Below are 121,896 nucleotides of genomic sequence, written 5' to 3' on the forward strand. Positions count from 1 at the left end.
GTCTGACCCAACTAGTGCAAAGTTCTTTTTTACATCTTTTGAATGTCATTCAGCCACCACTCTAGAGCTTAGTGTTCATTCTACTGAAGCAATGACTGCCACACTCTGCCAAAACTGGCATCAACCAGAGATCTGCAATTCAAAGTAAAGCCATCTAAAGGTAGATGGAGCATAAGACCAAGTCACAGAGAACAAGGAACTGCTTCGAAGCAGAAACTGAGAGATATCTTATTTTCATCTGACACAAAAATTGTAGTGTCTCCAGCATCAGAAGACACACTTTATCAGTGAGTGACAATTAATGGTTGTTTTATGTGGGGGCTCCAACTGGATATCAGAGACCACATATAGTCACTGACAGCATCTGTGCTGGATTAGTTCCTGGGAAAAAGTATCCTTGTCTGTGCTTACTGCAGTGAGGTGCACCATCATGATCCTTGAAATGTATGTTACTAAGTCAAAAAGAAGCAACAAAAAATACTGGTAGAACACATATGCTCCTTATGGGTGAATTAACTCATTATTAGAGAGATTGGCCAAACAAACATCTTTAATCCTGACATCTTTAAGTCTGTGATGTTTAAAAACACAAGGGTCCAAGTCTGAAGATATTTCTTCTATGCTTGTAACTCCAGAGGGCTAGAGTGACAGCTCCACCAGCACAGTTACTCAGAAACACTACCCAGGGTGCACCCAAGCCTGACCTGGGATAAATGCCAATAGCCCCAATAAGAGTAAAGAAGCATTTGATGAACATGATCAACATCCTTAAAATACTTCTGGCAATTGGGGGAAAAAAACTTGCTGCTTGTATAAAAATAGAAAGAAATTAAGATTAAATAACATCTGCAAAGAAACACTGCACAAGAAAAACATATGGAACTTCTATAGTAGATTATGCAAAAAAATACCCCTTACACAATAAATTTGTTTTACCTATCCATGAAAACCAGCTGCTGAGTCAGAGTCAGCCCACTCCATTTGTTCATGCTTTGCCTTTCAAGTTAACTAAAGTTCCTAACACCTAACACAATGCTGACTGCTGACAGAGGGCACACAGAGCAAAGACAAATACCACTCTACCTACAGGCCTCTCTGGTCCCTCTGAAATCAGACAGGACGCCTTCTTGTGAAGTGATACTGGGCCTTGATGCAACAACTGCTGCAGGAAAAATGTGGAACTGAGAGCAACGCCCAGGCAAGTTTCAAGTCCTGGTTAGTAAATCCTGCTGTAGCAGCCTCACACACCAAAAGGATGGTTTCTACCAAGATTTTCTGTTTCTCTTTGGCACCAGGCAGTTATGAAGAGGAAATGTTATCAGTATCCTCAAGAAATCACACACGCTGTCTCCACAGCACAGCATGTCTCCTCCTTTCCAGGCAGCAGAGTTTCCAAGCTGGTTAAAGCCAAGCTGTCCTGCATAGCAGAGAGCTGAGGTGTTGACTGGCCCCTTGGAGAGCAGTGGAGGGCAGGGGGAGGGGACACAAATCCCCAGTGCTGGTGAGGAAGATGCACTTGCTCTGTCTCTGAGGACAAATGCTAAAGAAGTTGGCCATTCTCTATGTTTGGACACCTACTGACAACTGATCTCATCCTTTCTTGGAAAGAGCTTTTTAACTATTCAGTGCACTTTAGATCTCTTTATTCACAAATAGCTGTTTCAAAGTAGCCTGGGGCATGGATGTATGGCATTGTGTTGCAATTGCCTTCACAATATTTGCAAAAGGATTGTTTATCTATTAGGTATTATGCATCTCCCCCACTTGCTTCTTCCTAGAGGCTACTATGAAGAACAATGCAATCATGCTTGAAAGTCTTTTAACCCAGCATACAAACAACACACAATGTATTTACAAAATTACTGCACTCAATATTCTGAGATTTTGCTGTAGTATCTTCTTGCCTGCCACTTACCTGTGGAGATGTATGCCAGAGGTAATGGTGATGGAGGGAAAAGACTGCTGGTTTGAAATGGGACACTTGCACCTGGTCAGAATGGTGTTCATTCCTTGGTCAGAGCTGCTCAGCCCTGCTCTCGATTGCTCTAACTGCCAGAAGATAAGGAGAAACTGAAGAGGTAAATCAGTCTCCTCAGCCAAGACTTGCAGGTGAAAGCCTGCATTCTAGCTCCTTCTTGCATGCCTGTAACAGTGCTTTCCACTGCAGCTTCTGTATGGGTACAGGCTGTTTGATTCAGTGACACTACACGAGACAGGAAAAAATTCCCTTTGCTCCTCAATTATATTTATTAGATTTGTAATAAATGAAAGCAAATGAAGACATAATTTTGTTGGAATAAGAACTACAGGAGTTTGTAGAAAGCAGAATCTTTTGCAGCCTTGTTCAGTGCATCCCACCCTGGATGAAACAGCATCTATTTCACATCTACTCAGGGATTTGACGCAGCAAGATAATCAGTTAATTCCAGTTATACTAATGAGCTGGGAAAAAATCTCCAACATGAAGAACAGCTTTACTAGCCATTCAGAAGAGAGGCTGCCTTAACACAGAGGTTTGCTGCCAACCCAGGGGCCTGCATTTGGGATGTCACAAAAGAGGCCTCCAAGCCTGGCAAAAGCTGAGGATTCACGTAGGATCCATTGAAGCTGCAACAGATTCCAAAATATCAGAAGTGACTTCATGCCCCTCTGAAAGATATTGAAAGGATCTGAGGCACCAGTAGTGTTTTCTTTTATCCTCCCAGTAGAGCACTGGGACCCAGGCAGAGTGAAACAAGTGCACAGGGTGAAGGACTGGCCATAAGATTGGTGCCATGCTCAGAGCTTTGGATTCTCTGATCTGGGACATGCCTTTGAGAGACTGGGCTTGTCAACAGTAGATGGGGCACACTTGCTCAAGTGAGGTACAAGTGTTTTGGGGAGCAAGTTGGTGTGACTTATTAGCCAGGGCTTTAAACTAGATTCAGTGGGGAAGGGGATGTTCTACCAGGTGTCAGTAAGGAACCAGGACAAAACAGCCCTAGAGCAAACACCAAAAATAATCCCAAAGGAATTGGAGAGGGCTCCTCTCTAAAGATGAAGAGATCAACAGCTCAGTTACACTAATGCATGCAGCATGGGTAACAAACAGGATGAGTTGGAAACCATGGTGCAATTAGAGAACTATAACCTAATTGCTCTCACAGAAACGTGGTGGGATGAGTTGTCATGTTTGACTAAAGCATGGCAACTGAGGCCCACAAGCCTTGCAGAAGAGACAGGCTGGGAAGGGGGTCCAGGGGGTTTGCACCCTATGTTAAGAAGGGGATAGATTGTGAAGAGCTGCCTCTGAGTAACAGCCATGAACAGGCTGAGAGCTTGTGGGTAAAAATCTAGGACAGGACCAACAAAGGACACCTGGAGATGGGCGTCTACTCTAGACCACCTGATCAGGAGCTTATTGACAAGGCTTTTTTGCTTCACATACAGGAACTGTTGCACTTGCAAGTTCTCATCCTGGTGGGTGATTTTAACCACCTGGACATCTGCTGGGAAAGCAAGCAGTGCTGGCTGCAAGCAGTGCAGGAGACTCCTGGAGTGTGTAGAGGACAACTTCCTAGTCCAGGTGTTAGACAAGGCAACCAGAGATAAGGCATTACTGGACCTGGTACTCACCAATGTGGATGAGCTCACATAAGGAATTAAGACTGGAGGCAGGCTGAGCTGTGGTGACCAGCTCTAGCCTGGTGAGAAGCAAAGTCAAGACCCTGAAGTTTGCAAGAGTGAATTTCCAGCTGTTTAAGGAGTTGGTGAATGAGATCCCCTGGATAACTGGCCTTAAGGACACAGCAGCTAAACAGAACTGGCAGCTATTTAAAGCCATCTTTCTCATAATAAGAGAGCTCTCAATCCCAGTGTGCAGGAAATCAAGCAAGGCAGGACAGAAACTAGCACAGCTGGGCAAGAATCTGCTTCTCATACTGAGGAGTAAGAAAGAAATGCACAGCCAGTGAATGCAGGGACAGGTCACCTGGGGAGACTACAGGTTTTCCCAGCTAGAAGTAACTGGGTTTTGAGGCACAAAAGCCCAGAATACAAAGGAGACTATGCTGCTGTTTCCAGTGGAGGAATGAGGAAAGACATTTCAGTCTTCAGTCTTCAAAATTTTCCTAAGTATAAACACCCTATTTACAGAATGTAAAACATCATATTAATCACATTTATAAGTTTAGGACCACAACATGATAAAAACACTGATTTTTTTTTTTTCTCCATAGCTCACAGCATTCCACTCTGTTCTGATAAAACCAGCAGATATCTTTGCCTTTTTCTTTCAATGGGCAAACACATTCTTATACTCTCCCATCAAAGGGTCCTTAGATTTTTCACCTCCCTTGGTTTTAGTTCAGCTTCCAACAACAGTCACTTAGAGATTCTTGGAAATCAATGATAAGTGTACGTTTCTAATTTTTATCTCACTATTTTCAATAGGGGTGGGGCTTGGGGCTTTTTTTCATTTCTGGGCAAGTATTTTCAGCTTCCCCCTCATCTGTTCCATTCTGGAATGGCTGCTATCCTTGTCACTTCTTTACATTTTTGCTTTTCACAGCTCCCTAATATTTGCTGCCTCTACATTTAATCCATCACAAACCACAGAAAACCCTTGAAATTAAGATTGCAGATAATTTGTAGGATTATAATCCACAGACACAGAAATTTAGTTCAACTAAAGACCACCCATACTACCCAAACTAGTACTAGTACCCAAATTAAACAGCAAAGTAGTAAGATATTTCACTGGTTACTTCTGCATTTATCTTCTAGGTCTCTTTTTTGGCCCTCCATAAGAGCATGAACAGTTCAGATAAGCATCAGGGCACAGAAAAATAACACATCCATAAAATAAGGTACTCATTAACAGTAAATTTCAGCATCCAGATTCCTTGCTAATATGCCAAGAAAATCAAGATGAAGGACTGGCAGGAATTACAGGCCTGCTGTATATATTCTTCTGTAATTTCTTTTAAGATGAGGTGGGAAAAAATGTGCTTAGTTGTTTGTAAGACTCTTTAAAAAGAAGCAAAGTTTGCTTTGAAGTTCACAAACTTGAGAATCTTTTAGCTCAGGGCTGTTATATTGCACTGCTTATTAAGTGCAGCAGGAACAATCTGTTGCACTATTAATTTAAGAGATCTATATACCTGCACTACTAATGATGCTGGCATTAAGAAAGGAAGGAGTGTATCCTTCATAAGAACTGATCCTGCAGTGAACTTCATGTTGGCAGGTTATGCATCAGTCTGGAACTTGCAGCCAGAGCAAGTACCAAGTTCCTACTTTCTTTTCTTTACAGTTTGTTTACAACTTTTGCAGCTTGCTTAATTTCATGTCAATTTAGAAACTTTAGGTGATCACCAACTGATCATTGAGTTCAGTCAGAGGTGTGTCAACAAGACATTTGAGTTCATTTGCATTTAGGTTATTTAGCCATGTTAACTGCAGCCATAGCAGAGCCCAGGTACCTGTGGAGGGCTGCTTACTAATGGCACAAACATCATAAACAGAAAAAACAGGGAAAAGATTTCAATAAGCAAAGCATCTGAGAACCTTCAGGGTGTTACACAGCACTGGAGCAGGGGCACAGGTGAGTATGCACTGGCCTCCATCCCTGTGCTGGGTGAGCAGGCCACTCTGGAAAGGCATAGTATAGCAAAAAAATCACAATTATATAGGCTGGAAATTAGCTGCTGGAATAAGAGAAACAGTTTCAGTGTTTATCTGTCAGTGTCAGTTTTTAAGTTAATGGTCAGTGACTGCTGAGCCATGGAACTGACTCAGAGGCATAGTTGGGGACTCTGGTTTGACACTCCCTAGAGACTGAGCTTATTTATTGGATGTTCATTGACTACAACTGGTGTCATTTGAGGTGCAAAGAAGATGCAAGCAGGCTCTCCTCAGTGCTGCCAACAAGAAGGCACCTGGCAGAAACAGATGTACAGGACGTTCCACCTGAATATGAGGAAGAACAACCTTTCTGTGCAAGTAACCAAACAGGCTGCCCAGAGAGGCTGTGGAGTCTCCCTCACCAGAGATATTCAAGAACTATCTGGACAAAAATCTGTCCAATGTGCTCTGCAGGAGCAGGGAGGTTGGAACAGAAGACCCGGGGAGGTTGGAACAGATGACCCACTGTGGTCCCTTCCAACCTGACCCATTCTGTGATGCTGTGATGTGTCTCATCTGAATTTCAAAATCCTGCTCCTGAATGAGCAACTCTGCAAGACTCCATTTTAGTCATTTGGACTTTGTGAGAGATGGAAATATAAAAACATACTTCCTAGCACTGACAAGAGATACCCCGTGTGATTGCAGTGCAAGGGATGTTGCTACAGAAGGTCTTATGGAAGTTTATGGAGAAGTGAAAGGTGCATTCTGGAAAAGCAGACAAAAACTGCAAACCAAATTTGCTGGGCTACAGCAAAAGCCTACAACCTTGTCACAGATACTCATATATCAAGGCAGCCTTTGAACTGTATGTTATATGCAGCAGGCTGTTGCTGATGAGCCTCAAACAGGATAGCAGTGACAGATTAGGCAGCTTTTCTTCTAGTTAGAAACATACCTCAACTGATTTTGGGAAAAAAAGCTCCCCAGTTCTGTTTCTCATTGGAATTGACTCCTCACAATGGAGGCTAATTCTTAATCTGATATTTACTCAGTTTACTGCTTTTCTGCATTCTGCTTTTCTGCATTCTGCTTTTCTGCATTCTGCATTGTCCACATCTGGACAATGTACATTTATTCATCAGCTGTGTTCATTCTAGCTGTGGTTGAGATGGCAATTTCATTCTAAGTTTCTGCATACATCAATGGATACCTTTCAGCTGAACTTTCTCATGCTTGTTCTCAAGCCAGAACTTGCATATTTTTTCTGAAAGTTAGGAGTATACGTGCACTCCTTTCCTAACCTTTCATATTTAAATGTGAGAACACAACATTTTAACAAAATGCTTTTGATACAGAGTGGTTTTTTTATTTTTCTTTTTGAGTCTTTCAATTTTAAAGCAACTCTGAAGATATAGGAACAAGTGTTTCTTCAAATGCTATCACAAATGCGAGAAAGGCACAAGACTGTCTAGGAAAGGTAAGGTTTATAAGGAAAAGGAACACCACCACTCTCATTTGTGCATGAACTCCAACAGGAGGGTGAAGCACGTGACTGTGAGAAAGTTTGAGTCACATTTGCATACAAATAGTTAAAGAGCACTCAAATGAGTCATGAAAATTCACTCTGTTTCTAAAAATGTGTGGAAATGCTAATGCAATGGTAAGGCTGAGATTTCAATTGATGATAAGCAAAAATATTTACTGTTCTGGTTTCAAAGAGACTCTAACTTCTGCTCATTATTCCTACCTACTACAACAACCCATGCAACATTCATTCAATTCAGATCTTGCCAGTATGCATCTATATATATTTTTTGATTATTTGGGTCTTTTTTTAAGGGAGGGTGGATTTTTTTTTTTGTGTGTGTGCAATACCACATTATTTTTCCTTCATTAATGGCGAAGTATGTTATATCACAAGGGATAATAGCGATATCTTATGAACAAATCATAAATATACTTAAATTCTGTGCTCTGGTAAAAACATAATGGTCTAGGATGGTCTAATGTGTTGTTTGGGAAAGCAAGGAAGGTGTCAGTGCTGGGATTTGCGCAAAGAGAAAGATGGGAAGGGAAAAGAGAGACCCTTTTCTGGAAGAAGGCGTGGATGTTTACTTGCAGAGCTGTGTAAAGGCAGTATTAGAGGATGATGGAAAGGCAGTTAGGATGAGTACAGTTTTCTGTCACTACAGTGAAAAAAATGTTAAAAGTTAAAAAGATGTGAATGCTGTTCATGTCCAGAGCCCAGGAGACAAAGTAGCAGGTTTACCACAGCTTGAAGAACTCTCTCTCCATTCACAAACGTTTATAAAAGCCAAGGTAACTCAGCAAAGAGCAAAAAGTAAGAAGGATTTTTCTTTCTCCAGTACTAAGTGGAGCAGCTGAACAACTCAGAAAGATGACTCTCACTGACAGCCCTGCTCCTATACCAGCACCCATCCACACCACAGGTAACACTTCCATTGCTCTAGGGAAATACATCACGTGAGGACTACAGGAACGAAGTACTGCCTGACTTTTGCATCTGTCATCCTCACAAGCTGCCTGGTTTTAAAACATTAGCAAAAATGGCAAGGTAACAGCTTGTGTTTGTTCTGTCATCCCCCCACTTCAAGACCCCTGACGCACTGAGAGACAGACTGTGGGTCAGGTTCTGCTCTGCCCCGTTCTTTCTGTCGTTATTTACACCTGAACAAACTGAGTGGAAAACATGCAAAATGGTACCATTTTGTTTTGATAGTGTTTTACCCTCACTTCACAGGGGTGAGAATGAATAGACAGGGTGCAAGGCAGTGGAGAATCAGGGATTCTGTATATTAAAAAACAGTGCAGACAGCGCAGAAAGTGTCAAACACCATACAAAAGGACTGCTCATGCATTCACGCTCAGCATCTGTGATCTGGACAGTACAAACAGAAGTCACTGTCTTTGGGCTATGTGGATTTTACAGGGTTTTGTTTATATAATTTAAAAATCAGCAGACCTGCAAGGCTGAATGTTGCAGGATGCTTTGCAAACAGCAATCTCACCCATACAGAAGCTTCTGGAGCTTATGAGAGGAATTCCCTCATTATTGATAGATGGTGAAGGCTATTGTCAGATGACTGATACTGGCTCTCTGCCACATGATGCTGGAGCGTACACTATTAATTAAAAACCCTAAAACAATTTGAAGAATTGCCTGTCTGAAGCTCTGATTAGCTAGGATACCTTCCCCTTCCATATGGAGTTGGGCAAGTAATGTCAACTAGGAGGGTAGCCTTTCTGTCACTCTGAAGGATTAAGATCTGTGGCTTCATATGCAAGAAAGTCACCTCCCCAAAAGAGATCTTTGATGCTTACAGCCAAGATGTGCTAATAAAGCCTGAAAGGGTAGACTCTGCCCTAGTCCCTCGGCCAGGCACAGGAGCTGAATTTGCAGATGTGCGAGAGCCAGGAAGGATGGAAGCAGCACAGTGGCTGTTGAGAGTGAAGGAGAGGGAAGGTAACAACCAGCAGAGCCAAGAGCTGCTCCTGTCTATGTCAGCTTCCAATGACAGCTGATGGTTACTGAAATGGCATCATGGCCTTGTCATCCCCAGCAGGAAAGGGGTTGACAGCAGATCTGCAGTAGGAAAAACACGAGCATGTTTTCACACAGACTGCCTAGAAAACAATTTAACTTCCACTCTGCCCAGCTACTGTCAGCAAAGCCCCACAGACATGAGGGGTGGAGTGCATCTTAAGGAGTGATTTGAAGGCGAGTGGCTGGAAAGAATTTTCCAGACCTTTGTCCCACACGTGGAGGATAGGACACAGGAGAGTGTGAAGATATCTGTGCAGTAAAAGGACAAGTGTGTGGTACAGGCCAGCATCACTACCAGAGCAAAGGTCAAGTTCAGCTATGCAGTAAGTTAACAGAGCTGGAAAGAGCGGATAAAGAGTCCAAAAAAAGAGCAAGGGTTTTTTTGCCTGGAGCACAAAGGATGTTAGGTGAAGTTAGTGGTTGTAGATGCAGGTTTTCCTCTTTAACCATCTGGTTTGTGAATTGATGGCATTTTTTGTTTTTTGGAAGAAAATTCCCCGCATTCTGGGATTTTGTTTTGGTCTCCCTCATACTGAAAGCACTCTTCAGAGCTATTAAGTTGAACAGCCACTAGTTAAGCACTTAAAGATGGGCTCTGACAGGTTTCCCAAGCTGCTTCTGAAATGTATTTGGCAAATAAATTCCTCCTCATCTGCTAATTTCAGACTTTTAAAATAATTTAGCTCTCAAGTACATAACATAATGTTATTATCTTGTTCTTTACAATCTGAGGGCAGAATCTATTTAGAACGTGAGCAGGCTGGCTATGTGCAAGTGACAAGCTTTAGATGAAATTCACTTGCCAACCCAGAGCAGTGAAACAAATTCCCTCTCCGCTCTCACAGGCACCTGTTACACTAGCCAAAAAACAGCCACATCCCACATACACATTCACAAACACACCTGAAGCTGAATCCAAAGCTGTGACCTGACAGGGAGTCTTTCTCTCTGGAAAGTCTCACTGGATTTGCATCAGGCCCCAAAGGTGTAAAGCATGAAGACTACTGAGTCTCCATCAAAGGAGTTTCCACTGCCTGTTTTATGTCTTACCCACAGCCACCCCCATAACAGCTGATTCACACAGACAGCCTGCTTATTCTATACAGGAATGTACATTTGCAGCTTATATACATGTGCTTCACTCCACAAAACACTACCAAAATAGCAGAAAAGAGAGAAATTGGCACACTCCAGACTGCTCCTTAAAACCTTCTGCAAGGTGTGTTGCTGCTCTCAGTACAAAGCAGAGAGTATCATGTCCCCAGATTAGCTATGCCTTTGTCAGCTTTAAAAAAGGAGCATGTGCATTACAGCAAAAAAAAAAAAAAAAAAAAAAACCCAGTCAATAAAAAAATTACCAAAAACTTTCCCATAAAATTTTTTCTTAATAGAATCTATAAAAGCACTTCTGAAAACAAAGCAGAAGCTCACATAAAGAGAAATAAAATCACACTTCAGAAGAAAACCAAATTATTCTCCTGAACATTTTCTCAGGAAATTCGAAGTAGTCTGATGCTTACAAGGCCTGTCAAAAACCAAGGCTTCATATCCCATTCTTCCCAGATCAGACTGCGGTTTAGAGTTTCCATTGCACCAGCTGAAAGTCCCAAATGACCACTTCTGGAGTGTTTCTTATCTGATGATTATAAGAACCTCACTGGATCAACCTAGAACCTATGTCTCCCATAACCTAGGAAACTGATTCAACTAGGGCTAAAATCACCACATTACTACTCACAGGTTGTCCTAACAGGAGATAGAAACACAAGAAACTTCTTCAGAAGAATTCACTTTCTGAATAGTGTTGCTTATTTTAGCTTGACATTTCAAATGAAAGAAATTTAAATTGATGAAGAAATTTGAAACAAATTCTCCCCTTCCCCTTTAATCCTTAGACCTCCTTGTTCCTGCTCCAAGTCCTCATCCAGCTGTGACTGGCACTTTCTCTGGTCTCTGGCTGTCACCTTACAGTCACTGCACCACCTTGTGATTTCCCAGCTGGAGAGGAGGAGGTAGAATCTCTCTATGGGCACTGGAAAGGACACCAGAATGCCCCTTATTACAATTATTACTTCTGCCACCCCAGAATCTTTTCCCACATTTATTAGAATATATTCTGTACTACCCTCAAAATGGATATTCCCTTTTTAAGAACAAGAAAATAAAAAAGGGGAAAAAAAGGGGAAAAAAAAAGAAAAAATTTTAAAAAGAGAAAAAATAAGCTGTTATCTGTAAACCAATGGTAATATGTGAAGCAGCTGGTCAGAAAATGTACTGGCTACTGACTCTAGTTCTGGCTGCCAAACTTGTGATCGATGGGACCTGTTACTTCAAGCGGTGTTTTCATCATAAGTTAGATCTTTAAGGACAATTCCCATTGGATTAAGGACTTCCCATGTGATAAACAGTCTCCTGACACAGGTCAGCTTTAAGTGACTTGTCCATCATTGCACATAAAAATCTTTGTGGCAGAGACATGCATTAAGTCCTACAGAACATAATTCAGCTGTTTTAAGGAGCATCTTCCTTCTTTCTACAACAGCTGAGGTAAGGCTTCCACAGAAAGCAATCCCTCACCATGGAAGTCCCATCTATGCCACAAAGGAATACACAGCCCTGCTGGCGTAGATTGCACAGCTAACAACAGGCAGAAATGCACAAAACTTACAACTGTGAGCATCTAGCCTAGAGGCTACACATTGTGGACTCTAAAACCCCAGCACTCCACCAAACGACAGTCAGAAAAGCTTCTTGGTCTAAGTCTCTTAGCCACTGCTCATTCTTCTCAATGCTGTCAAATGTGCGAAGTCACACACAACCAAAAAGAAAAAAAAAAAAAAAAAAAAAAAAAAAAAATTGGAGAATTGTCAAGAAAGTCTGAGAACCAACCCTGACATGGGATATCCACATCAAGGCCAGGGTGTCCAGTTAAACCATATGCTGTCTGGGCTAAGGACAGATGGACCCAGAAATCAAAAGTATCAAGGACAGAGTTAGGCGTTTAGACTTCTGCAGTAGGTAGATATAAGTCATCACAGAATAAATTAGTTTCTCAATTGTCTGTAAACTGAGTCTTTAAAGACAGGCTTAGATGCAGACATCAACCAGACACATGCCATAAATCAAGTGAGGTGAATCTCATCTCCAGAACCAAGAGACCTGTGAAAAGGAATAAGGAATACAAAACTATTACTAATGAAGTGAAAACAAACAGAGTGATAAGACAGGAAAAAAAGAAACTGCTAAAAGTCCAAATTCTGATTATTCAATGGAGAACAGCTGAGATGCAAGGTATAAATGAGCTGTTTTGTTCTGGCTCAAAGTATTTCAACAAGATCTCTTGTCTCTGCTGTAAATAGCTTGAGGCCTTAAATAATTTAATTTTAATCCATTCCAAAATATTTTTATGTTGCCAAATTTAGACATGTATCTTCCATATTTTGATTAAAGAAGTAGAAGGATTTCTCAACCATGTCTTTTGGAATAGTTGAAGGCATTCAGCTTTATGGAATGACATGAACAATGTGGTGGCATCATCTCCAATTGTATTCATAGCTAAAAACCCATCAGGAGAACATATTACTGTAATTTTGCCAAACTGGACACTTATTTTCCACAATTGTTTCGACAGTCTAAAATTTGCAAAATTACTGGACAATAAGCCTTTGGTGACCTTTAACTAAAATTGTCTTTCCCTGGAATCATCCATTTGCAAAGAATATGTGTGCACCAAACTCAGACCAGCACAGAAAACACTTGCACTCCAGTAATTTGATAAGAAAGCTGGGTGACCTTTCGCTGATCTCTGATGAAACAATTAAGTACATAGTTGGGGTTTATGCTGCAGTACACCATAGCACTATTCCACATATCAAAAATGAAAAAACTATAGATTTCTGAAACTGAGAACTACAGGCTCATCTCTTCAGAGCTAGTATTAAAGGTGATATTTTTAAAGGCACCCAACCTCCAGTTTTAGAAGTTAGAGACAGATTTTTCTGGGTATTCAAGTGCATAAAATGCAGTATACACTTAGTCCATTTTCCATAGCACTTCACTTTCTTTGATTTAAATACAGAGACTGTCAGCTTTCTGAAAATCCCAACTGTAGCCCTGTAATATCTTCAAACAATTTTTATGTATATTTTACACATCTAGCTCCTCTTTTAGAAGTAGTACGTAGTGCCTCAAGTCAGTTAGACCATCCTCAAAAGAAGCGCACAAAATGACATGTTATAGTTCCATACTTACATTTCAGACAGCCAGCACCAGGATCCACAAGCACAGACTAGGAATACACATGGCCTTTAGGCTCTACAGGCTCAGCAATACTTTTCATCCCAAGACACTTCACCCCAGCTACCCATGACCAGCCTTCCAGTGGAAGGAATGACCACGATACAGAGACAGAACTCAACTAACTTTGACTACATACCCAAATTTTAAAGGCTAAATTTGGGTATGATGAATCAGAAAAATTAGTCATCCACAGTGGAATCCACCTCACTTGACATCTATAAGTCAGGCTTCTGGCTGAAATTGGTTGTCTGGCTCCTGCTGAGAACTGATGGTGAGCAACGGCCCCCAGCGAGGAGATTCACTCCATCCTGAGAGAGGTGTCAGATGGGCACAGAATGAATCACTCTCTGCAGGTGTCTCTTGCTCTCTCTTCCCACTGTCTATAGAGAGATGAGACATAAAACCTCTAAATAGCTAAGATAAGGTGAGATGAACCTCACCCTCAAGAATGGGTGAGTCTGCCAGGCCAGCAGGCCCAGACTTCAGGCTTCTTGCCATCCAGGAGATGCCTTTACCCCTGAGCTATAGTGTTAGGCTCCCTCTTGTTTATAATGCCTCTGGCCCTCTGAAATTTGCATCTGTTTCTTTACTGTGGCAAGCTTGAACAGGATGGGTGGGTGTCCTCCACCTTAGCCTTATCTCTGGTCGTTAGGTTGCTTTGCAAGCAGGAGGGAGTTTATATCACCTCTGATGAGGAGAACATTGAATCTGCATCACTCACTTCCAGGACAAGTGCTCTCATGAGAAAAATTGCTTATGAGAAAGCAGCAGTTCCTTTCCTTCTTTGCCCCTGAACTTTCCGGCAGCTCCAGCTGCTGCACCTTGTGCTAAGCTCCATGCTGTCAGTGTGCATTTAACCATGATCTTGCACACACCTCCTGGACCAGGCCTCTCCAGAGATTTAGGCACATACCTATTTTGTGTGTCCCAGGTGGGTTTATGCAGGCGACAGTCACTGAGAAAGTCAGCTTAACCTAGATAATGCTCATTCTGGGCCAATAAAGAAGCAAAGTTTTAACAGCCTAGGAAACTTCACTAGAACTCACATGGTTCAACAGCACTCATGAGGGTGCACATGCGTTTGGGATGTGGTGCACATATTTCGTTAAACTGCACTTCCAGTACCCAAACCCTGAGTGGAATTAGGCTTTCCTGACCATACAATTTTCTTTTTCTGCACATTAATTAAAAAAGACTGAGAATGTTGTGTTGTGGGTCCTGTGTTGACATAACCTATAACAATAGTTTTTGAAAAGTTAAGTTAGTACTGCCTGATTAATAATAGAAAGCTTTCCAACATGGAACTGAGGTATTCTTCCTGAAAACAACAGGAAGACCAGATTGACCAACAATTAGATGCCAGTTGCAGTACAGACTCAATTTCTCCTCTGTGTTCATGAAACATTATTATTATTATTGAGGAAAAACAAAACACACAGAGCATACTATGTAAATACGCATTTTGTGATCTTATTCCCACAGGCCTGTACCTAAAGATCAAAATTGGGCCGAAGTGGGAGACTGAGAAGAGCTGGACCAGTTAGCCAGATAATTCACAAAAGGATAAGCCCATTTTTTACTCCTTGTTTTATTCCTTATTGCATGTGAGGTACTGTCAGTAATCTCCTGCCTGGCCCCTTCTCCCTTTTCTATCCTGAATAGATTTTCCAGAGAATTGGTGGGGAGTGCAAAATCTGCAACATTTTAGACCTACATTAATTTAAAGGTATCACTAGAAAAGTTACACTAGATGAAAACCATCTGCTATATAAGCCATGCAGTAATAAGTGTACTTGCTTGATCCCAGATTTTAGAACAACCATGCTGTTAGAGAGCCAGCTAAATGGTTCACTATAAGGACTTATAGAGGACGATGTGTAACTTAATAAAAACATAGATGTTGCATTAATAAAATATTTAAAGATTTTTAAACAGAAATTTATTTGGCTTTGAGTAAAAACATAACAGTTCATGGATCTAATACACCTTATACCAGTAGAACTTACTATGCCAGAGAGATGCTGCTCTCAGAAAGATTTCACAGCAATTTTCTTCGAGTCGAATCAGGTAAGCAATAGCCCTTTGCAGACAGCAGTTTATAGAGCAAAGCCTTCAGGGCACTGGTCCTACTTACAAGAGAAATCCTCCTACAAACCAGAAATAAATAGTAGAACTAAAGCATCCGAATTTGGATTTGATATAAATGTTGCATCAAAACAATGCAATTCAAATGGAAACACCCCTCTTTGCAGAGTGGTGTTGGAAAATAAAGTTTGAGTAAGTAATTTTACTGCACAGCAGCAATTTAGGAATATGATCATAAAATGATACACATGTCGAAACAGAATTCAAACAAAGGCCTGCCCTTCCTATAGTTCAACACTTCTAGCCAAAACCGAGATGTCTCAAAAGAATGAAAAAACATTTATGTTTTGCCAAAACACTTCCAAAGCATCCCAACAATACACGGCCTGGGATTAACAGCAGCAGATCAGGGATGCTTAAAAGAGGGAATGAAGAGAATGATACTATGCGAAAGCAACATTATTCAAAAGCACAATGAGGAAGGAGGAAAAGAGATCTTAGAAGGTGGCGAATCTGTGACATTTGCAAATATGGCCCAGAAGAGAATGGAGTTTGGAAATGGGTCTCAGAGAAGGTGTATCCATAGGTTCCTTGAAGCGGCACCCGGAGGGGTTCGGAGCCGGGTGGATGGAAACGGTGGGCAGGGCATTCTCGTGCCCAGTGAAGGACCTGGAGGCGAGGGAGCTGTGGTGCCAGCCCCACTGCCCGAGAGACGCTGCCGGCAGAGCGGGACGCGAGAGCCCTGCCAGGGGCAGCACGGGGTGCGGGAAGCAGGACTCCTGCTCCCAACAGCACAGATGTTCGCAGAGCGCCGCGGGAGCAGGGAGATGTCACCCTGCTGCTGCCGCTCCGGGGCTGCCCCTGCAGACGGAGAGCGCCGGGGCCCCGCTCCCCGGCCGGGGGGCACAGCAGCGCTGTCCCACGCACGGCAGCCGCGCTCCGCCGGGCCGGGGCCGGGGCCGGGTGACACCGACTGCGGCCGCACACGGCAGCACACGCACGACACGCGCGAGGCGTGGGACAGTGGCCGCAGCCGCGCCCCTGCCAGCCGGGTCTGCAGCGCTGGGGACGGGGGCACGGGGAGGGCTGCTGCCGGCATGGCGAGGAGTGGGAAACAGGGAAAAGTAGAAGGAAAAAAAAAAAATTAAAAAAAAAAAAATTAAAAAGGTCCCTTCCCCCAAGGCAGCTGTGGAGTGTGCTGAAACCCCCTTTTAGGCACAATCAGCCCTGAGCATCTGGGCAAGGATGAGGTGGGTGCAAAGTGCACGGGGAGGAAATGTGTCAGCTGCAGCATCCGAGAGCAGCGGAGCAAGCTCAGACGGGAAATGAGCTTGCGAAGTACACCCGACAAGATGATCGCGGGGATAAGTTGCTTCTATGGAAACTGCAGCCCGATGAACCAAAAAACAGTTTGATGGCAAAGTTTTAAAAGGAGCTGGCTGATGCCTGGTTTCAGCTACATTCCCCACCCCCTGAAGAAAAAAAGAAAAAAAGTAGAAAAAGCTGCACAATGTGTTTCTTGTTATGGACAAAAAAAAAAAAAAAAAAAAAAAAAAAAAAAAAAAAAAAAAAAAAAAAAAGAAAAAGAAAAATTGGGGACACAGGTTTTTCCCTGTATGGGCTACATCATATTAAGCTGTAAGTTTAGTTCTGGACAAACAATCTCTTGTTGCATCTCTGGGATGGAGGTTAATGAATTCCCACAGATGATGTTGGCCAAACAGTGGTCGGCTTGTGACTTGATTTCCAGCATCATGATGTGAGGGGATCAGTATAGAAAAGCACTTTGAAGGGAAGAGGCTGCCTACAGCAGGATTGTTTCTACAAGCTAATTGTACTGAGTGCAGCTGCACAAAGCTGGATCAACAGTAATAGAAGGCGGCGCAGACTTCCTGACGCCAGCCCCGCAGAGCTCCCACCAACAGCCTGGCAATTCCAGATTGTTTTCCAGACCTTATCTCTCCCCCAAGTTTTTTTTTTTTTTTTTTCTTCTTTCGCCTTTTTTTTTTTTTTTTTTTTAATTTTGTGACCGGAACAAAAGTAACAGGAAAATCCTTTGTGAAAGTAGAAAATGCTGTTACAGATCGGTGCCTTTCGCAGAAGTTGTAACTAAATATTTTGCATGCATTACTCTCTCTCCCGCTCAAAAGAAAGAAAGAAAAAAAAAAAAGCCAACCCCCAAACTTCTACAACTTTTCTTTGAATGAATTGAAAACGTGAGGCAAACAAAAGGGAGCGGGTAGTTAAAAGCGGCCGGGTTTAGCGAGATATTTACCTGGTACATTGAAAACTCCTGTATCAAAACATACTTGGACACCCCGCTTGGACACGCTGGATGGTGTCAATGACTTGGAACCGGGCCAATTTTAACAGATTTTTTTTTTTTTTTTTTTTTTTTTTTTTTTTTTTTTTTTTGGTCTGGTTTGATGGCTTAAATACGCGACAATTAAAGCTATTTACATTATTACTGGATGTTTTAGACAGATTTCATTAGAGGCAGGGGACAGGGCCGCGGAGGAACGCGCCGGTCCCCAAGGGGGGTGGCAGCCCCGCAGGTTCTGCCCGGAGCCCCGCGCCCCGCACACACACCGGAGGGAGCCTGGCCGGGGGTGACTTTGTGGCCCCGGGGCTGGGCTGAGACGACCTTCAGAGGCGAAAGAATAGGCAGCCTTCAAAACAACCATGAAAATACACTTTTTTAGCATGGAGGGGGAGGGAGGGGAAGGGGTGCGGCAGGACCGTACCCCCCGCTCTCTACCCCACATCGGAGCCTGGGAAGCGCGGCCCGCTCCTTCGCGCCCGGGTCGCGGCAACCTGGCCCCGCAGGGCAGCCGGGCTGGGGGGGCGAGCGGCGCCGGCACCTTTCCCCCCCTCGTCCATCCGCGATTTTGCCCGTTTTACTCTTTCCTCTCTCCTTTCTGCGGGCGCCCCCCCCCCGCCTTCCCACATTCCCTCGTCCTCCCCCCGCGGCATGGAGAGGCGTCCGGCGGCGGCCCCCGCTGCAGGTGCGCCCGGGAGGGGGAAGCGAGGCCGGGCCGCCGCCGCGGGCGCAGCCCCGGTCGCCATGGCAGCCGCCTGAGCGGCGCCGCCGGGCCCGGGCGGCGCGGGCGGGGGGGGCGGCGGCGAGGGGCTGATGTCACGGGGCTGGCGCCGCGCAGTCCGGGCCGGCCCCGGGCGCGGGGCGGGGCACGGGGGCGCGGGGGGGAACGGCGCCCCGGGGCGGCCGCGCTCCCGCCGCCGCTCCGCGCACCCAGCGCCGCCGCGGGCTGGCGCCGGGCGGGGGGACCCGCGCGCCCGCCGAGCGCAGCCCCGGGTTCGTGATCCCGGGGGCGCGGAGGCGAAAGCGGCGCTTTGTGCGTGGCTTCGAGTGGCGGCGGTTCGGAGCTGGCAACCCGGCTGTAAAAGTCCCGGCTGAAAACTAAGGGGTGGACGCACGGCTCCCGGGGCACTCGGAGCTGCCTAGGACGGGGCCTGGAAAAGCCCCCGAGGAGCAGCTCGCAGTCCCCTCCCCGGTGGTTTCGGGCTCCCCCCACCCGCCCCGCAGTCCCCCCGGCTCGCCGGGCAGCGGGGACCGCCGCGGGTGCGACACCGCTCGTGGGGCCCGAGCGCAGGAGCTCCCAAAGCTAGCGAGCCGCTGCCAAAGCTTTCTGTGGTAAAACAGCAGAATTGAGGGAATGTAATGTTAGGGAAAGACTCTTCAGCCGCTCTCCTGGGGGAAGCGGAGCCTGGCTGCTCGCGGGCTCTATTTTGCTTGCAGAAAGCGCATATGACAGTCATTTGATGACAGAAAAAATAGCCAGGTTAGCCTCTCCACACAACTTCCCGGTGTTCCAAACAGCGTGCTAAGCCTTTGGTGTGGAAAACCGAGAGCAATAATACGGGGTCCTCTGCAGCGCCCGGCCGGCCGGTGCTGCTGTGCTGTCCAAGAACGACAAACAGTGATGGGAGAAGCATGAACGTATTTACGTTGGCTATATTATTACAACCAAACCACTCCACATTTCTTCCACTGGTGCCTTCTTCATTAGACAGAAACGCAAGTATGTTGCAGGACCAAAACCTGTGGCCGCTGGTCAAGTTCCACCACCAATTGGTATCTTAAGAAATGTAAGGGTTGAAGTCGCCCTAAGTCGTGAATTTGAGTGAGTCGTTAATTGGCAGGGTGGTTTTTATTATTGTTTACTCTCTGTAACAGCACATGAACAGTGTACTTGTCTTCCTATCAGATTGAATGTCGAGATTCACTTTCACCCTTCGCGTTTCAAAACGCGTTGAATTGTGTTCCGATCAGCCTCAGCACCGCCTCCAGTTCCCCCCGGAGAACAGCCCCGGGGCAAACACCCTGGTGTGACAGTCACCGAAGTGCCCGGTTAAAAGAATAACCAACCACCAGCTCAGGAATGCCACGTTAATTGGAAAAAAAAACCTGATGTGGCTCTTCGCAGCTTTGTCTCCAAGTGTCCGCAATGTTCCTCTCTCACAGCCCCGACCCCCTTCGTGTAGCTATGCAACAACCGAGCAGATAAATCCAGTATTTGTCTGCTTTTAATATTTATGATTGGCAGCACAATCCTCACTGGTTTTATGGATGTATGCGTTTACTACGGTTTTGTTTGCAATGAACATTAACGCGCTTTAGGCATCTGTGTGGTTTTAGTATTAGAAAATTGCTGCGATTTGGGCAGAATTTCATTTATATTAGTTGTGTATATACGTTCACGCTTTTGTAAGTTGAACTTCCCTTAGGTAGTGTGTGGAATGGAAGGTGAAAGCTGTGTTCGTTTGTTATACAGCCGGTAGCATAAGCAAAATATAGGAAAATAAAATGGAGCTAAACTTAAAATTAAAAAAAAAAAAATCAAAGTCATTTCTCCAGCACAACAAAACAAAACAGAAAAGTCCCAAAACTTTTTCCTCTGGAATGTTTCTGGAAGATGTTTCATTGGCTGCAACCAAAAGCTGCTAAAAGTACAGCGTGTAGTAAGCATTTGCATTTGTCACCAGAAACAATCTATGCATAATTAATGGCAGCACTGTGTCACGAGCACTGATAGGGCGCAGATGAGCAGCCTTTCAAGGGTAATACATGTAAATACGCTTCCAATATGCAGATTTGCTTAATGATCTCCAATTAATAGCATCATCTGAAGTAGCCCTGTTCGCAGGAAGCAGGGCGCTAGAGTGACGCCTGCCTGGCTGGTGGGGTGCTCAATGTCCCGTTCTCATCAGGACAGAAAGTTGCAGTGGGATTTAAAGGCTTGTTTGATCTTTAATCATGGTTTATTTCATTCCTGCTTACAGCCGCAGCCCACAGCGCTGGCTGCAAACCCGGCCACTGACTTTCGCTGCCGTGTGCTAAGTGGGGACGTGCAAACACCGCCGGGATGCTCCAATTCACGGTGACCTGGGGAGGGCTCAGCCCTCGCCACCCCTCGCTGCAGCGGGACCTGCGCATCCCGCACTGCGCTCCTGGCGCGGCGCCGCCAGCCCCGCACACCGGTGCGAACCCGTGCAGAGATCGGGGTGCGGCGGAGGGCAGGGAGCGGGCACGGAGGGGTGCCAGGGGGCACGGGGGGTGTCTGGGGGCACAGGGGGGGTGTCTGGGGGCACAGGGGGGGTGTCTGGGGGCCGGCCAGGAACGCGGCGCTGCCGCCCCAAGCCCCGCGCGGCCCCGCGCACTATTTACTCCCTCAGCTGTGCGCGCGGCCACGCCCCCCGCCGCCATTGGCTGCCCGGGCGGAAGGCCCCACCAGTGAGGGCGCCCCGCCGTGATGGACGTGCCGGCGGCCGCCAATGGCAGCGAGCGCGGGCCGGGCCCGGCGGCGGCCGCCGTATAAGAGCGGCCGCGCAGCGCTGCCCCTCAGTGCGAGCTCCGGCAGCGCCAGAGCGGCAGCGCAGCGCTCCGCAGGCTTCAGCCCGCACGCCAGAACCGCGCTCTCCGCCCGCCCGTCTGCCAGCATGAAAGCCTTCAGCCCGGTGCGGTCCGTCAGGAAAACCGGCCTCTCAGAGCACAACCTGGGCATCTCCCGGAGCAAGACCCCCGTGGATGACCCCATGAGCCTGCTGTACAATATGAACGACTGCTACTCCAAGCTGAAGGAGCTGGTGCCCAGCATCCCGCAGAACAAGAAAGTGAGCAAGATGGAAATCTTGCAGCACGTCATCGATTACATCCTGGACCTGCAGATCGCCTTGGACTCGCACCCCAGCATCGTCAGCCTGCACCACCAGAGACCCGGGCAGAACCCTTCCTCCAGAACTCCTCTGACCACCCTCAACACAGACATCAGCATCCTCTCGCTACAGGTAAGTGCCTCCCCCGCGCCCCGGCTCGCCGCCGAGCCTGCGTCGGGAGCTCGGGCGGCGCTGGCGGTGTCCCCGGCGCGGGTGGCGGGTGACAGCGCCCGCGGTGCGCTCCCTCCTGCGGCGGGGCTGGACCCGGACGCGCCGCGGGGGAAGCGCTGCGGGAGCCGGGACAATCCGCTCCGGCCTCTCTGTGAGTGCTCTGCCACCTCGCCCTTACCCTGCTCTTGTTCTCTCGCAGGCGTCCGAGTTCCCCTCAGAGCTCATGTCAAGTGACAGCAAAGCACTTTGTGGCTGAATCAAACGGTGAGTGCAGTGCGCTTTTTTCCTAAACTTCGGGTAAAAACTGCCTCCCCGGGGAATGGGAGGCGTGATGGCAAATGCTAAAAATAGGTCCTAAAAGTTGATTAGGAGACGCTTTTGTAATCAGTAAGAAATGAGACTAATAACTGAGTCTTGAGGTCCTAAGAGTGTGTGTGCCGCTAAGGTTCACCCAGCAGCACAGGCTCTTCTGATCTTGTTCGCTGCTTAATTCAAATTCTTATCTGTTCTTGGAGCCTTAACTTCCTGGGCCAAAGTGACTGATTAAGTTGGGAATCTTGGCACAATTCCTTGAATTCTGTGATGTGGGATTGTCTGCGCTATCAGTTAAATAAGTGGCTGCTTTTAATCAAATAATTGCTCTAAGAGGCAGACTGGCGCCTCTGAACATTGCGTTTACAGAGATCTAAATAAAGATTGGACTGAGAATCCTCTTTCTAGCCTTTCCCTGGAGTGTATGTTATTTTTATGTTCAATTTGTGCTCTTGAGAGCGAGTGTGTGAGCTTGTATGTGTTGCATCTGGACGCCAGGGTTTGCCCAATCTCTGAGTGTTTGGTTAAATGTTCAAACTGTGGCTTCCTCTCTGGCGCCAGTCTGTCCGGATCTCTGCCCTGTTAGCATTCTCCTAAATATGCCTCTTTTCAATCTCTTGCAGGTGTTCCACTGATGAGATTTTTTTTTTTTTCTTTTGCACAAGAAAACGTCTACAGGATTTTTTTTCTTTTTTGAGGTGCTGAATTTATTTTTCAGCTGTATCTGGAGGGGAAAATCCACGTTCAAGTAAAAGGAACTTTTAAAATGAATAAAGAAGAATAAATCAAGATTGATCTTTATCCCCACCCCACTTTTCAACTTGGACTGAACCTAGTTATTTATGAAGAGACTCTTAAATACCCTTTCCCTAGTTGGAAGGCTTCCTTTATATACTATTCCCAACGTGGGGAGCGAAACAAAAATCTCACAAGGAGTTGCCCATTTTAAAGCAGACTTTGCCTTTTTTTCCAAAGGTGGAGCGTGAGTACCGGAAGGATCCAGTGTTCAGTTTTTTAGGAAAGTCTGTGGTCAGAAATTACCTTTTTGACACAAACCTAGGACTGAATGCTGTGTATATATTTATATATAAATATATATATATGAGTGAAACCTTGTGAACTCTTTAATTAGAGTTTTCTTGTATAGTGGCAGAAATATACATTTCTGCAAAAAGTGTAATGATGTACTTAATCATGCTAAACTTTTTATAAAAGTTTAGTTGTAAACTTAACCCTTTTTATACAAAATAAATCAAGTGTGTTTATTGAACTGATTGCTTGCTTTATTCTTTGGGGACCAACTGTTTGCTTTGATTTGTGTTGGGTTTTTTTTGTTGTTTTTTAAATACTTATACATTGTTATGAATTTATCAAGTAAAAATTCAAATATGTAGAGACTATAAAGAATAAAATTACCTGAAGTGAATAATTCTTGTAACTTGGAAAATCTTATTTGAGTGTATATTGCAATCTTCTAAGTCATCTGCCTGTAAACAGTGTGAAAGGAACGAGAAAAGGAATTTATTACACAAGGGATGCTATTGACAAAAGTGCTTGGAAATGTACAAAAGCAGTTAATCCTGAGGCATTCCCATAGAGAATTGCCTTTTTTCTTCCCTCCCACCCCTCTGAATGATTCAGTTGGGGTAGTAATGGCCCAGATCTGTTAATTTGTGCTTGGAATAATCACTCAGAATTAAGGGTTGTGTGTGGTTATTAGTGCCCCAACTATTAAATTTCTCTAAAAAGGCTTTGAATGTGAGAGTTGGTGATGCGTTAACATGGGATCTAAAATGATGAAGTGACTGTTGCCTTTCCACACTGGAATTTTCATGCTTCCATGCAATATTTCAATGAAATGGGCTTTCTAATCAGTTGCAGCAGCTTCTCCATATGACTAAGATACTGAGAATTGACTTAAATCGCTGTTGTGTTACTGATTAAACTTTGGCTGCTCCTACAGGGACTGTCTCCATAAGAATTAAATTAAGTTTGAAATAGGAATCTAAATTCCTGAAAGCCAGAAACGGTTTATTTCTTCTTTCTCTTTTGCCCTCAGAAGCGATGCAATATCCCTTATTATTCCAGGGACACTTACTGTACCCTATGGAGCCACTGTTCATTAAATATGTGTAGTTGTCATAAGACAGTGGTTGTGGGAACTGTGCCTTATCAGATGACATTCTAATTTAAGCGCAGGCATAAACTTCCCTGAAATGAGAAGTTAAATTGTGAGTCCTGCCTGGAATTTAAGAGAGTCACTTGTAATATGAAAGAAAGAAACTTCACTGGTGCTTAGGGTAAGTACAGCTGTGGCAGGCGCTGCGCTTTGGGCCTGAGGGAGCGTGTTTAGGGTTTCTGTGCTCTGGGGACTCTTAGTGTGAAAGGCAGGAGCCTCACCTGGGGCCAGTAACACTTTCCCTCGCGAACAGGTGGGTGGGTGGTGCTCTGGGGCCGCAGCAGCTGCCTTTCCTTGCCCTTGACACCAAATCCATTCACGTAGGCTGGGAGAAAGCCAGCTCTGATCTCTTAATACTGACGCTGCCCTGCCCAAGCAGAAGCGCGTCCTCTCAGAGGACCAATGCAATCAGAAGACAAGAAGGGTCAGCAAAAGTTGGGACGGGCCGGGGGATGGGGAGAGAAGGACACGGCCCAGAGCTGATCTGCATCTCCCTATGCCCAGCCCCGGAGGGACTAGGGGAAGCTCCGTGCAGCGCACACCGGCTGTGCCTCCTGTGGCCAAGCCTCGCTACTGTCTCAGCGCCCGGAGCGCAGGGCTTGTTCCAGCTTCGTGCAAGCAACGTTTAACCCTGACAGCCCAGTAGTGAAATACTTCATTACCGCAAATCAGCACGCCTCAGTCCCTAAAATACTCTTTTTCCTGTGTGTATTTTACCCAACTCTTAACAGCAGCACATTCGGGGTTGTAATCAGAGTATTGAGATCTTCTAAACCAGTAACAATCCAATGCAATTGCCACCAATTTTCACCGTCAAAACTTTTTCACTCTGCTGCTCGTTTTGGGGTGAAACAACAGTAAGTCACTTTAAACCCACAGTTCATTTTATAAAATTAAAGAGCTGCAACGGTCAGATCACTGTAATTATTTTAAGATCAACCCCTTTAGAAACTACGGCGTTTACACTTTGATATTTTTAAGCTACAGGATGATTAACACACTTGTAGAATGAAACCGATTTCCTTATCATGCACAGCCAAAATAGAGATTCACAATTTACAAGGCGTGGGGGGCTGAGCAGGAAAACAAACAAACATGTTTTTAAAAATGTAAATTAAGAAAGGAAAACATTTTTCCTCTTTCAGAATTAACTAATTCCTCGACTTGACAATGCTCTATGATCAGAACTGGGGGCTTAAACAAGGTCCTCCCTTAGAGATTCACTCTGTTCCAATTCTTAAGATTTTGTCATTCAAAGATAAACAGCAAGGTCAAAGTTGAGTGCCCAATATTGTTAATTTTTAACATTAATTCTTTAAGTTTCCTTGAAGATGTGGGTTTTCTTTATTCTATACCACTGTCATTGTCCCTCCAGAACGAATCAGAAAAATCTGTGACACTTTCACCATTTTCCCTGGCCCGTTTACTGTCTCTGTACCAAGTTGTTGTCCATAGTCCTGTTAACTGAGTAGTTCAACACAACAGATCAAGACGACCTGCAGTCAAGTATGTGACAGCAAAATTGTTTTAGTGACAATCATATTTAAACTCTGCAATTTGTTTGAGTAGACTATGCATGAAAGTTGCAAATACACCTACAGACAATTCCATGCCGGGGTGGGGGGGAAACAGAGATACAAGAGGATTCTCTCATCTAGAAGAGAGGTTTCAAAGCCTGGCCTTTCTTGCGTATCGCCCTTAATTACACATGGCCCATCTCCCAGTCTTATCCCAGTCAGAAATCGGCAGGCTCACACCCACGGGCGGTAGGAGTCCCTCTAGCCCGTCTCCAGGTAAGGGAAACGCAGAGAGCAGGCTGGGGTTTGTTTACTCACCCCCGGGCAAACAGCATTGTGTCTATCGCACCGAAACCATTCGGGAGCCGCTTGCAGAACCGGTGCCAATATTTTGACAAAAACGTGACCGAGGGCGCTGCCTCGGAGCACGGGCAGGACGCACCTTGGGGCCGCGTCCCGCGGCGCGGGGCCGGGCGGCGGGCGGTGCGTGGAGGGCCAGTGCCACCCTCCGGGCCGGCCGCGCACGGCACCGCGCTCCCGGCGCCGCCCGCCCCTGCTGCCTGCAGCGCCTTCTCTGCGTGCTCCGGGGAACTCTGGTGCTTCAGCGAGCTCAGCGCTGATAGCTGCGGACTTCATTCCCAACGAATGACACGGTTTGTAAAAACCTGCAGAGAACACTGCTTTGAAACACCAAACATTTTGCTCGTTACGCAATGAGAAAAGCACCATTTGATAGAACTAATTTGTGTTTGACTCTGGAAAGTAAAACATGTTCTCTAAACAGTCTAGTGTGTGTTAAGGATTCTTCCATAGAGCACTGTGCAATCTGGATCAATTAATGCAATATTGGAAAGGGATAAAATTATTATTTGCTAATGAGAATTAGCTGTGGGTAAGAATCTCTTTCTGTGTTTACCACTGCCCTTGCTTACTTACAAGAAAGGATTTACGCAGCTGCAAAGAAGAGGGATAGCAGAATGCAACTGTTGCATGACAAAAGAAAACACTGGCATTGAATTTTGTACAGAAAAAGGTTTTCACAAATGTACTCTGTAAAACTACTACTTGCAAAAGGATCAGTATTTTCTGATTCTACAGATAAATGAAAATGTTGGATCTTTGAAATCAAATTTGCTTTACCTGCATTTCCATATTCCTCTCTAGAACAGCCATTAAGTTATCATAATTCTAAAGTGTAGGAGCCAAATGCAAACAGTATTTCAATAAAACAAGCTGATATTGCAACAGCCACTGATTGTGTGAGCCACTAGCTAAGGTAAATTGAAGGAGAAAGCAAAGGATGAAACAAACAAATACAATTACTTTTGGAGTCACTCATGGTAACTGAGAGGAATTTATATTTCAGCTGATTGCTTGTCTTGAATAAAAAATATTTTAAAAAGGCAGTCACTGCACTGGGCAAAAACTATAAATAGGGCCAAACTGAGAAAAATTAATTGCACAGGAAGGTCTCCAGTGGACTTACTGCTGTTACCTGCCCTAGAAGACAGCACTTTACTTTCTATTTCACAAGAACACAATGAATGGATAAAATGACATTATGTGAAGCAACAAGGCCTATCCAGATTTGAAACAATTAAACTAACTGCATTACTTGCCAAAAAGAGTACGTTTCTATAATTTCTAGTAAGTATCACCACAAATTACACCCTGTCTGTGACTAACAGTTTTATGAATAGATCAGGTATTTCTCCTTAAAACTAACAGCCTGAAACAGCTCTTAAGTTTTACTACTGATGGCAGAACTTCAAAAGCTCACACACAGTTGTTTGTGTTTTGTTTTTTTTTTTTTTTTTCTTCTTCTCTTTATAAGAACTGGACTGTAAACCTGCTGAATTTCTCTTTCATTTGGAAGAGAACAAATTATTTGGATACTTACCATCTTGCATCTGAGCAGACACAGGACCAGCAATATTGCTTCACTGAAGCCCACCTCTTGCTAACAGCTGCAGTATCTGATGCTGATGGATGAGTGCAAGATCAGCTTTGGGTGGTACTTCCTCCATGTAATCTCAGCATGTCACATGCTCCTAGAACAGCTTTCCTCATATTTTTTGGCATGGAGGATTGCTTTGATGCACTGTTTCTCAATACAGAACTTGCATATCCTATGGGAGTTACACCTGTCACCCCATTTTTCTCTTGTCCTGAGAAGAGACGTAGTGCTCTGAAGGGGGAGAGAGAGGCAGGAAGAAAAAGGGAAGACTGAAGTAACATAAGACTAAGTATTTCCTGCACATTAGACTGTAAAAGATCAAAGCAGTGTATCTGTCTTTTAAAAAACAATGAGGTTGGAGTTGTGTTTTCAGTCTTGCACAAGTTTCTTTCACCTGGAGTAGAGAGCCCAACCTCCATCCCAGTGGACCTTTTAATCAGGCACCCCACAGAACTGACCTGGGTTGGCTGCATCAGATACCAGCACCCCAGGGAAATTCAGTGTCTTAGAAAACCTCTGAGAGTGTCCTTCAGCCATATTTTCTGTCAACCTCATTGCCCATCCACAAGCTCTTTGTGACCTTTTAGAAATCTGTGCAGTACTTGAAGAGAAGGAATGTGATGACAGTCTGCTGTAAACCAATGTAGAGAGCAGAGAATAGAGAAGAACTGGTGCTCAACACCAGATGCTGCTGCTGAGATTTCTGCCTTGTTCAGACCAGTAGCTTCACACCCAGCTGTAACACATTAATGCCTCTAGAAAAAACAGTCTCCTACAGCATCAGAAAGACACACAGACATCTCAGTGGAACTGGGAGGAAATGTTTCTCATGGACATTGTTATGCAGGAGGTTAACTACTAGAGATACTTATTTTCCATTCATTAGGGTAGAAGAGATTTGCTTCAAGAACCAGAGTAAACAAAACAAAACAACCCCACAAACACCCCCCCAAAAAACCCAAACAAAAACAAAAAAAAAAAAGAAACAAAAAACCCCCACCCAAACCTCAAGAAATAAAAACAAACTAAGAATATGAACACGTAAGTGGTTTTTAAATTCAGATTCAGTGTCTATGTGAGTTAATATATACAGGAATAAAGTGATGGGCAGGCAATTTCAGGAAGACTGGTCAAGCTACATAGCTACATTTCACAACTTCTTGGAAAAGTATCTTCCCAGTGCTTTTGTACTTCTCCCCATATGTATATGAGAATACAGTGCCACTGCTAGGGATTTGTCTCTTTGAGTTTAAAAAGCTTGTGTAAAATGCTTTAAGTAAATCTCCCATTAGTACTTTTCAAAAAATGTAACAGTTAGAAGGCTGAGTAAATCACATGCCAAATCTATAAATTCAGTCCAGCTCTTTTTAGAAAGCTGGTTTCCAGCACATAGATATTTTCACCCAGCAGATATGAAGGTGCTGCACATGTGGACACATTTTTTACTCATCTTTACTAATTGCCATTTTGCTTTCATTATCACAGTGTTGTACTTACCACTCTTTCAGGAAAAGCTGGAAGTGTTGGTTGGACCTCATCCTGTAAGTATCAAGACATCACAATGCCTATAAAACTAAATTCTAAATTCCACTGTAAATCAGATTCCTCAGTCATTCAAATGTTAAGAGTTCCTTGGAGATTTGATTTTTTGACTGATTTACTTTAATTTATGCACCTATCTAAGTTTAAAAGTTTAATTTAGAAGAAAAAGCTATGCTTAGAGTTGAAAAGGGTAGAAGTTTGGACCCTTGTAGTAAACATATACATAAAAACTGTGTGTTATGTACACACCACATCCAACATGCAATTAGCAGTTTACTGATAGCATGAAAACAATTTTCCTAATCTGAATATCTGACAGAGTGTCACTAATATTTAATGGTATGTTGTTTTTCTGGCAGTTTTGAATACTTACTATTATTTTTATTTCTATTTTACAGGGCTTTGAGGTAAACAGGATTTTCTGAAAAGATAAAAGTAATGTGACTGAACAGTACTTGTAAGGGGAAAGGGAGCACTTCTGGAGAGACACCCAAAGGCAGAAATTTCCTCGACTATGACAGGAAGGAAGCAGATTTGTTAGTTATGAGTCCAAAAATAACCAAAATTTTTCAAATAGAAAAAGAAACTCAGAAGCCAGGCATCAAAGTGAGAAAACAAAGCAGGTACTTCAGGATTTATTGTCTTCCACTGAAAAATATGATGTGACAACACCCTGCCACAAAACAATGGAAATGTGACTACAAGTGGAAGAATGAGACAAGAAGGATACGCAGAACAAAACGAATAAGTGATATCATGTACACACAAACACAAGAAAATTCTGAAGAAAATTATTGTGTCAGAGGAAGGGAAGAAAAGTAGGTTTTATGCAAGGAATCACAGGTAATGAAAACATGGAATACACAAAGGAGGTAAATAAGTAGTGTCCATGTAAGAAAGAGGCAGAACAGAAGAAAGTGTATTTGCAGTGTAGAAAGTGAATGCAGTCACAAATTCTACAAGAAAGAAAGCAGAGTTATTAGAACAAAAGTATGTAAAACTTACTTGTCTTGTGAACTCAGGAAGGGGGTGGACAGATTTATTCTTTAGCCTCTCTGAAGAGTTTTAAGAAAGGGCTAAAAATCCCTTTTCAAATTCCACAGTATTTACAAATATAAAATGCTAGTTCCAGCCAGTTTTGCACCTCAATCAGAATATAAATTATTTCTTTTTTTTTTTTTTTCCATTTTAGATATTATTCACACTGCATAACCTATGGAAAATAAGGGACTTTAATCCTTGATAACTATACCTCCCATAACAGACTAAATTTAACATTTACTAGGGGAAAATAAGATAATTAACTGTAAAAGTATTTCTTTAAAACTTCCTTTTGCAGGTTCATTTGCTAGGAAAATTATGAATGAATCACCTTCAGTAACATAATTCCTGCCAAGCATAAAGTAACAATAAAATATTATCATAGGAAGCATGTAATTCACTAAAAGCAAGAAGAACGAAAAAGTAGGTCAGCTTTGAGAACTTTTTTTTTTTTTATTCCATGTTGGGGTTTATTAGTGTTATTTCTTATTAAATCACATGCATTTATAACATTTATAACCTCACATATGATTTCAGGGGGCTACCAATAAATATGTAAATAAGTAATGAGGAGCATTTTTAAAATATTGTTTACATTAGGAATAAAAAGTGGGGGTTTCTCCTTCAGAACTATATGCAGCAAAGGATCAAAAGGACTATGATTGTGTCAAAAATAATAGACATGGTGAACAGAGTTTAGTAAACAACAGAGGAAAGGAGGACTGACACTAAAACCAAGAGTTCTGTGACCTAAATTTCTTCATCAATCAGATTTTCCAATGCAAGTCATTCACTAAGAAACAAAAACGGCAGGTCCTTTTGATATACAAGTTTCAGGCTTATAAAGGAAAAACTGCTCTGTAAGTGCTATCTTTGAGGGCATTAATTCATGCAGTAACTCAAAGGCTAGAGAGGGAGTGGATATTGTCCTGAGGTGATCTGGCATTTTTCCAATCCTGAAAAATGCTACCTCTGTAGTACAAGTGGGAAGCATGACTGCAGTATGTGAGCAAGACCTAAGCAAACTTTCATTCTCTTAAGTTGGGCACCAACACCAAAGAAGATTGTCCAGTACAGATTTCAGTGTAGAAGACAGCCATGGAGAATACACAAGGCTGTACTGACACCTTAATCTTTGCAACCTGACTGCTCGTGATGCTCCAGCTCTTTCAGTCATCCTCATCATCTGCATGAGCTGACCTAAAAGCATCAGACTGAAACATAGACATACCCAAAAACAAATGCCTAAGGGCTTCAGTGGAGGTATACTTGGAATTATTACGTGACATAATCAATTACTGGATATCTGTCCTTATCTTTGAGACACTGTCACATGGGACCTAAAGGTAAATGTAAGGTTACTGTGTGGCAATTTGATGTAACCATCACAGAAAAAGGTCTCAAAAGAGATCTTCTTCTTCCAAAAAGATCTTCAGAGATAGATGCCTCTAAGCAACTGAATGTTTTGCTGAAGAGATATTTATAGACATTCTTCTGTTTTCTGGAGAGAAAAAAAAAGAGCTTTGTAATAAATTTCAAGTTTTAGAAGTATTAGTTCACTATCTCTTAGTCTTTGAACTATTGCTGATATGTACTTTTAATTTTTTTTTATCAGCTGATGGCTTCCACAGCTTTCTTAAGCACCTAATTACAATTCAGGAAAGAAAGTTAATTTCATTAGATTCTTATAGAGTTGGTGAATGATTTAAGGTGCCCATGAAAACACTTATAAGCCACAAAAACTTCTTACCTTTCCCTTCAAAGTTCTGGCATTTAAGCAGCTCAAACCAGTAATTTATCAGCTGTTGAAGGTGATGAAACAGGGCTTCACTGATGTGGGGGGAAATATGATCTTGTGGTTAAGACTTTGAACTGGGAGCTATAAGACATAGCTCTTAGCCCAAATTTCCCACAGACTTTGTATGCGACCTCTGCAAGTCATTTCACTCCTTCATGTTTCTAACCATCTGTAAAAATGGAAAATATCATTCTCCCTCTCAGGAATTCTTATGAACTAGCATGTCTCATGCTGGGCTACCTTTGTAATACTACCAATGGGAGCATCTTGGGCACTAAAATTGGTCATTTATCAAGTGAAATTGTGCCTGCCACACACTCGAACAATTGCCAGTCACAACTTGGGAGTTACATGGCCCAGAAGCCCTCCCAGAGTAGCATTATGTTTTACAGAGTATCAGTATCTGTATCAACAGGAGAGATTCCATTGCAATAGGCCAAAGAATGGCCCTTACCCCGTTGGAAGCATTAATGTAGGTTTGAGCCCCGGGTTTGTTTAAATCACCAAGAAAAAAGAACCAGCGAGAAAGCATAAACACTGGGCAGCCACAGATCTCTGGGTGAAGTTAAAGCAATTTCTTTGGCCTGAATGCAAATCAGGTAACAGGATTTTATGTCAAGTACTTAAATTCTTCCAAGAGCCATTCATTTAATTGTCAATGTTAGTAACATTGTAACATAAATGCAAACACCCAACATGACAGTAGGCTGGGCATGAGGTCACTGTGCAAAACACGAGTCATACCTGTGACTGACTGCTTGTCTGACCATCAAGTGCATGAACAAGGAGCTATTAATCTGATATGCAAAAGATACTGGTTTGCTTCTCCATTTGAACTGGCAGCTACTGTATCCCATACAACTGGAACAGTCTGGGTTATTGCTATCTTTGTGTTGCCTGGCTCTTTCTATTTCAAAGTGGGACCTTCTGCATTTGAACTTCTACTCATGGACTTGCTCCAAGGGGAAATTTGGTAACTTTTCCTCTTTCATGGGTATTTACATTGAGGCCTACTTCATCAGTGAATTGCCCAGGAACACATATAGTTTGGCATATGCTGTTTTTCCTTTGGGAGTCCCATCAGTGCTGAACACAGTGGCAGCTGAGGTTTGAAACAAATTTCTGTGTGTTTGGCAATGTAAAATCAAGAAGTGCAAACCAGAGTGGCAGGAGGTCATCTTATGATCTGTTCATTTACATTACTCTCAAACACTCCCAGTGAATGAAATTCCACAATTTAGCGTCACCGATATTACTTTAGTAGAAAGCTTTTATTTTCAGAATACTTGGGAGGGATTTCCACCACAAATTAGAAGCTGATTACTTTGTGCTTCATTGATGAAGCTTATAATCTTTTTGTAACAATATTTTACATCTGAAGAAATCATGTCCATTCAACCTTCCTCTAAATCCAACTCTTCCAATATTACATACCTGTAAAGTCATGTTTTCTATATGTTTTTGCCATTCTCCTCCATTGCTTATTAAAGTTGCTCAGGTCTGGACACAGTATACATTCAGCAGCAGGACATACCTCTCCTGGATTGGATAATACTGCTATTAATTCACCCATCAGACATTTCCCTTCTTCCCTTTCACTTCCACAGTATTATATATCTTCTTAGCTTACTACTGGTTTAGTAGCCACACTAAAACCCTATTGTTCTCTGCAGTATTTCTCTGTATTGTTCTCTGCAGTGGTTTATTATCAATTTTATATTTGTGGATTTGATTTCACTTTTGTAAGTGCAATACTTTATACTTGCCTCTACTGAACGGCATCATGTTAATTTACAGTCTTCTGTATATCAATAATTCTGTCCTTTGAGATAAGGCAGGTTCAGACAATAACAAACTCTGAGATTCCACAAATAATATTGCTAATTAATTGAGGTACTGAACAAAAATGGACCAGACCCCCGCATGACCCTACTTTGACATGAGATAACTGATGATCACTCCAGGTTTACCTTTTCCAGCTTTCACTCCATTGCATGATTTGCTTAAGCTTCAATGATGCAAGTCTTACTGCAGTCAAATATATCACATCTGCTGTATCCATCTTCTGCAGGTTGGTTACTCAGACACAGGAGGAAATTGGAGCAATTTGATAAGGGTCATTCCTGAAAACTTAATATTAACTTTCAAACTTGCAGTCTAAACACCTGATGAATAATAAAAGCTTGATAAATAAAGTTCTTCCAGATGTCAAAGTAAAGATAGTTCCCCAGGCCCTCCCTTTTTGGCTTGAATATGATTCCAGATACTACTCCTCTCCTATCTTCCAGTAGCTGTATCTCCATGATACAGCTGTCTCTCAATTTCTCCAAGAAAATGGATCATAGTTTATAGATTATTTTGACTGGATCCATAATTTCAACAGAAAGCACACTGAAAGAAAAACAAGTATGCTTAAGTTACTATCTGGACAAAAAAACTCTTGGTATGCTAGAAAGGTCTAAGTGTTCAGAACCCCTCACTACTGATCTCAAAAGTTTTTGGGATCTTTAAAATAATTATTGATTTCTTAGTATTGCAGAAATCCCCATAATAATTTGCATTCATAAGATAATTGGAGAGAAGGCAAATATACAAGTCAAACAGTTACGTGGAGTCAATTTATCTTGTTTTTTTTTCTGTTTCAGCTTGTTTCTTTTCAGAAAGAATTAAAAACATGGTCTTACAACAGCTAAACGTGAATGAATTTTGAAGTTATTTTCTTCAGAATTTTCAAATACAGATAATTCTAAGATATCTGAATTGAATACATTTCACTGCTACATAGCATCAATGTGGAAGATTTTAATGACTATCCTCAGTAATTTTTTCCCTCAAATCTCTCTTATTTAGCTGTGATTTACTTTCTTAGAAGTGTTGTTCATTTGCATATTTATATTGTAATTGCACATGTTCCCAGGCAGTTAAGAATTTTCAACCTTTGCACTACCCACGGCGTGTGTTCACACCACATCCTCACACATACTTCAGATACAGGTGCTGTGTCATCTCAGCCCTGGCTCCACTACAGAACTCAGAGTTCTCAGAAAGACTTGCCCTTGGGTGCAACCTATGAATATTTTCTTTCTCCATTTTAAATGTATATTTAAACATCTCTGTGCATTACTCTCAGTGACCTGGAAAGAGGTGTCACAGTCCTCATTTTAAGACTCAAATCAATCAGTTGAGTCACAGATCAATCTTAGAAGCTCAGCAGCAACCCCCAGATTCCTGTGTGATGCCATAACTCTTGCTGAATATCAGCTCAAAGCCCGTTGGCTCTGCTCTCAGCAGAGAAGAGCTTCACAACCATCTGCAGTGGAGACTTTCAAGGGTTGCCAGAGTTCTGATGAATTGCACCACTCTGGGCAAGTTCCACTCTAGACGTGTCATAAATCATTATCCTGTTTAGCAGCCTTTACAGATAGTGTTGCTTTGCTACTAACATGGTCCCAACTTGATCCTGTGAAGACAAAATCACCCCCTCTTATCATCCTGATCGTGAAAGAATGGTCTAGGAATGAGAGGCTACATAAAACTACATTCCCTAGTTAAAAGAGAATTGCTTGGGAAGGGGGAAAGCTATAGGACTTCACTTTATCTAAAAAAGTGACAGTGGCAGTGACAATCCTAAGTGTGAATTTCACCTGCTCTCCAAACGAGGTTACAATCTGAAGAGAGATGATCATGAATGCCAATGCTGTTAACTCCACTGAGGTTCTGTCCGTCAGTACTAGCCCTGATCATTACTTGGTTTGTTTGTGTTGGTCTTCCACGCTGGAAACAATTTAATTCAACCTAGAGAACCTTTGAGAATACTGAATTGAACATGTGTGGCTGGTGCACCAAGGTAACGCTGCCAAGTGAATGTGGAGCAGACAACAGGATGTTTGAGCTTCTTTAGCTCCAACAGAAAGTCCAGAGTCTGGACACTCAGCCAAGAGAGAAGAAACAGAAGGCTTTTTAGTGCATTCTCTCATAGAGCCCTTTATGCTTTTGATAAGGATCTCTCTCATAGTACAGGAGCATCAGTACCCTAACTCTGACAGACAACCAGTATTCACCCTCAAATTGAAAGGGTGAGTGGACTAGAATAGGTAAATCTTCATCAGATCCAAGATCAGATAGAGATGTTATTTTGAGATTTGTTACTGACAGATACATATAAAACACCCCCACCAAAACAAAACAAAACAGAAAACCAACAAAAAAACAGAAAACCCACAACAAACTGAATGGTATTTTCCCAGAAAGACTAGAAAGGAGCTCCTCACAGTAGGAGGATGACTGTCTAACTACTCTGTCCAACTTTCCACTGCCTGAAGACTCCTGAAGAGAAAAAACTCTGATAGGTTTCTACCCTCCCCTGAACACCAGGGGCTATTTAAATATAGGTGATTTTTTTCTTTATTTTCATCTACCATCCCTGAAACAAACAAACAAACAAACCCCAAAACAAACAAAAAAAAAACACACACAAAAAAAAAAAAAAAAAAAAAAATTGAAGAACCATAAAGTAGTTGACAGAACCTGAGACAACTGATCTTATGTTTTAGAAGCCAGTTACTCAAGCAAAAGAGTCATGGTCCATCTCAGATGAGCAGAGGCAGGTCTCTGCTAAAAGACAACTAGTCCCATCAAAAGTAATCTGAATTTTTTCTGAAAGTCCAAATAATTTCAAGGATGAGAATAAAATAACTGTCCCTTTCCTATACTGGAAAATTACAGAAGTGGGACTACTTTCCTGAATTTGAATTTTAAGCATAAATACCTTCCCTTGCAAATCTAGGATGAATCACCATTGTATTTTTGCTTGAGAGTAATGGGTCTATGCAGATAAATTAGTTCTATGGATCTCAGTTTTGAGAAGCATCACCAGGTGCTTAAAGAAATTACTGTAAAAAGAGACCTGGAATTTGATGTGAAGACAAAAAATGAAAAAATAAAAATTACTGAACACTGTAGCCATGGACAACAAAATTAAAGACTCTGGTTCATATTAGCATATAAAAAGATCTGATGAAGCTGAGCTAGTCTGTCATCAGATGGAAAAGAGGCAGAAGGTAGCACAGATGGTGAAAACAGAGGAAATTATTCATGGTTTCTCGTCACACCTTGAAAGAAGCTACTGAAAAGATGATGTTGAAAATTAAGACCAGAAGGCATCCTGGAACAACAAAACCCCTAAACCCTCCTTTATATTCCAAAGGTGTAAATATGTCCTGAGGTTAAATAGGCTTATGGTTTGATGATTTGTCTTTAATAGAAAATGAAAAAAAAAAAAATCAAGATTTCTTTTTGTCTTTCGGAGTAAAGATATTTGAACACTAAAGGTTGACTCTAGAGTCTTTAAACAAATGTAGAACCTTTCAGATTCTTCAGATTACTTGAAAGCAAGTGCTAAAATGTCCTGCACATAACACTATTTGTAGTACCACTCAGACCTGCATCATCAAGCATAAGTTAGAGAACCAAAAGGAGTATTAACCCTTCCCGAGTGCAACTATAAAGTTCTTCTAGAATCTTAACAGACTACTTAGAATGTAGATGAGCTGACAACTGTCCTTATCATATGAGCAATCATTGCCTGATTATTTACCAGGAACATATGCAAGGAAACAAAGAAGCAGATTTCCCCGACAAAATAGAAGTTCAAAGGTTTTTTCCCATTGGCAGATATAAATTAGTGCAATTTTTTAGATGTGTCCACAATACCATCCACAATAAAGATATCAAATAGAATGTATTTTAAAACCAGCTTTGGGGACTGTGGATATATCCTGTGAATTTTCCGGGACTTGAGGAAGAGGATGGAGATAAGTGAAAGAAGAATTGATTGTAGAACTTAAAGCCTACCTAGGCTGTAAAACCTTTCTAAGGTAAAAAACCCCACCAATTATATATCCTCATCCAAGCAAAAAACACCAGCACTGCAGTACAACAGCATTTTCTGCCATTGCTGAAGTGGAAAAAATTGCAGAGTACAGCAGTTACGAGGTTATCATGAAAAAGTTTGGGAAGGTAAGTCACACTGTCAGCAAACAAAGCTCCAGCTACCAGTCAGGTGTTGAGGCAGAACTGAAACAGTTCCAAGTTCACGATGTTCTCATGCACTGAACACAGGGAGTGGGGGCAAGACAGGACAGGAGCATGTCCAGCAATATATATACCCAGTCCCAAATGACTGGCATGCCTAAAGCTAGAATAATTCAAAGCTAGAGTCTTAGGTTTTGCCAAAAGGAGAGGACCATAAACAGGTTGCAAGGTTTATAGTCAGGGAATGTAAGGAGGATGGGAAAAAAAAAAAAGCTGGCTAATGAGAAAAAGTCAACTTGATAGGAATCTTCAGTTTCGATTTCAGGACTTCTTACTGTTTCAATGAATGTAAAATAAAGGTGGTCTCTCAACAAAAGTCCATTTTGATTGGCAGATGAAAGCTCAGGACTCTCCTAAAAAATACATATAATTCTATATTCTACCACTGCTGAGGTGGGAAAGGATTTTTGGTGTCCAAAATGAATCTAGGAAAGTTTTGCTGCCTCTCAAAAGTACTATAACAAATGAGGAAGATTTGACACTACTGCAATATGTAAACATATTCAAGAATATGTATTGCTTTTAGCCAAGCACAAACCATCACATTATTTCAGAAGAAATATTCAAAACAAAAAGAGTTAAATCTCTGCTGATTGCTTCCCTGTGGTTTAATTAGTGAGGCAAGGCAGTAAGGCATCACAAAATTTCCATTTTAGTTTAACTGTTCCCCACAGTCAATATTTTATGCCTTTGTTTTTATTTCTAGGTTCCAGGGACATGTATAAACTATTCAAACTTTTCCTTTTGTTTTCTACCATGAGAAATCCTGGACACAAAGAAAAATCTTATAATGGACCACTAACATTCCTTTCCTCCCCTTCTCTTTCATAAACAATAAACTTATTGTACTCCAGTAAAGATACACAGACACTCTGGTTTACTCACAAAGATAATTCTGCAATCCAGGTTACTTCTGTAAAAAGCAACAAGGATATGCAATTTCAGCACTCAGACCTGAAACATGAAAGAACCCTGAACACTGTGCTGTGTAATGGCAGCTCTGAGAATTCACATAACAAGAAGTATGATCTCTTGCTGGAATCTCATCTTTAAAAGAAATATACACCAACTCTCTGTGAGAGACTGAAATGGTTAATGGCTTAAACACTGTAAGAATCATCACAGGACTTCTGCCCACTCTAGCAAACTGCAAAGAAGCTGTTCATCTGAGACCAGCACAGCACCTCACCCCACCCCGATTATGCCTACTGACTGGTGTGTGGAAAGTGACAGGCACTTGAGATAAGATAAAGGGGTGCTATTGTCCATTCATCCCAGGTCTGGGAGAAGAATGTATCCACAAGATGCTGGAGAGATACTGGAATGCTGATAGCTCAAAGATTCAGGGGCAAGCGGGCGATGTGCAAAGTACCCGCCCAGGTGCAGAGGGCGAGCACGCCCCTACAGCTGGTGTTGAACAAGATAACGAAAGAGGCAAACCCTGAGGCTCGGGGAATGTCTTCGTGTCCTTACTAAAGTGAACTCAGCTGTGGTAGCTCCCTTGCCGGGGAAGAACTGGGACATTCACACTCAGCCTGAAGGTTTTCCTCTCTGCTAAAGGGCCATAATGGACTCTACTGGGCTGACATAGACAGCTCTAAGGTCTTAGAGGGTGTCAAAGGCTTCCAAAGCATCCCATGAACCACAACCTTAATCCACAATCATCATCCCGTGTGAAACTCCCCACCCCAGGAGAGGTACCTGGGTGTTCCCATTCTCACCTGAACCTGAGTTGATGAAAACTCAACAGATGTAGTGCTTTAGGGGGTGCTGTATGACTTCCCCCACCTCCTGATGGTCTGCAACCACCACTTTGACCAACAGACATCATAATTGTAACTACCTACTGGTGTAAGGATGCCTTTTGTTGGTGAGAATTTTCGACACTTGTCCCTTCCTTATAAGTTTTTGAAGTGTATATTGTCATATTAATATAGACAATAATAACCAAAATTGCTACATACCTGCTTTCCACTGCAACCAAATTGTTCTGCAATAAACCCTACAGACATTTAGAAACACCAGCCATTCAGTGTACTTTTACTCTAAGCTGCCCCAAGGCATCCATTAACAAGAATCTACATTGCCCTTGACTTTCTGGAGGGGTTGTAGCACTCTCAATTGTAATCTTTTGCTATATAAAATGTCACACAATCTCTCACCTGTCTTTTCTTTCCTCTAAAAGACTTTTTTCTTCTAAAATATCTCAGGGAATTCTTTTTCCTTCCCCTTAGAAGGTGACCCAAAGATAACGATAAACTAAGAGAAGGAGATTGGCCAACAGAATTTCCTTTAGAAGTTTATCCACTGTCATCACAACAATCTGGGGGCAAGAACATCACCTGTTAATGTTTTTAAAGGCCCAAACATTTGGTGTTGTCAGTATCAGTCTTCTTTAAGAACTACAATCACTTGTGCCTGCATAAACCATCACTAGGAGCCCTGTAGCTCTGAGTCTTACTTCATGGAAAACAAGGCAAAAATTTCTAAACCAAAACTTAACCAAAATATTAAGCATATCACAGGAGTCAGACCCACACATGAAAATATAAATGTTAGATTCAAAGCTTGGAAACATGGTGTGATATTATTTATACTATGGGTTTTTTTGAGGACCCATTTTCCCTTTTTTTTCCTGTTTGTTAAAATTCAGAAACCTGTGAGAATATGTCAAACTTATAAAACTGTTCTGTATTCTCAAGGAGAAAGATTCTAAATAAAAATTTTGCCCACCCTGACCTTAATCTAATGACACAGGCTTTAAAAAAGATAATTGAAATCTAGAAAATCCAATGCACAAGGGCTACCAGAAAACAGCATGTAAGTTTAGCACATTTCCAGTCTTCTCTGCTTAATTGGAATTGGAATTTTGCTCTAAGTCCTCCTCACTACAACTCCTAGACAGCACAGAAGAGATCAAAATCCCAAAAGCAGTCTTTATCTCACACCAATTACTACAGTGTTTTTCTCTTGTGTGTCTAAAATTCACTAACTGGTATGAACACTTCTATTTTACCAATATTGTAGTTTTCATTTATGAGACCTCAAATATTCAGGTATTATTTTTCTTTGGCAATTTCTTAGTAATGTGTTTAGAAACTTAAACACACCTGTAACAGATGATAAAGCTGATCAAAATGGTCAAGGCCACAGGGTGCAACATGCTGAACTGTGTCTCCTCTGCTTGTGTTATCCTGTAGCCGTACAGAGAACTTCCCATATTCTTACAGCAGAAAGCTTCCCATGAGAGCTGCACATGTGAAAAAGAGGTTTTGTGGATTCTGTTGACAGAAGTGAACAGTTGAGCCCCAGACCACAAAAGAAACCACCCATTTTCAGCATTTTGTATAAACCCATGCTAAGTGTCTCAGGAAAATTTTCCAAAGATTACATAAAAAAAAGGGGAAGAAACCAAAAAATGTAACAGTATTTGAAAATAAAAGTTACTAATATCCCATGCCTATTCTGCTGTGTGGGCAAAGTCACACAGGGTGATCAGATATTCCAGAGTGACCAGGACAGGCACATAATGGAAACTTTTTTCCCACATCTCCAAGAATTTTACCAGACCATCATTTTGTTGCAAGTTTTACAAGTGAAATGTAAGAACTTCCCTCTCTCACTTCCTCAGAAACTGCAATCCTGGAAAAGGCTGGCAAATGGCCACAAGAGTCTCATATAAAACCTGGAATGTTACTTGCATCCAATTTTTCCTTCCAAAAGTGGTTTATTTTCACCCTACCATGCAATCCTATCCAGGCATCATAACATGAGGACAAGCCAAACTGTGCTCTTAAGATTCAGTTAGACAAAGTAGTCATGGTTTCAAGTTCCTGTACGTTCAGCCATCCAAAATTTAGAGTGGATACATAAACTATCATTACAAGAGTTCTGGAAAGTGGTGAGCATCAGAAATAAGTTTGCAGTTGTCTTATTGTTTTATACTTTTCATTCATTTCCATTTTCCATGGAACTCTTGGGTTCCATGATTCCCACAAGTCACAGAGCTAACATTAAATATTTCAACACTGGAAATTGTTTATGGTTTCTTAACTCAAAAAATTGTGCAACTATGCAAGCAAGTAGCCATAGAAACTGCGGTAGAGAAAAAAACCAAGTTTCATCTAGGAAACTGCAGTGTATTTTTAATTCTTGCAAATGCTATTCCATTATATTCTACATGTGAAAAAAAAAAAAACATTAAACATTTACAGTAACTAACATATATTTCTGTTATGTGCTAAAGGACACTTACTACTCTGTTGTATTAAGTATTCCATTCCCTTCTTTGTTTTCTCCTCTCTCCCTTTATCATACTACCACAGTTTTTTCTGTTAGCTTATGAACACCTGTATAAAAAAACTTTGAAGAAAAATTCACTCTCTCTAGTTATTTTTATGCAAGTAGATTCTGAGAGTCAGTCATGTTTACTGTCCTGTTAAAAGCCAGCTTTTATGGCATGATGTTCTTAAACTGGCTATGAAGTATTCATATTTCCCAATTCTAGGAACTTTGCTAGGAAGGCATTAAATAAAAAGTCCATGAACACATTTGATGAAATAAACTACAGCCTGCATTACTAGATAACACAGTTAAAGCAGTCCATGAAACTGGAATGAACCACTGTTTGGAAATGAAATGACTTTAGGTACCCACATCCCATGTGTGGCATGGATCAACATACCCAAAGGGAGAATTGCATTAAGTCCTGTGCCATCTTACACAGACACTTTCTTATAACTATTGCTTCCTAGTGATGGTAAGCAATTCCACTGGTATTAGTGAACACAAGACAGAAACACTAAAATGTTTTCTACTCAACCACCTCTTTCATCACAATGATAGTATTTTATGAAGACTTGAGGGATAAAACTTCCAGTAAGAGAAATACCTCAAAACCATATGACAATGTCATTCATCTACTTAGAGGACTTAAGATAAAATTATTCCAAATAATTTGTATCTTTTATCAATACTATATGTCTCTTGACTTCTCTTACAAAACAATGATTATAAGTATCTTTCTGTCAAAAGCTTTTATATCCCAAAAATGTCTGAGAGCAGAGAATATACTCTTATTTTTAAGATAAAGAACCCAACCCAAAAAACTGTTCCCAAAGATTTGGCAGTCTTACGAAGCTACACAGGCTTTGGGGGCTTCATACTTTGTTTTGGGAGGCTTTTTGGCTGAACTATTAATCTAATAGTGCACACAAGTTTCCAGTACTTCTGTAACGCTCTGATGAGTACATTTTAATTCAACCAAATAACATACCAACCAAATCCAGAAATGTACAGATCACATCTCCAGTCCTACAAGACATCCACGGACTGAAAAAATAGAGAGCCTAGATAAAGGCAGAAACATTTCTGTTGACTCTGGCATAGAAATGCATCCTCTTGATTTGGAAAACAAAGGCCAAGACCACAAGGTCCCTTGGGAAGCATCTGGTTGGAGATGTACTGGGATATAAGCAAAGCTGTGCAGAGTCACCAGCACATGTGACTGCCAAGAATACTGCTCTGGACTAGTGAGAGGTGTCCACTTCTCTGTAGCTCACAGCACATATTTAGAAATGTCTGTTTTGGTAATTTCATTTATCAAATGAATTTTTATACTTATTTAGTATTATAGTAAAAAGTATATTGTTTTAATGCATATTAAATAATTGAATCTGTGTAGTACTTTAACCCATAACAACATGGATTTAACATTTTTATCAAGTGAAGAAACAAAGTACTGCAAATAAAAAGAAATTTGGACACAAGCCCAACATGCCAATTTATTTTTTATTTTCTTTCTATTAGCAGACTCTAGCTTGAACAATTCTTCCTCAAAACCATGCAGATTTCACTGGACAGTACAAGTATTTGCTATAACATCATTCAGGTACATTACTTAGATGATTAAAAAAATCTTCAAACACTGTACTTCAGAAATAAAGAAGCTGGAGAACAGCTTTGACAAGATTCCAAAAGGTATGCATTAGTTTTAAAATGGCAAACACTGCTTATTTTTCTTTCCATAACCAAATGATAAACACTGTACCAAGGAAAAACCACACACAGCCACAAATGCTTCATAAATTCGTAAATCATAAATCATCATATTCATACTTTATCCTTACAATATTTTAATCTGGTGGTTGCATCTACAGAGACCATCTATTGAATGACTGCAAAACTGTGTACCTATAATAAATAATGGATCCACTAAGTCAATGATAAGGTATTACCTTATAAATAACTGCCAATTCCATAGACACATCAAGACAACATTCCTTACAAACCTTATCACCACCCTACCCAAAGTTCACAAATTCAACAGTAACTACTGAACATACAGAGAGCAAAAGCATACATATAGCCAAACAAGTACCTCAACACTCAAATTTCAACATATGTAATTTATGTTGTACACATTAATTCATAAATTAATGCAAAGCTTGGTAAGGTTGTGCTATTCAATGTTTTGGCATCTTGAACATCAAATGGCAAGGATGGACAGCATTAACTTTACTTGCAGATATGGAGAATTAATGGAATGTTTAGATGGGATAAGTAAGATATATCCCAAGAGAAAAGCAAAATCATATTGTACTTTTCATAATTAAACCATACTTCTGTAAAATCTGCCCCTGACCAAACCTTTGCACTGTGTTTTAATGAAGAACTGATTTTCCATGCTGACAACTACTGCTTTTACATGTGGGGAAGGCCTGAAGTAGTTTGCTTCTGGTAAAAATTACTCCTCCTTTCAGAGAAAATGACTGAAAATAATCTAGGCCTTCTTTTAAAATATTAAAAGCTTGAACTACGGAGATTAATGTAACCACAGACTGACAAAAAATTCCAAGCTGCAATTCATGAGCATATTCTTTTTAACCTGGCTGCTTTTCACAGGATACTCTCTCTCTCTTCTCCAAAACCAGCCCCCTCTGAGGCTGCAACGGTGTGGAGCTCTGATGAATCTTTTGAAAGCCTGGTATAACTTGAACGCTGGCCTCGCTTGTGAGCAGCCGTCTTCAGGTTCTCATTCTGAACTGCAGTTGAATTGGAACCTGAGCCAGGGTGCAGGATAATTTGAGATGGATCTCTGATACCTTGTATTTCTTCAAAATTTTGATTAGCTCGATTGCTTGGAGCACTGTTGTTATTTAAGGTGACTGTACTAGGGGTTCTGTTTAAATTATAGACTTTCTGGCAGGCTGGCCAGCTCTCTTCGGGGCTACTTGCTATCAGGCTGCTTTCAGAAGGGCTTTTCTTATCTTCTGAGCAAATAGACATGCGAACCTCAGCTGGATCTTGAAGGCCACTAAGGCTGTGTGGAATTCCTCTTTTTGCACTGTGACTGTCATCTTCAAGCTCAATGAGATTTGCCTTTTCAAGCTGTGAATCATCTGCTCCTTCATTGTGGAGGGAATGATTTGGAGAACTTTCGTTGGATCTTACACCAGAGTCAGATGAATCTTTCTTATCCAAAAGGGCATCTGTCAAATACTCCTTTGCTTTGATGAAGGTTCTAATAGGTTCAGAACCATGTTCTGGAGATTTGGGCTGCTTCTCTATTTTGATATCTGTTTTCTTATCTTTACCTTCCTTAAGAAGTGGAGTATTATCTGATTCTTCAGTTCCTGACTCATCTTCATCACTGGGAAGTTTCTGATATCGGAGAGTAACTCCCTTAAGCTTTAAATCTGCAGCCTGGAAAATACTTGGTCTTTCCAAAGACTTCTTTCCTGGCAGAAGCTTGGAACCAGATTGATCAGATTTTTCATCTTCTTCAGTAATAGGATCCAAAGGAGATGCATCATTAGTAGAAACACCTGAAGTACTGTAATCAACATCATTCCTCTTCAGTAAAAAGGACTTTCTTCCATCATCTTGTTTCTGTTCACCATCTTTTCCTTTTTCCTGTTCTGCACTGGAGTGCAGGGAGCCCGCTGATGTGCTCTGGCCCATATAGAAAGCACTTGAGCTATGAGGGGAGGACCTCCCACTTACTGTGGTAGAATTGGCACCTCCTTCTAACTGTGACATTTGAGCAATATACTCTCTGTATGCATCTCTGTACTCTGCCTGCACCTTGTCTGTAAGCTTTGATATTTCAATACTAGAATCTTGAGAGTTAAGACTTGAAAGACTTGGAGTTCTACGAGTTTGTGACTGGAAAAAAAAAGAGAAAAAGATAGCTGTAAAGGAACTACATATTTTTACTTTTATCGATCTTACATGAAATAACTCAGAGCATTAAATATGTACTTTAAGTTATTCTTTTCATTGCTGCAAATAAGATTATGCAAGTGAAATTGTAAACACTATAATTAAAATAATCTTACTATAAACATATATATGGAATCACACACACAAAATAAACTTAGAATATATTCTGATTGTTGGTTCCCATAATGGAAAATTTCCACAAAACAAGAATTTATATCCAGTGCATTTGAGACAAACTCTTTTGAGCATATAATTATGAAAACTGGATTTGTATGTCAAGATGGGCTTTTCTAATACATTTCATACATTTACAAAATTTGCATTTCATATTAGAAAGACAGCAAGAATTCATCTAAATGTTGAACAAATCTCAAAAACATCTTTAAAAGAGCTCCACCATACATACTTCAATATATCCTGGCAAAATTCCATTGCACGTATCTGTTTTCAGAAAAATCAGTTTTCTGACAAATATAACCCTCTTTGCCTCCATGTCTGCTTTTAGAATTTGGTTTTATTTCTCACTATCCTACTCTGATATCATTGGTAACAAATTAAACTAATTTCCCCAAGTGTTTTGCCAATGATGTTCCCTGGTGAGTGATCTCTCCCTGCCCTTATCTTGTCCCACAAGCCTTCCATTATATTTCCTCTCCTCTGCCCAGCTGAGGAGGGCAGTGATAAAAAAACTCTGGTGGGCACCTGGCATCCAGCCAGGGTCAATTCACCACAACAAAGAAGCTGCAATACAAGTCAGTATTGACTTAAAAAATTCTAACAGGTGAATTCTAATGTTTTCTTAAGGACAAACTACCTTTCTCATTCCTTTGATTCAACTTTAGATAACTATATAGGCATCAGAAGCACTGTTTATTCAAATACATCAAATGTGTGTAATGCCACTTTGGTCTAGAAAAAACATACATTGATACTCCATGGAAATGGGCAGTAAGAGTAATTGTATCCTACAAACATACACAGACATGCATACACACACTCAGAAGTATCTGGGATAGAAATCTATATCTGGAATATACATCCCAAACCCAGTTTCACAATGGTGATTATTGAAAGCATCACCTATAGTTAGGAATTTGGGGTGTCTTTTTATTGTGTTGCACCTTCAAGATTTTATAATTTACTTTTAGAGATGAAAAGGGCTCACCCCACTGGGTTTGCTGTTTCTTTTTTTTTTTTTTTTTTAATTCTAACTACTACTTAGCCACCAACTGACTACACTTCACGTGGTCTCCTAAGATGCAGGAGAAAACTGACGACAACCTATGGCAGAAACCACAGTTGGAGAAGGATGTCTGTGGTGTTATATTTTAGTTATGCTCTGTCTCACCCCTCAAAAATGTATGGTTAATTCCAAGCCTGTAATCCCCTCTGAAGTATCATGTGTCTGTAATCCCATTGGTCCAGTCTTATTCCGCGCCTACTTTGAATCTCCCTGTTAAGTGTGCCGGAGGAAGGGGGCTCTCTCTCTGAGCCGGCTCTCCTGGCCGGTGCTCTCTCGGCCCCTCTCTCCCCCTCCCCTTCCCCCCCGCAAAACCATGCTGCCTCCCGGGGGTAGGACCCCAATAAACCCTGATCTAATGAGTACCCTCAGAAGCCGTGTGGAGTCTCCTTGCCTGCCTGCTGCTACCAGCAAACTCACAGCTTAGGGGGTCCCCCTGGGGACACCCCGCAGGGTCCCCCCAAATGCGCTGCAACACATATCAGTTCTGCAATCTATGAACAGGTTATATGTTGTAAGGAAAAGGTTCTAATGTCATGGAGCACTGTCTTATTTTCAAAAGCCTAACAAATATATTTGTTGAATGGGCTAACCTCTGGTTAGCACATAGCTAAAATATTTCATATACAAAGCCTGAATAATAATACAAAAATACAGAAGCCTTGGAAGACACCACCCTAGGCTAGATGAGAAAAGCATGATAGCTTCAGTTTTTTTGTCATGAAGAGTGATTACTGGAACAGATGAATAGTTTTCAGTCGGCAAAAATTAAAGACTTCAACTCAGGGTATGGTTAGAGTTTTACATCTCTGCAGAACTACACTTTGCCAAGACTGAGAACTGAAAGCATCTGAACTAACCTAGAGACTTATTTGTTGACTTGTCTACAGCAAGCCTGGAAAAAAGCTTCTTTTCCATACAGGTAAGCATGCAGAATACATTTCTCTATTAAATACCTGCCAACTTAAGTTACTATGGCGTGGAGGAGCTTCATCAAGACCAATTGTGTTGAGTTCTTCAAAGCTGAAGTTCAGTGTGTAGGGAGCTTGACCAGCAAGACTTGTCAGCTCAGTGTGAGGCAGCTCGGTGCTATGGCCAGCACGGCGAGTAAGGTCAGTGTGAGGAATCGCAGTTGTACCATGCTCCGTTGCTCCACGAGGATCTTCCTGAGCAGCCTGATTTTCTGAATTTCTCATTTCAAGTATCTTAACATGCAAAGAGAGACAGTTTAAATGTAATTACATAAATAGAAGAAATTGATAAACAAGAATTCTATTAAAAATAGGAATGAGGAATTCACAGCTGTAAAAGTGTTAACTGTATATGCAGTTTTGACCATGAAAAAGTAGAAAAATCACTTGATAATTCTTTTGTATATACAAATTATTCTTAATACTGCTCAAACCCTTGAAAGAACCCACATGCCACAAAAATACTTCAATTCTTGTAAAACTAGTAAGTGATAAATTACAGATATTAAAACAAAACCAAACACTTTGTATCTAACAATATATCTCATCATGTAATTCTTGGTGTTTTCAAGACTGACTTACAGTTGAGAGACACACTGTTATTTCAAGAAGAAAACTGACAATATCTAAAAATACTTAAGAGAAAACTCAGTTCTCTGTCATGCATAACCCTCACTGTAACAGCCTGGCTGCCCAATTCCTTGCACTTATTATTAACACATACTTTGAATTCCTTGACTTACTTCAACAGTCAGACAGAGATTTAAAAAATAGTTAAGTTCTGACCATTTCATTAAAATAAGCAAATTTCAAAAAGGGAACCCATACAGGAAAAAAAAGATCCCACAAAAAAAGGAGGTAAAACTTCAGAGTTCACAATCAATTAGGATGCAAATTCATAGGCATACAGTTACTCATTACTGCTTAAGACAAAAAGACAAAGTAACAAAACAGCAGATGCATTCATGCTTTAAGACAATACTTACAAACTTAAAGATGATGACAATAAGGAAGCAATAAGAAAGAAAGAAAGACTAATATTGAAAAAGCCTAATTTATGATGATCTGAACACTGAACAGAAAATCTTACCATGCTCCTGAATAGGTGCCAGTCACCAAAATTCATATTCATTTCTTTTTTCAATTCATCAATGTTGCACTGAGCCAAGACACGGCCATTTATATTTGCCTAAAAAAATAAAACTAAATAATGTAAATTATGGATACAAGAATTATGTCATGGCAGTAACAGACTAAAAAGGTAGAGGTAAAGCTGGATGCAGACTACTAGTCAAATTTCCCAAAGTCACTATTAAGTCCAATTCTATATAAAACCATATGTTTTTATAGAAGTCTATTTAGTGATGATTGCTGATGGACAAGAAACACCTATGGAAATATTAAACCCATTAAAAATGTGTATTAAAAAGGCAATATGATAGTGTCCTACATACAGACATAAGGAAACAACACATAAGTGGTGGAAAATTTCAGGGACAATAAGCCATATTGATCTGCTTACATTTCTCCAACTCAGAACAGAAATGGACGGCAGACACCCAAGCATTTGAAGATAATCAGACAATGAAGTCCCAGGCAGCATCTGACCCCTGCCTTGAGGAATCTAAGATCAAGTACTACCTCCATTAAGTTCCCTCTCTGCATAAAACAGGCTTACATTCCTCCCATCATCAGAAATTCCCAGGGATAGAAGATTAGACTTCTTTCTAATGTTCATCATCAATCAGAGATCAACACAGAAGTGCTTAAACAAGATCTATATTCTAGGAAGGTGATTCCTCACACTGGGCATGTTTATACAGTGCTTAACTTCCAAACCCACCAAATTCAACACAGAACCATTTCCATTACATAACAATGACAGGTATTTCTCTTTATACCATATATCAGTGTATGGACAGAATGTAAAAGAGGAACCATGTCTTAGAAGAGCAGCCAGAAAATGGAAGACCCAAGTTGAGAGCTCGGCTTACACTGAGGGATCTCAATGGTTTTGTACCCATATCCCAGCAGATGGTCTTAGTCAAACCAGGAAAAAGACCAGGCTGAGCCACTTTCTTCCTTCTTTTTTACATTATATCCCTTGTAAGAAATGCAAGAATAGAAGTAAGAGGAATCTCATCAGAGATAACTGATGAGCACATCCTTCTTTCACTCTGGAGAAAAGAAGCAACTAAAATTTTTTGCAGCTTCACTTAATGATCTGCAATCTAACATCCTACTTCTTGCTTTGAGTAACTTTGCTGAAGCTTCCTATGATAAACCTGTCTCTTAATCCTTGAATCAAATCCTTCCATATTATTTAAGATACTATAGGTTCCAGGACAAATTGAGCTCAGCAAAAACACTAATGACAACCTTCATATTTTTCCCTTCTTTCTTTGTAAAAAAGAGCACACACAATGGTGAAAAAAAAGAGCAAAAAACAATTCAGTGTTAATGTAATCACAGAAAAGAGGAGAGACAGAAAAATATACAGCGACCTTTTTCTCAAGCAAATAAATGTGGACTGTGATAAAGAAATTGAACCATCTTCAACATTCATTTACAACAGGAGAGATGTGCCAATTTTTCACAGAGGAAAAAGTAAGGGATACTGCTACCTAGATATAGAACACATTTGCAACCCTTTTTATTTTTTCATTAAACGTGGCAATTCTGAAAAAAATTTTCTTGCTTCTTTTCTCAGAATAACCAGTCTCATCAGCATTTATATTTCTGAGTGTTTGTCCTTTTCAACAGAGAGCATTTTCTCTGAAAAATGAATGCTTGTATTAAAATGTCCTCCAAACTTGTCACGCACAGAACGTAGGATGTTATTTTAACATCTGATGTGTTTAAATAAACATTTTCAAGAAAAGAGGTAACAATATTTTCCTCTCCTTGTGTATCTCCATGTTTAGGAACTAAACACATTAATGAAATTCAGCTGATACCTTTTTTATAGTTGCAGAGTACTGAGGTAGCATGCTCTGGTCCAGACCATCTATCTGCTTTAGCTTCTCACACACAGCTTCCACACTCATTGTGCTCAGAGATACATGGGATACTCCTGTGGCTGACCCTGTGCCTGCTCCCTGTAAGTGAGAAAATATGCCCATAAGACTTGTTCCAGTACTCAGTACACCCAGAAATTCACAATACACACTAACACAAATCAAGCTGTGTTCAACTATATTTCAAAATTAAGAGATGAGAATAAGAATGCACAGGCATTTTTAATTACTATCAGAATATCTATATATTGGGAAACATTAATTATATGTATTTATAGGAGAAAAAAACCTTGAGTCCTGCCTTTGTGACAAAATAACCTTCTTACATAATTTTAAGTAAAGAAACATAAAAATCAGAAATATTAAGTACAGGTTAATCAATTTACAATGAAGTTTCACTCACAAGTTTTCCTCTAAAGGAAAACTACAAGTTTTTAGTAGTTAGTTTGGTTTTGGGATTTTTTTATTTTCTCAAATAATGCAGATACAACTTAGATTTTTCTGTCTTAAAATCTCCTGGTTTATTATCAGACAAAGATGACTTAAAACTCAAAGACACTCAAAACAAATATAACTACTTGGATTAATTTTAACAAAAATTTTAACAATATCTGTTCATTTTCCAGAGATTCCTTCAGCTCTATTTATGCAAGATCAGCCAAGGGGCTGAACAGTACTGAAACAGCAGCACTGCAAATACAAGATACTATGAGGATGCTTCATGTACCCCGAACTTGGGCAAGATTCAGGTAGAAATTATTTATAATTCAGCTCTGTAACACAAGAGTTGTCCTGTTAATGTTGCTAGCTTCTGGGAATTCCAAAGAAAGTGTGGAAAACTAAAACAAATGCATCTGCAGGTAGACAGTATATTAAGGCAGTATGTTCTTTAAAAAAACCCACATTCCCCCTGGATGGGAACCTATGCAGTTACACTAGTGATTCCAAATTCCTAAAAGCAAAATCAGAATCAGTTCTATCAGTTAAAAAATATTTGTATGCTCTCGTGAGGGAGGTTGAACCTTCCCTTTTTTCCTAGCGTGAAGATTTGGGTGCAGCATTGTAGACTGTGCACCAAACAGCTCATTTTGGAGGATACAAGACAGCTTCTAAGCTTCAGGGATCATCATCACATGCACAAACCCTGGGATGTAAAAGTGCATTTTGACTATCCAGTTGATCAAGTTCTATTATATTCCTCAAATTACCAATGAAGACTGGTTTTGGAGCCGTAATATTGTCTCCCATTTTCATTTAATTACGTTGTGTCTAATTTTTCAGAATTAATATAAATTACTAGATAAATTATTAAATTACTAGACCTCAATATATTGCTTATGAAAACCAAGTTATCACAGAGAATGCCATTAACCTTATCTGAATTATCTAACCCAGGATATTTACAAATAATTTATTCAACTAGTAATTCCAAGGCAGCAATCCAAAACCCCATTATCTACTACCTCAGAGTTCTGACTTACTCTTATCAAAGATATCCTGATCTGGGGAGCTAGGCACACTCCTGACCCAAGCTACTCTCAGTTTCAAAGTTTAGGTAATATTACATGTAAGTGCCCCAAAGTTCTCCACCAGATGTCCTTGAAATGGACTTTAAAGTGTGTAACTATCAGCTTCATTTGGGATCACTACTGGGGGGGTTGTAGGGAATTTGAACTTGGCAGTTCACACACTTGCCTGGAAATAGCTGGAGCGCAAATCTTTGTTTCTTTAACCATTCCTATTTTTTTTAATGTCACGTCAACTGATGTGTTTAATAATAAACAAACAAAAGATATATCCCATTTTCTGGGAAGGCAATCTACTTAAATTACTGCAGAAAATTTAAACACTTTAATTCCACTCCAGTCTAGGCACTTAAACTAGGGTTTGGTATTGCTTTAGAGGACATGCTAGCTACTTTTCAGATACTGCAATGTCTTGATAATTAGGTGCCTATAATACCTTATTAGTTATCATATAGGCATCTAAAGAACAAATTTTAGGTCTTAATTTAGTCTGATTTTTAGCACATCTAAAAATTGTATCATGTCAAGGATATAAGCCAATCATCAAAATTATGAAAATGACAGAATGAAGCTTCACCCATAATCTATTTATCATATACTTCTTTTATTAACATCTTTAACTTTCCTCTTTAAGAAATCACTGTGGGTTATTCTTCAGAATACCAGCTTTATCCATTATTTCCTCATAAAACACAATATTTACTATTGGCATGAGTTAGACAATACATCAACAAAGACAAGATACTAAGTTAATTCAAATCTTAATTATTTTTTGAAAGAAGGCTTATCAATTAAAATAAAAGAAACTATTTTAGCCAAAATTACTTTGTGGCACCACTAAAATAAATGGTCCCAAATCAACATGTATTAGCAATTGCCTTTGTTCTCAGAATCTATTAAATACATTATCTATGATATACCCAGAAATAAATGAAGAAAAGTTTTAAACACTTCTAATTTAACAGATTCTCGTTCAGATCAAAATATTTTTCTAACAATCAAGGACAAGCAATTCTTTCTGCATGCATTAAGACCTAGTTTAGAAACTTTGCTTTCAGTGTATAAAAAAGATACATAAAAGCTGAAATATTTAGACTATTTTTGTTGAAGTGTGAACTGTTTGAAATAGATGCACATTAATCCAAATCATTCTTTATGAAAAGCACTCTCTGAAGAATAAGTAATGTAATAGCTTTAGGGATATTGTCATCATGTAAGTGAATTAAAACTGTACTTAAACTGACACATTTTTCAGCCTTAGTGGTTTTGTTAAGAGATGCTTAGAGAACATTAGTCGGAAAAGTATTTGCCATGCAAAAGCTAAAAGCAGCTTGTCAAAACAAACCTCAAGGCTAGTAATGAGCATTAGTTTACAGACAGCCCAGCATGAAGCACCAGTATGATAGCTTCTGGAATGACTCTGAAACAAGTGAATGAGAATTCACAGAAAGTGGCTGTACCTGTCTGTTTTTGTTTAACTCAGACTTACACAGCTTTGAGAAAAGGACAAAACAGAATTAAAGAAACAACAGCTTAAAGTGACATCACAAAGGTTGAACATACAGAGAACATGCTTTGAAGTAAACAAGAAATCAGGGTTAGGGCAGACACAGGATATTTTCATAATATAATGAAACTTTTAAAATAGGTCTCCAAAATATACATTTAGGATATGCTATACAAATACTATTTTTATGAGCAGACTATTCTGTTCTGCATTTGTAAAAAAACCACTTGCTATATTCCATTTTGCATAAAGGTTTTAGATTATGTTTCTGACAGAAAATCCTCCTTTTAATGAAACATTCTCCTGCCATCTCAAGATCACATACTACCAATGTACCTCAAACAACTTTTCAAACTTCTTTCTAACCAAATCTACCAATGCCCCTTGCCCCCACCCCTTGCCCCAAAAAGTCTCCAAAACAAATCAGCACCACCCACAGAATAGAGAAGTTATTTCTTATAAGCACAAATATTCAAAGCACAAAAATGCTACACAAAAGCACTGGAAAATCTGTAAGAAAACTCCTATGCCATACATTTTCATTCATGCTCAAACTTTTCAAAAGTACTTCAGTTTCTTAATAAGTACTCTATGTTTATCTATACTACATGCTCTGGGCCATGTTAGTCTACAGTCAAAGCACACATAATACTACATCTTAATGGATTATATATTCAGTGCAGTATGAAAAAATGTATTTAAACAAAGTAATCTTATTGGAACAAGCTACTTCTTAGAAAAAGAAGTAAAAATTAACATTGCAAACTACAGCACAAAATCAAGTTTACGACAGATAAGCACTGCTAATGCTAGTTTGATTTCTAACATAAAAGGGGATTCTGTGAACCATTCCATGTTACCATTTTATAACTGGTAACACTGCAATCCATCTACAAACTCTTCAAAAGGGCACTCTAGAAGTTTTTGCAGTTATTCAGAAATAAGCATTTGTACAGTAAAGCCAGCAGAAATGCCTGTTTGTCTCCATCACAGATGACAAAGGACGGCATCTTAAGACTATTTTCATTAGTGATTCAAGCTGATAACCTAAAATTTGCAATGCACCTTCATGCTGATACAACTAAATAGATGATATTTGGTCAGCTTACCAGTTTGACATCTATGTTTTGATCCACTCAGCAAAGAACAGTAAACTGTGGTCTGAGATAGACAAGTTTTATCATCAGCAACAGAATCTAAGTATAGAAGGTGGCTAAAGTAAAATGCTTGATACAGGGTGACTATACTCAAAACATTCCTGATTTTTACTAAGCTAACCTAGACTTACACAGATATTATGAGACTAATGATGATGGTCTGGAATTTCAGAACCTGGTCACTCCAACATCAGACTGATAACAACAGCAGACCCATAACTAGATCATGTAACAGCCTCCACACAGTTCTGTCAACTCATGCAATAAGCAGAAATTATGATCTGTATGAAAAAAAAATTATACTCCTGAGTAATCCTTTTTTTTTTTTGCCCTGTTATGACTCAAGCATTCAAAACAATGATTATTCCCTATTTTACACAGGAGTTGCAACATTTCTGGCTCCTTGCCAGTTTAGCATGAAAGACAATTTTGATTCTACATGCTCCTCTTGTTTTCAATCACCAAACCAATTACACATCTTGGTGTTCATTAACTACTTTGTGTAGGTTTTTTTATTTTATTTAATTACTTTGCGTGCATCAAACCATTTAATAAGTTGGATCACTTATACAGTAGCAACGACCCATCAATTAAGAGCTACCTAAATAGCTGGATGAAATTACTGTACCCATCATCTACAGATAATTGTAGCACGTAACACAAATATAATAGTTTCGTTTCATAGAAAATTCAATATAGTTGACAAAAGAAGTGGATTTAGAGTAGATAAAACCCTGATAAGACAGTGCATATCATATCCTGACTAACAACCTTCTTGTCAACTTCCCAAGAGACTTTAAAAAAAAATCAAAAGTTTTAGATTTACACCTATTTAGGTAGGTTAAATAGTGCTAAGTCTTAGAAAAGTATATGATCTGATATGCTGCATTACAGACTCACAATAGTATAAATTAAATTAATAAACAGATCTAACAAAATCTTCCATTATCATTATCTCAAATGAAGTTTCTTTCTAATGTTTTAATTCCTGTATTTTCTTACTTAGAGGCAGTAGGTTACTTAACTTAAAGGAGTCTTTTAAACGGCTGTTTGAAGCTGCACCTCAATGTGTGTTAAGATACACACTCAGCAGCAAGCAGCAGAGACATCCAGTTTGAGTTCTGCTGCTGGAACTCATTCACTACTTTGCCTCAAGACTAAATCCCACTTTTCCTGGCTTGTGCCCCTTGTCACAATCAGGGAGACACACACTCCTCAGCCATCACACTAATACTTTTGAGAAAGTCCTTAATTTTCCTTACACTGACAAGTCTCAGAGGTCTTGGAAAAGAATGAGATAAGGAATCAAAGACAAGGATGGCATTTCCAAAGGAAAAATTACTCCAAAGTCATCTCTTCACACAAGGTAAAAACAGACTTGGGAGAGAGAAATGTAGCATACCTTTTCAATTGCACTGCACATACGTGGCTTCTCAGTGAAAGTTATGTACAGTTAAACAGAGTTTGGAATCTGTGTGGGGTTTGTTTTTTCATTGCACAACAGTAGAAAGACATTTTTGCAACTATTTACTAAAAGAAAAAGTAAATGCAATCAAACTATAACTCTTGCCAACAACTATTGGCAGCAAATATTAAGAGAATCGTGACAGTCACATTAAACTCTTTGTTTTGGTATAAATCACGATTACCATAATTAGAGTTAAAACTTCTACCTAAGTATGAATACTTAGGATAAAACAAAACAAGTCATAGAAAAGGTAACTGTTAACATTCTGACTCAAAAATAAGCTTATGACCAGCAATGTTTTATTTTTCCATTTCTATCAAAGCTGCCTTATACTATGTTACCTGTAATAGCTTTATGTCACCAACTAAACAAGTAGGGTTCGGACAAGAGAGTTGACTGAAGCAGAAAAACACAATTACTTCTAGAACTTAAGCACTGAATGACCAGCTGTCATTCTACACTCTGCTCAGCTACCACAACACTTTACTGAAAGCTCACCACAGCTACTGAGAAAGAAAAGGGGAAAACTACAGGGGAAAATAGAGTACATCTTACAAGTGAAATATTAGCTTTTAAATTCATTCACGAACTACATTAGTTTTCAACTACTCTATTTGCCCACCAAAGCCACTGATGCAGTGTTAGTGAACTGCAGTTATGATTAATGCAGACTCATTACTGCTGAAAAAGCAATGAGATGCTAAAATTTCCACACCACATGACTACTCGTTTACCATTGAGGGGTCTGTGGGTGAAGGAAGCCCCTCATCAGCATCCTCCTTGATAACATCCTAACAACAACAAAATATTATGGTTTGGGTAAAATGATCAAGGGCTCAACAAAAATTATGAAGTAAACAGTGAATGAGAATGATCTCATAATAATACATAATTCAATAGAAACACATTTGTTTTCTTTAAGTGTTAAAAGCTTTTAACACCTCTTAACAGCCTTGCTCATTGTATCAATACCCTATAATTAAAGCAACCAATAAGTGAGGCTTTTACTTTTTTATCTTTCCTTAGTTCATAATTCCATTTGAACAGCCATCTGTCAGTAAAATAAATAATTGTAAATAGGAAATTTATTATTCTATGAGAAGCTAGGAAAGTCTGCTAGTTTTGCCCTTCTAACAGGTAAAACTGAATTATATGTACTTGCAAAAACACTTAAGATAAAATGTATTTTGTTTTACTAAAATACTAAAAATATTTCTTTTAACATTTAAATTTGATCTTCCAGTTTCTAGCATTTTTTACAACATTAAGGGATGTAATTTTATCTTCTCCAGATACAAAGAACTTGTGACATATTATTAAAAAAATTGAACATAAATTTACAAGTAGCACTCATTTTCTTATATCACTACATCTATTTTGGCACTATAGTACAGTTGGCATTTTCATTAACATATTTTTTGCCAGTATCATAGGTGATTCTCCTCCTCTGTAAGGAATTTCTAAAGATAAAACAAAATACATTTACATTACATGTTAGTAACACCTTTGCTTAAAATACTTATAATATAAAGCTTATGCTTGTCTAACAGAGAATCATCATTAATAACCTTCAATTTCATTACTCACTATATTTATTGTCTATGTTAATATTTGAATTACCCTTCAAAATACTTACTAGGCCATTGTTCTGATCTCTGGACAAACTCGTTTTTAGTGGTGGACGTGAGATGAGATGAGAACTGCCAGGGTAATACCTTGGCATGTAAAGATATGGGGCAAAGAATGGCTATGGAAAAAAAAAGGTGTAACAAAAAAGGGACAAACAATTACACAAATCAAAATGTAATAATAATAAAATAAAAATCATTACAACAAAACACATCCTCTAGTTGAGTTTCATAAAGTAAAAAAGAGCAATTACTAATAGCTTTCTTTACTTTTGCATTGAATCATTGAACAGAATTCAATCAAAAGGTCTGGAGTGAATTCTTCAAAATCACTCAGCAAATGACCCCCTTTTTTTCCTCTGAGCCAATTGCTGCTCTGGTATAGTTTTCTGGAGGAATAGAATCAGAATGGTTTTGGTAGCTACACTCTAACATCTGCTTTCAATATGGGAAAAGGATAATTTAACAATAATTCTGACAATTTCACTCTCTGACCTTATCAACTAAGAATCATCAAAACTTTGAGTCAATTGTCAATAGCCAAGACAATTGTACCAAATAAACAGTAAGTGTGATACATAATAGCATCACTAGAACTTCCCATATTTGTGGCACCCAACCTGGGGGCTCCCACAAACACTAGATTTTGTAAACATATGAACAGATGCTTATAGCAGACAGTACTGGAGCTTTGTTTTGCTGGAAACACATTAATGCATGTTGTTCAATACAAATACCATTTCAAGGGACAGTGTTAATTTAGACTTTCGGAAAAGCAGAATTACAGCACTCATTGCTTTCAACTCATTGCCCAGTTCTTAATACAACTACCCACCCCTCAAAAAAAGAAACAAACTAAAAACCAACAAAACACCATAAAAACCTAAAAGAAATCTCAAAATAATGGCTGTATTACTGATTTCTGATGTTTCTATGTGTAGCATTTTCCAAATTGTATTATCCAGATACTTCACAAGAGAACATATTATCTGATTTGTGTTTCTGCACATGACAAGATTCTGATTAGTCTACAACACCAAATTTAGTATAGAGTAAATAATTCTATGACTAAAGGGATAATCTATGAGGAAGGAGTAAAATTTTTTGAAATATTTAGATTTGCCAATAAGGACTTAAAAACTTCTGTATTCAGAAGCAGCTCTAAATGAACTGAGAAATTCAAGTTTAATTTCTCAGTATATCATTTATGTAGGCAGCATATGCTACAACTTCAAGCACTTTATGGAAAGTAAAAATGGTTCCATATTTTTAGCTGCTAGAGGTAGATTCTGAGCACTTTCACATGAATACCACAAAAATTTCATATGCTCTTCCAACATACGAAGTTACACAATATTCATTGTAACCATTCGTCTAAATGGGGAAGTTTGGTTACCTAGCCTTTGCCTTACATTATTTGGCTAGTATAGAATGATGCAGGAAAGTTCACTGAATTAAAACTATTCCACTGTCATAAGGCACATTCTACAATTAATGTGAACTTTTTTTTTGAAGCAAGATTAATTTCCAGAAAATACCACAGAATAATTTAATGCCTCAGTGTTCCACTAAAAGCTTAAGCCATGTGGAAAACCCCCAAGCATTAAATGCTTAACAATCAAACTGCATTCAAGTGCCCAGCTCTCACTGCAGAACCTCTTCTCTGAAATACACAGGGAGTTTGCTCATTGCATGATATCAGACTACAAAGCAATGGAAAAACTCTGTCCACTGAGACAATTATCCCACAATCCTCTCATAACTTCTAATCAACCCCTGGGCCCATTTCAGCTACTCCACTGTTTCCCAATTGTGGGATTAATTCTCCATTACAGGCCAAGCACTTCAGACTCAATCTTCATTTGAGCCACAATACAGGTATCATGAAAACATGAGATCAATATAAATATATATTGGGCATAAACCAGTGCACAGTTGCTCTTCAAGTCTGCAGATAGCCTACAAAGCTTAATGGATGTAGCAAAACACCATTTTTTCAAAATATCAAAGAATTTTCTCCTCTTTGTAAAAAAAAAAAAACGTATTCACATACCATAATTTCTTGCTCCCACCCAGGAAATCCCAATTAAACTTGCCTACTGCTCTGACCTTCCCTGTTAGAAACATCATCTCCACAATGATCCATGAGAGCAGCAATTTTGAGAAGCTGAACTTGAATTCAGCTTTCAGCCAGGCTGTTAGACAGTGGTAAACAGTACATGTCCAGCTTAGCTCTATACTGAGAGCCATAGTGCTATATTGATGAGCTTCTAAATGGGACCATAATCTTCCCTTTACAGTTAACCAGAGAGAGAACTGGGGTTTAAACCAAAAATTAATAGATTACATCACTGGAAGTTCATGGTCCATAACATAGGAAAATCTAAAGAAAAAAGAATACATACAAAATAAAAAAAACCTGTATTTTCCAAAAATAAAGTCTTTTCCCCAACAGCTCAAGGGGGTTTTTCTTAAGCATAAATTAATGCTTAAAGACAACAGGACAGAAAACAGAACCATTGACTGGTCAGAATATGGCACATATCCCCAGAACTGAGGGTGTTTTTGAATAAAATCCAGCTATTTCCACAGAAGTATTTGAATCTGTTGTGCTGTGTCATCCAGTATCCAAGATCTCTCTTGGAAACTTCTACTGGGGAGAGTCTATTCTTCAGTTCTATTTGTTTTTTTAAATACCATTTCTACAAAAACCTGAGAAATGAAATATGATTGAGTCGAAGGAAACAGTTTTTCAGGATGAATTTTCTACTTTTAAAATCTTTTCATCACTTATCTCAGTATGTGGTGTTCATTACAGTACCTTTATGAGTCCAGAGTAATGAATACAGTTCTCTGACAATATTTATTAAGTGACACACTAAAAACAATTATACTTTAGAAGGGTAGCATAAAATTCCAGTGAAAAAAGGCCAAATTGAAGTATTTTAGTCTTCAGCAGGCAAAAAAGTAAGCACGTCTGTAAGCCTTAACAAAAATGAACAAATAAACTCTTTGTAAAAACAGCTTATGACTCACCAGTAATTGTTTCTCTAATGCCAGAAATCCCCATACAGGTTTCAACAGTTTATCACCCCTGACTTTAAACCTTGTCATGTACAGTAACACAAAACAGGGCAAAACAGGGCAAAACAAACAAAAACAGGGCTTCCAACAAAACAGCTACTTGGACTAAGCTGAGTTAGTATCAACACAAATATTCATGTGTCAAGCATTTATCAGTGTTGGACTACTTCAAACTATATGCTATTTTACATTATTTTCAACAAAACAGCATACTGTCACTGTCTTGAAGGTATATAAGAATCATTTTAGAATAGATAACTTTAAAGGTTCTGGCCTACATATATATATACTTTTTTGCCTTGGTTAACAAACACTGATTTAGGAATAACTCAATTTACTTTTCACCTTAATAAGTTATATGTTTATCTACAATCAAATCTACTTAATGCTGAGGCTATTTCCTGTATATCTGTATATAGAAGAATGCTATGACTTATATCAGCTCTCTGGGTTTTTTTCATGATAGTACTGCAGAAAAAAAAAAGTGAAAAATAAAGTTTAAAAATACTGAACACATCCCACAAAACTAGAAAGTTTAGACTCTCTTCAACTATACAGTAAAGCACTTCATTCAATTTTCATGTGAGCCACTCCCAGGACTATGTTTTCTGAGCCCACAAATAGCTCAAAATGTAAGTTTTAGCAATTCATGTTAATTCCTTTAAATGAGTACAACACCAGCTTAGGGAAAAGATCATAATAACTTCAAAAGATCAGAAAAACTTTAAAAAGAGACAACAGGGAAGACAGACATACATTCTTATAATCTATCTCCCCACTTAAGTTTCTGTATTTTTTAACAAAAGTAACCAAAAAAAGATGGGATCCCTCCCAACATCTGTGAGCATGTGAACAACTGAGCACAGTTTACCCCCCCCAAAAAAACCCAACAAAACAAAAACAAACAAAAAAAAACCCACCAAATAAAAAAAGCCCTGCAATATCCTACAAACGAGCAGTGTCTCAAAATTATTTTTTCTTCTTTGTAATTTGTTGTTCTGATGCCATTTACCATGCTTCTTCCCCAAACAACAGTGACTGAACATTACTGCAAAATTTGTCAGCTTTTGGACTTTTCTCCACTCCTAAATAAAACTTGCATGGGTATTTTAATATTTAATAGATGACATCTGCAGTATTACCAGACTAAATCAGAAGAATGTTAATTGGATCTCGATTATTTACCCGATTGTAAAAGGGATGCTGAGGTCCTGTCATACCGCTATAGTAACTGCTGTGAGGCTGGGGGGATAAAACTCCACTATTGAAAGGCCCATTGAAAGAGGTTGTAGAAGAGCAAGCTGAGGAAGGCTGACTGAACAGAGATGTTGCTCTGGCAGGTGCCTCATGTAAAGGCAAGGTGGGATAAGGAAGTCCTCCAATATTCATCTGATCTCTTGCAGCACGAACATCTGAAAAATAAATTCGTAATAAGAATATTATTTTGCTGGAAGTATTTGAGAATTTTTTTATTTGTTTGCCAATTCACTACCGTACATTTTTGTACATTTAACTCCAATCAGAACTCATCAAGCAGAACATCAAGGTGGTCAAATTTCAGCTGGATTTGGTTGATTTCTCTTGATGATCACATCTACACAGGAGGCTTTAGGAAAGTTAGGATGGTTTATCACAAAAACTTATATAGCATATTAATTCTCTCTAAACATTAGATTTTTTTTAAACGTGGCATAAAGGAATCTAACAGTCATTCTCCAAGAGAAGCTGCTCCAAGGCTGGTCTGTACCATGGCAGAGTGACAAATCCCAGCATACAGGGGCCTCTTCTGATCCACCAGGGGCTGTCAGTGCTCTCACAGCAGGTGCTACAGAGACCTAGGAGTTGCCAAAGAAACAAAGGTCCCCAACAAGCCTAGCTCAGGGAGTGTGACAAGGTAGCTTGTGTGGCCAGGGTGCAGGAAGGGTGCAGTCACCCTACCCAAGAGGTGAGCCCCCTTGGTGGTCATCATCCTCTTGCAAGGAGCTCAGATATGGCATCCACATAAGATAAGGCACAAACACATAGTTCTCTGCACTCACCAGAAAGGATGTGACAACACAGACAGAGCTCCTGTCCAGGTCTCAGGCTGGGGGTGGGGCAGAGCCTGTCACCAGTGTTGGATGGTAGTAGAGACAACAGCTGTGTGAGACATGACCAGGCAGACAACCCTGGTCCAGCCTGGTGGCAGAATTAAGTAAGGAAGCAGAAAGATTAAGAAGCATGAGACAGTCAGAGGACAGAGACTGCTGGAATCATGCTCGGTCCTCCCTGAAACAGAACAGCCACCAGAAAAAAGCCAAGATCCAGGGGACTCTGTATTCTCCCCACAACAGGCAAAAGGCAACTGTACCAGGGGACATTCATATTGGACATCAGCAACAATTTCTGCACTGGAAGTCTTTTGGAGATCAGCCAGGAACTCCTGAGGTAACAGAAGCCAACAGGGAAACACCACTGAAATACTTCAAAGGAATTAAAGGGTGTTCCTCTAAGAAGGTGACACAGCTGACAGCCCAGCTCAGGTGTCTCTACCTCAGTGCACACAGACTGGGCAACTAACAGGAGGGGCTGGAAGCCACCGTGCTGCTAGAAAGCTGTGACCTAGCTGCCATTCCAGAAACTTGGTGGATGAATCCTGTGACTGGAGTGCAACTATTGATGGCTGCAGGCTGTTCAAATGGGACAGGAGAGGAAGGAGGGGAGGAGAGGTTGCCCTCTACATCAAGAGATGGACAGATTGCAAATTCTTAAAAACAGTAGAAAGGAGGCCCCCAGGAACTAGCGACCTGTCAGCCTCACCTCTGTGCCTCTGAAGATCATAGACCAGATCCTCGGAGAAGTTTTACTAAGTTTTACTAAGAAGTTTTACCTCCGTGTGGAGGACAGAGGTGATTCAAGAGACCTAGCAACAGCTTCACCACAGGGAAGTCCTGCCTGACCAACCCTGTGATGGAGTGACTGCATCAGTGGACAAGGGCTAGAGATATCATTTTTCTGGACTTCTACAAAGCTTTTCATGTAGTCCCCCCCCAATATCCTTCTCTCTACATTGGAGATATATTTGATGGGTAGACTGTTACACAGAGAGGAAATTGGGTGCGGACAAAAGGTAAAGGTCAATGGCTCAGAGTCCCGACAGACATCAGTGAATACTGGTGTCCATCAGGTCCATACTGGGACCAGCATTATTTAGTATCTGTATTAACAACATGAATGAAGGGATGAGTGCATCCTCAGCCAGTCTGTAGATGACACCATGCTGAGTGCTGCAGCTGACACACCTGAGGGATGGGATGCTATCCAGAGGGACCTGGACAAGCTCAAGAAGGGGACATATGGCAATCACATGAGGTTTAATAAGATCACCTGGGTTTAGTCAACTCTCAGTAACAATCCAGGCTGGGGGATGAACAGATGCAGAGGAGCCCTGCTGAAAAGGTCTTGGGGGTGCTGGTGGGTGAAAGGCTGGACTCGACCCAGCCACGTGCCCTTGTAGCTCAGAAAGCCAAACGTGTCCTGGGCTGCATCCAAAGCATTGTGGGCAGCAGGTGAAGGAGGAATTCTGCCACCTGCAGTGCTGCATCCAGCTCTGGGATCCCCAGAACAAGAAGGACATCAATGTATTTGAACAAGTCCAGACAAGGCCAAAGTTGACTGATGGATGGAGCACCTCTACTATGAGGAAAGGCTGAGAGAATTGGGATTTTTCAGAGAGAAAGCTTTGGGGTGACTTAATTGCACCCTTCAACACCTCGAGAGAGCCTACAAGACAGGTGGAAAAAGACTCTTTACAGGGATATGCAGTGACAGGACAAGGGGGAATGACTTCAAACTGATAGTAGGTTTAGAATTCTTTACCATGAAGGTGGTGAGGTACTGGAGCAGGTTGACCAGAGAACTTATGGATGCCCCAGCACTGGAAGTGTTCAAAGACCAGGTTGGATGGGTTCTGAAAAACCTGATCTAGTGAAAGGTATCCCTGCACATCGCAGGGGGGTTGGAACTAGATAATTTTTAAGGTGCCTTCCTACCTAAGCCATTATAAGACTCTAAGGAACAACTCCCCTAGGAGGAAAGGCTGACATAGTTGGGGTTCTTCAGCCTGGAGAAGACTTTGTTTCACTGACTTAATTTCTACAGGGTTTTACACGTACTCTCATAATTGTTAACAAAGATCTGAAGTCAACTTGCATCTCTTCTACTAAAATATAGTTGTGTGTATTGGTTTCCTCCATCTCCTAAAGCGCTCTGCAAAGCAACAACAGTGGACTTCGCCCTCCAAAAGAAAAGTTTTAGTCCAGGATGGTCTGGCTGTTACAGCAAAACTATTAAGCAAAACTGAATGCCCTCTTACTGAAGTCAAATCAGACAATCTGAAGGTATGACTTAATGAACAAATGAGTGTTCTATGTGACATGCCAAGTAGCTCTACTTAAAATAAATAATAGATTTGTCATTTTCCATTTACTTGAAAGCACACTCACCTGCAATGATTTCTCGTAGCTTGGGATCCAAGTTCACTGTACAAGGCAAAAAGGTTCTTACATCACGTGCAACAAGGACAGGTGTTCGTGAGGATAAAAATACTTCAAAATTCCGTATATCTGCATCAATTTCCAGTAGAGGTTCAACATCTTTAGTTGTAGGAATATTCTTTGAAATTCTGGGGAGTGAAATTACATACATCATAAACCATATTTATTAGAGTATGACTTCAGTTTACAAAGTGATACTCTAGGGTGAAATACTAGTACACTTGCAACTATTCTCCCTGCTCTCTGAAAAATAAGAGAACCCATAAAAAGCTGTGCTGTCTGCAGAAAGATCAATGTAACGTTTTCTAATATGCGAAAAACCTCAAACTGCTGAACAATCTGATCTAATGGTATGCTTCAGAGAAATGTCTAAGAAGCCATACATGAGTAATGTCAAATCCCAAGTAAGGGGAAGTTAACATTTGTGAACTTTAACCCAAACATCTATTCGCATTCCTATACCCAATTCAGAAATTCCATGGAAAAAACAATCTCATTTTTAAACTAACTTTTTGTAATAGAAACAGGCATCTTAGAAGCTGATCAAAATCTAACTGTGCATTCATTGTAAAAAGTGGGAAAACAACCAGCAGCTTTCAAGCATTTCACCTTCTAAGAAAAAGCCACAAATGAAAACAACAAAACCATGAGACATGATCAATGTAAGGAACTGTTCATGCATTATGACTATTGTCAAGCAACAGTGGGGGTTTTGTGAGCACTAGTATAAAGGGGAGTTTCAGGAAGGAACAAGAAGGATTAAATGTTAGTCTTGTGGAAGTTTATGAAAAGCTTCTACCAAGCAAGTGATGCAGGCTGACACTGTTGGTCAGATGGACCTATCTTTCTTGATGTTTCATCTCATAGTACTGGTATCTCATATCAAATGAGAAATGATAATCTAAATTAAAGATTACTAAAATGAAAAAGTACTCACACCCAGCATAATAAAAATGTAAACAGTGAAAGAATGCACTGAGAATAGTGAATACAGTTACAGTAATGGCTATAAAGTGACTGTGACACCACTCTATATGGATACCAGTGAAGTAACCACACTGTACATAAAGTAAAAATAGAAAAAAATATGAGGAGAAAAAAATAAAAAAAACTTTATATAAATACAAAATTAATTATGATTTTTAATGGCTCTTTTCAAAGACATGTTAAGACTACAACTCCATGATAAAGGGGAACAGCATAGATATGTTGGCCACTCTATGAACTGCTGTAACTTGCTTAAAAGAAGAAGGTAGCATAGAACAAAGAAAGTTAAAGTGTTTTCTCCAACTACTGGACAATTAGAAGAGTTAAGGCAACTACCAATGCTGTCATGGGGGAAATGAGTGTACTGATGCATGGATGGGAAGGGAGGCAGGAGACTCATGCACACTTAGTAAATCATCAGTACACCAGGGATTTCTTACATTAAATAAATTTACACTTACATTGTGTCTTCAAAAAGGAAAAAAAAACTTAACATTTAAAAGCAACCCCCAACTGGTTGTAATTGAATTGTATTTTTAATAGAGCTAATGAACTAAGTCTACCATTAGCTGAACAATCTTACCCTATTTCACAATTTGTCTGCTTTTTAAAAGCAACAATCTTTTTTTATCTTTATTTTTAAATCCTCCACAGAAAATAGAATTTTATGCACCATGGGATTATTCCAGAGGCAAAAGTAGCAGATTTACACAGAATACTTAGCATTTAATGTTAAGAAAAATAAAAGAATTGAGAATCAATGCTACATGCTTGAAGTAAGTGCAACTCCATTGCATTAAAAATGTATTTCAGCCACGTTAAATCTTTCAATCTGATCTTTTACGACATTCTAGCCATCCTACTAAGAGTAGAATTAACAAATTCCTATAAATGTTACCAGAAAACAATGGACCATGCACCTAACAGATGGAGGATACTGCCATACCATGATATCATAAACAGTGTCTGTGAATAACTTCATTCACAGTGAAAGGTTACTTTATAGCACAGGAAAAATGTAGCAAATATAAAGCATAAAAGCAAGTGTAGCCTATTCTAACAAAGGTTCTGCAGAACAAGTTGTGATGAGACATTGTCCAGATGGCAGCTGGATTATCCACTTTAAGAAAGCTCAATGTACGTAAGACTTCAGAGACTCCAGCCTTAAGAGAATAAAAGGTGGTTATTCTGTGAGAAGACACTCAAAGGTTACAATTTCAAATAATGGGAACAGTTCATTCTCTGGCACAGTTTAAAGAAATCAAGTATAAGCTGAAAGAAGTCCTAACCTCAAGGAGTGAAGGACCAAAAGAAAAAAAAATAAGAACACTGGCAGTATCAAAGTAAAACCTGTATACTCCACTGAATCTGACAAATGCCTCTTTTACACTAATATTTAGCTACTACCTTATGCTATTCTGTTGAGCCTTATATAAAACTACAATTAAACTGACTGTAAATGTATATGTTTTAAATCAAACATCAGATTGTAAAAAAAGCCAAGATCCTTAATGTACACTTTAGTTATATATATTTGTTACATATATTGACTGTTAGTATTTTAGACAGGAGTTCAATGCTGAAAAAGTAAAAATTAAGTCACTTTTCAAGTCAGGAACTAAAGAGTTAAAGAGTGGTCTACTTCAACACTTCAATCTACAAAATAAAAAGCCAAAAGAGAATGTGACATAGATTTAAATAAAACACACAGCTGATGAATCACATGAAACAAATTAGCTGATTTTTAATGCCAGCTCTACTTAAGTCTGAATGCGAACAGTGTTCTGAATACGATGAACAAAGCTACTGTTCAGAAGCCAATAGCCCACTGCTGGTGTGCAGATTGAAGTCTCTATTCTAACCTCCTGAGCTCAATGTCTTAAACTATGCCTTTGAAAGAAATATTTATGTAAATGATAATCTTTTGGCAAAGAGCCACAAAAACCATACGTGCCTGCACTTCTCAGATAAAAAAAATAAAAGGTTAGCATTTAAAGCACTTTAGAAGTTACTTTTTCTAAAATACAAGCATGCAGATCTAAAAATAAAGCACTGTGAACACACTTTTTTCATTTTGGGGCTAGATTCCTGAGGCAAAAGAAGTATTATTTAAATCAGAAACATCAGAAAGTGTCAGTGTTACAGACTGTCTGTTTCCAGGAGAAACTACTTGAATTTAGAAGGAATGAAGCTAAAACAAAAAATTTCATTGATTGAAGTGAACCTTAAAAATTAATTCCACTACTCTTCACATTGCTTTCCCATAAGCAGCTGAAATTAAGAACTGCTTTCATTCTGGAGTAAGTTACATTGCAACAATGATGAATTATTCCTGGCTTTTTCCTCAAATACAGACAATTTAGTACAAGTACACAGAGGCACATCATGTTATCTTTCATTCTGCAAATTAGATTCCTATTTGTTCTAATTATGTTCACCTTATACTTCCATGATTGACTTAGAAAATAACCAACCATGGTCTGACAGTGTGTCCAGCACTGAATGTTGCCAGCATAGCTCAGAGGAAGGTGCTAAGCTGTTGCACCTATTGACCACCTCCTTCACTAGCCTGCTAGGTGGTGGCAAAATGACAACAGCCAAAATCAAACACCTTCATCCACACTGGAGGCTGCACTGGAGGTGCCCATGTTGCCTATGCCACTGGTTATGTCCGGCCCTGGAACATGCCAACAGGATTTAGCCACCTCTTCCCCCAGCCAGAGGTTTTGGGGCAGGTGCTCAAGGCTGGCTCTGACACAGTGTAGCTGAGTAACCAGGCTGTGGTGACAAGAGCTGTGAGGAGCCTCACTGCAGGGCTCTCCTGCCTGAGCTAAGAACAGCTTTTAAGCTCAGACCTCTGCCCTCGGTCCTCCTCCAAGCTACATCTGTGCACCTTTGGTCTTGACCTTTACCAGTGGCTTAACATCCTGCCTTGACCTGTGCCTTGTGGCTACACACCACAGGGCTGTTTGCTGTCCCTGGGTACTGTCACTGAACCTGCTCCGCTCTGCCCATTTGGCTACTGAGGGATTGCTCCCCTTGCTCACAGGGCCGTGCCTGCCTTGCAGCCCTCCTCAGCTCCCAGCTCACCCTCGCTCATGGAGCAGAACCCTGCTGTTCCCACACTGGTGGGAATTTGACTTCTTTACAAGCCCTCATAGCATGAAGGTCTGTTCTCTCTTCTCTTTCCAAACCTCTCTCCCCGAAGGCAAAAACAAAGAGATGCTTCAAATTGATCTTTGCACACCTAGTTTTTTTTCCTCATGTGTTTCACAGGAGCAAGCAACTGCATGGACAAGAGTAATTTAACTTTCTCACTCCATAAAAAGCAAATGACTTAATTAATTGCTATTAAATAATAGAGCAACAGAAGGCACGAGCATGAAGGCATGCCATGTTTTATCTATCATGGGCTTTTAAATTTTTTCCTCTCAAGACAGTACAAGTCAAAAATGTTGCTTAAAATAATGACATAATTTGTCTTTAAAAATGAGAAAAAAAATTTCTACATGTTTGATACTGAGAAACACAAAACTAGAAAATCTTGGCTGCAATGGAATGCAATATGAAATTTTGATGCTTAACAGTCTGCTAATTAGATGTCTGATCTCTAATTCCTAATAATCAAATCCTATGCTTTGCACTGAAGTTACTTATGTCTGGTCAATATAATGACAGTGTTAAAAGCTCTCACACAAATCGCTCCAGGAACTTTGCAGTACTAGCAAAGTATCAGCAACTGTGCTACAAATATTCTCTCAAACTGAAAACTGCGACAGGTCACTTGGACACTGAAAAAGAACATTCACTTATACGCCCATTCGTACAAAGACAGGAATAAAAAGTCATCACACACTCAATAATATAACATAAGGGAACAAATGCTTTATCTTTATAAAGACCAAAAAAAGAGAAAGCTATAGTTTGACATATCTATGTAGACTAAAATTCAAGTCTCCTTGGCGCATATTAAGCAGAAGAGACTTCACTGAACAGATGCAATAGCTATTTAAAAACTCCTATTACCATAGGTATTCAGGAAAGCTTGCTTTGCAGAACTGACTCTATTCAATTCAAGTACCAGCAGATAAACCACCTCTCCTCAGTGTTCCTGCTTTTCATTATTTCAGAAAAAACAAACAAACAAACAAACAAAAATTCTGATGCTTAAAAGATTGATATTTATTAAACTAATCTCCCACACCCAGTATGACACACTGTCACTGAACCATATTAAAAAGTTCAGTTCTTTGAACAACTCTCTGGCATACTTTATGATTAAAATAAAGTGTTAAAGCAGTTACAAATGCCCGGATTCATTCACAGCTTTGCAGTGCTATTTGAATTACAAAAGGCAAAAGAATTTTAAAAAAGGTGGGCATCAACCACCTACTACTCAACTGGTACACTGCCTTTTAACACTGAGACCACACTATTAGCACAGTAAGAAACATAATAACTTTTACATGCCCTGCATTTTAAGTAAGAGGCAATAAAAGGAAACAGAAAAACAAAAAGCAGGTTAAATATTTTAGAAGTAATGCCTCACTGTGAGGTCTACAATACTAAATTGTCTACTTAAAGGAAGTGATTTAGTTAAACATGGCCTGGGCAAAGATGATTGCAGAGAACATTATCATCAGAGTGATGAATATGGCACCTTCCACGGCTTTTTCATTTTTAATTTCTGTAATCACTAAATAGCTACACTTCTTAAATTAATACATCAATAGGCATTAAGCTACTCACAAATCCCTCAGAAGTTCATTTCACCCTTTTTCTTAAAAGGTATTTAAACAGTGTCAAAACTGGAATTAACATAATAACCTTCCAGAAAAGTTACATTTCAAGGATCTTACTCAATTTTAACATTTAAAATTTCTACAGAATTGCTGAAAGCATATAACATACTTTTCTAAAATAATAATTCAATAGATATTTGTCTAAAGCACTGTAATGAAAAAGTAAACAGATAATGCTTATCTTCCATTTTTATTTTACTTCTTTTCTTCTTACTTATGTATATTAACAAAAAAACCTCAAATGATTTAAACAAAAGCTTTTAGCTCAACACATAATTGCAACAAAATTACAATAATTGTACCAATTAAAATAATCCTGAATGAACAGTTTGTCATCTTAATGTTCCAATGGTTTATAGAAGGATCTACTTAATTAGCTGAAATTGCTTTCCAATGTTAGTATCAAATGTCATTTGTTAAAAGTTGAACGATTTTGAAAATAATTTAACAAAGCAATTTTACAAAACACCAAGAACCAACATTTTCTTTTCAGCTGAATAAAGCAAGCAGATGTGTCATCAAATTGCTATAAAAATAAATGAGCCTTTATATGGAGAAAAATAAATTTTACTACTAGTGCTACAGAATACTATTTTTTTATGAAATCAAATTCTTTAATAAAATAATTTCATATCATTTATATCGTGGTGATATTTTTAGTATGCTATAAATATACTTTCTTAAATTGAAGTAGTAAACAATCAAGGAGAAATATTCCATCGTACATGAAACAGAAAAATGTTTTAACCTGACTAAGTGATTTCTTAATTTGATTACCATGGGTGTATTACACAAGAGATCTGAATCTATCAGGAAAACATGGCACCAGTGAAACCATGTTATAGAACTCCAAATCTATAGTAATGAACTGTTTCACTTATAACTAAATTTGTTTCTACCAGTTTAATTTCAAGAAAAAAGGAAAAAAAATAAAAGAAAAAACATTCTGTGGTTGATTTCAAGAAGGGGTAACTTCAGTAAAGACTGGAAAAAACCCAAGCAAAATCATATACCAGTGCTGAAACTAGACTTGAACTGAAGGAACTAAGAAAAAATAAATCCTTCTACTATTGATAAATTAGACAAAGCATGTATATTCTACAATTCATCCCTTGGAATGCTGTAACAGTTGCAAAAATATTAAAATGAAAGTAATAATGAGCTATGGCTCACTTAGATCCTTTGGCTCCCTTCATCCCTGCAACCCCCCCACTACCCCCAAGAAAATGAAAAGGGAAAGGGAAAGGGAAAGGAAAAGGAAAAGGGAAAGGGAAAGGGAAAGGGAAAGGGAAAGGGAAAGGGAAAGGGAAAGGGAAAGGGAAAGGGAAAGGGAAAGGGAAAGGAAAAGGAAAAGGAAAAGGAAAAGGAAAAGGAAAAGGAAAAGGAAAAGGAAAAGGAAAAGGAAAAGGAAAAGGAAAAGGAAAAGGAAAAGGAAAAGGAAAAGGAAAAGGAAAAGGAAAAGGAAAAGGAAAAGGAAAAGGAAAAGGAAAAGGAAAAGATGCTGAATTGAAGAAAGTTGTTATACCGTTCCTCTAAATTTGGTGTGTTCTGCCTTGGCATGTGGTACTACCATCCAATTTGCCATCCATCATAGGTAGGCATGCACACATATGTGCACAAAGACTTTATTACAGAGGTTAAATTAAGCCCAAGTGATGGATGAATTACATGTTGCTAAGTTTTAAATAATGGTTACCTACAACTCTGAGGAAAGTATAACCATTTTCTTGTCCTGAGAAATCTCTTTTTTTCAAAATCAAACAGTTCTTGATTTCCATAGTTTCCCTCAGCTTCCCAGAAAGCATATTTTCAAGGAGATTAAGGAAGGGTGGAGATCATAATCTGAACAGATGGCTCATAAGTTTCTTCTTCTATCCTGAGCCAAGCTCTTCTGTTCTAATATTTTTAATAAATATATAAAAATAGTCACAGGAATTTAGGGACCATCAGCTATTTGCAAATATCCTTATAAAAAATCAGAAAGTTCTGTCTTAATATTCCTGTTTGCTCAAAGCCCATGTCTTAACACCCCAGTTTGGTCAAAGTTCAGGCAAAGAATGACAGGTAGGACTGTCCTTCATGACATCAAGCCATGACAAAAAGCAGATTAACATCCAAAGCAGCCAGTAGGAAACACCTGAACAGAAGGTTGTGTGAATACCTGAATTCTGTAGCATTAAATAAATTGTATATTCAGTCATGGGGGACAAGCACCCTCCCCTCCCCAGAATCTTTAAGCACTGATCTCATGCTCTCTCTTAGGACTATCTCCTCAGATACACCAGCCTTATACTTCTCACAGTTTCAGCAGGTTCAGCTAGAATTTTATTCAGAAAGACGCTGTAAGAGAGAGGACAATATTTACCACACATCTGCCTAATGCCTGGGTGAATGTTCTACCTATGTCTGGTATCCATGAGGAAATTCTCATGGATTGTCATCAACTTCATACTGACTTTTTTCTTTCCAAAGGGCCCTCTGTAACAGGCAGATCATTAAATTGCTCTGGAAGCCTGCAGTGCATTCCTTGCCATTTTCTTTCCCAAAGTCAACTGGACTTTTCTATAGTCGCCTTCCTTGCCTGCCTGGACAACACATCTTGTTCAACAGCACCAGAAGGTTCCTGCAACTTGTCACACATCCTGTCCCAGCACTTGGTATAACTAATTTAGACACATTTATCTTAGAATTAAAGTAACCTTTGCTGCTGTGCTTTGTGCTGAACCTCATTTTATCCTCCTGCTGCAAACATGCTCAAACCACATTTTTTTTTGTCCTTTACTTGGCTCTGTAAGGGCTTCAGTTACTGACTGAATAGGTTCTAGGTGCAAGGTAGGCTTTGCTTTAGCAATTCTGTGCATTCACAACAGAACCATTGATTTCACAGGACCTTCAGGGGTAAAAATTCAGACTGTTCATAGTTTTTCAAGTGTCTAGAAATTTACAATCATTTTCTGAAATGCCATACGAGACATTCTTGAACTCAAGAGGCATACGCATGCCTGAAATTTCACTTTCAATTGTATAAATCTTACAGTCCAGCTACTAGTAGCTCTAAGTGGCAGACTGGTAAATCTGCCATATCTAGAAAAGAAATCGTTAGCTCATAAATACAGAAACTCTCCCTAATGCCTCTGGAAGGACAAAAGCCTCCAGAAGGACAGGCAAGAAAGTTACACAATTACTTTAATGATTTCTAGGAACATTTTCCAATTGACAAAGTACTGCAGGCTTTGATTTCTGCCATGATAAATAGGGTACAAAGAGAAAATCAGAGAAATCAGCAACAATTTATGAATTCCTTTCCTTACTGCAGATTTACTGCCCATCACTGCGTTAGCAGGATTATAGATGAGATTATTTTCCCCAGTAGGGTATGATACTTATATCCACAATAACTCGATCTGCAACTTACTCACAGCTACTTCTACAACCCTCTGTGAAACAGTTATCCTGGTTATATGCCCACATGGCATTTCCTCCCTCTGTCAGACCATTCACAGCTATGTCAAATAGCACAAGAATTATCTTTGGAAATCTCACCTGCAAGTTTCTCACAAGACAGATACTCTTATCTTTTGCTTCCTTCTTTTGTTTTCCTGGGGCAATCGTGCCTGTTATTATCTTAGATTTTAATACATTTAGATGTTTCTAGATTAAGATCTTGCTTAAAATGTCTTAAATTTCAAAATACTTCCTTGTCTTCTTCCTATGTTCTGTTGAATCTGTTGAGAATTCAGTTTCTTGAACTGTACCTTTTTTCTACAAAAGCCACAGTGACTTTTCCCAAGATATCATTTATTTAGATCTGACACTGTCATTTATTCTGGTGTCATGGATGCTTTACTTGCCTTCACAAGAGAGCACATTCCCATAGCTGGCTAATTTACAAGTCTGAGAAGTCTCATGCAAACATTCAACCGAAACTTGCTTTAATCTGACAACTTAATTCTCTAAGAAATTTATTTGCAGAAAGCCCACATATTTTATTTCACTTCAGAGCTTTAAAAATTTGCCTTTTGCAACTTCTGCAAACCACTTTGACATTACACAAAATCAACTCTTTACAGTAATATAGAAGAGAATGCAGCACAACATAAATGTAGAGAAATATTAACTCTATGTCACAGTTATAAATAAAATGGTAAAGATAATTAAGTTAGACCAGTATGGAGAGATGGGTAATGACAACAGTGAGATTGACCACCAAAGAACCTAAACACAAAAGGGGAAGGAAGGAGTGAAAAATCAGAATTAAGAGCTTAACCTGGTAACGAGAGAGACTACATGAAAATCCTGACGATGAGAAAAGGCAACACATTACCTGAAGGAGTAAATATTACTACTAATAAATATACCAGATGGAAAGCAAGACCAACTAGACAAGTAGAGAGAGAGAGGCTGAAATGAGAGGATAGAAGATGAGATAGAGATGATACAGCAGGTCACTTTACGGAAGTAAAAAGAGTAAAGATATTTTTTTTGAGCACATAAACTGAAAGCCAACAAAGCATTTTCTTTTCAAAATTTGCCACAGTGACAAAGCATGGGCTTGTTCCCCTCTAAAAAAGATTGAGAGCATAGATTCTCTACCTGTTACTATAAGAGATTTTAAGTGCCTCCAGCTCATAAAGGTTCTTCATAGAGGTGTGCCTGTGTCACAAACTGAAGCCTAATTTTCTTTAGAGAGTTGGGGGGAGGGGGTAGTTCAGTTTTGGGTTGGGTTTTTTTTTTTTGTGGTTTCCTAATTGGTTTTGTGCTTTGTGTTTGTTATTTTTGTTTGGTTTTTTTGGTTTTTTTTTTTTGTTTTTTTTTTTTGGTTTTTTTTTGGTTTTTTTTGTTTTTTTTGTTTTTTTTTTTTTGTTTTTTTTTTTTTTTTTTTTTGTTGTTGTTGTTCTCATTGTTGTTGTTTTTGGGGCAGGGGGAAAGTCTGTTCTTTTGGTTTTGGTGGGGTTTTTGCAAGGGTGGTTTTTCTGTTTGTTGGGTTTTTTGTTATAGACCCTGGAAGAAAGTTCCCAATATGATATTCAGTAGGTTTTTCATCTCTGCATAGTATGAAACAGGAAAGATACACTTCTCCTGACAAACCTGGTTTCACACTCATCAATTTAGTCTTTGATATTCTTCACAGTATCTATAGAAAAAGATAAATTTACTTTCCCCAACACGCCTTCATAATAAGAATATATTAGTTAGCTTTATTTTTAATGACAAATTGAAACACAGAGATACAGGTATACTTATTTAGTTACCAAATTAAGGTATCCATTTTTTTCAGAATACTCCACCAAGTGAAAGCAGAGCTCCCAGTAGCTCCAGATATAGCTCTGAACACTGAGTACTTAGCAATATCAGCCTACAGAACCATAAGCTGTACACCACCTCCCCACAGAGGCACGAATACTATCCAATTGAAAGGTACTATAGAGGTGATTAGTCCAGGATCACACAAACACTGACTAATAGCTGTGGAACAGCATTTCACAGTCTTACTTTAGCTGTTGCATTAAACTCCAACAGATAGCACTGCAATGTGGCAGAAAATGGCCCTCTCCTTTACTTAAGTTTGCAAAATTAAATTCTGGACATTACAAGATGGGAATCTCATGGAGGCAAAATAGCATATAATCATGTAAATCATATGTCATTATGCCTGCATAGAGGGGAATTAACTAAAGACTGTATTTATTCTTTTGCTTCTTAGTGCTTGACTACCCGATTCTTTTCGTTTTCCTGTATGATTTGTATGTTGTGAAGGTATCGCTTTCTCCTGGAAACACTGAAAGCCAAGGCGCTGGCGCCAGCGCTCCCCGCGGCTGTGCCGAGCCGGGAGCGCCACCTGCCGGCACCGCGCCGTGCTGCACAGTCCCAGCGGCGCCAGGGCTGCCGGGGGGCAGAACTGGGGACAGCCCGCCTCGGGTGCACAGCTGGGGACAGCCCGCCTCGGGTGCACAGCTGGGGACAGCCCGCCTCGGGGGACACAGCTGGGGACAGCCCGCCTCGGGGGACACAGCTGGGGACAGCCCGCCCCGGGGGACACAGCTGGGGACAGCCCGCCTCGGGGGACACAGCTGGGGACAGCCCGCCCCAGGAGGGAGGGCACAGCTGTAGGGCAACACGGGATTAACTGCCCCTGTTGCACCCCCAGTGAACACACCAAACACACCGGATCATCTACTCCTCCACTGAAAGGAGCTGTAACTGGTCAGTCCAGTGTGGTCACCCTCTGCTCCACACTGTCTGCAGTGGAGGGGAAGGCAATGGAGAGTTCTAACTGCAAGGGAATCCTGGTGACTCAAAAGCTTTTTAATACATGATATTTTAAAATTTGGAAAAGCAACTGTAATATCAAAGGATTCTCTTTACACAGGGAACGCGATCAAGTGTGCAACTCTTACATTTAACATTAGAACCTACAAGATTCCTTTCAGCAAAGAGATGTCCAAGCAGCAACCCTAAAACTGCAGTGTCACAATAAAAAGTAGTTTGAAAAAAATCTATTCAATACTAGAAAAACTATATTCTTAATTATGATGTAAAATATCAAAACATTAAAAAAAACCCTTGAAGAATAAAAGCAGAGAACAAGTAACAAACTCAGTACAGGAACAAGCTACATAATTATCAAGATCTAGTATCTATTTATGATACTCCAAATGGGAAAGCTGCTCTATAAACTAATAAAACTTAGAAAACTGAAACTGAAGTTTTAAAAGAGGAACTAACTTTGAAATTATAGTGAAACAGTTATTTGAGTCAAGTTACTTTAAACAGTTGTAGATAAAAAAATAGTAATGACACTGAAAGGATTACTTTGGATAAAACAGAATTTTTAGAGATCTAAATAATCCCAGAGAAGAGTTCACAGACCTTTTCACATTCAGCATATGGTAAAGATGATCACCCAAATCACCAGAGAGATGAGACCTCAGCTTTGTCAATACTTCAGGAGAATTATATATTTAGTTCCTTACACCGGTTCAACAGAAGGGACTGAGGGACATCAATTCTCTTCCTGAGCACTCAGCAACATTATTGTTAGAAAACTTTTTTCTTTAATTGTTAAGAAGCTAAAGAAACTAAGTCTTTTAGCTTTATCATTTTCATATCAAATAATCCTGTTGCTATTTTTTTGCTCAAGAGAAAATTCTGAATATTGGTCTTGTTTTCCTTTTCCTTTTTTTTCTGGTATTGCAGATAGAATACAAACAGCTTTCCTTAAAAGATGATTATCACCTTCCCTTTTCCAATACCTTGTACAGGGTTCTTCACTGTTTCTTCCCATTATATACTCTGGTTTTAAATACTAAAAAACTACAGACACACTTGTAATTGTCAGTTATGAACTAGCAGTCTACTCAAGTGGCTATATCACTTCCAAACAACCTGCACAGCAAGAGGTACAACACAGCAGCACTCATGAATCTCCTCCACACCTGAACTAATAAACCATGACATGCTCCAGCTAGCACTAAGCATCAACAGCTCAAGTGTTTGTGCTAACAACAAACAATCCAGAACCCAATCAAGTCACTCATATTCATTTGTGAATGTCCTTTTATTTATGTTGGTTTACTAGGATTTAACATCCATGAATACTGGAATTACTAACATCCATTTATGAAAATAAATCAGGTCTCTAATACCTCCTCTGGTTTATCAGAAGACAAAGATTGTTATGTCTTGAAGACAGCTTTGGACGTCAATCACCCCAAAGTGATTTATTACTCTGGATGCCAATAATCAGAAAACTGTAATGAGTTCATTGGGTAAATACTGAAAATGTAAAATTGTGAAACATGCTATACAGAAATCTAAATAAAGAGAAGTTTGAATGAAAAGCATGACAGGAAAGGGAATTCCTGATGATTCTGAATTTCTGTACTTAGCTGATCACATAAACATTTGTGACGCTAATTGTGTGAACGCACAGTGGAAAGATGGGTTCCCTGTGCTTTACCTTTGATTTCACAGGTATATATTATACTCACAGAGGAAATGCAAAACTCAAAAACTGCATTCACACTCTAGAGGAGAGTGTTTTCTAATCATGCACTTAATTTACCAGTGAAGTCAGGTATTTCTAAAACCATCTTCCAGCTTAAAGCCAGTCAGCTACTTCAGTCTACTACTCGCTCTCTTCATTTGTCTTCAATTCCTCAGCCTCATCATGCCCAATCTACCCTTATCCCTCTGCCTTCTGAGATTGCTGTGTTCAGATCCTAACAGCACTTCAACTTTTCTTTCCTAATACAACTCATTCAATCTTTCTCAAACAATCCTAATTCCATTCTCAACACTTCAATCATTCTCAGCCCACCCCAGACCCTTACACAGATCATCTCCTACTCCTTGCCTTTCACTGCAGAGCACACTTCCAGTATTTTCTCTCCAAATTCATTTCCCTGGACCCTGCAAAATCTCTAGATTTTCTGGTAACTTGTTCAATCAGTCACCATCTTCTCTCTTTACCTCAGCTGTTCTTTTCATCTGATCTCAATTATATTTTATCCAAATCAAACCTTTCTTTCTTCTCCCTGACTCTGATTCTCAGATTCTGATTTTCTTCTATAGGCCCCACTCTCAGTCACATCTCTCTCTTCCGTTCCTCCCACTGTCATCAGGTCACAACCCACAAATCCTTTCTTACAAGCAGAGGATTCTGGAGAGAGATGTTCACTGGCAACACAGGGAAATTTGTTCTCAGTAGCAATACCTAGACAGCACTGTTGGAAAGCAAATTGTAGCAGAAATGGAGAAAGTCATGCTTCTTTTTCACATTCCTAACTGCAGCACATGGCATTGCTATAGCATACCTGCTAAGCACAAAACCTTCAAAGATTTTTATCAGTAGGGCCAGTTTCTGCTGAGCTTCAGATTAACAAAGAGGTGGAAAAAATACCCAACTTGTAGCTTGGCCAAGGTAAAGATGAAAAGGATATCAAGAGACAAAAGTACAGTTAGCTGCCTGTGAAAGAATACCTGTACAGTTCTCTGTGGTTTAAATACAAAGCACTCATTCATACATGGTGCATCAAATAGCAATGAAACTCACTTAGAAGTTTTCAGAAGTCAGCAGAAGAGGGTAAGATTGTGGGAATTTTAGATTACAATCTGATAAATGTTTGAAAGCCATGTTTTTCTAGTGATCATTAATAATTATCTCTATTTTAATCACTGAAATTGCACACTATTACCAGAATAATGACTACCTCTCATAGATGGTTTTTAAAGTCAGGTGATCTGGAACACCTTCAGTCTCTTCAAGATGCAGGATGAGCCATGATGTTCTATATGGCCACTGCTCTGTGAGATTGATCCAACTTGCCAGTCTGTCCCAGTTGAATGTGATTTGATTGGCTCTCAATAAACGACCTAAAAGAACAAGGAAGGAGAAAACATAGACCATTTTTTCTCCCTTTTGAAAGATACATTTTTTCCCCTTAAAGTAACAACTATGTTACTTTGTTATTATTGGATCTGTGAACTTCCTGCTATTATATTTTAGCTCAGTAAATTCAAAATTACTGCAAGCTGCACCTAAAAATATAATTTTACGGTCTAATAAAAATCCTTGCAAATACTGGTCAAAATATGAAACTCTCCAAAACTGTCAACTTCAGTCCCAGTTTAAACACTAATTACTATCATCCTGCTACTGGTGAACCTTAACTTACTTCAACCAAATTCAATAAAGAATTTCACATTATTCAGCATTAATTTCTCCATCTAAACACAGAATTTCATGCTAATACTCTGACAGATTTTCTATGCACTGGCATGTGAAAAGTGGTCAAAACAAATTAAGCATACAACAGCCAACTTCAATAGCCAATACAATAAAATTCAAAGCCATGAAAAAGACCGTTTTAAGTTAGTAAGACAAGGTATAAATTACAAATAAGGTTATTTTAAAAATCAGAAAAAGTTAATGCTACAATTTAGGCATTTGAAGTTTCAGCAAATTTTCTGTAAGTCCTTTATTAATATCTGTAATTACATGTAAGCTACAGCCTGAAGGCTCTGTTCATAAAGCTGTTTATGAAATTATCATGCCTAACCACAGATTATACTACACTAAAAGTGTTCTTGCAAGGTCTTTTTTTTAGTTTGATTTTACATCTAACATTTTGTGATTTTATTATACTTTCATAACTGCACTATAATTTGCCAAAACAAGACAGGTTACATGCTACAAATTGCAGTAACAAGTTAAGAGAGCACACTTATTAGCCCAGAATTTGAGGTCGGTTGCAGATTTATGCTCTTAACTATACACAGTGTGAAAAGTAACTCAATTTCTTTGCTCTGGGTAGCTGTAGGGCTACCCAGTGCCTTCTAGTGTCTGTAATAGGAAAGACACTAAATAATCACTCTTCATTCATTTACTACATGAAACACATTTTTATTAAAGCTCTGTAAGCCCTTTTCCAGTTATTTCTTTTTAGACTTCTGAGATACCAATGTCTTGACTGTGTTTTACTGAAGAAAAACAGGTGAGAAAATGCTTTCATCAGCCTCACACAATCATTTAGGGAAAAACAACTGCAAATCCTCATAGCAAAAATGAACAGGATATATATTTGGTTTTCCCCTCAGAACTTACCTTCTCACATGTCATTACTACAATCTTTGTTCACACCACAGTATTATGAAATTGAAAAATGTAATTTTCTTATCCCATTTCAAAATCAAAAAATACAAAATTTCCTAAAAATGCAGACTAGAATCATTTGCCTCCCAACTGAAGTCAATGAAACAACAAATATTACATATCTTCCAAATTCCACACAGAATGGTCAATATTTTTTTTCTTACATTCTGGAAGAGTTTGCTTCAGAAGGACTTTCAAAAGCAACACATGGACTGACTTGTTCAATTTAGTTTACACATTTCAAAGTCTGAGTGTAACTACAAGCAGCCAAAACACAATCCAGTCTACTGCACACCAGCATGTCACGCTTACCCGTCACTGAAACAATATTTAGCAACCTCCTCATGGTCTGAGGGCTGATATCACTGAACCAATCCTCTGTTACCAACAGCTTGGTCAAATCAAATGACATTTGGCGGGTAATGGTCCTCTGCATCTGGCGCCTTCGGTAAGTATCCTGATAATGAAACAAAAACCCAAGGAATACTGATTAGTATCAAAAGCTTTTGTGTATTTCAAATACTTCAGTTTTATTTGAGAATCAAATTAGAGTCTTTGTGAGTAAGTCTGTGAAGCTGACAGGTAATATCAAACATACAAGAATTTAATTCTGATTTACCTGTGTAAAAGCTAAACATTATTTCCACAGAAGCCAAGAAGTGGTAAGAGACATTTTATTTCCACATCAATTCTGATAGGGCAAAATAGAGTGACATAGCAAAGTATTTTCTAAAAAGATTACTACTTTCAGTATTTTCATCATTGCTTCCTACTGTCTCTCCAAAGAGTTAATTACCATCCATTTACTAACTACATGTAAAAATTAAAGTGACCATCAGGTTCCTCTGCTACAAAACTCCCAAAGTCTCTACCAAAGGCAGCTCAAAAATCTCAGTATCCTCAGACTCTGTGTTGCTTTTCACAACTTTCTAGATACCTTTTATTCAACCAGTTTGTGATTTTATGTAATTATGACAGAAGAGAAAAAGTAGGAAAAGAATGTGGTAGACACTGCAGTACAAGTCTAGTACTTAATATTTCTTTGATTAACTCAATTACTGTCTCTTGTTGCAACATCCTGCAACTGATGCCAGGCTTACACAAAAAGAAAAAAAAAATCAAAATATACACCCAGACTATAGCTCCTACCAGACCTGCTGTATCATCTCAGCATTCAGAGAGAGCTGTATTTAATTTTTTGTGGAAAGGGTTACTTTGGTGACCAAGCAAACTTCTTCCTCTTCGACACAGCATCAATCTACTGATGTAAGAATGGACTTTTCTTACACGAATCATTTATAAAAAATTCATAAGAATGGTTTGATAAGTCTTCCAAGTTGATATGACTGAAAATGTCAAAGAAAAAAAAAACAGAAAAGAAAAAGGGTTTTACCATTATCTCTATTTAGACTAAAAATCCTTCTCACCCTCCTGTTGAGAGCAGTTTTGCTACCAAGCTTGGTCATGTCTCCAAGACTGTTCTGAGAAACTCTCCTGTCAACCTCTTCATGCAATCCTATGGAAAGGAAAACAAAGGTAGGTATTTTCTCCAGTTGTATACATTTGACTGACCTATAAAAATAATACTAATGATCTATCTAATATTTAAACAATTTCTTCCAAAACACAGATTTTGGATCACTGGTTTTGTAATGTTCATATCACCCTCCTGCAGAACCTTACCAGCATTATCTGCATAAGGAATATCCCCATTGGTTGTTGAAGCTACCATCAGCTTTTTTGCGTTACTGAGCCCTCGGCTGTTCAGAAAAACGGGCAAATGGACAATATTGCGCATGTAATCATGGCCATTTATGTTTGAATCACGTAGAACACTGTTCAGATTCTGGTTAATTGCCTTTATAATAATGTGTGGGTCACTTGCAAAAATTGCAATGAACGGGCCCTTTGAAAACAAGACTCGCACCTGTAAGAAAGTAGACAGTAAACCTTGTTAATAACAACTAACTGCAGCTGCAGATCATTTGAACATTTGGCTCAACATTTTGTATTCATTCTGTTCAAGCAATAAACCTGAGAGGCCAAGAGATGTATGGAGATGTCAGCTTCTTCTATATGAGGTATCTCACATTAGCAACTTATCCAGAGCTAGAAATAAGCACACTCAACAATTTAACAGCAGAATTTGCAGTGGACGTCATCACCAAGGATGTATCATGCAGTAATGTTCCAGTTCCCCAGAAATACTTAGCATTTAAGTATTTTTCATCTAAAGTACTTCAGTGGTAAAAATATGAAAAACTCTCCAAACATTTTAAGTTTGTTTCAACAGAATAATTATTTTCCATGGTTTATATTTGATTCTTTCAAACCTTTTCAAAAGTACTAACAATTCTATTTTCAAGTTTTAAAAGTCATCAATCTTAGCATTATAGCTATGCCAATGTACAGAAATACTAATTACCACAACATAGCTTTCTTTCTACAGAAAACACACAATAACTGTATGTATCTGAGCTCATTTGTGGAAGAGATCATGCATATAATCCAGAGGTTATCTTTATAAAATGATCCAACTCACAGTATCAAGCATCTGTAAAACCTTGTCCTGCTCACAAGCATCCAGTCCATCAATAATTACAACAAGCCTTGTCTGATTCTGAGTGAAGCTGTCAATGGTTTTTGCCATTTTGGCCATCAGTTCCACTTCACATTTCAAAACCTATAAAAAAGAAAAAAATAAAGAAGGAAAATACACGTCTGTAATACTTAAAACTGATAAAAATACATGTATTTCCTTTTGCAGATTGCTATTTGTCCCAAAAATACTTCAGTAAGATTACAAGAATAAACTTACGAATATTCAAAGTGAAAAGTCCTAAAATGTCACTTCCAACATATTAATATCCCATTTGAACAAAGATGTACAGCAGAAACATATAATCCGCTTTGATATAACAAACTATCCTTGTTTAAAATCCATTACAATGCTATTTAAGAAAATAATATTTATGCACAGTAAAGCATTATTTCAGAAGTAAGTAAAAGAGCATTTGTAGCTTCAGCTAGTCCTCAAACATTGCTCTGCATAAAATGTACAGCAAGATTTTCTATCTGCCTTCCAGCCAAGCACATTATGCCATTACTCTAATATTCAGTCATTGCTATTCAAGATATGCAGTCTGAAGATTTGTTAAGCTTTTCAACATTGTTACACATGTAACAAGAAACCACAACATAGAAACAAAAGTGGAATTTGCCTTTCCTAACTTCAGCAGATAACAGGTAGACATTAAAATCTGATCTCTTAACCAGTAGATTCATTAGAATGTGCACAATTAAGATGACATAAAACATGAGATGAACAACTCTCCTGAAATACCTACTTCTCTCCTTTGATGGCAAAGGGTGAACCTAACTCCTAAAGGCTGAAGCTATGTCAGATAAATACTGCTCAACAAACAACTGTCAAGAAACACAGTACCAAGACACAATCAGGTCTTCTGTGCTGCAAAAACATGGCACTAGGCATGCTGGCATCAGAAGGGATTCACTTTTCTCAAAGGGCAAAGAGAGCCTTTGACTAGGAGCCAGCAGGGTTAATTGACACAGCTTTAAACAAGATATGACAAGGGAGGAGGATAATATCAGGCTTGCCCACAACAAACTGTGGTATGACACGCCAAGGTAAGAGGGATGCAGGGCTAGTGAAGGCCCTCATCTGAGATGTGCTGGCCACACTGGAGCACACTTGGAAGTCTTATGGAGATGAGGCAGAGGGTCCTGAGGTAACAGAAGCCAACAGGGAAACACCACTGAAATACTTCAAAGGAATTAAAGGGTGTTCCTCTAAGAAGGTGACACAGCTGACAGCCCAGCTCAGGTGCCTCTACCTCAGTGCACACAGACTGGGCAACTAACAGGAGGGGCTGGAAGCCACCGTGCTGCTAGAAAGCTGTGACCTAGCTGCCATTCCAGAAACTTGGTGGATGAATCCTGTGACTGGAGTGCAACTATTGATGGCTGCAGGCTGTTCAAATGGGACAGGAGAGGAAGGAGGGGAGGAGAGGTTGCCCTCTACATCAAGAGATGGAGTGATCACAAAGAGATGCCTCTGGAAAAGCAGCCAGTGCATAAAAATTTGTGAGGACCAGACCAATAAATGACACCTTGGGTTTTGTGTCTGTAACAGGTCTGATCAAGGGGGGCCCACTGACAAAGGCTTTGTGTCCCAGCTACAGGAGGCATCATGTTCATGGGCTTGCATCCTCCTGGGGAACTTAGATGACCCCAACAACTGGAAATGTAGCCCCAGGAGCTGTCAGCAATCCAGGAGATTGCTGGAATTCAGCTAGGTAATAGACAAGCCCTACCAGAAGGGGAGCAACACTGGACCTGATGGTCATTAGTGTAAGTGAGCTAACTGGGGATGTCAAGCTTGGAGGCAGCCTGGGCTGCAGTGATCACACACTGGTGGAGTTTGCAGTCCTGAGGCATATGGATCAGGTAAGAAGTAAATTCAGCACACTGCATTTTAGGAAAGTGAACTTTTAGCTCTTCAAAGAGACCAGATCCCCTGAAAAACTGCTCACAGGGACAACACAGCCAGCAGATCTTTTAAGGATGCTTTCCATGGAACACAAAAGCCTGTAATCCCCAGCTACAAGAAAATTGGCAAGGAAGACTAAAAGCTGGCTGCACTGAGTAGAGACCTGCTGGTCAAACCAAAGACCAAGAAGTAAATGCACAGGCAGTGGAAGCAAACACAGGTGTGCTAGGAAGAGTATAGGGATGGTGAGGGGATGTGGTGAGGAAGGCCAAGGCACAGCTGGAACCCAGCTTGTCAAGAGATGCATAAAATAACAAAGGTAAATGGCTCAGTGTCCCAACGAACATCAGTGATAAGTGCTGTCTCTCAGAGGTCCACACTGGGACCAGTGTTATTTAATATCTGCATTAATGACATGAATGAAGGGATCAAATGCATCCTCAACAAGTTTGCAGATGACACCAAGATAAGTGGTGCAGTTGAGACACCTGAGGGATGGGATGCCATCCAGAGGGACCTGGACAAGCTCAAGAAGGGGGTTCATGAGGTTCAACAAGGCCAAGTGCAAGGTCCTGCACCTGTGTACTGAATCCCCGGTATCAATCCAGGCAGGGGGATGAAGAGATGCAGAGGAGCTCTGCCAAGAAGGACTTGGGGGATGCTCTGGGTGAGAGGCTGGACATGACCCAGCCATGTGTCCTTGCAGCCCAGAAAGCCAAACATGTCCTGGGCTGCATCAAAGGCAGTGTGGGCAGCAGGTGAGGGAGGGGATTCTGTCTCTCTGCTCCACTCTAGTGAGATGCCACCTGCAGTCCTGCATCCAGTTCTCCACTCCTCAGCACAGGAATGACGCCAATGTATTGGAGCAAGTCCAGAGGAGGCCACAAAGATGATTAGAGGGATGGAGCACCTCTGCTGTGATGAAAGGCTGAGAGAATTTGGATTATTGAGCCTGAAGATGATAAGATTCTGGGGAGATGTTTATTGTGGCTTTCCAGTACCTAAAGAGGCCTGTAAGTTAACAGTAGGACAAACTTTTTAGCAGGGCCTTTTGCAAGAGGACAAGGGGGAATGGTTTTAAAAACTGAAAGACAGTCAATTTAAGTTAGATATAAGAAAGAAGTTTGTTTAAAATGAGATGGTAAAACACTGGTACAGATTGCCCGGAGAAATTGTGGATGCCCATCCTTGGAAACATTCAAGGTCAGGCTGCACTGGCTGACCTTTAAAAGGTCCCTTTCAACTCAAACTATTCTATGACCGTATGAAAAGTATTTGTACAACAGATTTTTATACAACACATTGGCTGTAATCTACAAAGTTAACAATCATGATGCTACATTTTACTTTCAAATAGGAGCATATAGCATTATCTGATGACAGTCTAAGAGTATATTATCAGTTTATAGATACAGGCCAGTGAAACAATAGTTTTTTCTACCATTTTTCATTAAATACATAGAGTGTTTTGGAATGCCCTTTCAGTGCTATAATTCCTTTCTTGGCAAAGAGGTCTTGTAGACAAAGTTAGGCTTGTTTTTACACCTTTAGAAGATTCTCAAAGTTATTCTTTCTCATCTTATGATCTAAAGTAAGCTTTTACGAAATAATGGTAACTGAGAATTGTTTTCTAAGTATCTTCTTCCCAGCAAAAACTAAATCTGAAAACGGAAACCCCAAATGCAACATTCGTCAAGCAGATGGATTTCATATGCTAAGCACAATTACCACTGGCACAGAAGTGTTCCATTCAGTAAAAATTCACCAAGTCTCATTCTCCTGTTGTGAGACTTGGCCTGATTAAATTAATGGTGCCCCAGTTTAATAATGCTCCATGTTTGGGGGTTTGTTTCATTCCTGTTAAGGTCCAATTCATATAAACTCTCACCTTCATGAACCCCTCACTTTTCAACTTGTGAAGCTTGGAGGCAGCACTGTGAAGACGTTTTCTTTGAGAATTCAAAACTGAGTCCATCACCTGCCACCATGTGCGGCAATTCAAGAAAAAGGCCAAACCAACAATACAGGTCACTGTTATGAGAATAACATTCACTGTCATGTTGGCTGACTCCACATTAAAAATCGCCAACAGGGCGATCGCAGAAACAACGCAAGACAAGATGAACAGGAAAATCACAAAGGATGGGAGGCAGCAAGTTTTCTTCCATTTCTTTTTACCTAGGAAACAAGTATTGCTGTTAGAATTAATGTACAATGTAATGACAGGTGAGTGCAAAATCTATTAACTTGCATACTTCTCATAAAACACTAACTGGCACAAAAGCTTACTGCAGTGTTACCACCTAGTCACAAACCAGTGGAGAAAAAAATCTATTATTTGCCAAAATTCTTGGAAATTACGAAGCAGAGATATTCCTTTAATCTTTAGTTTATTTCCATCATTTCAAGAAATCCACACTAGATAGAATTGACAATTTTGTATCAGTGCTATCACCCCTTTTGTAGCATCTCTTTGTAAAGTCTATTTATATAAATAAATTGTAGGACAACAGTACAGGAACTACTCAGTTTTGAATTGGAACCTGGTACTTACATAACCTAATAGTAATAGTACCATTGAAGAACTAAACCAAAGTTGCAAGCTGCAACCTCAGGCCATCCTTTCTTGCATGCTAAAACACACATGAACAGGAAAACTGCAGCAAATATGGTTTGGGCAGTTCACAAGGGCCTCACAGGAGAGTACAGAGCTCCTGAATTCAAGTGCACTGATAAGAAAGAACCAAATACTGCAGTTGGAGCTTAATACAGTTAAATCAGTGACCAAAGAAACAGCATTTTCCAAAGCAGCAGTCTCTGCCTTTAGGACCTATACAGATCCAGTGGTACATCTAGAAGATTGCTATCTTCTGGACACATTTGTTGATAACAAAGAACAGAATAGCAATGATCTAAAGTAAAATTACGACAGCTAAACATCAGTATTTGAACTGCAGCGGGAAAATAAAATTTTTAATATGCTAAGTAGAAAGAATACCCAAGGTTTATATGTGGCCCATACCATTCTCTGTACCAAGGTATGAGCTGCAAAGGTTTGTCACATTGCTGACATAAGTGACTCACTGGATTGTGCTGCAGGACAAAGCAACAGATATGCATAATGACAGAAGTGAGAGAGAAGAAATGAAGGGGAACGGCTCAGATATAATTAGATTCAGTTCTAGACATAAGCAGAAATGTAAGCATCCTCTTACTAGAAAGAGACAGAACTGGATTAGAGAGACACTTAAATATCATGAACAATGACATGACAATTGAAAGAGGTGTGTCTGCAAGTTTACAGACATAACAAAAATTAAGATACAGAAGGCTAAAAATAAACCTCTATGGAATTTCTGTGAACATCTAGAGGTAATAAACCTATGACCCTGGACCTGTAAACAACTCAAGAAAGGGAGAGAATGTGCAAAATCATCAAATAGATAAAATATATTTTAAAAATCAATTAAATAATTAGACACAGCACAGGAAGGCAACAGAGCAAATAATACAAGTGAATACAAAATTACAAATGAAAGGGAAAATATGATTACTGCAAATAATCACAAGAAGCCAGCCATTCCCAAGACAACTTCAGGAGAGATTACAGCATCATGAAAGCTGTTTCACTGAGATTAAGGAGAGGAACTGCAGAACCTAACATGGAAAAGAAGAGTGAAAAAATCCATACATCTCTTTCATAAAGAACACTTAGTGAATTTGAAAAAGAACGATGAGGAATAAGTTGTGTTCAGCACACAGCTGAACAAAGCAAACACAGTGTATTTTTTCCAGCCTCTGCAGGACAGAAGAGTCTAAATATTTCGAAACACCTAAGAGACTAAACACCTTTGTAAGAGGTGACAGATTCCTCAATTTGTGGACAAAAAGAAATGAGAAATAACTGACACATACTAAACTTAAAGTACAAATAAATCCTCAATTAATTGAAAGTTAAGCTCTAGTACTCCTTCACAATATCATACTCTACTCTGCATATTTCTTTTTCTAGAAACCTACAGATGAAACAGAATGAAAAAGCTTGTAGGATCAAGGTACATTTCATCCCATCTTACTAGTACTAATCACAGCAATTTATAGGATTGGATCAACATGTCCTACACTTTTATTATTTCCAATAATAAGTAGTGGCCACTTATAAAAGCTCTAAATTAAAATCTAATAAACTAAACAAACCTCTCATAGCAATACACAAAAACGTACATTTCCCTTTATCTGACTCAGACACATTGACTTAATTGCTATGGAAATATGCTGCATCTATAAGGATGTAATATACATATACATTTCCATTGACATTTCTGAAAACCATACTTCACAGGAGATATTCCTTTATTATATTAATAAAATCAAGATTAGCAAATAAAATGGGGCATTTTTTCTCTTCCAAACAAAGAGTTTCCCCTTCTCTACGAATTTCTGCATGGCTACAACAGTTTCTAAAAAGAGCTTATAATGCAAAAAAAACAGAAGCCCTGGTAACAGTGCACTGAAATGCAATAATTGGAATTGTCATTCAGGTAAAAAAAAACCAACAACCTTGTGTATCTTCTGTCTTGAAAACTCGAAATAGCCTTGTTGCTAGGAAACCAAATTCCCTTTCACATGCATCAGAGAGGGTAGCAATCATCTCAGCCAGTGAAGTCTCTCCACCTACACTGGACAGTCTATTGTAGTCTGTAAACAAAAATCTGAAAGAGAAAAAAACATGTATTTTGTATACTTCAGAAAACTTTAAATATTTTCTGGCAAGTAAAACAAAAGTCTTGCTGCATCTCTGTAATTAAAAGTTTTTTTAAGTGGTACAAAATGTAAAATACTTTAATTTTTTTTAAAATCTACATGGAATTTAACTACTTCCCCATTTATCAACCTCTTCTTTGCCCCACTTCCTATACTAAAACTTGATTTCTTTAAAAGATAAAAATTGTCACATAACTAATAGTACCTCAGATGACAGTATAAACATGAAAATATCTTTATGATGCCGAACCATAATACTGACAAATATTTTCAAAACTGCATTCTGATCTATTTTCAAATATTTATAGAGGATTAGAAAAAATACAGAAACAATAGATCACATAAAAGCACCAAGAGGCTAAAATATAAGTCTTTAAGCAATAGAAGTAAATTAAATTTTCAAACACACAGCATAAATTTTCTTGTTCTCAGGTAAACTAGAAGCTTTGAACAGTCTGATGCTCTACTTACAGGGAGGAAAAAAACCCCAAACCTTAGCAGAAGCAATCAATGGAACAAGCATTAAACATAGATAATATACAACATACATAAATTCTTATTTTATCTGGTATGAATTTTCATTAGTACAATAGCCAAAACCCCTAATTCTAAAAAGCACTTTCACCAACTTTGGCAGATAGTTTTCCTTGAAAACACTCCTATCTTCTTCACACTGAAAAGTTTATGATCTTCTAGAGCTACTGTTTTTCTAACAAGAATCTCAATAACTGTTCATATGAAGCTAAACGCGCACATTAATACGCACAGTTTGAGAAGTATCAGAGTGAGCCCAACTGATTTATTCAAGAGTAAATAAATGAAATAGCTAACCTGACAGGTAAAGCTTTAGTGGTTTGCTCTGGTAGTTCTGGTGGGTTCACAAACATGAGTTTGAGAAGCAACTCTAAATATCCAACATGTCTTGCCAACCTTGTACTTAACACCCAGGCCCAGTTCCATCTCTCCCCTTCTCTCCGGCCACCAAAGTAAATTACAGCTAAAATATTAAAAAGATATCATGGTTTTAATTTAGTCAACATTGACAGCTGAAAAAATCACAAAGTTTGAACAAATAAAGTATGGAGTTCTGTAAAAGAAGTTATAAACTTTCAGCAGTTAGGCTAAAAATGAGAAGGTAAGAGTAACAATGAAATTAATAAACAAAATCCTTCTTTGTTCTCAAGAATGCCCTCTCACAAATTACACACAAAACAAAAGGTCCAAAGGGGCCTTATTGTCTACACAACCATTTAGTATTTTTTTCTGAATGGCAAAGCATATCTACAAAGCAATATTTAATCCCAAAAATAGATAAAAACCTTAATGAATTCCATATAAGACTTACTAAAGAAAATGTAGAGAGCAGCTAATAAGCTGAGTGACACTGCTATTCCAAGCTTTGCGTCCACAGTGAAAGCAAGCAATAAACCCAAACCTCCACACAGCAAAAGCGTGAGGAATACAACAAGCCAGGAGAACTGAAACAGAGGTTCAATCTGTTGTCCTGCAAAAGTTTTCATTTCATCTAAAACAAAAACACAAAGATAAGTTAACTTATTAAGTCACTAAAGAACAGATCATTTTTGAAAAGAACTTTTTCATCTGACTGTATAACTTATCCCAATTATTGATCAAAAAAAAGACAATGATACTTGAATTCTTCTTCAAACATCAGTACAAAACCTTAAGTTCTCATCTGTGCAATGAATGAAAATATTTCACACAATATTTAAATACACAATACCCAGATTCCTTGCTGCAGATTTTCTACTTTTGAAAGCATATTAAAAGTCATGCCATTTCCAATCCTCCTGCAAAAGTGTAAAATGTATTTTATGACACTAAGAAAAATAAATCCACCATATCTGTCAAAAAACCTCAGCCAACCCCCAAAATCTCCATCACTGAAACATGGACTGTGTTCCTCAAACAGTCAGATATAAGAGTATAATGCGAAGGCTGTAGTATTATTTCTCTTTGTTGATTTTTATTAACTAAAAAAGGAATTCCTGAAGGAACTTATCTTGGCTCTACGGAATATGAAATAATAGACACACTGTCCAGAATAAAAACAGGTATGAGGAACAGGAAGAAAACACTGAGAAAGTGTTTTAGAAATGTAAGAGCTCATCAGCAACAAATATCACAGTCAAAATACGTACGCTTTTTGTTTATGACATGGAACAGCAGGTGAAAAAAATGAATGCAGAGATGCCATTTTGGCTAATACAGAAATCACAGAAAGTAAGAAACACCAAGATTTGGTAGAACTATTTTGAATTATATTGAAACATCACAGAAAACCACCCTTCATAAGAAAATGCTAAAACTAAGTAAGATGCCTATATCCACCAGGAAAAATATTGATTCATTTCATATACCACATTTGCCTTCCTCGGTCATTTCAGAAAGTTCAAAAAAACTCAAAATAAGAAACAGGAAAGGGGAAGAAAACTAGATGCAAAGAACATACACTACAGAGAATAAAATATTAATAGCCTGATAATTGTTCTTAAGCATTAAAAAGAAAAAGACACATAGGATGCACAATAAATAAATGCTGCAGCAGAAGAGGTCTGAACCTGATCTGATACACATACAAGCCCAGCAAGGCATATTTTGGCAGCCAGACTTTCTGCAGTACCTAAAGGGTAGATTCACTGGTGCAGGAAACTCACAGAAAAATAGACAGATGCACTGAAAGGCTGTCTTGACATTGTATAATGAACAAAACAATCTATGGATGAACTGACCACAGTAAAATTTAAATCCTTTCATCACAGAAACAGAGACCAGGTACAACATTACAGGGACCCTTACAAAAACTGGTAACTCCAATGTGATGCTTTTCATAGATAGATTGTAAGTACTGAAAAGACTAAATCAAGCTTTTACCTTCCAGTTTCTTAAGCAGGAAAGATTTTCCACTTCCCCACTGTGCATACAAGCCTACACAGATGGGTGGCTGCATGGTTGGTTCACTCAGAATATCAGCCAAAGCGCTGCTGTACAGATCATAGCCCAGCATGTCACCATCAGATTCAGTGGGAGACAAGTGTCCTGCAACACAAGTACTTGTGCTACACAACTTTGCTCTAAGAAAGCTCTTCAGTATAACAATTTTCATACATAAAGTAATTACATGTTCACCCATATTTGTATATATACTCCTGCCATGTAACAGCTGTTATTCTTTGTACATTCCTGTTCAGAGGAATTTTAAATCATCCACATAAATGATATATAATTATCACAACTATTAAAGTATACTACAAGATTCAAAACCCCAAACCAGAGGACGTCAAAGAAAGTAATTCCCACACAAGCAAGATCAAAATAAAAACAAAATGATCAACAGAAGTCATGTAGTATCCAACATCTAAAGTCAAAATAAAAGGTTATTTTACCTTTGCCACGCTTTTAGAGTGATGGGGTTTTCCCCCAACTGATTATTTTTAAGCCTTCCAGTTAGGTGCAACATTAAAACATTAAAAAATCAGTAGTCACCTTTCAATACATAATTGAATAAACTGGATCATCAATATACGAGTGATTTACAAAAAAATACTTACTGGCACCAAATATCTGTGTTAAAATACTCTTCTGGTGACTACAGTCAATATTGTAAGGAGTTTCTCCTGTCTTGTTGGGTCTATAAAGCAATCGACCATCTTTTGGATTTCTTAAGAGTAATTCAGCAAGTTTACGGCTTCTTCCACGAATAGCAATGTGAAGTGGAGTATCTCCTTTCTGCAATTAAGTGATAAAGCTAGTAATATCTAACATGAATTCCTAAGATTATAGACAGACTATATGTTCAACACTTCAGAAGCATTATTTCCTTGAAATAAATCTTAGGGCACGTTCAAAAGCATCAGTGCCTTACAGCAAGCATTTTTCCCCTTGAAAAAGCATTACAAATGTTTCAGAGAAGACATGTGAAAAAGCAGTTCTTAGAATGCTAAACCTCAGACACTGCCTTCTTTCTTAAATGCTTATTAATATCCTGAAGTTCATGAAAACTGTAGTCTCTGTGTAGAAACAAATGTCTACAGGCAAACTCAGGATGTCTACATCCTGACATCCTGTGTAGAAACAGATGTCTCCAGGCAAACTCAGGGAAAAACAGGAGACTTGTTTGGAACAAGAGCTAGTGTTTGTTAGAATTGTTTCAATGTCTGCTCAGACTTCCCCAAAAACTTCCCAGTAAAAGCTTTCTTATTGCATCAAATCAATATAATTACTTATTCACCCTAAATAAGAGATTAAAAAAGCACCAAATAAATGTTCCTGTATTTAAGAGGTTTGCAGTCAAAGTAGGTAATTCATAAGAAGACAGCAATAACCAGCTGTATTTGTCCTTGGCATCCTTTAGTTTAATGTCTATTAATCAAAAACTAACATTAGTGACAAATTACAACCATTCTCTTTGGTCTTCTTCAAGTGTACTAAGAATTAGCTGTTTTATCTGTTGAAGTTTTATTCCTCGCCTGGATTCTTTTTTCAAGTAATTAAGAGCAAACCAAAACCCAACAATATACTAATGGTGGAAACAAATATACACTTAAGTGTTCTTATCTGTTGAATTATTAAACATATGAGACTAAGCATTTAAGTCTTACTGTCTATTTAATTTGTCTATTTAATTTAATTATCTATTTAAGCATATGGGAAGCTGTCATTCTGCTTCTGTATTAGCATTCTGTATTAACTTCAACAGCTCTCTCCAAAATCCTGCTGCAAAACTAAAATGATTAAATATACTAAAGTAAACAAACAAATATTCTTTACCTTGTCTACAGCAGAGACCTTAGCTCCTTTATCCAGAAGAAGCTCTACTATTTCAATATTTCTCATCTTGGTTGCCTTTATAAGTGGTGTTTCTCCATCCTAAAATGGAAAAGTAGAACTAATATAAAGATCTCCATACCCCCAAAGCCAAGAAGAAAAAACAGTGATTGGGTAACAAATTAAAACAAACAAAAAAAAAATTAAGATAATTAAATGTGCTACTGTGCAAGCAACAACACTTTAGCACCTATGTCTGTGAAAAAGTATCCCAGACCCAGTTTTCCAGATTGACTAGAATCAAAGAACAAAATACATTTCTGTCAATAACAGTGTCAAATAGACAAAATTCAGATATAATACAAGATATCTGAAAATATTTCAATGATGTGCCAACTATTTCTCTTATTTTTTTCCTTACTGTTGCACATGCCTGAACTCATGCCTAGTAATATCAGTAACCTCTTTCCTCAGTTTCCAGTAGCACCTGCTCTTTACTCCTTATTCCTGGTCATGTCAATGATGCTGAGGTAAAGAATCCACATGTCCCCTGCTATCCCTATTTGCTATTTAACAGCAAATTATATTTATCAACAGAGGGAACATTCCTATTGCTGAGAAGCCTTATTTCACAAAAAAAAATTTAAGTATTCAAGGTACCAACACTTCACAAAAACTGAATGTGGTATGATCTTCACATCACAAAAGAGCTGAGAAAAGAACAGATGTTAAAAAAAGCAATTCAATTAAAATTCTAATTGTTACCTTGGTACATGTCTCAGTATCAGGGTTGCATTGCAAGATATCCCTCACCATTGTAGCATTTCCCTTCTCAACTGCCCAATACAAGGCAGTTTTATTATCCTAAAAAAAATAGTATTAAACACAAACAGTATTTTCATTTAGTTGGATTAATTTCAAAAACAGTATTTAATGTACAACCGCTATATACTGAAAATTGCATATAATACAGCAATTTTTAAAGGCAAAGGGAAAGTTCAGTAAATCTAATTGGCACAACAGAAGAATTTAGAGCAGAGGATGCAAATTTGGCTAGGGAATATAAATCTATTTTGAAAACCTGTGCGAAATATATTAAGAGCTTTAACAATCCAAGTGGACTCAACCTGTCTTGAAAAAGTTTCTGAAACTGCATGTAAATATTCAGTTCTAACTCAAATATAGAAATTATCTAATGAAATAAACCAACTTTTTTTCAGAGGCTGTGGAAGCTGGGAAGCTGTAAAAGTAGATGGACAAGAAAGTCAACACAAAGTTCCAGAACGCTGATCAGGCAGACATTTTATCAGTAAACTTAGGGGAAGGTTCACAGCCACAAATCTGCTTCTCTCATCTTTTTTTCCTCCCAGTGATGTGTGCTACCCCAGAAAGTCAATCTTTCTGTAGCCTAGTGACTGCACCGTGACTCTTTCTGTTTGATGCATATTTGTGTAGAGACATTTAAGAATAGCCTCTGAACACACACCAGCTTCTAAGCAGGAATGTCAAAGTGTCCCTTGCAGCCTTCTATCTTGCCCGCTTCTTTCATTTGCAGTTCTTTCTCTTCCACTCATGGGCCTCACAGCAAACTGAGTTTAAAACCTTTCTCAACAGTTTAAGCCCAGTCACTAAGATTTCTTTCCTCTCCAATCACTTGAGTTTCATCTTCTCTGTCCTTCAGTGAGCTGGCTTCCAAGACATCAGCCTGAGCTGTAAATCAGCTACACAGCCAGGTGCTCCAGCTGGGTTCTTCCCCCTCCCTGAAGAGTTGAGGGAAACACCACCTGAGCCCTCACCTGCCCCAATACCCAGTGTCAAGGGCCTTTTAGTCATGTTCTTTCTGCTGAAGGCATCCGCCGGCTAGCAACCATATCAATGAATGATCGGCAAGGAACACCATCACTGGAAGGCTGGTCAAGACTCGGCAATATTTCTGAAACATCACGAATTTGGGCAGTCAACAGATCTCCCCAGAACAGGCCAGCACGCAGGTGCTGCAGTGCCGAACAGCAGGGAAGTTGCTCCCAACAGGGAAGGAGCATTCATCTCCAATTTTGATACTGCTAGTCCTAAACTATGATCTGAAGCGCAGAGCCAAAATGTTGCTCTGATGATACTGACTCCTGCTGTGCTGCCTGTAAGGCCGCAGAAGTATTCTCTAGATCAACCACTGCAAATTGCCACTCAAGCAACCTCACACTGTCAGAAGTCACAAGCTTCCCTGCTACCAAAGACATTGCATCCTCCTGCTGTTTCTGTTTTGCTTCAGTCATAGCGAGATGTTGAAAAGCTTCAGATTTTCAAACCCATGTCACAGCCAGAAGCCAAGACACACAGGTTGCCAATGTCAGGTTAGAGGAAGAGATCCAAATGCTACTTTTTTTTGAGAATATAAACTTGTTGGCTTCTCAGAGACACTCTGCAGCAGCAACAGGCACTGAACCTTTGCAGCTCTCAGTGACTAGTTAATTTCGTGTACCAACTTGGCAGAACCCATGTGCCAACAAAGCAGAGTGATTTGAATAGCTTCAAGCAAAAGAAAGCAAGTTGAATGTAACAAAAACAAGTACCATGCTGAATGAGAGAGCTTGCAGTAGAAGAGTAAAACTAATACCTTAATCAAAGGACAAAAAAGAAACAAGGGGTAGGTAGAAAACATGGAAATCACTAATAATGTTTAACAGAAAGCAACACAGAAAATTGGTGGAGACGAACCAAGCAAGCACAGTGACCGAATTACTCTGACAACAGATATAATCTCTGGTGCATAAAATTTCATTGATATTCTACTTAAAATATGATTAAAATCATTATATTGCATCTTTTAAAGTATGTCATTATTCTAAATTGTTCAGTAGTGCAGATGAAGTTCAGTTTACATCTTTTACTTTTCAACCATTATACAATTAAGTGAAAAAACTGTGCTTAACAAGCCATTACAATTACATGTATCTTATATTTTATAACCTGCACAGCAACATGATGTATTTTACTGCTTGATAGAATTTGAATTTCCTACAGAATAGACAGAGCAAACTTTAAAGCTCATTTTTCAGGAACACAGTATAATTGTTTGGTATAAAGTTCACATCCTATTTAAGAAGTACTGTAACATTTACATTGTTGTACTTACCTGACCTCTGATATCTATATCAGCGTATTTATGGAGCAGGGCCCTCACAATTTCAACGTGACCACCTCTAACAGCCCCAATCAACACTGTATCTCCACTCTAAAAAAATTGTGAAATAATATTGAACATGAATTAACATTATTTACCAACAAGAAGTGCAATAGAGAATGAATTATAGCTTCCAAATATGCACGATACCTATTTACATTAAGAAATCTCCACTCATTTTAAAAAAGAAAGATACAGAAAATAGAACTATCTCTGAAAAAAAATGGGTATATAATAGAAAAAATTCTTGACTTTATTTTTTTTCAATTATTCAATTTTTTCAGGAAAATAAACATTCCATAAATAGGTCTAGCGTAAATCACTATCTTAAAAAACGCAGCATAAATTAACAATAAATATGAAAAAAGCCAACCAGGAAGACCAAACACTCATAGTAATAACCTACTTACAATCGAACAAGAATATTGTCTGTCTCTCTGAGATGTTTCACAGCTGACAAAAGCTCCTCAAGAATTTTAAATAAATTTATGGGGGGTTTTTTTCTGCATATTTGACTGCTATCTTGTTTACATACACTATGCTATTATAAAGAAAAAAAGAAAAAGGCTGATTTCATCTCAGATCAAAATAAAAACTATTTTGGTGTGGTAAATGGAGTTGCATATATATAAAACAAAGTTATACAGTTGTGCTTAACGCTTCTGATTTTAACACACTTAAGGACATGCCAGAATTTCAGAAATTACCTTTTACTCCTGAAACTGCCTAGTATTCCTTTTAGGATGAAACAAGAAAAATAAATGAAAGTATAGCAAAATCACAGGTGTGGAACTCAGAGAACTCAGCAGTAGGAAATGCCCCATCAATCAGTCATTACATACTTGGCTGCAAACCAAGAAACTTTCTTTATCAAAACCTACTCTAGCATCTGAAACTAAGAGTACTCATTGTTTGGTGTGTTTTTGGAACGCAGTCAGCTGTGCTGAAAGTTGCAATTTCTCCTTCCTGAAAGCACAGAAATGTAGACTGATGTAGAAAATTGTGGCAAAAGAGGTGCTAAGAGGGATTGCAATGTATTTTCTTAAATATTTTAAGTTTGCTTTCATATGTGCCTGAGGTCAAATTTGTTGTGACATGATTGTAGCTCAGTACACTGCCATCTAAGAAATGCACTGACATTTGAAATACAGGAAAATGCATCCAAAAATCATTTTAGATTTATGAAGCAAGTATTAGGAAGCTTTCCTCTATTTTCTGCAACCCCATGCAATCCAACTTAAGCAGCATCAAAAACATATTACCTCTCTGAACTAAGTCACTGACCCTGATAGAGACGTCTAAGTTTAGGTATCTAACCAACTACAGCCTCAAGGCTGCAGTGCTTGACCTGTCTCTGACACTTCAGAAATACCTCCCTATCAAGAGGGCACTGCAGACAGTCCAAAGCACCTTTATGAGTAACCAAATAAAATCCTGAGCTGCCAGCAAGCAGATTCACATTGTGGGCAGTATTGTTTATCCTTTACCATCACAAAGCAACATTTACCACTTAACGTACTTGTAAAAGAGCAATACACAAAAATACCCCTAGATGGCAGAAAAATTAGAAAGCCAGAAAAATCACATATTTACAAATCTGCATATACTGGTACTTAAACTATATATATAAAAAATGATAATTATGATGAAAATTGACTCACTCTGTCAGGAATGTTCACGTAAGTTCCAGCATCAAGAAGATCCTGCACAATTTCAGTATGTCCCTCCTTTGATGCAATCATCAAAGCTGTATTGCCATCTTTATCTGTTAGGTTTACATTCGGGTTCCTTTTCAGTATTTCTTTTACTGAGTCAGTATAGCCACCCTTCACTGCTACAATAAGTGCAGTCATAGAATTCTTTAAATAAAACCAAAAGATTTTATTGTACAGTGGATATATCAATCATTGTTACATCAGCAGTTCAAATAAGAGAACACTCACTGACGTCACTCAATCATCCAAATGCTACTTCAGTTTTGTGATTTAAAGTGCACCAAAAATCACACTTTTTAAAAACAAAGAAATAAACAAAGAGCATTAGTACACACTTCAAATGCAAAAAGTAAAGCTTGGACCAGTTTATTCTATCTCCTGAATTCCACACATATGATAATTTTCTTGTCCTATGGAAACATAGTGTTATCAAAGCACCCAGGTCTACCAATACTGTTCACAAAGAGGATTTTTTAAGAACTTCAGAAATAATCATATGAATACCAAAAGTTTTTCCAATCTTCCACTTAACTTAAAATGGACTTTGTTTTTTTTAACAAGCAATTTAAATGTAATCTAAAAAACAATTTTAAAAACAATACTTTATTTATAAACAATACGCAGCTGAAACTTCTGAAAAAATTCAATTTCTGAAAAGTTGCATCAACATTATTATTTTCAAAAGATTATTTGTGTTTGATTTACTTTTCAAATGGCACTGAGGAATAAGATATTTGATGTATCAGGCATGGATACTGAATGAATTCTGATAGCATTAACTTTCAGATAACAATTACCTAAATTAATTTATAGTCATTAAAATTTACACTTAACATACTGGTGTGTACACTGTCAATACAACTCCCTAGTTACATCACAGTTTTATTAAAAGGCACAAAGAAGTTTCAGTAACTCTCATATGCAATCTGCAAATAGCTGGAAAGCAAAACACTCCAACACCAACATTTCATCTTGTCTCATGTATTTCTTGGTATTTGTTTTATAAAAAAACCCAAACGGGACACACAGATGTACTTATCACTGGAAAATGCAGTTACTTACAGCTCCTTCTTGGTCAACATCAGCTCCCATCTGCAGCAGGTATTTCACACACTCCAAATGCCCTTTCCTTGCTGCCCAAACCAGTGGGGTGGTTCCATACTGAAAAAAACATTCACAACATTTTATCATATTGCTTTCTGTATTTAGTATCCCATACAATCTAGCATTTATCCTATACTTCATTGCTTTAGTTTTTACAAAAGTATAATTTGGTCTTTTGGTCTTTTGAACAAGCATTTGAAAAGTCACTTCAATTTTTTCTTATGTAGACAGCTGTAAGAATAATTTTTCTATACAACCTAGGATAGCAAGGTTTCCAATAGCTCTGAAAATAGAAATATGTTCACAACCATCTTGAGCATACTATGGAAAAACCTCTTTCAAGCATAACTTACTCTAGCATGCTAATTCTAATCTCATGGGTAAAATATAACAGCAAGTTTTTTTCTAATCAAGAACTCATAGATTTCCTTTCACAAGAAATTCATCAGACATTACAGAAATTAAGTGTTATATAGGTATAACTTACTTTGTCAGAGCAGTTCACTTTAGCTCCATGCTGCAGTAAGAGATGGACTATATCTGAGTGGCCACGTCCTGCTGCCCAAATAATTGGATAAACACTGTATTGCTTAGAATTAAAAAACAAATAAATAATTATAGTATTATGTATTTTCATTATTTTACATCAACAAAACAAGTTAAACCCACAGAAGAATGAATATACAGAAAGAAATCCAACTACATTTTCAACAATTGTTATCAAGTATATTACTTAGATGATATCTAGGAAGATGTCCACTGTTTAAACCAGTTTTGATTTATTACTCTTTAAACAAGGTTTGTAAATTCACATCCTCATCCTAATAGGAACAGTTGTAAGGTAGAAAGGAAGCAACAGACAGCTATGTAATAGCCCTAAGGAATCAGGACGGCAGAGGAGTTGTGCCATGCACACAGACACTGCATATATAAACCAGAGAAAATCAACCACCACAAAGGTTGTTCTGGCCACTGGGCTTCTTCCTTCATTGTTCATTGCCTCAAACAGCAGAGAACTGCTAGTATAAACAAATTGTTCAGAACCTACACTTTTGTAGAAAACACTTACAAATTAACTAAATCTCAAAATCTTAAGGTTTTTTTTATTCTCCAACATGAAATGGTATATGTTCATATAATCTAAACTATTATGAAACAATTAAAGCAAATTATGGTTTCTACACTGCACACATTAGCTACTCCATTAACTTCTACAGATGCAGAAAAATGGCAGTTGTTACACAAGCAACATTAGATATACTACTTATCTTTTCTATTATTTCCTCTCCTGATAATCTGAATCTTAGTATAAGCTATACACCCATTTGCTTCAATTTAAAAAAATTCAAAGTTATTAAAAAAGCCAGTGGGAATCACACAGGTTATTAAAGCAAGCCCTTTATAAAGTATTATAAAAATGTCATACTGCAAAAAATGCAAAATGTTCGATCAAGATAATAAGACGAGCATACAACTCAAGACTTAAAAACTTGGGAGGAGGAGATGTTTAAGACTAAAACTTACCATGCCTGTGATGTTTGGATTTGCTCCCTTCTCAAGCAGCAGTTTAGCCACTTCAGTACGGCCTTTGTATGATGCCCACATCAGGGCAGTCCATCCTCCCTAGCAAACACAATTCAAAGAATTGTAAAAACTGAAAAATACTTAGAAATGTAACTAATTACTTTTATTTCATTCTGTATTTGTCCTAAGACAATTCTGCAAATTCAAAATATAGTTAAGGACTGACCATACAATGTTGTAATCCTATTTATTCAGAATAAATAATATGCTCCTGTATGGAAGTACTAATTTCCTGTTATATGCAAAACTTGGGAAAACATCATGTTCTTAATGTTGCTGAACACTGAATTCAAATTTCAAATGCATACAAATCCAACCACTGGATTAAATAAAAAAAAAAAAAAACAAGAAACACACTACTATCTTAAAACAAAGTCTAGATTCAAAATCAATTAACTTGGTAAGTTTACTTTTGATTTCTGTATCAGAGAGTAATAAGAGCAATTAATTTCAAACTACACTGGTGTGTTCATTTAAGTTTGTAAGCTAGGAGACAATGAGGTTTCACTGCCTAAGGCATTTGACAGGTCAGGTAAACAACTATTATTTTAAAATAACGGTATGCCTCCAATAACTGTAAGCACAGGGTTTTTTTATTTATTTATAATACACTTCTGGAGATGTGAAAGATGCCTTTGACTGGCAGAGGTCTAGAAATCAAGCACTTGGCCATGTGAATGTGCTTAATGTTAAACAAAAAAATCTCGATTAGTGAAGATGCCTTAGCTTTCAGACAGAGTGGAACTCCAATTAAAGGAAGCACTTGAACTCACTCCACATTTAAACTGAAGGAGAACAAAATCAGTCCTTGCAGGTACCTAATTCCATCTCCTGTCAATGGGGACAGTTTATAGCTCTTCCGGGCCATCTAACCTTAGACTCATAAGTCAGCAGCTTTTATAACTCTTTAGATGGGCTGGACTGTAGTGCCCGCTTTGCCATATAAAAATTTAGCAAGATGAATAAAAGCAAGTGTTAGGAGACTGAAAACAAGGACTGTTGTATGAACAATCACAGCTGCCCAGAGTAAAAGTAAATACAGACAGGTATCTTCTGGGAAAGATAATGTTTATTTTACCACAATACTTAAAAAAAAAAAAAACAAACAAAAAAACAAACCACTACCACCCAAAAAAACCTCCAACAACAACAAAAAAACCCCACAAACCAACCCTCCTCCTGCAAAAAACTCTCACCACCCAAAAATCAAACTGTTCTTCAGTTTAGCTTTTATCCAAAGCAAATGAATGGGAGAATAGCAGCCCTAGTAAACCAGCTGCCATTATTAACACTAAAGCAATCATTTGACAGGTGTAAGAAGAAATATTTAACTATATATTCTTTTTCATTTCAGCAGCACTGGTAACATAATGTAAAAATGAAATATCTTTCCTTAGTTTTATGGAATTGAAAATCTCCAACTCACAAAACTGTTTTTCTATTTTATTTTTACACTAAGCCAACACATACCAAATCCCGATGCTCCAAACTGACATTATAATTGAGTAGCTCTGCTACAATAGCTGCATGTCCTTCTTTAGCTGCTGAAATAAGAGCTGTCCAGTTATCCTAGATAAAAAGGAAAAAATGTTTTAAAGTAATATTCAATATTTCAATACAAGTAACCTTGTTTTTAAAAATTTTAATCCACAACCAGAAATGCATAAATAGCTTTAAAATAGCTGTTCTTAAAAAAAAAAAAAAAGTACTAATAAACTCAAAGTGTGCCAGTTATACACATGGATATATAGAGCAACTACTCTAAATCTCCCCTCCAGTTATGTGCTAACCTACCCAATATCTAGCCCTTTCCACTCCTCAGTTCACTGTAGGTTATCTTAATAAATATATAGAGGAAGCAGCACCTACAAAGGATTAGAAAATGAGGTCAAGGTATTAAAAACTGCTGAGAGGGAACGAGATGCTAACCAAGACCACAGAAAACAGTGACAGTGAGTCTCCACATATAGTGTGTGACAGCACTCAAGGGACATATTCAGATATGCAAGGTAATCTCGATCACAGCTTTTCACACTTCTGATCACTTCAGGAAGATACATTTCCCTTTGCATTATGCTTATTTTTCCCCCACTGCTCAAAGCTCATCCAGGTGTGGATGAGCAACAGTTTATAAGGTAGCTGTCCTTCCTAGAAGTACAGAAATTGTGGCATTTATAGCAACTGTAATAAAATGTCTCAAAACAATACAGACTTGGTTGGTTGGTAGGTTTGGTTGTTTTGGAATTTTTAGGTGACAGATTCCACAGAAGACCTTTCCTGGATGTCCATACCACTACACTTAAACTAAGTACAAAAGAAAAAAAAACAAGTGATATCCTTTTCCGGGTTATCACTCTTAACTGGAATATACAGACCTTTCAAAACTTTCTAACAATATCTCTGTTCTATGCATCCCTTTTGGGCACCTTTCATCTGGAATCAACTTCCTTTGCTGAGGCACAAAGACAATTCATAAATTTGAAACCCCTCTCTGCCACTGTTTGGGCAGGGAGGGATTATCTGAAATAATCCTTTAACCTAAATTCTCTCTAGGTATTTACTGGAAAAACACCAAAACCAAATTTAAAAACCCCAAACCAAATTTAAAAACCCCAAACAAATAAACAAAAATTCAACCCACTGGCATACCTCAACAACACTGAGATGAGCAAAATTACTTGGACCTCATCTTTGATGCTGTATTTCTCTATTCTGATTTCCCAGAAGAAACACCAGCAAATTCAGCAGAGATCAAGATGTTTTAAACATCTGAGGAATATCCCTACTCTACATGAGGGCTCAGAGAATACAAGAGCCAAGCAATTTTGTATAAAATTTCTCTTATATGTCATCGTTTTTCACCTGCTTTTTTCCCCCCTGAGCTCAACACTAACCTAAATTCTCTCTCTTCACCTGCCCCTTGAAATTTCTCGTTCTTCCACTGTAAGGTGCCATCACATAAAACACTAATACTTACTGCATCTTCTAAGTTGCAATTAGCTCCCTTCTTGAGAAGCTCCTGGACAATTTCTAAATTGCCTTGCTCAGCAGCCAACATAAGTGGAGTCTGGCCATTCTGAAATCAAAGTGACAGGAAAACAGATGCATTGGGAAATGATAACAATGACACACATACCCACACATTAAAAACCCAGAAACTATAGAGCAATTTTTAATTGCCACTGAGAAGTAGTAGGAAGGAGTGGTGTTGAAACCACACCGCAAACTTACAATAAAAATGGAGAATATGGTATTAAATCCCATAGGAGATTAAAAAACAAACACAAAAAACTCCAAACATTTCAGACATTAAAAAGGGCTACTAAAAAAAAAAAAAAACTTACATTATTACAAAAACAAACTTACATTATTAAATATCTACCTTTTTGAATTATTTCCTCACTGAAGACATCTCCAGTACGGGTTATATCTCTACAACTTGGAGTAACTCATTCACATTGTAAAAAAATTAATAAAGAAATATATCTACCTTAGGAACCACAACGGCCATTAAAACATGCACACTGATTCAGAAGAACAGTTGCTAAAGCCTTGGAAAAAACAGTCAGGTTATATACCCCACTTTTATCTCACAGCACAGGAAATACAGACATCACTCCTGTCCTCTGCAACATGGGTTCTTAGCAGACAGTCTCATCTCAGGGAAGATGAAAGATAGAAAAGCTGGTTTATTTGCCTTCAGAAGTATTTTAAAAGTCAGTTAGAATCTGTCACCCTTCCATCAGCCTACTTTTGTGTCAGCAAATTTCTGAGATACAATTGTTCTGTAAGCTGAAAAGTACAACTTGCTAAATTTTACATTAAATTTATTAATTACAAGTTTAAAAAATTAAGAGAATTTTTCCTGACCTCGCTTCTGTTTTTCCTCTCCACCATACAGAAAACTGAAATTAACTGGTTTCTTAATAATGTAAAAGCTACATGTTAGGAGCTATACACCAGCAATTTCCCTGGAAAGAATAAAAATCAGTGCAGTATCAGAATGCAGTAATATCACTAATCTCTATAATTGAAACTCTTAATAATACAATTATTAAAGATACTTGATGACTCTTTCTGCTCTTTACACACACAGAATCACAGAATTGCATGGATTCTTTCAAAATGCTTTCTGGCCCATCCGCTGTTCCTTATGTAACTACATTTATAAGGTAATTTTTCACAAAGAAAAATAATGCCTTCATGTAAGTTTATGTTGGTATAACTGTACATTATATACATTCAAAAGGACACCATTGCTTCTAGATCCTAAAGTATATTTTGTATGAACAAGAAGTAGTTTTAGGTCTGGTCAAAAAAAAAAAGGAATTAAAATGCTCAAAAAATCAAGAGAAAATAAAATGCTACTTTTTAGAAAAGAACAGCTCTCTTTGGAGAAGAAAACAGTCATAACTTCTGCTCTTTAAGATATGCAAGCTAATAAGTTGGGAATACACATGCCAAGTGATTTCAGAAATCCTGACTGACCACTCTCCCTTCTGAGATGACACTGGGCAGTGGATACAGAGCTGAGACATAGTTTATGCCACAGCTAGCAAGGATTTCAACACTGTCTCCCACAATAACCAGGGACACTAATGAAGTACAAGCTAGACAAATGGACAGTGAGGTGGACTGAAACTGGCTGCAGTGCTGGGCTCAGAGCACTGGGATCAACAGTACAAAGTCCAGCTGGAGGGCAGCCACCAGTGCAGAGAATCAATATTGGGATCCTACTTAACCCTTTCATGAAGGACTGGGGCAATGGCACAGAGTGCATCCGCAGCACCCTCGCAGCCTGGACAAAGTTGGGAGGAGTGGCTGGTGCACCTGAGGTTTGTGCTGCTATCCAGAGAGCACTGACAGGCTGGGCAGACAGGAACCTTACTGCACTGAGTACAGGTGTCTGGTTGGGATGTTCAGAGGGACCTGCACTGAATCTTTGTGAAGAGAGGTTGGGACTGCCCTGCACCAGACACAAGCAATTCCAGCTGGCTCCAACCAACCCAGCTCAGGACACAGGACTAGATAATCTCCAGGGATCCCTTCCAAGCAGTGCTTTAGTAAAACAAATAAAACTCCCTATTTTAGCCTGACCATTCTTCTCACCTCCTTCTGAACAGTTACTATTGTTATCAGTCTGATTGTCTTCCACAAGTGGGTAACACAAAAGGATAATAGATTCCAAATAAAAGTATGTCTGGATAAGAAGAGGCTGTGGATGGTAAAATTGTTCCCTTCTGTAAGAAGTGTCATACAGCTGCAAAATGGCTTTAGTTTTCTGAGATGTAAAATTTTCTATAGGGATACTGAAAACATCCTTCCCTTTTTGTTAGAAGACTCTCAAACGTAAGTATAAAGTTATAATGTTTTAGCAACCATCATAAAGATTTCACCAACACAGAAACAAAAGATAATTACTATAGCGGTGACCTCCAGATTAAGTCTCTAAAGTTGTCCAAGAGTCTAGAAACCCCACAACAACTAAAAGCCCATATTTCTCACAGACACATCAAGTACTGTCTATCTGTACATCACAGCTCAGTGTAAGTATTGGAATAACCAAATTATAAAGGAGCACACCTGCATCTTTTCAGGGAAATCAATTAGTAGTGTCACCTTACAGATTAGTGCTCTCGTAGCCCATGAGAGAACAGAAGATTCAGAACTGAACATGCAGAAGCTCCTTCAGTACCAAGAACAGAAAGAAAGGCACATCAAGGGAAAGTGGAGGCTGTTAGGATCAAACTGCATCACACAAAGCAAGCATCTATCATTAGCTGTTAATTCATGTGCCTGGTATGAGAGAGAAAAAATCACACAAGCGGAAGGATGTGCAGAGAAAAAGCAGATAGGCTGAGACTTGCCCCACTTAACTGAAGCTGACAGTGTTAATGCAATAAAACCATCCATACTGACTGGGACATCCCAGCTTTTCTGGCAACTGACCACAGTCAAGATAAAAAGGGTTGGTAATAATGTGGGTGATCCAACCAAGTCACAAGTCACTGCAGCCTGGGAGGTCCTGGCATTAGCAAACCTTAGCTTGCCAGCAATCTTTTTAGATCTCCAAAGGCACTCTCCTTTTGGTATTTTCTTTTTACCCAAGAAGAAAAGATGCCTTGGCAGGTCCAAAACTGGAAACTGAACTGCACTCAAAGCCACTGAATTCCAAGGAAGAGCTATCATTTAAACAAAACTCCTATCTTTATACATACAGAGCATCCCCACAACGGGTTTGAAACTGATGCAAACCACACACGTCTGTCTGCAGAAATGACCTTCTCCAATGCAACAGACAAGAATACTGAAAACAACAGGTATCAGGGAAATGATCTCTGCAAAAAAAGGCAGTTAATGAGACCCAGGACTACATTTAGTCCCACCAATAAGTGAATAAAAATTTAGAAAAGAAAGTGAAGGCAGTGACACTTGATAAAATCAACACGATATGTCTGATTTCGGCCATGTTGTTGAAAGGAACTGCCAGCAGAGGAAACAGACATTCCCTTTCTCAGATATGCTACATGCCAGGTGGTGAGGTTCATGTGTATGCTCTGAAACTTAAAAATTCTCCCATCTGAAATACCTCAGCATATGTGCATACACAGCACAGAATGAATGTGCCAACAATGAAAGAAAACTGTCTTAATTGAAACCAGATCTAATAACTACAGTAAGGCTCAATTCTGCACATTGTTTTCACATTTGCATGATGCTTTTTGGGTTTGAGTAATATATGCTGTTGGACTTCCTTCCAAAAAATACTCTTTCCATCTTATGCAGTTTTGTAATAGTGATCAAAATAACAGATTCTGAATAATTGTCATATAAACTCCCTACTATGTATCAAGACTTTGTACTCCTGGTAAACTCTAGACTTACCTCTTGGATGCCTATTTTTTTCATCTAGATGAGCATATGCTCATGTAAATTGCAATACATACTCTTATTTGGATTCTATAACAAAGTATCTCTTGACTGAAAAGCATGATGATGTGAGGCAAGGCTTATCATCATACCAGGTTTCACCACAACATGAACAGGGCTTACGCAGTTGGATCTGTGAACTAAGAAACAATTCTTAGCCACAGAAATACAGGTATAAACTCTATTCACAAAGTAAGGATAGAGCTGCATTCTCCAGCTCAGAAGAACACTCTAGAAAGCAAATACTATGAAAGATGCTTGAGGTGCTGTCAGAGACTGAACACACAGTATTCAGGTTATGCAAAGGTAAGCAATCACTTCAAAACAAAACTGAAATTTGTATATTAAATAACCAGTGTGATCCCACTAATTATTCATTCTGTAACTAATAAGCTGCAATGTGAAACTGACCTTTTCAAAAATCATCTTACCTCATTTCTCTCATCAACATCCCTACATTTTTCAAGAAGTGCCTTCAGAGCAGGAACATTTCCTTCTTCTACGTAGGTCAACAGACTCTGACTCATCAGACTCGCCATCTTCACACACTATTTAAAGGGCTGCTAGATAACAAAGAAAGCTTACCTGTGTTTCAGGAAAGAAAAAGAAAAAACAGCAAAGCATAAGTAACAGCTATGACATTTGACATTAGAAAGCATGAATTGTATATGCTAATAAGTTATTGGCTGGGTACAAACACCATGTCTGCCATTCTCCCCAACAAAACACTTTGGAGATATGCATTAAAAGGCACTACATTTCCATGGAAAGTCTTAACTCTCCCTAGTTCTTAGAAAATTACAGAAATTATTCTTACTGTTATATGTTGTCTAAATAAATGGAATGCATATATGGAATGTATATATTTATATACAACATTATAGGAATATCTGTATATGTTACATATTTTATATATACTAATTATTTACAATATAACCCTTATCCTTGATGTGTATAATCAGAGCAGTGAGACTAATCAGCATTACAAAATAAAGTGATGCTATCTAAACTGCAGCCATATGGAACTCTGAGAAACACAATTTACTAAATCAGTTATCACCAACTTTATGCAGACATGCCTGCATGTGATGGCATGTTGTTAACTCGACAGTCAAACATAACATGGCTTCTGTTAACTGATTATGTTTTTAACCTCTAATATGCAAGAGAGCAGGTTTTTCTTTCTTGAGGCAGACCACTAAGAACCATTTCAGACTTCCTAAAAAGCTGTGCCCAATATACACACGTAGGGACAGAAGCTGAGTCACTCACTGCACCAAAATTAAGTTTCACTGGATGCAGAATAGGTCATGGGGCTAAATACAAGACTCCACCACCCCTTCACACCTTTCTCCTTACCAGTGGCTGACATGATCATGCTCTCTGGTTTTTTCTTGTAACAGCAGAGGAAAACTTCCAGTTTAGTGTTAACTAAAGCCTACCTCTTAGGCTATTCTCTCCCAGGGAGAAGCCAAAGACTAGTGGCTTTCCCAGGCAAATATTCTTACTTTTATTCTCAAATCAAAGCAGACAATGAATTTTTCTGTGCTTCCAACTGAAGTGGAAAAAAAGAGATGAGAGGAAGTCAGCAAGAACTTCACTGTGCTTAGCACAGAGAAGTTAGTTTAGATTTGGAAATTTAAATCAAATAATCCAGCTCCACTTTAAATTGCTTACATAGTCTGTAATACCGTAGTTTCTCCTTTACCAAGTTAAGTAAATATAGTTATACACGCTGTTGTCAGGGTATGTTAGATACTACCTGAGCTCACCTCGAGCACTGCAACCATCAGATGACCCACATACAGAAATGCCTTGTTTAAAATAAGGCCAGTTAATACTCAGGTAAGATCACAGCAGCTCTCTGTACGTGCAAATGAAATTCAGGTGCACATGAATGTCTAGTGGCAAAAGAAACTACAGACACTAAAATCCACACCTAAAACCAGTAAAAAAAAAAAAAATAAAATCTAGATTTGATACATAAAGCCCAGTAGCAGTTTTGTCTGTCCCACAAGAAAGCTATAAATAAACTGTCTGTCCCACAAGAAAGCTATAAATAAACTAAGAACACAAAAGGTCTATCACGTTTACTGTACAGTTAAATTACCATCAATGGGAGTGAGCAGCACAACAGTGGTGGTATATGTTTGTCTCCATTTTTTTTCAGTAGGAGGAAGAGCCAATTGAGAGGTTGTAACTTAAAAACAGAAAACCCACTAATCCATCCAAAATATGAAAGCTTTGAAAAGAAATGGCAATTTTACTGACTCAGTGTGGACACACTGGCTCTTACTGCCATTCCAGACACTAAAAATACCAGGAAAGTTAGCATCTTGCCTGGCATCCAGCTGCCAGTCCAGGACAACCCACCTCCCTTACAGCCTTCAGCAGCATCTTATAGCCCTATGCAGGTGTCTCAGATATTCTCAAGCACTTAAAATGACATTAGATATTCACATACACCTTATTTTTTATATATGACAACAGAAATCCACAAAATGTCATTTGCTGCTACCTCCACTGCTATCACAGGCAATTTTTGCTTTTTCTGCGCTATCTCCCAGCTTTTCTCCTGTAGCTGTACCATCAATCCCCATGCTATTTTCCATACCAAATACTAAACTGAGAACTGTATTAAGAACATCCCCAAAACATGACTAAAATGTCTCACCAAATGATTTATACTCTGCAGTTGCCATCAAAACTTCACCAATTAATTCTTAGCTAGTGTGGAAAGAAGGAAAGTATTCAGCATTGCTGTTTCCTCAAAGTAAGATTCCTCACTTGATGTTCCCTGTGGGCATATCTCCAAAAGGCAGAGGCAGCCCTGCTGCACTGTAGATAAGCATCCTGCTTGCTTCAGAAATCCCAGTTGGCAACAGTGCAGCTTCTGCCTTCACACAGAGCTGAATCCTTAGGGACAGCTTAAACCTCTAACTGACAGCAAAACACCTGATGCCAATGAACACATCTAGAGATGTGTTTGTAAACTCCATGGTAATGTTACTTTTATAAATCATAAAAGATTGGCACCGGTGAAACATGTCCAAGAATATTAATATTTCCTGTCCCCTATGTTTCGCTGTCACATAACATCCCCTTCTTAGAATTAATAATAGTCTATTTTATAAAAACAAGAATCACAAGATCAAATACTATAATTATGCATTTATATCCTCATGCTTTTATTTTCCCTTTTTCAGGCAAGCTTCTTGGAGCATCCTAAAGATTAACATCACTGGAGGGCATTAGGAAAGCACAGTTTAGGGACAACAACCATCACCAAACAAACAAAACTCTACCCACCACTCCAGAAAAAAAGATAAATAAAAAAATAGTGGTATTAAGGTTTTTGGAAACTTTTCTTTATTTCTTCCCCAACAAGAACAAAGAACATGCCCAAAATAAGCCAGACTGGGTCTGTTCATGATACACTCAGGACACCAACTCAACATCAGCTGAATACAGTCACAGTCCATCTTTTTATTAAATAAAATGTATACTATTATGTTATGAAAATTAGGCATTGTACTCAAAGGGGTGCTGTTCACTAAAGTGTGATTTCTTCCAATGCTTCAGATTTCTTTTAAATAATCATAAAAACTGAAGCAAGACTCTGAGGAACAGTCTCTGGCTATAGAAGTAATTCTACTCTGGTCCCTCTAATGAAAAAAGCTCCTGAAATATATATTCATACAGTTTTCAAACAACCCTGGAATAAAAAGAAAACTCTAAGACTTACCCTTGACCAAATTAGAGGATGAGAACTTCATCCCTGCCAAATTTTATAAATAAAAGTGCGAAACCAGTATCATTCAAGAACATCCCATACATAAATGGTCCTTAATTGCTCAATTAATACATTTTGTTTCTTTGACACAGCAGAAATATTTTCACAACCTATAACAAAAATTTCAATTAAAACCAGGATTCTACGTGGAAACCAATCCCCTTTCCAATAAAGATTAATGCTGGTTTTTTTTTTTTCTCTCCCACCTAAGTGAGCTAATTTCCAGTTCAAAAAACCTGCTTTTCATCCAAACTTTCAAATTTGGAAATCTCACAATGCCCTTGGGCAGCAAATCCTGCTATTTTACGAAACTAACAACACACCAAGAACTATGAAATCATATAAAGTGCACAAATGCTCAGGTGAAGGCAATGTTTGCACAGGGATTAACCTGGTTTTGTAAGGCTCTTGCATCCTGAGCTGAAGCAGACAAACATTATCACTGTTTTGGAAAGACTGCAAAAATTTTGTCAGTTTAAAAAAAACCAGTTTCTCTCAACAACACTAGTATTGACAGCAGAGGTCCTGATAACCCAAATCTGCAGCTATTTTATGTATTCTCAGAACCTCTTATGAGTTCCTAACTATATAAGAAATATTACTAAATTTTCCAACTATCACAATTTTTACATACATTTTCTGCATGTCTTTTTTTATTGTGCAAACAGCAACCTTCTATGAATAAATATCAAAACTGGTCAACAACTCTAGCATTATTGAGAATACCTATTGAAAACAAAAAAATAAAAAAGTCAAGATAGTAATGACATTAAATTCATACTTTTCATCATACAATGAAAAAACTGTTGCCTACTTTTTAATGCCTCCTTCCTTTTCCAGACACAAAAGCCACCTTCCCAACATGCAACACTGTGGCAGATCTTTCAGCTAACTATAAAAGGAAATAATTACTATGCTGCTGAAATCTGAGCACGTACAACTCAAATGTGTAAATGCAGAGCATTTCACCCTTAAGAACTGGAAGTGCCATCATTTCAAATTAAAATTTAAAAAAGGTGAAACATAAGAATTGTACACTTGAAATTTATTATAGAAGACTAACATAAGCCAGTTTCATATTCTCACATGTTTTTATGCTTTATGATGGCATAAAGAAATTAAAAACATGCTGAAACATCACCTTTACTTACAGCACACAGAATCTTACTAAAACAAGCATTGCCCAGCCATTATGACACCTTATTGTAATCCCCTCCTAAACTGATGTACTTCCTACACATGAACAAATCAAAAGTCAGGCATCACACGAAGTGGCAAATATCTTAAAATATTCTTTCTATTGGGACTGAGTCAATCAGGATTCTGTTTAAAGAAGAAATTTTCAGAACAGCTGAAATGAGTCTCTAAAAATATTAATTTCTGGTATCCAGAGACAGAGAGAAATAACAAATCTAAGTTTCCATAAGTAGTCTACACCCACACTTCTCCAGTGTCTGAAATTCCAGTATGACTAATGACCTTATGCTGCATTTCTGCTTTTCCCTATTTATCTGGGAATATTTATTCTACTTCTCTTAACCACATTTCTGTTATCCAGGTGAGAAGATTTTTTTTAATTACCTTATTTTTTGTTACTTTATCACAAAGAACAAAACTGGGTATCTCTAAAATATCAAAAGACACAAAAAGTGAACTACAGTTAGACACACAAACATTCTTCTTTTGAAACCTGAAACCAATATAACTAAAAAAAATTGCACAAAAGGAGGTCTCTACTGTAACCATCAAAACTGCACACAGTAAGAAGTAGGGGAAATTGGAAATACACAAATCCTTCTTTTCTACCTTATGCACTCAAGGCAACGGCCATTTCCAAATATTGTAGTGATGGATTTTTTGTTAGTTTTAATAAAACAAAAGAGGCTGGGGATTACATATAAAAGACTGGAAAAATGTAAATCTATATTTAAAATGCAGGGCTGGTTTTCAGATGATAGCAATTATCAGACATGTCTATGTTCCACCCTGGTTAAAAAAATCAGTTAAAATAATGTGTGAAGTAGCTGACATCAGGATTTATGCTTTATCAGAGAAATCTGTCCACCTTCGAGACAAAATTTAAATATGGTCAATAAACAGTAATATATTGCTAAGAACATCTGAATTCTAAGACAAAATTCACTTCCTAAACAAAATACAAACTGCTCAGTCCTACAAATCACTATTTCAGGTTTTAAATACATCAGATAAAAGAAAGCAATCAGAAAGTTACCAATATTAAGGGGTTTCTTAAAAGTATACCAACCAACACAAACCAATTGTCAAAACCTGTACAAAATACACAAAAGCACAAGAAAGTCTGCAATGTCATCTTACATTCTCATATGGCCAACACGTTTCTCTGTATCATAAAATCAAGGGTTTGTTAGTCACAGACACATGTTATATGACAAAAAAAATCTAACTTTTGGAGTGCTTCCACTTAAAAAGAGTGAACAGTGTGATGTAGAACTTTAAACTAACATGGTACCATTTCATAAGCTGTGGTCACACAATTTCAAGCAGATATTAATTACCTAATAACCAATTTATTTTACATAAACACTGTGGCAGAACAAAGAATAGATACCTATCCAGTAGACAAAAAGATGGGTTTTCTTACACGTTCTGATCTCAGAAAAAGATCTTCTGTTTTTCTGTCCATTTCTTTACTATTTAATGCGGGGGGGGGGGAATGTCAGGTAATCAATCAGTTAACAATTCAAACACTATTCCAGCAAAAGACATATTACTGTATTATTCCACCATTAATCCTTTACCAAAAGTTATAGAGAGGAAATCACTTTTCCAACCAATTTTTTAAGCATATATGCAAAGTGGCAAAGCCCCCACTACCTTTAAGACATTTTGTTACTCTTCCAGTGATGTCCTCTGGCAGGACCTAAGGCAATGGACAGAAACTGAAACACAGAATCAATTAAGCTGGAAAGGACCTCTGAGAAATCACTGAGTCTAACCTGCGATTGAACACCACTATGTCACCTAGACCACGGCACTAAGCGGTCTTTCCTTAACAACCTCCAGGGTCAGTGACTCCAGCATCTCCCTGGGCAGCCCATTGCAATGTTTAACCATTCTTTCTGAGAAGAAATTGTTCCTAATATCCAAGCTAAACATCCTTCCCCATAGCTTGAGGCTACATTCTCTTGTCCTATCACTTGTTACCTGGGAGAAGAGGCTGATTCCCACTTGGCTACAGCCTCCTTTCAGGTAGTTGTAGAGAGTGATACTGTCACCCCCAAGCCTCCTTCTCTTCCAGGCCAAACACCCCCAGCACTCCCTCAGTCCGGGAGATCCACTCTTGCTGTCCCCATCCGAGGAGAAGGACTGGACCCTATGACCTGGGGAGGTCCCTCCCATCCTCAGTCGTTCTGTTATTCTTTACCTTCGAAACTAGACGCCAAAAACTTTCCTGATGAGTCGAACCCTTATCTACCTTTCCGAGTCAACAAGAAAGAAAGACGGTACAAGAGGCTCTTCCACCCCAGGACAGGGGTGACAGGGACCCCAGGCCGTGCCCACGCACCCGCAGGACGCTTCACCCATGGGGCGGTGCCCCCGACACCCGCACACCGAGCCCGGCCCCCCCCGCACACGTCGCCGCCGGAGCCCCGGGATGCCCAGTGCAGGGCAGAGCGGAGCGGGCGCGCCGCCGCTCCCGACCCGCGGCCCTGCACGGAGGGGACCGGGGCGTGAGGGGACCGGGCCCGCGAGCCACGGCGGCCATGAACCGCCCGAGCCCAGCGCTTCCCCGGGACCCCGCCGGGAGCGGCCCCGCGGCGGCCTTTGTTTGGCAGCGGGAGCGCCGCCTCCCCCACAGCCCGTGCCCTTCCCCTGCCCTTCCGCGGCCGGCCCGTGCCCCCGCCTTCCCGCCGCTACTCACCCCACAGGCGGGCGCACTCGGCCCCTGCGGCGGCTGCCCGGGCCCAGCAGGAGCCTGACACGGAGGGAGGCGGCGGCCCCGAGCGCTGCTCAGCTGGGCCCGGCGGCGCCCGCCATCTTCCGCTACTGCACTCCGCCCGCCCGGGCCGTGACGCGCGGGGCGGCTCCGCCCGGCTCCGGCCGCGCCCATCGCCGCGGGCGGCGGCAACAGCGGGCGCGGGCACTGCCCTGCCCGGGAGCGCCGCGGCACCGCCGGCCCGGCGCGGGGCGGCGCACAGTGGGCACGGCTGAGCCGGAGCGCAGCGCTGGGCAGCCCAGAGGGTGGCACCGCCCTGGAGAGCCCGCAGTCACCCCCGGCTGCTTTCTGATAGAAGAGAAGGGGGGACAGGGTAGTAAACAATTGGTGCCTTCTGTACGGACGGACTGGGGAACGAGAGGCTGGAAAGCAGCGCCGTGGAAAGGGACCTCACCTTGAGCCCTGGGGGCAGTTTTGGGCACCACAATATAAGAAAGACATTGAGCTGTTAGAGCGCGTCCAAAGAAGGGCAAAGAAGATTGTGTGAAGGGCCTTGAGCCGAGGAAATACGAGGAGTGGCTGAGGTCACTTGTCTTATTCAGGCGAAGAGAGTGAGGAGAGGGCTCATTGCAGTTACAACTTCCACGTGTGGGAAAGAGGAGGGGCAGGCACTGATCTTTCTCTTCTCTGTGGTGACTAGTGACAGGACCTAAGGGAACAACAACAAGCTGAGTCGGGAGGTTGAGGCTGAATGTTTGAAAAAGATTCTTCACACAGAAGGTGGTTGGCACTGGAACCAGCTCTCCAGGGAACTTGTCAGCACCAAGGCTGACAGAGTTCAAGAAGCGTTTGGACAATGCTCTGAGGTCCATGGTGTGACTCTTGGGGTTGTACTGTGCATGGCCAGGAGTTGGACTTGATAATTCCGACGGGTCCCTTCCAACTCAGAATATTTTATGTTTCTGTGGTTTATTCATAGAAGCTGTGTCCATAACCTCCCAAGTGCAGCTTCTCCTTTATGGCTGGGTTGTAATTTTCATGCAAGTTACATAACCCCAGCTGACTTCTGTGCATGCTCAGGGGAAGGGTCTTCACCTGGGCAGGGTCTTTCTGATCTTCATGAGTGATTTTTAGTATAATAATGAAGATAGACCAACTATAGGGTCCATGGACCTTGAGTCTTTTGCCAAGGTGACAACATATACATAGACATACATCAAAATCTTGATTTACTTCATCCTTAAAACTTGTTAGCTCCAGGATGTCCTGATTAAGGCACACTAGCTGCTATCTGTTCTACTGATTATGTCTCCTTTCTTGCTAAGTACACTTGAAAGTATATAAAGACGAAATATCAAGTACATCCTGATTTAAGATAATTTTGACGACATGCACATTTTGCAATACCACCACATACCTTGAGACCCACCAACTTCTCTCAGACTCCCCACAGCCCAGATGTCCAAGTAGCTTCATGGGTATTTTGAAAATTTCCATCTTCAGCACAGTCCAAATCCATGATTATGGATGTGTTTAATTCATCTGGACAACTGGATGAGAGATGATCTCTGATGACTACAGCAATAACATCTCTCCAGGAGATCACAGAACCTTGCCTAAACCAACAATGGCAACAAACCAGCCAGGGAAAGGAGCATAGTTCCCACAGTACTGCTTATTTCTAAGGTGCTTATTACTGAGTTTCAAGGGTCAAAGCATTGATATAATTCTTTACAACGCTGAGATCTTCACTCTCAGTAAAGAGCCGTGACTCTTTCCTTCTTAAAGAAACATCTGACAGGGCTTCCTCTATACCCCAAATATTATAAACCAGAAACCATGCAGCAAGGGCTTTGCTAAATTTTTTAAGCATGAATTCTCCAATGACCTTAAAGTCCTGATAAAATATACAACTTCCTTACCTGCTCTAAAGTTGTTAATACAAAGCAAAGGCACAAGCAGTGAAATCCAAAAGCTAAATCCACTTAATCTTGCACCAAAACATTGGTTCAGCTGAAAAACTGGGAAAAATTAAGTATATAAAACACATTCTCCTTCTTTACACTATTTTGCAGAAATTGCATGTGAACAAATGGAGGATGAGTCCCTGCAGTTAACGTGGGGCTGAAAAGGGCTCTCTGCGCCACCTGAACATATGCATAAGCGCCACTACTCAAGGAAGAGTGGGCCTGATGCTTCAGGCACCCATATAATCTTGTATACCTAAGAGAAACTACAGTCTGACAAGACTGCCTGTGTTAGCCTCTTAAAGTTTATAGATTTTGAAACACTTTCAAGATAATACTCTTTTTGCACACTTTATACAGAAATGTGTATTTAGTATCTCACTTCATAATCTCCCATCACCCAAATCCTTATTCCCATATCATAGTGTTTTCACCATGTAGTTACAAATTTCAGGCAGAAACAGTAGCTCCTTCCCTCCTGCATAAAAAGGAACTGTACAAA

At 39.0% G+C, this 121,896-nt stretch overlaps 2 protein-coding genes across 4 annotated transcripts; one reads left to right on the top strand and one right to left on the bottom strand.

Moving 5' to 3' along the window:
- The first annotated feature begins 21,434 nt into the window (after positions 1–21,434).
- ID2 (inhibitor of DNA binding 2) lies at positions 21,435–23,483 on the top strand. The gene is made up of 3 exons (XM_053974587.1): positions 21,435–21,862; positions 22,101–22,165; positions 22,837–23,483. Exons 1-2 carry the CDS (start codon positions 21,515–21,517, stop codon positions 22,155–22,157), a joined length of 405 nt encoding a protein of 134 aa, XP_053830562.1. The 5' UTR covers positions 21,435–21,514; the 3' UTR covers positions 22,158–22,165; positions 22,837–23,483.
- Positions 23,484–44,112: 20,629 nt separating this feature from the next.
- On the bottom strand, positions 44,113–119,473 carry KIDINS220 (kinase D interacting substrate 220). 3 transcript variants are annotated; one of them, XM_053973644.1, is made up of 30 exons: positions 119,413–119,473; positions 112,147–112,300; positions 107,763–107,861; positions 106,256–106,354; positions 104,726–104,824; positions 103,689–103,790; positions 103,160–103,258; positions 102,044–102,241; positions 100,335–100,433; positions 97,967–98,065; positions 97,205–97,303; positions 95,986–96,163; positions 95,309–95,473; positions 93,759–93,938; positions 93,245–93,410; positions 92,210–92,361; positions 89,538–89,827; positions 85,682–85,822; positions 84,823–85,066; positions 84,567–84,655; positions 83,452–83,596; positions 81,698–81,860; positions 66,646–66,824; positions 63,347–63,573; positions 59,086–59,196; positions 58,184–58,240; positions 51,732–51,872; positions 49,865–49,963; positions 48,760–49,008; positions 44,113–46,506 (listed from the first exon to the last, which is right to left on the bottom strand). In XM_053973644.1, exons 2-30 carry the CDS (start codon positions 112,252–112,254, stop codon positions 45,238–45,240), a joined length of 5,346 nt encoding a protein of 1,781 aa, XP_053829619.1. In that variant the 5' UTR covers positions 112,255–112,300; positions 119,413–119,473; the 3' UTR covers positions 44,113–45,237. The 3 variants fall into 3 exon arrangements, with proteins under 3 accessions (XP_053829619.1, XP_053829620.1, XP_053829621.1); XM_053973645.1 differs by lacking the exon at positions 58,184–58,240; XM_053973646.1 differs by lacking the exons at positions 58,184–58,240; positions 59,086–59,196.
- Positions 119,474–121,896: the final 2,423 nt, after the last annotated feature.

The sequence above is a fragment of the Vidua macroura genome, chromosome 3, assembly GCF_024509145.1.
Source record: "Vidua macroura isolate BioBank_ID:100142 chromosome 3, ASM2450914v1, whole genome shotgun sequence".
NCBI lineage: Eukaryota > Metazoa > Chordata > Aves > Passeriformes > Viduidae > Vidua > Vidua macroura.

Bases quoted from the DNA above. Each gene is read 5' to 3' on its own strand.
- ID2 (XM_053974587.1), top strand. From the start codon at position 21,515: ATGAAAGCCTTCAGCCCGGTGCGGTCCGTCAGGAAAACCGGCCTCTCA. The intron at 21,863-22,100 runs GTAAGTGCCTCC...GTTCTCTCGCAG, and splicing joins TCAGCATCCTCTCGCTACAG to GCGTCCGAGTTCCCCTCAGA.
- KIDINS220 (XM_053973644.1), bottom strand. From the start codon at position 112,254: ATGGCGAGTCTGATGAGTCAGAGTCTGTTGACCTACGTAGAAGAAGGA. The intron at 92,362-93,244 runs GTTAGCTATTTC...TTTCTCTTTCAG, and splicing joins ACTAAAGCTTTACCTGTCAG to ATTTTTGTTTACAGACTACA. The intron at 58,241-59,085 runs GTAAGTATTTTG...TGTTGTTGTTAG, and splicing joins GAGATCAGAACAATGGCCTA to GATGTTATCAAGGAGGATGC.